The 144,179-nt window shown below is 43.2% G+C and overlaps 3 protein-coding genes across 3 annotated transcripts; 1 reads left to right on the forward strand and 2 right to left on the reverse strand.

Moving 5' to 3' along the window:
- Nucleotides 1-2,344: 2,344 nt before the first annotated feature.
- Nucleotides 2,345-77,930, reverse strand: LOC311243378 (dnaJ homolog subfamily C member 5-like). The gene is made up of 5 exons (XM_084332584.1): nucleotides 77,742-77,930; nucleotides 7,378-7,547; nucleotides 5,640-5,854; nucleotides 4,661-4,831; nucleotides 2,345-2,620 (listed from the first exon to the last, which is right to left on the reverse strand). Exons 2-5 carry the CDS (start codon nucleotides 7,482-7,484, stop codon nucleotides 2,523-2,525), a joined length of 591 nt encoding a protein of 196 aa, XP_084188710.1. The 5' UTR covers nucleotides 7,485-7,547; nucleotides 77,742-77,930; the 3' UTR covers nucleotides 2,345-2,522.
- Nucleotides 77,931-93,977: 16,047 nt separating this feature from the next.
- On the forward strand, nucleotides 93,978-122,143 carry adrm1 (ADRM1 26S proteasome ubiquitin receptor). Its single transcript, XM_084333787.1, has 10 exons — nucleotides 93,978-94,072; nucleotides 94,867-95,086; nucleotides 95,749-95,865; nucleotides 96,253-96,463; nucleotides 97,008-97,089; nucleotides 97,683-97,825; nucleotides 100,731-100,868; nucleotides 101,355-101,512; nucleotides 102,262-102,364; nucleotides 121,035-122,143. The coding sequence occupies exons 2-10, from the start codon at nucleotides 94,877-94,879 to the stop codon at nucleotides 121,124-121,126; spliced, it is 1,254 nt and encodes a 417-aa protein (XP_084189913.1). The 5' UTR covers nucleotides 93,978-94,072; nucleotides 94,867-94,876; the 3' UTR covers nucleotides 121,127-122,143.
- A 1,646-nt stretch (nucleotides 122,144-123,789) lies between these two features.
- On the reverse strand, nucleotides 123,790-136,971 carry znhit3 (zinc finger, HIT-type containing 3). Its single transcript, XM_084333100.1, has 5 exons — nucleotides 136,823-136,971; nucleotides 136,584-136,618; nucleotides 136,396-136,461; nucleotides 128,532-128,609; nucleotides 123,790-126,274 (listed from the first exon to the last, which is right to left on the reverse strand). The coding sequence occupies exons 1-5, from the start codon at nucleotides 136,888-136,890 to the stop codon at nucleotides 126,087-126,089; spliced, it is 435 nt and encodes a 144-aa protein (XP_084189226.1). The 5' UTR covers nucleotides 136,891-136,971; the 3' UTR covers nucleotides 123,790-126,086.
- Between the last annotated feature and the right edge of the window lie 7,208 nt (nucleotides 136,972-144,179).

The raw sequence follows: 144,179 nt of genomic DNA on the forward strand, positions 1-144,179 counted from the left end.
CTGGATAATTATTTGGTGGACCCATTTTAATCTTCCCAAGAGACCCACACCTTGAACAACACAGATCTGCCGTGTCAGTGCTGACCCTCATCCCACCTGCCGCTCCAGTGGGTCCTCCAGTACAGTATAGCCTCACAGACGACGCGGAGCAGGAGATATCTCGTCACGACTGACACCGCAGCACCACACAGCGCCAACAGAAACCAGATACAGGCTCAGCTGTGGAACACGACTCAGGAATGAAGAGACATGTGCTTCTTAAAATAACAAATCATTCATGTTATTTGACTAAGCATGTGTAGGGGTGGCTAAATGTTAATGAAACCAGATTTATTTAGTTAATAACCTATTTGGAGGCCGACGGTGTGACGAGGAGATGTTTAGAATGGTAACACCGATGGTAAATAATGTCAAGAAATATCAGTTTGCCTCCACCCTTACCGACATAACTGCTTGTTGAGTGGCCCATCTTCAGTTTACAGACCTCTTGACAGAACTTGACAGAATAAGCTTTCTAAATGGGCACACGGTTATTTCAAAGAGCGCCAGAACTGTTCTCCTAGCAAGGGAGTTCTCCTGACGAGGTCTAATGCTGCCTGGGGGGGGATATGCCCTGGTGGGGAAGCGCCTAACCTTCATGGAACAACTCCCTTCGAGGCTTCTCACTGCAGAAGACGCAGGGAACGCTTCACGGCAGGGATGCCTGGGATCTGCAAAATGAAACGTGAGCCTGCCTTAATAAGGAGCGTCCATACTGCCATGGCCTGGCGTGGTGATGTTGATATGGGACACGTAAACACCCTCCCTAACCCGGACGCTGTGACCTACTTCATGCTAGGGCCCAGTGATAAGGCCAGAGGATCATTTCACAATATTTTTATTGTGTTATTAGTTAGTTATTAGTTTTGGACGTATATGGTTTCAGTTTGATATGACGTCTTGTTGATCACATGAGAATCCATCTGGCCAGGCTTCAAGTTATGCGCTTGTGCTTGAACCAGTGGTTTCGGACCGATCTGCATCCTTTGAGGAACTACCGGCAGCTACAGGCTACAGGGTTTTACAATAGGACGTTTCCCTCAAGCAACACCCAGCAGAACTGAGGTTTAGGGTCTTTAAAAAGACATGATGATTGTCTAAAGGGGGGGGGGGGAATGCTCCTCTTACGTTTTGATTGAAATCCAGTCTATAAACACATCTCTTTATGTGATTCATTGTGCTTATGATACACATGTTTACATGCGAGATCAAGTACGATACAGTGCATTCAGAAATTCAGGAGACGTGTAGCTCCAATAGAAATACCTCCATGTCCGAAACAACCAGAGTAATAGCATGTGTGTATTATGGGTATAGGGAGACTAGAAGGGCATCTCCCTCTCTTTATCTTCCAGTGCTAACATTTCAGTGGAAGCCCCCCCCCCCCCCCCCCCCCCATCTCCCCTCCACATTTCTATCTCTTTCTTTTCTCCCTCTCTCTCTCCTCCTCAGAGTTAGTATTCTAGGGGTGAAGGGTTGGGTTGGGCCCCTCAGGTTATTAGACAGGGTTGGAGTGATGGAAAATATGTGGGAGACCAGGAGCATAGTGTGTGTGAACGTAATATGTGGAGTTGTGTGCTTAGCTGTGTGTAAAAATCACCCCGGTCAATAACTGGTGGGGATCGATCGAACAGGGCCGATGAGCGGCGTTTGTGTGTGTGAGTCCAGTCCCTGTGGTAGTGGTTGTAATTTTTTTGTCTGTGTGTACATTTAAAAAATACAAATAAAGAATTGCGGTGTGGTGCACTGGCCGCAAGACGCGTAGAACAAGAGTTTGTCTGTCCCCACGAAAGTAGACCAATCACAGCTCACGCTGCTATACGTGCATACAGCGAACCACGAGCTAACATGTTAGCTAGCGATGTTAACGTTAGCAACGGACATTAGCCAAGCTCTTATCAACGTTAGCGACGTACAAAGCTAACGCTACGTAAGGTTAGCGATGCGCGTTAGCCAAGCTAACGTCATCGCCGCTAGCAACGTACAAAGCTAACGTTACGCAACATTATCAGCATTTAACAACAACTACACACCTAGTAACTTGCTAAAGATTGCACAGGGAAGCCACGCGGTTATTAGACTCTGTGTCTTGTTTTGTTTTTTACACAGGTTTTGCACATGTTTGACCCTGTCCATATTACTGTGTGTGTGTGTGTGTGTGTGTGTGTGTGTGTGTGTGTGTGTGTGTGTGTGTGTGTGTGTGTGTGTGTGTGTGTGTGTGTGTGTGTGTGTGTGTGTGTGTGTGAGGTGAGTGCATGTTTGTTTTAGTATCCATCGGTTTTATAGCTGTGGAGTCAGAAGTGACTGTGTGTGTGTGTGTGTGTGTGTGTGTGTGTGTGTGTGTGTGTGTGTGTGTGTGTGTGTGTGTGTGTGTGTGTGTGTGTATGCATGTCGGTTCTGGTGGTGGGCATCAGAAGTGACTGTGTATGTGATATGTGGTGTGTGTGTGTTGTGTTGTGTTGTGATGTGTGTGCGTCTGTGTTTTAGTATCCCTCGGTTTTGTAGCCGTGGTGGCCATCAGACGTGAGCTGGGTGGTTTCCGTGGCTGAGGATGGCTGCACCATGATGGGGTCAATCGTATCTGGGGATGGAAAAAGAGAGACAGAGAAACAGAGACAGAGAGAGACAGAGACAAAGACAGAGACAGAGAGAGAGAGAGAGAGAAACATGAAGACCGAGAGAGAAAGAGAATATTTTCAGTATTTATTCCATGGAAACATAACTTTCAGACATTGCAAAACCCAGCAGTAAAGTCATGATTGATTGAATGAATGAATGAATGAATGCATGAATGCATGAATGAATGAATGAATGAATGAATGAATGAATGAATGAATGAATGAATGAATGAATGAATGACCATATTTATATAGTGCCTTTCTAGTTACAAGACACAGTAGTTATCAATGTACAGCAGCTTGAGACATGTAACTGTGATTCAGGGCTAGGTACTAAGGCAGTTATAGGAGCACACAAAGACATTTAGGAGCACAGTAAAAAAAAAATGTACAGTCACTCTTTTCAGTCGGGTTGGATATTGTTTGAATTTTATCGATTACGGTTCTGGTTCTGCTTATTGAATCTGGTTCTTATCGAATCTCTGTTTTGATTCTAATATTTGCGGTGGGGGAGAAAATTAAATATCAAGAACCAAAACTATTCTACCTTTCATTCTTGGCAGATTTAGGCTATGGTCAGTAAATTGTGAACCATGACATGAAGGCATATTTTCTCTTATTCTGCTGTAACTCAGCCTTTAGTTTTTGTCATCCGTTTCCTATGCATTATGAGAGGAATATAACAAAGGAGGCTTATCAAATTCATTCATATCGCTGTGGATGATAATGCATTTAGCTCATCTCTCACCTAAGGGAGGAGACAACTGTTGCCAAGGAATGTAAGCCGTTCATCTTAAATCACTGCTCAGTGACATCCATCCTTTCTGTGCTCCTCTAAAGTGAACGTCTTCTTACAACACTACCAAAGGGTTAACCCTTTCACTGCGACAATACAGAAGGTTAACCCTTTCACTGCCACACAACAACGGGTTGACACTTTCACTGCGACAATACAGAAGGTTAACCCTTTCACTGCCACACGACAAAGTGTTAACCCTTTCATCACTACCACACCACAGAAGGTTAACCCTTTCACTACCACTACAGAAGGTTAACCCTTTCACTACCACACTACAGACGGTAGTGAAAGGTTAACCTTCTGTAGTGTGGTAGTGAAAGGGTTAATGTCTGGGGATGAACTGCGCCTGGTAGGCTGCTCTGTGAACTAGATCTAGTGTTATCGTTTGTTTGGGTTCCTCTAATATAAAAGACAAATGTCAGCTGTTGGTATATTGTTACACTCAAGTGTCTGTCTCACAGTCAGACCTCTCTCCACATTGTGCAGCACAGAGAAGTTATAACCCAAGTGCAACGTTGACGTTGTTGTAACGTTAATGCTAACAGTGGGAGAACGCAACACGGTACTCGTTTGTCATATTTTTATTCTATTTGTACTTCTCCACTGTACTATAATTCTATGACCTGTATCATGTCTTCTACTACCTGTACCTCCCCTCCCCCCTGCTGCTATGATGCCTGAATTGCCCCAAGGGGATCAATAAAGGAATATCTTATCGTATCTTATATTGGAGGTGCTTCCTTGCTGCACAACATACTCTTGCTGCAGGTATTGCGTTTGGCTGTATTGCATCTTTTTTGTGAAGCTCAGCCAAATGCTCAAGCGTTCGCTGCTATTAGCCAAGACCACTGTTAGCCATCTTGGTAGTATGCATATTCGTGGGGCGACAGTGGCTCGGTAGGTAGAGCAGTCGTCTGGCAATCCGGAGGTTCCCGGTTCGATTCCCGCTCCTCCCGGGCAGCGTGTCGATGTGTCCTTGAGCAAGACACTTAACCCCTAATTGCTCCCGATGAGCAGGTTGGCACCTTGCATGGTTGTCTCCGCCGTCGGTGTGTGAATGTGTGAGTGAATGGGGAAAATGTGAGTAACAAATTGTAAAGCGCTTTGGATAAAAGCGCTAATATTAAAAAGCAGCCATTTACCATCTTGCACTATGGAGTCCTGTAGGTGCTGGAGGGAGGGATCAGAGGTAGAAGAAGCTCACCTCTCTCGTCAGAGGTCATCTGTGCCTCCAGGTCTTCAGGGGAGACGTAGAACTCAGGCTCCTGGTCCATCGGTGGCCTGGGTTTACACTTCCCACAGCAGCAGTTACAGCAGCAGCACAGGCAGCAGCAGAAGTAACAGCCTGTCGCCACCCCACAGAATACAAACAAGGCTGAGAGAGAGGGGGGGGGGGTGAGAGAGAGGGGGGGAGGGAAGATGGAAGAGGGAGAGAGAGAGTGAGGGGATGGAAGAAGGAGAGAGAGAGTGAGGGGGTGAGAAAGAGAGAGAGAGAGAGAGAGAGAGGAGGGGAGATGGAAAAGGGAGAGTGGGGGAGGGAAGAAGGAAGAGAGTGAGGGGGGAAGAAAGAGATAGAGTGAGAGAGAGAGAGAGAGAGAGAGAGAGAGAGAGAGAGAGAGAGAGAAGGGAAGAAGGAAGAGAGAGAGAGAGTGAGTGAGAAGGGGGAGGGAAGAAGGAAGAGAGAGAGGGGGGAGAAGGAAGAGTGAGGGGGGAGGGAAGAAGGAAGAGAGAACGAGAGGGGAGAGGGAAAAAGGAAGAGAGGGGGGAGAAGGAAAAGAGTGAGAGAGTGCGAGGGAAGAGAGGTGTGTTAAACAACAAGCTAGATGTATTGACTTGCAGCAATAGAGATAACAGCCTGTAACCTAGAAACACCATTAGAAGGAGATGACAACAGTTGCTATTATGTATCCAACAGTTTGTTGTCTTCCTCTACATGGGACCAGAATTAATGGGAGTCAATGAGCCAAAATGTCAGGAGGAAGAGTGGTCGACCGCTCTCCACCCTGAGCCACCGTCGCCCCTGCGAGCACAGGTTAACCCAACGTTAATCTCTCGCTTTATCTCCGTCTGTCCAGCCAGCCAGCCAGCCAGCCAGCCAGCCAGCCAGCCAGCCAGCCAGCCAGCCAGCCAGCCAGCCCTCAACCCAACAACCCACCCTGCCACCTCACCATCCCTCCTTCTCACCTTAGCCCACCAACTGGAGAGGACAAAGTACGTGTTGACGTTGTCCTCTCCGAACTGCTCCGCCACGTAGAGCCCCAGGGAGCCATACTTGTCGTAGATGTTCCTCTTGGTGCCGTCAGCCAGGATGGAGTGGGCGTTGTTGATCTCTTTGAACTTGTCGGCCGCCTCTGGGTTGTCCGGGTTCTTATCCGGGTGGAACTTCAGCGCCAGTTTCCTAGAGAGAGAGAGAGCGAGAGAGAGAAAGAGCGAGTAGGGAGATAGATGGAGAGGAGGAAGAGTAGAGAACGAGGGTAGAGAGGGGGAGAGAGAGAAAGGAGGGGAGAGATGGAGGAGGAAGGGTAGAGCGGGAGAGAGAGAGCAGGGAGGGAGGGGAGAGAGATAGGAGGAAGGGGAGAGAAAGTGGGTAGAGAGGGAGAGAGAGAGAGACGGGAGGGGAGAGATAGAGAGGAAGAAGGGTAAAGAGGTTAGAGAGAAAGAAGGGGAAAGAGATAGAGAAGAGGAAGGGTAGAGAAAGAGAGTAGAAAGGGGAGAGATAGAGAGATGGGAGGGGAGAGAAATAGAGAGGAGGAAGGGTAGAGGTTAGAGAGAGAGAGATAGAGACGGGAGGGTAGAGATGGAGGAGAAAGGGTAGGTAGGTAGAGAGAGAGAGAGAGAGAGAGAGAGAGAGAGAGAGAGAGAGAGAGAGAGAGAGAGAGAGAGAGAGAGAGAGAGAGAGAGAGATCACACATGGTGAAAACAGGTTCACTACACTTGATGTTACACATGATCGTTTTAAGACCCAGTTGGTTCCAGATACTTTTTTACTTTAGGAGTTTTTCAAGGAAGCGGAGTTGTGCATAATTAAGTCTACATTCACCAATGAATATTCATATTCATATTAGACTCATGGCTCCTCCTCACAGAAATAATCTTGTAAACCTGGGACCTGGGTTCAGATTAAACTTCTCATTTGAGTCCCATGTTGAAAAAGATACCCATCAAGTTGGCCAACCGACATTGACTTACAAACAGAATACAGTATACAGGCTGGCACTCTGGCTGTATGTCCATAACTTCATGAGTTCACCCGTTGCAATTTAACTACAGCGCTCTAGCACCCTCTAGTGGCTCATAATGTAAGACACCAACAACTCAAGGTACTCAAGTGAGTGTGAGTTTGTGTTAGGATTTAACAATATAAGTAGGTTGGCACCAGGGGTGCAGTGCTGGGCATACGCGGTCAAACGACGTTTGGGCTTCGTCACTGAGGCCGAAGTGCGCGCATCCTATTATTATGCAAAGTCTAGGTGATAAGTGGCAGCGCGACGACACAAAAATGAATTGTCGCCGGCACTTATCACCTAGACTTTGCATAATAATAGGATACCGACAACCAAATACAAGCCCTGTAGGTGGAGGGTTGCTTGATCTCTCGACTGGAAGGATGAGACAAGGTGTATCATCTGTTCTGTGCGCAACCGAGGGAACATGTATGCGCGTGCGCGGGAGCGCGCATGCGCGGGCGTTTGGCCTTCGCCCATATTACGACTGCACCCCTGGTTGGCACCTTGCATGGTTGCCTCTGCCGTCGGTGTGTGAATGTGTGAGTGAATGGGTAAAAATGTGAGGAACAAATTGTAAAGCGCTTTGGATAAAAGCGCTATATAAATGCAGCCATTTATTTGTGTGTGTGGATTTGTGTGTCTGTGTGTGTGTCTGTGTGTGTGTGTGTGTGTGTGTGTGTGTTGTAACTTGTACCTGTAGCATTTCTTGATGTCCTCTGGTGTGGAGTTCTTGTCGACTCCCAGTACGATGTACAGTGAGTCTCCTGATGTGGAGAGAGTCCTTTGTCTCTGCTGCTCCATGGTCCTCTCTTGCTCTCTCTCTCTCTCACACTCGCTCCCTCGCTCGCTCACAGCCTCACCTGTCTGAAAGGAGAAGGAAAAGAGTGGCACCGTGAACCAAAGAACAAAACAAAGGTGAGGTAACAATAATAGAAGCCTCTAATAAAGTAGAATAAAATAAAAAGGTATATAAACTAAATTAGAATAAAAATACAATATAATATAATATAATATAGGACAGGCCTGTACATAGTAGAATATATACACTAAATTAGAATAGAAATACAGTGGAATAGAATATGTAGCAGGGCTGTGCAATTGTGCACAGTATGAACAGTGTCATATTCAGATACTCGTAGTTTTGAGTGTATATATACAAATATATAAACCAGTGCCATCAAATCTAATTGAATTGATATTGACTTTGGATAGAGGCTGCTATATATAAATGCAGCCCATTGCAGTCCATTTAGATGTAAACTAAAGGGAACCTGCTGTAGCTCATCCCGGTAACACTATCATAGCGGTGATGTCACTGGCCACAATTACATCCATGCCAAGTGCAAGGACTACTGTAATGATCTGTGTGTGTGTGCGTCTGTGTGTGTGTGTGTGTGTGTCACAATCACCATTTCCCTACATTTACCGTAAAATAGGCCTATATGATACAGTAAGGACCAAGATAGCGACCAACAACATTTCCATCTGATGGATGCAAGCTGGACTGAAACTATGTCCATTCGTAGTACTACACAATATCATAATTCGATTAGATTCAAATGTATTGTCATTATTAGGGATGCTCGATATTGGCTTTTTTACCGATACCGATATTCCGATATTGTCCAACTCTTAATTTCCGATACCGATATCAACCGATACGGATATATGCAGGGTTTCCCCCCCCCCCCCCCCCCCCCAAAAAACTGAATAATTTCAGGTAACTAATAATTTCACTGGATATATATATAACAAATATTGTTATTGTTTTTTCTTTTTTTTAAACCGATACCGATATTTTCCGATATCACATTTTACTGCCGATATTGGCCGATAATATCGGTCGGCCGATAATATCGGACATCCCTAGTCATTATACAGCACAAGTACAGTACAACGGAAAGAGGTTTGGCATCCAACCAGAGTGCAAATGTAACAGTAAAGTGCAACAGCAATATACAATGTACAACAGGTGATTAAATACCTGAAAATATACAAATGACTGAGTACTGTGCTACTAAGTGTAGTGCTAATCAGATGTACGTACAGAGTTGTAGTATAATATGTACAGTGAGTGATACAGGTATACATACAGTATGGTAGTAGTCATACTGGCCAGCAGCGTAACTAGTAAGAGTAGGATATGTACAGAATGATAGATATAGTAAATTACTATGTGCAGGTAAGTACAGATAGGTATGTTAATGCGGTGAGAATAAATATATATGGTATATATACAGCATTATTGTACATGCTATCATACATACAGAGCTATGGGTTATAATTTATGCAGGTGTACAAGCAAGTATATAGAGGGATTATATGCAGGTATATTAAGAAGATTAATATGGATATATATATATGCTGTAAATATAAAAATATAAATGTATAAATGCTGTATACAGCACTGTGGAACATGCCATCATACAGAGTTAATGGGTAGACAGTGAAAGCAGTAGGTAGGTATAAATTGAGTATAGGCAACAGAGTCGTACAGTATGGGTAACAGTCTAGAGCCTAGGGTGTGTAGACTAGAGTCAGTCATAATGAGTCTCCTCCTCAGTCTGCTTGGTGTTCTCCTTGGTATCCATGATGACTCAGTGCAGGCCAGTCAGCGTGCGCTGCTGCAGCAGGTGTCTCTCTGAGCCATACAAGTCAGTCACCCATGTAGACAATAGATGGGCTGAAGGGGGCAGTTGGATCAGGGAGGTTACTGCGAGTCAGCCGGCAGACTGAAAGCTGACTCCACCTGCGTAGACGCCGGTGTGTGTAGCGCTGCCTAGAGGGGCTTATGTTGCCAGTGCCACCCTAAGCTAATTTAACCAGGCTGGAAAGCACCACACTCAGCCCCTTTTAACTGGAACACGCAACGTGCCGGAAAACACAACACATGCAAAACCCAGAAGACTAAATTGTTGTGCATTGATTGCGGAATTCGACAAGGATTGCGATTATTATTACATGAGTTGGGTTATTTTTTTTACACCCCAAATGAATGCTGTCTTCCCTCATCGAGTCTGGAAGGGTCCGGTGTGACAGAGTCCAAGCAGACGGCAATGCAGACGTCCAGTCTTGCACTTTCTAACTTTGCTTCCGGTCTAAGCTAATTGTATTCACCTGTTCACCTATTCACCAGTAGCCATATGGAGGGGGGGGGGGGGGGGGGTAGTAGGCTTAGGACATCCATTATACTAAGCCCTTTCAGTAACAGACACTGCCTGGACTGAGTGGCAACCATGAACACCACCAACAACAATAGTACTCAAATTCAATTGCACAGCCCTGTTACATATTCTACTGGAGACAGGTCTGCACAGGGAGATCGAGGTAGAGAGAAAGAGAGAGAGAGAGAGAGAGAGAGAGAGAGAGAGGAATAAGATAGATTTAGGGTTTTCCCACATCTACTATGCAACCATCTGAGAGTACTAGTGAGAAGTAAAGTATGTAGTTAGAAGTGAGCGTCTATCACAATGTGTTACATTAACACACCCTTCCCCTTCCTGGACTTATTATTTTGCACAATACTGCACAATTGCACTGTATTCTTATTCTAATATATTCTACTACAATCCTGCACAATTGTACAGCCCTGCCCTATATTCTATTGTATTTCCATTCTAATTTAGTTTATATATTCCATTTTATTCGATTCTACCTTTAATTGTCTGTTAATGTTGATGCACCAAACAAGATTCCTCGTTTGACAAAGACAAATTCCTTGTATGTGCAAGGCGGCCTGCTTAAGCAATAAAGACTTTTCTGATTCTGACAAACAGAGCCCTCGGTCAAAGTGTCCCTCCATTCCATTTAATTCTCCCCGTTGGCCAGTCTATCAGGAGCTCGGGAAGCATTCAGGAAATTGGGGATCGATGCAAAATACAGCAATCCGCTGTGCGGTGAGATAAAGCAATACGAGCTCCTTTCTCCCACGTTTCAGCTGTCTCTGTGACCAGTCAGTTCCATAAAGGAGAATAATCATCTGTATCGCCAATGGTATTAACCACAGTCACATGCTATCATGAGGTAAGACTCAAGAGGATGATGGACAATCCATCATGTGTGTTTCAAGTCCCTGTGGCCACTGTGTGCAAACCCTTTGTTTGTGTTTGGATTAATGACTGGGCCTTTAGCTTTAGCACTGAGTGGGAGGAGGCTGTTAGCAGCTTAACTTTAGCCTGGCCAGCAGGATGTCCCACTAGCAGCTACACGCACACACACACACACACTCACACCAGGGTATTACACATCCTGGTAAGGCACACACACAGAAACACAAAAGTAATGTGCCGTGCAAACACAGGAGGAAGAGACAGGTCAGGCTACACAGACCAGCCTTATTGTAAAAAACAAAACAATATAAATGACAGTGCGAGTGAGTGTTGTGAGTGAGTGTGTGTGTATATGTGTGAGAGTATGAGACAAGTGTGAGAGAGACAGAGAGAGAGAGTGAGACAAGTATGAGAAAATGACAGAGGGAGAGAGAACGAGAGTGAGATAGGCATGAGCGACAGAGAGCAAGAGAGAAAAGCTACCAGTGAGTCACACTGTACATCCGGTTGACACTTCACTGTGAATTAGATGGTGTTGAGACTATGGCTGTACCAAATGCTTCGAAGCTTCGATCGTAATGTTGACATTGGCATTCTAAATCAACATTCGAATTTATAATTTTTTATAAAAAATAAAAAGAAATCTTTTTTTCTTTAATCTTTTTTTTTGGTCTATTCAATCGGTTTAAACCAATGGGGGTTTTCTTCACAGTTGCAGTTAAAGATTAGGCTACACTAATATTATACTATAAGACGTCACCATCACTTTCATACCAACCGAGCCATTATTGGATTATTTATGTTGATGAAACTGATGAGTTATATTCATTAAAGAAAGTGTATTTAATAAAATACTAATTTAATCAGATTAATCACTTTATTTTTTTAATGAAGTTAATTTTGTCTTTTCTTTTCCATGTGATTTTTAAATTGTATCTACAGTATATATTCAAGCTTACAGACAAGTAGCCGGAAACAACAAGTGATATCTTCACTTGTCTACTGAGATCTGAGATCTTCTGAGAGAATTGTTGAATAGATACACAAATGTTCTAGAATGTTTGATTATGACATCATACTGTGACATCACAACAGAACATGTTTGACTTCATTTGAATAATATAAATAATATGTAATAATATGAGCTGCTAGGGCTGGACCTCTGGACTTGAACTGTGCTGCACTGTTTCCATGTCCCCTACCACTGCACTTTACTGTCTTGTTGTCTCACTGTTCTGTCCTGTTTTGCACTTACTTATTTATCATTATTGTGTTGTTCCTATTTGTGAACAAATCAATCATGCACTGTAATGTCAAATCACATTCCATTTTGTACCTGTACAAAATGGTGAATAAAGAAATCTGAATCTGATGTATGATATAATATAATGTAATGTAATAATATTATATATTATAATATAATGTAATATAATAATAAAGTATATTATATTTAGGTCCCATTTGAATAATATAGAATTGTCTAAAACATGACATTCTTTAAAAGTCTTAAAATAAAATACATTTAATTTAAATTAAAATAAATGTAAAATAATAATAACTTTATTTATATAGCACCATTCATACAGATTGCAGCTCAAAGTGATTTACACAAAAAACGAAACAAAAGGATAAAGAAAAAATTATAATAATTAAATTAAATAAAGACATTAAAATGATAAAAACGTATTGGGAATTGGCATAATGACTAACATTGGGATGGGAGAAAATCGGAGGAAAAAGGAGGGGGAAAAAGATTAAAAAAAAAAAAAAAAAAAAATGATAAAAACGGTAATAAAACAACTAGATAAGATAGTAAAAATAGCTAAATAAGACAAACAGTAAGACACTAACATAAGACAATAAATAAATTACAAATAAAAAAATAATAAAGACAGAAAAATAAAATAGTTAAAATAGCAACAAAAAAATTGTTTTTTTATGAAGTAAATTTTTTTTTGTAGACATTCGAAGCTTCGTTCGAATACTTCAATCGAAGCTTTGAATGTTAAAAAATGATATTCGGTACAGCCCTATTGACAGCTATGACCTTACCTGCTACACTTGGCGCTTGTTTCCTTTTCCATGTGGTGATTTTTAAATTGTATCTACAGTATATATTCAAGCTTACAGACAAGTAGCCGGAGACAACAAGTGATATCTTCACTTGCCTACTGAGATCTGAGATCTTCTGAGAGAATTGTTGAATAGACACAAATGTTCTAGAATGTTTGATTATGACATCATACTGTGACATCACAATGGAACATGTTGAATAGATACACAAATGTTCTAGAATGTTTGATTATGACATCATACTGTGACATCACAAAGAACATGTTTGACTTCATTTGAATAATAGAAATAATAATGATATAATATAATGTAATGTAATATTATATTATAATATAATGTAATATAATAAAGTATATTATATAAAGAAAAAATGATAATAATAAAATTAAATAATAGACATTAAAATGATAAAAACGGTAATAAAACAACTAGATAAGATAGTAAAAATAGCTAAATAAGACAAACAGTAAGACACTAACATAAGACAATAAATAAATTACAAATAAAATAATAATAAAGACAGAAGAATTAAATAGTTAAAATAATAAAATAGCTAAATATTTTTTTTTGTAGACATTCGAGTCGAATACTTCAATCGAAGCTTCGAATGTTAAAAAAATTACATTCGGTACAGCCCTAGTTTAGACAGCAGTGGTCAACTGGTAGATGACTTTAGACGGTGGTAAGTCTGATGATTTCTACTAAAGTGAAATATCCCTTTAATTAAATCTTCACAAACCAACACCAGTTTCTCACCTGTCTATCACACCCACCCCCGCTCTCTCTCTATCACACACTCACCCCTCTCTATCACACACTCACCTCTCTCTCTATCACCCCCCTCTCTCTATCACACCCATCTCTCTCTCTCTATCACACACTCTCCTCTCTCTCTATCACACACTGAACTCTCTCTATCACACACTCTCCTCTCTCTCTAATAGAGCACACACTCACCTCTCTCACACACTCATCTCTCTCTCTATCACACACTCACCTCTCTCTATCACACTCACTAGTGATGCACCGCTGTGAAAATTGTGGCCGATACCGATAACTGAGCTCAGACAGATCCCCACTGGTAACGTGAGGCTAGATTGATGAAAAATGAATGGAAATCGATAATAAAAAAAAATAACTATTAAAAACGAGATCTCTCGTCGGCTGGCACTCAAAGTGTTAATATTGCTGTTCTGGCCGATACCGATATTTACCGATGTCGATATCTCTGTATAGAAAACACTTTTATGATAATCGAATAAAGAGCTATTTTCCAAAACGCTTTTATTTAATTTTTTTTTACTTTTGTAAGTTATTTTCAGCAATGACTGATATTTTGAATGAATGAATGAATGAAAACTTTATTTAACAGATTGCAGAATGGGTACAATACAGTACGGCTCAATACATACAATTGTTAAGGGGATGCAGACCTGAGAAAGACGTTAGTCTTGTTTCCATCAGGGTCCCCCATTTTCAATTCATATAGACATTTATGACATGCACAACATACATGACATTTATGGCATAGGGACATATAGGTATTTAGTACCGATACATTTGTGACATAAACGGTATTCAAATATACAGTACTGTTACCCCTAGATCCTGACAGAGTATATACATATGATGGGGAGGGGACTGTACATTAGGAGGGGGTGGGTGGGTGGGTGGGAGAGAAATATACATACAGTGGGGAGGGGATATATACATGCGGTGGGGAGGAGACTGTCTATTAGGAGGTGGTGGGGGTTTTGGGCATTTACGGTGGCCAGTTTCGAATTGCAGCGAATTGTAGGTGCTCTTTAAGAGCGGTTTTGAATGTGGGCAGGGATTCACATTCCTTTACAGCTTTGGGTAGGGCGTTCCACATTGTTGTGGCATAATTGCGAAATGTGTTTAGTCCCTTGTTTGAGCCGAATCTGGGTTTAACATGATTTGTTGAGCTTCCTCTGGTGTAGTGGTTGTGGTATTCACTGACCTTTGGGAAGTATTTTGACATGTACATGGGCACCCCGGTCGTATAGTGTATCTTGAAGACCAGGCCCATTGCAAGTTGCTGTACTCTGTCGTCTACTCTAAGCCATCCTAGGTTGTCAAAGTGGGCAGGGGTGAGGTGGGTTCTGGGGTTCAGGTCAAGTAGTAGTCTGACCAGTTTGTTTTGTGATGTTTGTAATTTTGTTTTAAGCGCCTTTGAGGTGCTTTGGTACCATGAGGTGCACGCATAGTCATAGTACCCTTGAATGAGTGCTCCTGCTGAAACTATTCAACACTTTGAGCCGGCCGTGTTTTCCTTTTTACCCCCTTGAATGCCCATCATGCATTTCAATGTTAGCGTTAATATCGCCTAATCTATGTTTTAAATTATGGCTATGTGTCTAATCTGCCCGTCGCTTATCAATGACTAATTTTCCAGTCAACATTGTCGAAGCGGATTGTTTTTTTATCGGTTCATTTCCGTTTTATAGCATCTTGAAAAGCCCTCGTTTTCAAGGAAAATAAAAATATTCCATAATAAACTGAATATTCTAGAATACACACAAAACGTTCTCATTTTATGAATCGTTTTCAAATAAACACTAGATTATCGATAGTATATGTGTACGTATGCACGCTATATAGGCGATCTGATATCTGATCTGATATATTTCCTGATCGCTCGCACAGCCAAACAGCCATATCACATATAGGGGAAAAGCTTATATCTCCGTGAAAACAGGTCTGATTATCCTAAGACTGGTAAAATAGATTCCTTACCTGAGATCAGATGGTATCCAAAAAGATTATTCCAATTCCTGATCGCCATTCCAAAAATCGATCCTTTTATTGATCCAATGCTACATACTGTAAACACATATTCCACACTGTTCTGATGCTCCACAATGAATCCGATCGGCTCGAGGAGTAAAATGTGGATTCCGGATATTTTTTTCTCATCCATTTTCATTGAGTCCATTCCAAAAGGGTGCATTACCATCTGGGAGACGATAGGGGGCGCTTTTTCACATCTGAGCTCCTGATGGGGCTGGTTTCCCAACGGTAGACTCAGTTGATGAAATATGAATTCAGATCGCTAATAAAAAAATAAAATGATATTTGTCGTTGTGGGCATTCAGGGGGCGGGCTGATAACACGTGTTATGTCGTCCGTGGCATCCAAAGTGTTAAGGCCAAACATGTAAAAAGAAAAAAAAATCGTAAAAAAAAATAAAAATCTTACTATATCGACCCATATCGACCCTATCTTGATATCGGACCGATACCGATGTGTACAAAAACTGCCATATCGGCCGATATTATATCGCGGCCGATATATCGTGCATCACTAACACTCACCCCTCTCTCTATCACACACTCACCTCTCTCTATCACACACTCACGTAAGTAAGTAAAACTATTTTTATAGCGCCCTTCTCAGCACGAGTGCACAGAGTGCTTCACAGCATTTTAAAACATCAGTAAAAATACAAGAAATAAGACATGTGAAGAGAAGAAAAAACATTAAAATGAGCTAAAACAAGGGCGGCTAGGTGGTGTAGTGGGCAAGGCACTCGCCACCAATGTGGAGACGCTGGGTTCGCGTGTTCGAATCCAGCTCTCCACATTGTTTTCAGTTTGGCTGGTCGTCCGTACTAATACAATTGGCAGTATTAGAGGGTGGGAAACTGATGGGTGGGGATCGGGCGTTGTGGACAGCGACTCCTACAGGTCGGTTGGTGCGCCTGCGCAGTAGAATCAGGAAGTGTCGGGGGCAGCGTGAGCCTCCCACGCGTTACTCCTCGCCACTGAGAGATCGAGCTGCGCAGGTGAAAAGATGCGACTGCTGTTACCTCAAGTACCGGAGGGGACTTGTGCTATGTATGACTTAGTCCACATTGCAGCCGGCTTGTGGGAGGCAAGAAACAGCGTTCGTGACAGGGGAGGGTTGAATTGGATGATACGAAATTGGGATGGGAGAAAAATATAGAAAATGGGAGAAAAAGTGGATAAAAAAAAATTAGCTAAAACAACAGAATAGAGAACAAAAAACAAAGACAAACAGAAAGAAACGGCTATGGGTGTTTAAAAATCCTGCCTGTAGAAGTAAGTTTTTAGCTGCCTTTTAACACTTTGGTTGCCACTTGTTAACATGGTAAAACATGGTTGAATGCCACCACCCACTTCAATGATAGCGTTGTGAACAGGGTACAAAATAGTTACACGCCCAGCGCCACTGGCTTGTAGATTTATTCTTTGGCGATTAGAATTTAAGGTCTGCCCGCCACCTGGCGGCTAACAAAATACACTGCATCTATCGCTTCTCCTCCGCTCCAATCCACACCCTCCAGGCCGCTCACAGTGGGATGTAATATACATGTAGTACAATGCCAAAGCAACAGATGGCGATGTACAAACATGAAGGCCATTTTCAACCAATGAGAAGGGTGAACCTGTGATATCCTGTTCAGGCTTTGTCACTCACATCCTGTTTTGACGCCATTGTTGTTGTCGTTAGCTTACATGCTAACGTTAATGGCAGCGACCATAGCATTGTGGCTAGGCTAGCTATCATCGCTTAATAGAGCTAGTGAATGGATAAACAACATTATTTAACATTGCAGAATGGGTACAATTACAATGCGGCTCAATACAAACAATTGTTAAGGGGCCCAGGGGGTGTAGACTGTTGTAGTTTGAGCTCATTTACACCATGCTCAAAAAAATATCTGCCGAGCGATGTGACGCGGGGAGCGCTCGATTCAAGGTGAGCGGTGAGCGAGCGGAGAGCGACTTGGGGGCGGGGTCAACATGAGCGATTAGCGGAGCAATTAGTTTCCTTATATCGCTTCCTCCAGGGTTCCAACTTGTGTTGACAAAATGCAACCCTGTTCAGCTACGGGGAATCAGCGCTCTCTCTCTAGACTAGAAAGGTGCACTCAGTAGAGCACAGATGTCCGGCAGGGCGGCAGCCACACATAATAATAATAATAGATTGGATTTGTAATGGACTTTTTGTTCACTGGGATCCCAAAGTGCTACACTACATGGTTAAAACAGTTAAAAAAATAGAAATAAAATGTGTGTCCCGACCCCACTTCTATGTTTCAATAAATTATTTGCATTTAAAACTATTAACACTGACTCATTCCTTCAGTCCACTCAAAATTATGCTAATATTCCTTATGTTGTTTATGATATTAATTGAAAATAGCATATGAGAGTATTATATGTAATAATAACACATGGCGATATACTAAAAAGCTATTTATAATTTTTGGCTAGTAAAAAATCTGCCCGGCTGGTACTCTTAAAAATCTACCAGCCAAATGGCTGGTAAGTCAAAAAGTTAAGTTTGTTCCCTGGTTGTGAACACATAATCTCTGTTAGGGCTGGGCGATAAAACGATAACGATAACTATCGCGATCAATTATTTCCTCGAAATAAACATGAAACGTGGTCGCAAAGTTTCGATATCGATTTTCCAAGCTTGGATATGAGCACACGCACTAACAATCAATCAGTGAAGGAGATGGCCGACAGTGAGGGAGACCCGCGCTGCACCTCTGGGTAGAGAGGTAGAACTCCAGTAGTCAACAAGGCTGGCTAGGATAATTAGCTTGCACGCCGCTATTTTATAGTTTACGTGCCGAGTGGGTGTGTGGTGTGAATTCTGAGGCCACGGTTAGAGTAGTGTGGGGTATGCGGTGGACGTCGTTGCAATGTATTGGGGCTGAATGATACGATGCAGGTGCCTGCAATCGATATGAGACGATATCATAACATAAGCCCATTTAACACAATCAGTAACATTTTAGATCAACTCAAAAAAGGCAACGGAAATATCATTTGACATTTTTATTTTTGACCTCTTCCAGACTTTTAAAGGAAAAACAATCTATTGTTTTTAATACACATAGACCTCCTGTTCACTGTAAAGTGCCACGTTTTGATATATTGAGCTTTAAACTTTAAGTTAAATGTTTTGGAACTCACAACACGCAACCGTTTTATGTTGCATGATCATGAATACATTTATTTTGTATTGTATTTTTTATGTTTAAATATCAACATTATCTGTCCACCCTCAGTACATTTACTATCAATATAATATACTCGTCTGACTTCATGTGATCTTTCCAAACGCGCACACACACACAGAGAAGGGAGAATGTCTGCCCCCTCCTCCTCACTCTGCCCGTCTGCTGTTCTCTCTATATGGCTATGAACAGCTTGTTGTTAGCTCATGCTAACGTAACGTTCATTTCGGACTTTATGACGCGAGGATTGCAAAGCATGTTATATGCATTTGACCCGTTGCCGAATAAAACAGCAGGGATTTGTTTTGGGTCGCGACAACACTATCCACTAGCTCTGTTTCAATGTCCGCGTTCCAAACGCTACTGTCTGCTGCTGAGACGAGTCCTGCTCACCTGCTGTGTTGTGAGCTGAGCCGAGCGGATATGAGTCACTGCTCGCAACTCGCGGGGATATTGTTCGCTAGGGATTATGGGATTTGGTGTTTGATATATGGAGTCTTACGCAGAAGGGACATTGTATTTAATCGCACAAGACTACAAGTACCAAGTGGATAGCGTGGCACCGTGGCCCATTCAATTTACTGCTTTTTTTTTTTTTTTTTGCCAGGCACGGGCCATCGCACCAGTGCTATTGAAGTCAATCCTTTCATCGCACAGACTGACGTCAGTGTCGCACGTGCAACATATATGTCGCACTGTACAGCCCATAGGTCAAAAAAGATCCGATTACCCCAAGACTGGTCAAATAAATTGCTTACCTCAGATCAGATGTTCTCCAAAAAGATTATTCCAATTCCTGATCGCCATTCCAAATATCGATCACGTTTATTGATTAAGCGTTGGGTACTGTAAATATGTATTCCACGTTGTTTTGCGGCTCGGCGATCACTTCGGTCTCTTAGCGCTACAAACAGCCTCACAAACTATGCAAGTCTGTTTAGAAATGCTGGCCGTTTAGCGTGAGATTAGACAGATCCAAATGGCCCCGAATGTGTTAATAGCGAATGTGAGATAATCAAACAAGTGAGCTAGCTGACTGCCGTCATTGCTATTGTCATTGATATTTGGGAGTCGCAGTAGGCTAATGTTATTTCCAGGAACAAGAGCATCTATGGCAAATGTTACATTGTTAATGCTTGAAATGTCTGAGCTTCCACATTAACGTATGGTTTTGTTTTTACTTAATAGCGAATGTGAGATAATCCAACAAGCGAGCTTTCGCCTAAACCAGGGGTCGGCAACCTGCGGCTCCGGAGCCGGATGCGGCTCTTTAGCCAATCAGATGCGGCTCCCTGACCCAAAAAATATAATTTTTTTTTAAATATTTTTTCTTTCTCTTATTTTGGAGATCGATGTCATACTGTGACACTGAAATGAAAAAATATTTCATCAACTAAAATATACAGTAAGTCACTCTCCCTGCCGTCTGCAAGTGGCTAATCTTGAGTTTCCGACCCCCCAGTAAGCTAACCATGGATAAATCCAAAAAAAGGAAAGTCTGAGGAAAATAGAGGGTTTAATTCAGCGTGGACAGATTAATTTGCTTTCACGACTAACGATGCAGGCTTACCTAACCTATATGCCTGATATGTGGTGCGAACAATGAAAATTTAACTTTTTATTTTATAGATTTTCCCCAAATAAGGGAAGGACTCAAATAGAGCTGCATAGTTCAGGGTTTTATTTCAAAGTAGGTCTACAGATGCCAGTGTTTTTTCTCCTTTTCTGGGTTTTATTTCAAAGTAGGTCTACACATGGTAGTCTTTTTTTCAAAGTAGACTACTTTTTATTTTATAAATGTTCCACAAATAAGGGAAGGACTCAAATATACCTGAATAGTTCAGGGTTTTATTTAAAAATAGGTCTACACAGCCAGTATTTTTTCTCCTCTTCATAAGAGTTTGAGGTTTTCCTTTGTTATAACAGGAAAAAACGGCAATAAAAAGTGAATTTCTTTCTTTTTGTTGCTTTATAATTCCATTAATGCAACAAACTGTGTGCTATAAGTATAAAGTATAAATCGCAAATTACTTTGGGTATGCAATTGTCAGGCGTTTTATGCTAAATGTGGGGTATGCTTGGGGATATATAAAACGTTATACACCGTGTTATCTTCATTTTAAGGGTAAATAGGTTGTGCGGCTCCCTGAGCATTTTATTTTGTGGGAGGGGGGACAAGTGGCTCTTTTGATAGTAAAGGTTGCTGACCCCTGGCCTAAACTAATCGATTTCTTTTTACAATTTCATGACTATTTGAATATTCAAAAAACAATGCCCATCCCTACTATATTGCCTATGTGGTTAGTTGGTTACACCTTTGTTTACCGATCTATGACAAGTCAAAATGGCTGCTGTGAAAAGGACCCAATAACAAACACATAGGCCTGTCTGAGTCTCTTAGGATGAATGATGATGATAACAGAATGAAAGGATGACAAAAAGGAGAGGAAAAAGTAGGTCAGACTAATTGGGTGTCCTGGTATTCCCGACAACATCACGGCTTCACATCAGGGATTGTCACATGTCATCTAGTCTTTACCGTCACACTCCATATCTGACTAAGCAGAAGTGCCAGAGGAAGGGACGATCGTCTCTCTGATGTTAGAGTGACCATTGAAACACGAATGGACCGGAGGGAGTGAGAAGTAAGAGGTAAAAACTAGAGCATGGAGTAGAGATCCCCATGTGACTGTGTGTGTGACGTGTGTCAGCCATTACTAGTCCTCTCTAAAGCCCCAAGTCACCAGATGGCCACTATTGCCGTGGAAACCTTGGATCGGCACGGCGACGACATCCCTGAAACGCACCGATTTAACACCTCCCAAAACCCCTGCCCACTCTACTCGGATTAACCAATCACAACACGGAACCCACCCCCTCACCACCACACTGGGATTAACCAATACGAGTGATTCCTCAGCACCCAAAGGGATTATGCAATCTCTGTCTAGATGAATTACACCCAGCCAGCCATCACAGTGAGCATACACCAATGCGCTTTTGCCTTACTGAGCCAGTAGCCAATGAGATTGTGTGGTGCTGTTGAGGAGTAGCCAATTGTGAATGGCCGGTCGTATGTGGCTATTCACAGGTTCAATGATACGGGGGCAATTAACACGCTGTTAAAGGAGTGTGAAAGAGCATAATGGTGTTTGTCTCAGGTGCGTGAGGGAATATGTGTGTGTGTTTGTGTGTGTTTGTACGTGTGTGTGTGTGTGTGTGTGTACTGAATGTGAATGTGTGTGCGCATACAGTAGTACATGTTGTCATAATCACGGCGAGAGCCTTCCTCTTCCCCCCTGCTTCCACACCCTTTTGGGCAGCATCCTACCCCAGCATTCCCACGCTGCCAGAGGGACATCAATCAGTGCGGCTGTGAGGGATTCCCTCATCAACAACCCCTACATCAGCCCACGGATCATGTTCTCCCTCGTCGCAGTGTTATCCTAACAACCTAGGTACGAGGACGCGCACTAGCCTTGCTGCTCATTCCTTATTGCCTACCTTGTCCTAATCTTTGTTCTCCCTGTGCCCAGGACCATCGCTCCCGAGCTACGCTGTCTCCCGAGACACCACCCACCTGTGTGCACACTGCTCGTGCCTATTGCACATTCCTGTATATCCAAATACCTGTCTGATTGGTGCCTATAATTATATTAAATCCAACCTAAAACGCTCCATTCTCTCTCTTCCTGTGTTCTGCTATTGGGCTCCGCCACTGCTGCCCTAACACATGTGGCTATTAATGATAAACAGTAGGCTTGGGCGGCATCCTTTTTTTCACACGTCAAACCTTTATGACATAATACCCCGGTGTACGGTATTTGACGGTATGACTTTCATTTTCATCAGCGGGGGGGGGGGGGGGGGGGGGGCAACCCGTGTTACCAAGTAAACAAATCATCGTCAGCTCTCAGAATGGTAGTCCCGCACCGGTAGAAGCCTGCACCGTTTTAGCGTTAGCATCTAGCCTAGCCATGGCAGACTATTTGATTCCTTAAGGGCTAGAAATTGCCTGGGTTTTGGTCATATGCTCCCGAAATGCTCCCGTTGTTTGGCTACTTCTATGTGCAGTGAAAACTACTCGAATGCTTTATATTATAACCTAGTCATTGATTTAGTTCAGGGTAATCTAAGATTAGCCGCAGAGCTAACGCTAGTTAACGTGAGCTAACGCTAGTTAATCAAGCTCAGTAGCTCACAGAGAGAGATAAACAGCTGACAGCGGATAGTACAGGACGGTACAAATACAATAAAAAGGCGGGTGGGGGCTGTTGCGTAAACCTTGTACTCTTTAGTTCACATATAATAAGAGACGGATTATTTGCTTGCTCCACCAGTTGCTCCAAAACAACACACACCAACTCTCCTCACAACTTTAGCGCTTTACGGTATTTTCACAGCACTGTCGCAACATTACCGTAAAACGTGAACACCGTTGTGACCCACTCGCTCCACTAGACTGGTCTCGCCCTCTGCTGGCGCGTGTGTGCACTACACTCAAAACTCCGTTTCACTGTTATAGAAACTGAAGCGCATCTGTGATTTTGACGGTGACGGACGGTATTGATTTTCAATACCGTTGGGATTTCTAAATACCCTGGTATACCGTCATACCGTCATACCACCCAAGCCTAATAAACAGATAAATTGCCCGGCTGATTAATCTTGCTGACATCTAGCATTTTGAGATAATTGACACCAACGTGGCCAATTAACAAAGATGTATATTATAATGTATAATGCTAGCAAGTGCAAACCCAGCTGTCATCAACGAGCTAAGCTAGCTAGCTAATATAGCTAATATTAGCTCATTTAAATTCAGCAATTTTGTGTTTCATTTATTATTATTATATTGTTGTATTTTATCAGATGCCAGAAATATTCACCTCTCTCTCTATATATATTATCAAGTTCAAGTTTCAAGTTTCTTTAATAGTTGTCATACAGAAGTACAGAATACTTTTATACAAAATGCTTCTTTCTGTTACGCTCCAGAGACTGTGCTAGACAAAAGATAAGTATGAAATAAAATAGTATAGCATGTAAAAATAGAAGTAAAAAATAGAAGTCACGTACGTAGACAGTGTTCAGTATATACATATGTACAATGTTCAATGCAGAATAGAAGTAACTGAGTTACCATACAATATAGTATACAATATACTATGCAATATACTAATACACAATATACTATATAGTGCAAAGCAGAAATGGGTACAATTTAGGTACAATTTACAGTAAGGTGTACTGAGGTATGGGTTGTAGTGCAAATCCTTTACCAATAAATATAAAGTGTGTTTAGGTGTTCTAAAGTGTGGAGCAGCGTTTCCGTTAGCCGGTAATTACCGGTATTTGACCGGCAAAATCTGTTGAAGTCCGACATATTTAATCTCTCCGGTCTTAATGTCCGGTGAAAATAATTCCCTGAGTCTAAGCACAATTTGATTATTTGAATTGTATTAAAATAGGCTAAAATTAAATAGCCTATGCGATGAACGAAACAATCATTACATTTGTTTCATCGTAGCTTCTAATAATGACAACGACGTTGTCAGCGAGGGCTTAGTGCTGGGTGTGCGAACTTTTGTGAAGCTGCAGAGCCGGAGCAGCAGCAGCACAATGCAGTACTCCAGCAGTACTCCAATTCAGCCATTTTCAATTCAATGTTGGGTGGGGGCGCTGCTGTGCGGTCCCCAGAAAAGAGCCAATAACAGCTGAATCTGCAGCTCTGCATCGACATACTCTCGCAAATAAGTCATTGGGAGGTGGAGAGAGAGAGTCGTCACGCAAACCCACGATAATGTTGCCGTCTCTCTCTGTCAAATTTCTCAGTTCTTCGCTTGATATAATTAATACAAATGTCCAATATAACGGAATTCGTTAGCTCATAAAAATGTGATTATAACAGACTGTTGTTTATTAATGTCGGGCGACTGCCCACAGACACCTATTTGATTTAAAGTCGGCAGCAGCACGAGTCTCGGGACTTATTTTATTTGGAATAAAATGACTTTATACGCAAAAGTAGCCTAGTTTTAAGTAAAAATATTATAAATCTACATGCCTTGATGATGTCATTCTTTTGTTTTGTTGTCATTCTTTTGCCTATCAATTGTTTTTAAGCTCAATAAACTCTGACCGGAATTTCTCTCATTTGACCGGTAGATTGAAATCTACCGGACACTGAGGCCGGCAACAATTTTTTCTCAACGGAAACCCTGGTGTGGAGAGTGGGTGCTGCAGTGTGTTGTTTGTTTAAAGTGGGTGTGCGTGTGGATGCGTGTGTTGTGATTGCATTTGATGGTTGTTGCATAGTGTTATTGTTCGTTGAGCAACCTGATGGCCTGGGGATAGAAGCTTCTTCTGAGTCTTTCTGTGCTTGCCATGAGACTCCGGTATCGCTTGCCTGACCGCAGCAGTTCAAAGAGGCAGTTGTTTGGGTGGCTGGAGTCCTTGATAATTCTCTTAGCCTTACCCCTGCACCGCTTGTTGTAAATGTTCTGGAGAGTGGGAAGCCCCCCTCCAATTGTGCGTTCGGCATTCCATATTATTGCTATATTGGATCACTAATTATTGGTATCGGTAGAAAGAGAGAAACAGAAAGATAGAGAGAATATAGAGAGACAGAAAGAGAGACAGAAAGAGAGAGAGAGAGAGACCGAAAGAGAGAACAGAAAGCAAAAGAGAGAATAGAGAGACAGAAAGAGAGAGACAGAAAGAGAGAGAGAGACAGAAAGAGAGAGACAGAAAGAGCGAGAAAGATATAAGTGGGCCAGCCTGGCCAGGGCTCCAACTGTCACCTTGTTTCAAGAGAATGCTCGTCTCCTGCCCCTGTGAAAAACATGCACGTGCACACGCATGCATACACACACACTCATACAAGCACACACACACCTCCTGGTCGAGGGAGAAGCAAGGGGAGCAGCGTGAGGGTCAGTGATTAAAACACTGCAGGACAGGCAGCTCAGAGCAGACAGAGAGAGAGGGTTTCATGGCAGCATTGGTTTAGTACAGTCTATATTTATTCATTGTTGGTAGTGGATTTTTCCTTTTTCCATTATTTAATAGGTCTCAACGATAAACCTCTATTTTTTTCCAGACTCTGTTCCATAACTTATTTGGTAATCTGAGTTCTATCTGGTTATCTCAGTAGAACTCTGAGAAAATGCAGTGATGAAGCAACTAGTTCTATGATTAAAACCATTATTATTTTTTAGATTTAAGCATTTTCTGATACTATTATGGTGTTTTAATTTTTTTATGTTTATGAGCTATTCTATGGTGTGTTATTGTTAAGCTCAGCTATCTTTGCAGGACCAAAAGAAATGTGGAAAACAGAAAGAAAACAACTGTTTAATTATAAAATACTGTTTGTGTCTTTTTCCTCTCCATAATGTGGCAACATAAAGGAGCAGATAATAACCATAACACTGTAAAATGGGTTAACATCTTGCACTGTGTTGCATCCCTCAGTGGACCTCGATGAGTCCTGATGTTTATTTGATACTGGTTCCTCCGATACTTCACATTTGAACCCGGTGGGCCGGCTGGGTGGCGCAGCGGTCTAAGCGCTCGTCACCAATGCGTAAGACACCGGTATTCTCCACTTGCACAACCTGAATATAGGGACTTCCGGCTGACTTCCGGTTGCCAATAGCACTTCCTGTCCCATCCAAATACATTGGTTTTAGCTACTTCTCTCCCCTTATTTAAACAACTTTGTCGTCACAGAGAGGCAATGAAACGTTTGTATTATTATAGTATAGAATGTATTTAATAAGCAAACGTTTGTCAGCAGGGTTTTTGGGCTGTATTTCATGTAAAAACGTTTACTGTTAGTTTCCTTGCTCAGCCAGCATTAGCTAACAGAAGCTAGTGGTTAAACAGGCCGGATTAGCTTTGAGCTAACTATCTTTCCCGACCCATGTATTCATTCCATTCTAAACATAACGTTAGTTTACAAAACATGACCTGTCTATATAACGTTGAGGAACAAATTATAAGTGTGTGGGTGTGTGTTTTGGTGAACATTGGACTGCAAACAGAAAATGCATCACAGTTAGACAGTAGCTACTGTTAGCTGTCCTTCCGGATTAGCTTTGAGCTAACTATCTTTCCCGACCCATGTATTCATTCCATTCTAAACATAACGTTAGTTTACAAAACATGACCTGTCTATATAGTAAGTAAGTAAGTAAGTAAGTATTTATAAAGCACCTTTCATACATGTCATGTAGCTCAAAGTGCTGTACACAATTATAGGCATATATAACGATAAAAGCAATAAAGTCATAGTGATCAGTTAAGATCAATGTTAAAAAAAAAAAAAAAAAAAAAAAAAAATAATAATAATAATAATAATAATAGTAACGTAAAAATGAAAATAACGTAAAAACAGTCATTTGCTTACCAGTTTGGGAGAACAGGTCCGCACAAACATTTCCGCTCAGTGGCAACCGGAAGTGCACTAAACCAATGCACTTGTATGGTAGGTAGCAATGTTTAGGTCTTATAATGCTAGTGTAGTTACGTTTTTATCAGTGGTCATAGTTGGGTCCATAGTGCTTTACCAAGTCCCACGGATCCATCAGTGGCCGTGTATTGTGTGCGTATGTACCCGTTCGCTCATGTGGTCAGTGGCCAGAGTTGGGTCCACAGGACTTATCCAAGTCCCATGGACCCATCAGTGGCCGCGTCTTGTGGTAGAAAGAAAGAAAAAGAAAAACGTATAAAGAAAACAGTCTAAAGTTTGAAAGTTTGGGAGGTCCGCAAAAACACGCCTTCAGCTCAGAAGCTGAGGCGTGTCAAAAACTTTTGAAAAACTGGAGGCGTGTCTCCTATTGTACCCATTCCTTCATCTAAGAAGTTTGAAAGTTTGGGAGGTCCGCAAAAACACGCCTTCAGCTCAGAAGCTGAGGCGTGTCAAAAACTTTTGAAAAACTGGAGGCGTGTCTCCTATTGTACCCATTCCTTCATCTAAAAAGTTTGAAAGTTTGGGAGGTCCGCAAAAACACGCCTTCAGCTCAGAAGCTGAGGCGTGTCAAAAACGTTTGAAAAACTGGAGGCGTGTCTCCTATTGTACCCATTCCTTCATCTAAAAAGTTTGAAAGTTTGGGAGGTCCGCAAAAACACGCCTTCAGCTCAGAAGCTGAGGCGTGTCAAAAACTTTTGAAAAACTGGAGGCGTGTCTCCTATGTACCCGTTCCTTCATCTAAAAAGTTGGGTCCACAAGGCTTATCCTAGCCTCATGGATCCATCAGGTTTTTCCAAGCCATAACTATTTGTAAGCTAGACTGTATAGGTACGTTTTTAATTTTCCTTTAAAAATGTGTATAGAGCTGGCGTTTCTGATGTGTGTTGGTAGTGTGTTCCATAGTTTTGGGGCATAGTTGGCAAATGCCATACTTCCTATCCTTTTTTGGTTTCTGGGCGTGTCTAGTAAACCTGTAGTGGATGACCGTAGCGTTCTTGAGGGCAGATAACTAACTAGGGAATTTGCTATGTATTTTGGGCCTTGCTCATTAAGAGCTTTATATGTTAGGAAAAGGACCTTAAAATCAATTCTATGAGTTATTGGAAGCCAGTGCAGAGTGGCCAGGACTGGAGTGATATGTTCTCTTCTCCTTGTATGAGTTAGTAATCGAGCTGCAGAGTTTTGGATAAGCTGAAGCTTCCCAATGGTTGCTTTGGGAAGACCAGTGAACAGTGCATTACAATAGTCAAGCCGACTTGATACAAAAGCATGAATAAGTTTCTCTGCATCCTTTTTATTTACGAAAGGTCTTACTTTCGCTATGTTTCTTAGGTGGAAGAATGACGTTTTCATGGCCTTATTTATATGAGACTTAAAGGTCAGGTCTGAGTCCAAGATGACACCTAGGCTTGTAACCTCAGTCTTTACATAGGATGACAGACTCCCCAGGTTTTTACAAAGCACTTCCCTTTTCGCTTTTGGGCCGATCAATAGGATTTCGGTCTTGCTTTCGTTTAATTTTAGGAAGTTATTGTTCATCCACTTGTTTATTGCTAACAGACAATTTGTAATGGACTGTATGGCTGTAGTGTTATTTGGTTCTGCGGAGATATATAGTTGTGTATCATCAGCATAACTATGGAAGCATACATTGTGGTCTCGAATGATGTCCCCGAGGGGCAGCATATATAGTGAGAAGAGTAATGGACCAAGGCAGCTTCCTTGTGCGACTCCAAAATTGCTGTTATGTTCCTCGGATACATTGTCTCCAAGCTTAACATAGAACCTTCTCCCCTTAATGTATGTTATGAGCCAATTTAGTACATGATCGGAAAAGCCAACCAGTCTTTCTAGACGACTGATCAAGATATTATGGTCAATCGTATCGAACGCTGCACTAAGGTCCAATAGGACAAGAATTGAGACTTTGCCAGCATCGGAGTTTAGCCTGAGGTCGCTAACTATTTTGGTAAGGGCAGTTTCAGTGCTGTGATTTGTTCTGAAACCTGATTGTAGTTCATCCATGATGTTATTATCTTTGAGAAAGGAGTTTATTTGTACTGAGACTATCTTTTCTAATATCTTGCTGATAAATGGAAGGTTCGATATTGGCCTATAGCTTTTTAGTTCGTTTACATCTAAGTTTGTTTTCTTTAGTAGTGGTTTTACTACAGCTGTTTTAAATGCATCTGGAAAAGTGCCTGTTTGAAGAGACATATTTATGATTTCAAGGACATGATTTGAGACACTATCAAACACCCGCTTGAGAAATGCTGTTGGTATAGGATCGAGGCAGGAGGTGGCGGAATTACACTCAGAGACAATCTTACAGAGGTCAGGTAATGTAATACATGTGAATTCCCCCATAGTTATCTCAGGTGGGGTTTCACTCATAGCCAGATCCATATCAGCGGTAATGCTTGCTCTAATCAATGATATTTTTTCATTAAAGAAAACTGCGAACTCTTCACATTTTGTGGCTGATTGCTGCGGTATATGGGGGGGTGGTATGTTAATCAGCCGGTCAATGGTGGAAAAAAGTACCCTCGAGTTACCCATATTTTCTGAGATCATTTTGGAAAAATATTCCTTTCTCGCAAGTTGTATTGCCTTATTGTATGCGCCCATGGCGTCTTTGTATAAATTAAAGTGAGCTGTGAGTTTGAGTTTCCTCCATTTTCGCTCGGCTATCCTACATTTTCTCTTGTTATCTTTAACATTGGTTTTATTTAGCCATGGAGAGATTCTATCAGTTTTTACCTTTTTAACCTTTAGAGGGGCAACAGTATCTAACACAGTTGACAAGGTGCTGTGGAAGTTTTGCACTTGCTGATTTAAGGAGGATTCACTGCATTGGTCGTATGATTTCATCATACTAGAGAATTTTGCTTCAGCTCTAGCGTCCAGAAGCCTTCTGTGAACTAGGAATTCGCTTCTGGTCTTATGTAATATTAGGCTTGTACCATAGAACACACAATAATGGTCAGAAATTGGAATTTGTTTTACTGATATATTCTCAATGTTTAGCCCTGTTGTTATTAGTAGGTCCAGAGTGTTGCCATGTTGGTGGGTGGCCTCGTGAACATGTTGCATCAGTCCAAAACTGTCCAGTAGGTTCAGAAACTCACAACCCCTGGGGTCATCCTTTTTGTTGATATGAATATTTAGATCTCCATTAAGAATGATTCTATCATACCTGGTAATGCAGATCGATATGAGTTCTGAAAATTCCTGTATGAAGAGTGGCGAGTACCTTGGTGGTCGATACAATGTCACACATATTACTGGCATTTCTGTTTTCAATACAATAGCAAGGTATTCAAATGATAAAAATTTTCCCAGGTCAATATCATTGCACACAAATTGAGTGGAGATGATTGCTGCTATTCCTCCTCCCCTCCCACTCTGTCTGTTTGATTGATAGAATTTAAAATTGGAAGGGCAGGTCTCAATCAGTGTTGCTACACCAGTGATATTGTCTAACCATGTCTCTACTAAAAACATACAATGTACACCATGTTTTACTATGAGTTCATTTATCAGAAATGATTTTTGTTTCAGCGCTCTAACGTTGAACAGTGCTAGTTTTAGCTGTACGGGTTCTGTAGTGGGGTGTGAGATAGTCTGTGGTTGAACACTGATATTGATAAGGTTAGATTTACATATGGGACGTGATAATGAGTAATTGATTAGTCTTTTGGTGATCAGAAGAGGAACAAATTATAAGTGTGTGGGTGTGTGTTTTGGTGAACATTGGACTGCAAACAGAAAATGCATCACAGTTAGACCGTAGCTACTGTTAGCTGTCCTTCCGGATTAGCTTTGAGCTAACTATCTTTCCCGACCCATGTATTCATTCCATTCTAAACATAACGTTAGTTTACAAAACATGACCTGTCTATATAACGTTGAGGAACAAATTATAAGTGTGTGGGTGTGTGTTTTGGTGAACATTGGACTGCAAACAGAAAATGCATCACAGTTAGACAGTAGCTACTGTTAGCTGTCCTTCCGGATTAGCTTTGAGCTAACTATCTTTCCCGACCCATGTATTCATTCCATTCTAAACATAACGTTAGTTTACAAAACATGACCCGTCTATATAACGTTGAGGAACAAATTATATAGACGGGTAATGTTTTGAACAACTAACGTTACGTTTAGAATGGAATGCATCGGCAAAGATCCGTTAGCTCAAAGCTATTCCGGCCAGTTTATCAACTTCCTGTCATTTAGAAATATGATTTTATAGTGAAAATCATTACCAAAACGTCCGGAAAAACCTAACGGGAGCATTATAGACGGTCATACAAATGTACAAATGCTATAAGGTGGCAAGAAATGCACTATAAACAATACTTTATGCATCGGCAAAGATCCTTAGCTCAAAGCTATTAAGGCTAATGCTGGCTAACAAGAGGCTAGCGCAAGAAACGACGCCGCAAAGTATTGTTTATAGTGCATTTCTTGCCACCTTATAGCATTTGTACATTTGTATGACCGTCTATAATGCTCCCGTTAGGTTTTTCCGGATGTTTTGGTAATGATTTTCACTATAAAATCATATTTCTAAATGACAGGAAGTTGATAAACTGGCCGGAATAGCTTTGAGCTAACGGATCTTTGCCGATGCATTCCATTCTAAACGTAACGTTAGTTGTTCAAAACATTACCCGTCTATATAATTTGTTCCTCAACGTTATATAGACGGGTCATGTTTTGTAAACTAACGTTATGTTTAGAATGGAATGAATACATGGGTCGGGAAAGATAGTTAGCTCAAAGCTAATCCGGCCTGTTTAACCACTAGCTTCTGTTAGCTAATGCTGGCTGAGCAAGGAAACTAACAGTAAACATTTTTACATGAAATACAGCCCAAAAACCCTGCTGACAAACGTTTGCTTATTAAATACATTCTATACTATAATAATACAAACGTTTCATTGCCTCTCTGTGATGACAAAGTTGTTTAAATAAGGGGAGAAAAGTAGCTAAAACCAATGTATTTGGATGGGACAGGAAGTGCCATTGGCAACCGGAAGTCAGCCGGAAATGGCTACTTTGAGATTGTGCAAGTGGAGAATTGAATCCGGCTGTCAGTGTTGCCTCCGGCTTGGGCCGGCCGTCATACTGACTCAATTGGCAGAGTCGATGGGTGGTAGTCTGGTCGTTGTAAACAGTGACTCCTACAGGGCGGTCAGGGCGCCTGCACAGCAAGGACGGGAGATGTCGAGGGTAGTGTGAGCCTCCCACACGTTGCACCTCGCCAGGGCTCTACGCTAACCTTTTTCCCAAGGAGCACATGTGCTCCTAAATGAAAACATTTAGGAGCACACAAAGAAATTTAGGAGCACCCAGAAATATTTAGGAGCACAGTGAAAAATTTTCAAGTAACAGAGTTTTTTTCTTTTTTCAAAAAAATAAATGTATATTTGTACTGTGCGTGCATGTGTGTAAATTAGCTCTTGCTACAACCCTGCATGTTTACATTTTGTATTTTGTACTTGATGTACATGTGCTGTCCCTATCAAATAAACGATCAAATCAAACTACTGCTACAAAAGGTTCAGTCACTTAACTTTAGCTTTTGCCCCTTTTATGCATACAATGCCTATGTTTTGGCTGTGTTGCTCTTCTAGAAAAATAATCCTTTCAGGGTTGCCTATTGAAATACTGTACACCTCCAGTACAGAAACATTGTTTATGAGTTTGCGTGTCAGGTAGACCATTGATTGACAGTCGAGTCTGCCAATTACATCACACCGACCGCTTGCCTTGCACTCCAGCCGTCCGGCGCTGCAGCTGGACCCTAGCCCATCTCTGCTGTTGATAACGCTAGCCAAGTTATTATACACACAGATACACAGTGGGCCAGTGACTTTGGTGTAGGGGTGTAACAATGCATCGATCCTAAGGGGGAAATTCAACTGCATCGATTTTAAAATGTTAGAATAGATTATCGCAATTTTAATGTGTACACGTTATGTTATTGTCATGTCCGTTACAGCCAACACACTGACATGCATCAACGTTATGATTAACAAAGCAAGGCATTCGTTTTGTTGCATTAACGTTATATTACTATTGCTATCGATAAATCTAGGTGTTCTAAAATCTATTGCTATTTGTAAGAGAGATACTATATAATAAGTTAGTGTCTCGGAAAACGAGAGCCCTGATCGCAATGGCGGAGTTTCAGGAAGTAAACAAGCAAAATGAGAGCTTCCGATTGGTCATTTGCTTTATTTCCCATGAAACCAGTCACTTCACTCTACTGTGATTGGACCGTTGGCTTGAGTGCAATGTGGGACTTGTAGTTTTTTAACGATTCTCAGCGGAGAAATAAAAAGTACGACTGAAGGCTGTAATCTACAGTCGCACACCGTGCGCCTAATTGACTTTTGAGGTTCGCACACAAATATTTTTAGGGGCATATGCGAGCAATATGGTCGCACTGTAGAGCCCTGCTCGCCAATGAGAGTCCGCGCTGGCAGGTGAAAAGAAGTGGCTGGCTGACTCTGCATGTATCGGAGGGGACATGCGATAGATTCTTCAACCCTCCCTACGACGACCGACCAGTGGGGGGCACATGCGAGCAACGATCAAGACAGGGGAGAGGGGAATTGGCACGACTAAATTGGGATGGGAGAAAAACAGAAAAGGAGGAAAAAGTGGATAAAATTTTTTTTGAAACGGGTTCTAGATTTGTGCACACACCATCGTCTGCTTCTCTAAAGGGCTTCAGAGCTCCATCGATTTCCTCAATAGATAAAATGCTTTAAGTTTAAGCATACAGCAGCAACTACCCAGTAGTACCCACCTACATTTCCTCCTCAGTCTACATACAGTAAAAAGGTGAATGAAGCCAAAATGTCCTCTAGTTATCAGGTCAACCCAACCAACCCAACCTGAATGTGAATCACTACCCAGTACCCACTTTCAAAAACACTCTCAAAGAACACCTACGGGAGGACTGCAATTCAAAACTGGACCTGTATTTGCAAATCTGTATTTGTATAGATGTAGCAGTACTGTCTATCTGTATGTTGTGTGTGTCATATATGTTATGATGAATTGAAAATGGGGGACCCTGATGTAAACAAGACGAAAGTCTCTCTGATCTGCATCCCCTTAACAATTGTATGTATTGAGCTGTACTGTACTGTACCCATTCTGCAATCTGTTAATAAACTTTTCAATCAATCAATCAATCAAACCACAAACATTGACACCTGAATGTAAACAAACACACTGGCTAGCCTACAAATGAAAACTAGCCTACAAATGAAAACTAGCCTACAAATGAAAACTAGCACACATGATCTGTCTCACACACACACACACACACACCCTTCTGGCATTCAGATGAACAAGACGTGAAAGAGAGCACTTAACAACCTGACAATCTCCATTGTCTTCATGTTTTCATTCCCTCCCCTCCCCAGCCTTCCTTTTCACTACATATACCTTCATATTTCACCCACTACTCCTTTCATCCACCACCTGCCCCCCCCCCCCCCCTTCTCCTCACCAATCAATACTATTGACAAAAAGGCCATCAATTGGGGGATGACCATCAGATGTCATGAAGGGTGGTTTGTGTGTGTGTGTGTGTAGAAAGTGCTATTCTATACCCTACAATTTCAAATTGATTATGGATGGAAAGACCAGGGTTTACATGTTTAGTATAAGAAAGAAAGACCAGACGAGGTCGGAGGTTTTTAATAGAATTGACTGAGGATGGCCAGATAATGTTGATATTTAAACATTTAAAAACATAATACATGATCATCATGCGATTTATTTTGTGTGGTGTGACAATGTTCTAAATAAATAACAATGTTGAAATTGAGAAGTTTGGACTTACTTTTTTCACAACTGAAATAAAAAAAAATTGATATTTAAGTTAAAGGGGAACTATTTGACTATTTCTTTCACTATTTGGGCACTTTTACACAATTCCTGTGAGTTTATGGAACACCTCTGTAATTTTTTTTAATTCATTGTTTTGTATTTCTAATCAAGTCCTCAAAAACAGCATTTTTCTACCTCAAGATCTTACGCCGTTTTGAGCCTGGGCTCCAACCACTGTGTTCGGAACTGTGTGGAGTGTGTGAGTCAGCGTTTCCGTTAGCCGGTAATTACCGGTATTTGTCCGGCAAAATCTCCTGAAGTCCGACATATTTAATTTCTCCGGTCTTAATGTCCGGTGAAAATAATTCCCTGAGTCTAAGCACAATTTGATTATTTGAATTGTATTAAAATAGGCTAAAATTAAATAGCCTATGCGATGAACGAAACGATCATTACATTTGTTTCCTCGTTGCTTCTAATAATGACAACGACGTTGTCAGCGAGAGCTTTAAAAACGTAGGTCTCGGTTCGCTTCATCGGACCAAACGCGAACCAAATATAGGAAGTGATTATTATTACCACTGCTCGCAGCACTCACTGCAAAACAAGCACACTGCATGCTGCATCTAATCTCTCTCTCTATCTATCTATCTATCTATCTCTCTCTCTCTATCTATCTATCTATGTCTGTGCATCTTGGGAAGAAGGAAGAAAAAACGCGGCTTATTATTATTACCGAGGCGCGCGGCTTATTATATTATTAAAACGGCTACTTGTGGGCACTCATAAAAACACCGTGGTCTACAAGTTGTTTAGCGAGAGGATGGTGGTAGGTAATGTGCTTCAATAGAACAATGGATCAATGCCATGTCAAAACTCGGCTCCGCTGATCTGGGCTCCGCAGTACACACACAGACACACACACACGCGCGCGCGCACACACAGGATCGCAGCCACACACACATTTCCACTGTCCAATAGACAAGCGCCCTTTTCGACCGCGTGACATTGAGGTGGAGAGAGTAGTCACGCAAACCACGATAATGTTGCAGTCTCTCTGCTTTCTCAGTTCTTCGCTTGATATAATTAATACAAATGTCCAATATAACGGAATTCGTTAGCTCATAAAAATGTGATTATAACAGACTGCTGTTTAGTGTCGGACCGACTGCCACATACGCGGTCTATTTTATTTCAAGTCAGCAGCAGCACGGAGACGGAGTATCGAGGGACTTATTTTATTTGGAATATATTAATGACTGTATACGCAAAAGTAGCCTAGTTTTAAGTAATAATATTATAAATCTACATGCCTTGAGGATGACATGAGCCTACCTATCAATTGTTTTAAAGCTCAATAAACTATGACCGGAATTAATCTCATTTGTCCGGTAGTTGAAATCTTGCAGGTCACGGAGACCGGCAACAATTTTTTCTAACGGAAACCCTGGTGTGAGTCTCATGCAGCTGAGTCTCTCTGACATCACAAATCAGCACATTTTAAGATGACTCAGTTCAGTGAGGGTGAATATTGTGAGAGGAGAATTGGAAGAATGCGCCAATATGCAGGGCTCTACAGTGCGACCATATTGCTCGCATATGCCCCTAAAAATATGTGTGTGCGAACATCAAAACTCAATTACGCGCACGGTGTGCAGCCTCGTCGTACTTTTTATTTCTCCGCTGAGAATCATTAAAAAACTACAAGTCCCACATTGCACTCAAGCCAACGGTCCAATCACAGTAGAGTGAAGTGACTGGTTTCATGGGAAATAAAGCAAATGACCAATCGGAAGCTCTCATTTTGCTTGTTTACTTCCTGAAACTCCGCCATTGCGATCAGGGCTCTCGTTTTCCGAGACACTAACTTATTATAGTCTCTCTCTTACCAATAGTAATAGATTTTAGAACACCTAGATTTATCGATAGCAGTAGTAATATAACGTTAATGCAACAAAACGAATGCCTTGCTTTGTTAATCATAACGTTGATGCAGTAGCGTATGTCGGTGTGTTGGCTGTAACGGACATGACAATAACAACGTGTACACATTAAAATTGCGATAATCTATTCTAACATTTTCAAATCGATGCAGTTGAATTTCCCCCTTAGGATCGATGCATTGTTACACCCCTACACCAAAGTCACTGGCCCACTGTGTATCTGTGTGTATAATAACTTGGCTAGCGTTATCAACAGCAGAGATGGGCAATAGGGTCCAGCTGCAGCGCCGGACGGCCGGAGTGCAAGCGGTGTGATGTAATTGGCAGACTCGACTGTCAATCAATGGTCTACCTGACACGCAAACTCATAAACAATGTTTCTGTACTGGAGGTGTACAGTATTTCAATAGGCAACCCTGAAAGGATTATTTTTCTAGAAGAGCAACACAGCCAAAACATATGCATTGTATGCATAAAAGGGGCAAAAGCTAAAGTTAAGTGACTGAACCTTTTGTAGCAGTAGTTTGATTTGATAGTTTATTTGATAGGGACAGCACATGTTAATGAACATCAAGTACAAAATACAAAATGTAAACATGCAGGGTTGTAGCAAGAGCTAATTTACACACATGCACGCACAGTACAAATATACATTTATTAAAATAAAAAAAATAACTGTTACTTGAAATATTTTTACTGTGCTCCTAAATATTTTTGGGTGCTCCTAAATTTCTTTGTGTGCTCCTAAATTTTTTCATTTAGGAGCACATGTGCTCCTTGGGAAAAAGGTTAGCGTAGAGCCCTGATATGAGAATTAGAGACATAGATCATATTAATATAAGTCAGCATAGCTAGGAAACAATGCTAAACACTGAAAAAGGCCATTTATAAGATAGTTCCCCTTTAAGTAATGAAAAAGGTACCGTTGGGTACCGATACCGAATTCCAGGAACTGGTACTGATACCAGTATCGGTTCAAATGTGAACAGTACCCGACCCTAGGAAAGACAAAACCCCTCATGTTTAATTTGACCTATAGCTGCTCAGAAGCTCAGATGAACGCAGCGTTCCAACCCGGCTCTCCGTCTGCAGACTAGTGACACTCCTCCCCACATTCCCTCGTCTATTTTTGAACATTCACATACATACTTTACACGGCATGGCCTTTCTCCGCTTACTGTGACTGGTCGGAATGCCATCAACTCCGAAGAATTACAAAATTGGGAGATGATTCCATTTGGCGGCACGGTTGTGCAGTGGTTAACACTGTCGCCTCACAGCAAGAAGGTCCTGGGTTCGAAAAGAGATGCATGCTGAACAGATCGCTAACCCTGACGAAGACAGACAGGAGCACTTGGATTGGTCCCCGGGCGCGGCCCCATGTCTGCTCCCGGCTGCCCTTGGGGGGGAAGGACTACGGGATGGGTCAAGCGCAGAGAGGAAATTTCATCGGCGAGCCAAAGAAATGCAAGTGTGTGTGTTCCTATGTGTGTCGCCCATCTCACATGTGTGTTGCTATGTGTCGCCCATCTCACATGTGTGTTCGCTGCATGACTACATTGCAATGTGCGCTACGAATAAAGACTTCTCCAAGTCCAGTTTAATCTTTAATAACAACATGAATAGTAGGTAATAATAATAACATGGTAGGAGGTGTTCGGGTGGAGGTTTTATTTGAACTAAACCGCAGCACAGCCCGTTGCCACATTCTATAATTTCTATTCTGTGATTCTATTCTAATCTGCATTAATCTTTGTTTAAGGTTTGCTGAGCAACCGCACTTCCCTTCAGCAACGCCCTGCACAGGTACACACGCATGCACGCACCTGAAGGAATTAAACGGGCGACCTTTCAGGCCCAAGCGGAGGCTTAATACCACTCTAACCTCTCTGAATTTTCACATGACTGTGTATTGACGGGAGGCGATGAGTTGCGTGTTCTTTGAAACCTCAGTGGGATGAATCCCGTCCTGTGGTGCCGGGGAGGATTCTGACGTGGAGTCCACTTTATATTCCCTAGAATCCCATTAAGATGCACTGAGGGAGAGTTTTGATAGAACTAATAGAAGCCAGGCAGACCTGGTCCTAAATGGATGCTATTCTCCTCAGCGCTGCTCCCAGGAGACTGGACGGCATCATTAGTCTGCATTATTGACTACATCAGCCACCAGCTGCTCTCTCCAGGAAAACACACACGTCACACGCACACACACGTCACACGCACACACACACACAGATACCCGTTTTCAGCATCATCATTCAATACCTTGTGAAATTATATTTTGGTCATATCGCCCAGCCCTAAAATATGAGGGAATCAGATTAAGCCTTTATGAACAAGCACACACACACAAAATACAACACAGACTGATTTGCTCTCACTCTCCCCCCCCCCCCGTGCACACATATTAGGGCCGTCTTAAATACTTCGAAGCTTCGAAGTTTAGTTCGATGGCACAAGCTTCGAACAAAAAAAAGAATAAATTAAAAAATTAACAATTTTTATTTATTTTTTGCCTCCAAAATCTTGCACCTCCATTCCAATGAAACAAAAGTAAGCGGCGCCTTCCCGCCTCCATTCCAATGAAACGAAAGTAAGCGGCGCCTCGACTCCACCTCTCTACAACAAGCACGTGGAGATTATCTGTGTTGAAAACAACAAGGACATGTGCAGCAGACATGTCGACGAAGAAGCGAAGCAATGCCGTTTGTTATTTAAGACTATGTCGGACAGATTTGTGTTCATTGTGCTGCTTTTTTAAAGTGTCCCGACCCATATAAAAATATGTCTTAATAAAACGTGCTTAATTAAGTCAAATTCTGCTTTTGTCTCTATCAACTACATATAAATATTTATATAATTGTTTGCTTGATAGACGAAGGTTGCAACATAATTATGTAATGTCATGTCGTTGGCTGTGAGAGCAGCCCCACAACACCCAGGCAGCGCAGCCGAGTGAAACCTTGTTGGCTGCGTCACAGTCACGAAAGGGGCTACTTAATTAATTAATCCAATCCACTTTATTTATAGAGCACATTTAAAAACAACAAAGTTTACCAAAGTGCTGTACAAGTCCCACAACATAAGATAAAAAAAATTCAAAAAATCTCTCTCTCTCTCTCTCTCTCTCTCTCTCTCTCTCTCTCTCTCTCTCTCTCTCTCTCTCTCTCTCTCTCTCTCTCTCTCTCTCTCTCTCTCTCTCTCTCTCTCTCTCTCTCTCTCTCTCTCTCTCTCTCTCTCTCTCTCTCTCTCTCTCCACACATACCCCTCCCAGCTATGGCCTGCTTTGCATCTAATGAACATCAGCCTGAACAAAACAGAGCAGAGCATAACAGAGCAGAGCATAACATAGCATAACAAGAGTACAGCAAAAAGTCTGGTATTCAATATGACAAACCAGAAACCCTGGTCCAGTGTGGTCTGGTTGGTATGTGTATCAGCATGTGACCATATGATCATCAACAATAATGATAATTCATACTTTTTAGTGCAGTTCACAAGCTTTTAAGGCGAGACACCCCAGGTGAATAGGCAATACTTTTTTTTGTTGATTTTGAGATTGTTATATTTTGCTTCCTAAACATGTCTTCTATGAAACTAGTGACAATAAAATGTCAATAACACACATTTAGTTGTTCATTTTACTTCATTTTGCCTTATTGCATCCTTTAATGTGCACATATTTAATGGAGAAGTGCCTCATTTGCATATATAAACATAAAATTAAGAAAACTTGCAATATATTTTTTCTTAGTTTATATGTACATAACAAACTGGGAAAGTTTCATAGTGATATCTATCTATTCAAATATTTGTTTGCCTATTAGGGGGTACTGTACTACACTGTTACTACACTGTTTGTAGCCTGTGTGTAGTTCTGTTCAGTTCAATAACATCATTATTATTATTCAGTTATCAGGCATGTGTTTAGATTGTCTATTACTAATGGTTTGATTAGGTATTGTGTTTGTAAATAGCTGTTTCAAAGAAAAATGTATGGAATTTTACCATACAAATCTGTAAAGGCTGTTTTCTCAAAATGAGTTTTTCCTCATACTCTGAGCCAGAAATCTCCACTTCAGTAGCACTCACATACACCAAACATTCCAGTTCTATTCATATCTATGTTATGAAGGTATTTACAGAAGGGTTTGTTGATATCGCATTCATACCCTGATTTATATCACATTTTATTCCTAAAAACATGGCAAAATATGGAATTTTACCATACAAATGGACTGTTGACAGTATTTTCTGATTTATGGAGTGATAAAAAGAGATATCCAAAATCCCCTCTGTAATAACCTTTGGCTCTAATATGTCAACAAAATGAAACTATAATTTTGAAAATGGCTTTATCCAATGTTCAGATTTCTGTCCTGGAATTATATGCAAATGAGTGCATATTTAAGTAGATCATGCCTCATTTGTATATTTAAACATACAATTTCAGAAAACTTGTAATACAAAAAAGTCTTGTCTTAATATAAGTAATCAACTGGGGAAGTTTCATTGTGATATCTATTAGTTAAATTTCTTACCCTATTCACCTGGGGTGTCTCACCTTAAAATACCAGACGTTCCACACCTATGCGAACACATCCAAACAGTTCCCATCATCTCTCTCCCTCCCTCTCTCTCCATCATCCCTCTCTCTCTCTCCCATCACCTCCACCCACCCTCCCCATCTATCCCTGACATTCTCTGTCTGTCTCTTTTCCTTTCTCCCTCTGTCCCTTTCCGTCTCTCACCTCCTGCCCTTCTTTCTATCACTTCTATCATCACTCTCTCCCCTTAATTATCTTTCCCCATTACTCTCTCCCTCTCTCCCTGTCTCACCCATCAATCACATTCTCTCCAACAATCTCTCTCTCTTTACCTTTGTCATCACTTCCTCATTAACTCATCACACACCATATCTCTCTTTCTCCCTTTCCTCTCCTGCTCTCCGTCATCCCTCTGCCAGTCTATGTTTCTTTTCACCATCCCCTACTCATCCTCCAAAAGAGGTTTCAGTGACTTTACTGTCCCATTTCTCTCTTCTGTATAAAAATGTGACAGAAAAGAGATTTGACACGTTGAAGGACATTGGTTTAATACAGTTCAACATGTAAACTACCTGGTAAAATAAAGGTTAAATAAAGATATTCAGATCTATTTTTTTTTACCTCATCGTCAGATTTAGATTCTTTTGACATTTCCTTTCAAGGCCTTTTGTTAGTAACACCTCCCTCCCCCTGTACCCTTCTTTCCTCGCCCCTCACCTGGGCATTCCTCCCCCCTGTACCCTCCTTTCCTCACCCCTCACCTGGTCATCCCTCCCCCTGTACCCTCCTTTCCTCGCCCCTCACCTGGTCATCCTCCCCCCTGGATCCTCCTTTCCTCGCCCCTCATCTGGTCATCCTCCCCCCTGTACCCTCCTTTCCTCGCCCCTCACCTGGTCATCCCACCCCCTTTCATCACAGACAGCTTAAAAAACAATCCCACAGATCAAGGAGGGGGGGGGGTGCTTGACCCATTCTCCTGGCCAGAGAAAGTAAAGTCCTCTACTGAACTTCTAACCTAAATTGTATTTGCTTAGTCATGTTTTTATTTTTTTTAAACTTACATTTTTATTAAACATTTATAGACAAACAACACAACATATACAATAACATCAACAACACTATTAAACAGACATACATAATAAAGAAAAAATGTAATACCCAAAAGACGAAAAATAAAAAATACTGACTTAAGCAAATAAAAAAACATAAAACAATTGTCATACCTTAAACAAAAATAAAATTAGAAAACATTAAGTGTGTGACATGGGTTCAGAGACCCTCTTTGAACCTCTTTCCTCCTTTACCCTTCGCCCTCTTGTGGTGTATTTGGTTCTTCCTCTGTGATGTCGTTTTCGTTCCCCTTGTAATCCTCCCACTTTCCCCATCTTTCTCCAAATTTCTCTTCCTGTAACCTCAGCATGTGTGTTATCCTCTCCATATCCTGTATCTCTTCCACTATCCCTACCCATTGTGCTATTGTCGGTGGGTCTTCTTTGTACCACAGTCTTGTTATTGCTTTTCTGGCCGCTATCAACATTATCTTTATTAAATATTTGTCCCCCCCTTGTATTCCCTCGTGTGTCAGGTCTCCTAAGTAAAGCACCAGTCCTGTTTGTGGTAACCCGTATCCTAATATTCTGATCATTGCCTCCCCTATCTCCTCCCAATACCCCTTCAGCTTCTGACATCCCCAGAATGTGCGTGTGATTTGCCCCCTCCTTCCCACACATCATCCAGCATGCTCTTTGTGTTGGTGCATATTTTCCCTTCAGCTCTGGGGTTATAAAGAATCTGATCATGTTTTTCCATCCAAACTCTTTCCATATCCTCGATCCTGTTGTTGAATGTTGCACCTCGCATATGTTCCCCCATTCCTTCCCTGTTATTTCTATCTCTAGCTCTCTCTCCCATTTCTCCCTTATGTAATCGGTCGTGTGTCCCTTGCTGTTCATTATAGCCCGGTATATTGCTGATATTACTCTTCCTTGCCCCCCTTCGTATGCCCATACTATCATCTTTATTATTCCATTCTGTTCTTCGTCTTTGGCCCCCCTTATTTCTTTGTTGTAGTAGTCTCTAACCTGTAGATATCTGAAGTGGTCCCTGTTTTCTAGTCCAAATTTCTCCTTTAATTTTTGTAGTGTCTGCATTTCCCCCTTCTCTATCATTTTGCATATCGCTGTTGCCCCCCCCCTCTCCCACCTTCTGAATCCATGGTCTAACCTCCCTGGTTTGAATCTCTTGTCATGTGCTACCCATCTCAGAACCCCTGACTGCTTCTCCAATTTGTGTGTTTTACTACTCTGTTCCATATGGTCAAGGTGCATTTGGTGATTGGATCTAATAGTCCCTCTTTTTCTTTAAATAGTTCCCCATCTCCCACCAGAGCTTGTACCTTGTATCCCTCCCCCTCTTTTTCAATGTCTTTCCATCTTGCCTCATATCTGTTGTTACACCAGCACGTCACTGCTCTCAGTTGTGCTGCATAGTAATAATCTTGTAGGCTGGGTACTGCCATCCCTCCCTCTTCCTTTGGTAGTTGTAGTGTTTTATATCTGACCCGTGGTCTTCTCCCCGCCCATATGAACCTCGATATCAGTCTGTCCCACTCCCTGAATTGATTCTGTGGTATTTGTATCGGTAGTGACTGGAATAGGTACAGTAACCTTGATAGTATGTTCATTTTAATGACCTCTATTCTTGAATTGAAGTCCAAGGGCATTACTGTCCATCTCTCTAAGTCTCTCTTGATGTTCTGATTTATCTGTGTATAGTTCGCCTCAAACAGTTTCTCCACCCCTCTCGTGATGTTCACCCCTAAGTATTTAATCTTGTCCATGTCCCATCTTATCCCGTACTGTTCCCTAATTTCCGTCGTTGGGGTATAGTTCCATGCTAAGGTCTGTGTTCTTGTCACGTTTAGTTTGTATCCTGAGTAGTGGCCATATTCCTTCAGTAGATCCATCAGTGCCGGGAAGCTCTTGTCTGGTTGCCTCATGTATACTATCACGTCGTCCGCAAATAGGCCTAGTTTATATTCCGTTCCCTTTATCCTTACTCCCTTAATGTCCTCGGTCTGTCTGATCAGTTGTGCCAGTGGTTCTATGAAAACGGCGAAGAGCATTGGTGAAAGACAACATCCCTGTCTGGTAGCCCTCTCTAATCTGATTCTATCCGTCAGGCTGCCATTCACCTTAACCCTCGCTGTCGGTTCTTGATATAGCGCCTTGATCATCTTCATCGCCCTCCCGTTCAGTCCGAACCTCATCAATGTTTTATATAAAAATGTCCAGCTCACACTGTCGAATGCTTTTTTTGCATCTAGGCTAATCAGTACCGCGCTACCACCTTGTTTTTGTATCTCCTCTACTATGTGTAATGTCTTTCTCACGTTGTCCTGTGTCTGTCTCCCTTTAATAAATCCAGTTTGATCTTCATCTATAATGTCTGGCATAAACGTCTCAAATCTCTTTGATATTATCGATGTATACATCTTGTAATCCACGTTGAGTATGGACACAGGTCTGAAACTACTACATAATTCTCTATCCTTCCCTTCCTTCGGTATCGTGGTGATTATGGCTTCCTTCCACGAGGGGGGGCATTTTTCCCTCTTCCATCGTGTGTCTGAACGCCGCCCCTAACATGGGTGCTAATTCCGTTCTAAATGTCTTGTAGAATTCCGATGGGAATCCGTCGCTCCCCGGAGACTTGTTGTTTTTAGCTCTACTAATTGCCTCTTCCAGTTCTCGTTCCGTAATTATTTTATTTAATTCTTCATTCTGTTCTTTCCCTATCGATGGTAACTCTAGCTTCTCCAGATATGCTTCTATTTCCTCTTCTCCCGCTGCTTTTGGCTGTGTGTATAGTTCCTCATAGTATTCTCTAAATGTCCTCTCTATTTCAGCTGGGTCCCTCAATATTTCATTAGTCTTTGTATCCCTTATTGTGTGTATCGTGTTCAACTTCTGTTGCGTCCTAATTCTCCTAGCCAACAGTCTGGTCGCTTTTGGTCCCCCTTCATAGTACGTTTGTTTCATGAACCTCGCTTTCTTTTCTATTTCCGTCAATAATTCCCTATTTATCCTGGCCTTTACTTCTTTGATTTCTCTGAGCGTTTCCTGTTCTTTTGATATCTGGTGTCTCCCCTCTAGCTTCTTCAGCTTCCCTATCAGATTGTGATATGTCTCCGTTCTGGCCTTCTTCAGCATTGCTGTCTTCTCCATCAATTTCCCCCTTATCACCACCTTCAGTGTGTCCCATAGAATGTTCGGATCTACCGCCCGTTGTCATTTTCTTCCTTATACCTGGCTATCTCCTCCTTGATCTGACTCACCACCCCCTTGTTATTTAATATTCCTACATTTAGTCTCCAGATCGTGTTCCTCCGTCTCCCTTCTAGATCTACTGTCAGATATATGGCACTGTGATCCGATATGTCCGCTACTCCTATTCTGCTCTCCCGTACCCTGTAACTGTCCCCCGTCGTCATCAAAAAGTAGTCTATTCTCGCATATGTCACGTGCGGGTGTGAGTAATGTGTGTATTCCCTGTCCATGGCGTGCATCCCCCTCCAAACATCTGTAATTCCCATTTCCGTCATCTGAATATTCATATATCTACTGATTGGTGCCCGTCCTTTTCTAGTACTCGTGGTGTCTAGGTCGTGATTCAGTACTACATTAAAATCTCCCACGCATATCAATATCCCTTCTAGTTCCATCACTATCATATCAAAAATGGTCTCATATAAATCCCTCTCACTCTCTGGGGGTGCATAAACATTCACTAACGTAATCATTTGACCCTCCATTTTTCCCTTCACCAGAACAAACCTTCCCTCCTTGTCTCTTACTTCCTTGATCAATTCAAATTTGACTGTTTTTGATTAACGTGATTACTCCTCTCCTCAGGTTCCGTTTAAAGGAACTATAGTATGCATTTTCATATCCAAATCTCTTCAGTTTCTCATGATCCTGTGCTACCAAATGTGTCTCCTGCAGAAAAATCACTTCCATCTCACTTTTTTTACACTTCAACATCACTTTGCCCCTCTTTATCGTATTATTCATTCCATTAACGTTTAACGACATCATTTTTATACCTTTAACCATTGTCATCTTTCTTCTTTCGTCTGTCAGTCCCCCCCATGTCACATTCATTCCCCCCTCCGGTTGTAGCCTCCGCTCTCTTCACCGAATACATATAATGATTAACATAAATAAAAAACATAAACTTTACATAAAGTGCTCCCAAGGCGTTCGGGGGGTCCCTGTGTCCCCCCCCTGTCCCCTGCTGGTGGGTGAGGAGTAGCTTAGTCATGTTTTAACAATACATTTGTATCAACCAAGAAGATTTGACCACACACATGATTAACACTTTGAGTGCCAGCCACGAGAAATCTCGTTATTTCATGCCATGAGTTGAGTGCCAACGACGAGAAATCTTGTTATTTAATCGTTATTTTATCGTTATTTAGCTCACGTTAGCTAGCTCGCGTTAGTTCACTGTTCAAAACGAAATGTCCCATTGAACTAAATAGTTCACTGAGGCGTTGTCATAACGTTATATAATCGGCTAGCAGTAGCTACAGATAGCTCCCGATATCAATGTCTTATAACATTGAATCGATGCGTATTCGGGCTGAGGGCTTGCTGAATGTGATTTATACCAATACTAGGGTCCAGCTGCAGCGCCGGAGAATCCTGGCCGTAGCTGGAGGCTACTCAGTACACACAGACAGTGGAGCTGTATGCAGATAGTGAGCATTTTGACTTGTTGCGTGGTGGCGATGTCTCGCAGATAATACAAGTACAAGTCTAATTATATAATATATATATTTTAGAAGAATTTAAAAAAATCGTATATAAAATAATTTTTTATTTTAATTTTTTTATCAAAAATAATCAGTATCGGATCGGTATCGGCCGATATGGCTCACGACGATCGGTGATCGGTGGCAAAAAACGTGATCGGGGCATCCCTAGTGTTTTGTGTATTCCACTAAAGGGCGATTCCTGCAGAATTACCTTATTTTTTTTTCTGGAAGTTCCCAAAAACGAACGTTTTTCAAAATGGTATAAAACGGAAATGGACCAATTAAAAAACAATCCGTTTCGACAATGTTGACTGCAAACAAGTCATTGATAAGCGACAGGCGTATTAGACACACATAGCCATAATTTAAGATATAGTTTATGGGTTCGCAAATGTGCTCGTCCTCCCATTGACTACAGCGCTGGCACTCAAGTGCTAAATCGTGCGCCCCCTGCTGGCACTCAAAGTGTTAACCTCTCCAGTTCCATCACAACATACATTCAGAAAAAAACATCAGATGTTTGTTTTTCCCGGCTCCTCAGCCATAGTAGTTTTGTAGACAACAATACACAACGATCTATACAATAATTCTTGTGTGATGTGTAAGTTACTTTAGGTGCTTTTGTGTGTATGCCCATGTGATGATGTGATTTAGAGTCTGTCTGGCAGAAGTCGGTTTGCCCGGTGGAAGTAGCTGTTCATTGTTCTCTTGGATGTGGACCTGAGACTGCGGTACCGTCTGCAAGGCGGCATGAGCTCAAACTAAAAGAATTACTAAAAGATTTGTAAAAGATAGTTAGTCATTGTTGGATTTCAAATGCAAATTGTGAGGAAAAGCAACTCATTGAAATCCCAAAAACAAAAGGGTCTCTATATTATATTATATTCACCTTAAGTTTTAGGCAACTGTGTCTAGAAAGGAATATATTAGCCTTACAAAGTACATTTTGAATGATAAAATACCCTTTGTTCCATGGACTACAGTACATTTGCACCACAGGAACTAGGGACTTGTTCAGGAACTCAGTATGTTTGCACCACAGGAACTAGGGACTTGTTCAGGAACTCAGTACAATTGCACCGTGGGGACCAGGGTCTAAGCAGAAGTTCCGAGAGATCTTTTTACCCCCCAAAAGACCCTGTTCTGGGGGTAGGATTTTTCCCGAAGTCAAGGAACTTTGGGGGGAGGGGTGCTTGCACGCGATCCGACATTTCCAAAAATCCGCAGCACAGGTTTGTTTGTTTGTTAATTGAGCTATGCATTAAAACATCTTCCCCAGCTAATATTTTAGTTAAAACAATATCATGCTGTCAGAACAGTCCTACGTTTGTGGCTTAAGTATTTGCATGTTCAAGGACCAATATATGGAAAAGATCTGATCAGAGATAATTGCCCTTCCGTGTTTTAATGAGACGCCGGAATGTCTGGAGACCCTTTTTCACACACATCACCGGACTAATTAGCCAAATTTTTGCGGATCTTTTCACTGCGGTGCAAATGCAGAGAACAATGGGCAGAAAGAATGGTTGTTTCGGTGCAAACGTCACGTGGCTATGCAGTGAACTTGTCTTACAGTGCCTGTGAGCCGGATGAATGAGTGAATGAATTAATGAGTGAGTGATAGTAAATGGTGCATTTATACTGTATTAACGCTTTTAGCCAAAGCGCTTCACAATTTTGTTCCTCACATTCACGCACCACCGGCAGAGGTGACCATGCATGCAAGGTGCGGCTGCTCATTGGGAGCAATTAGGGGTTAAGTGTAGGGCTGTCGCGGTATAACATTTTCCCACTGCGGTTGTGTGTGTAGCTAATCACAGCGGGATGCGGTGGTACCGCACTTCTATTAAAAAAGAAAGAAAATGTATATATATTTTTTATTATTAAGACATGAGTTTACCCGCAATCGTGATTAGACAACAATTCTAAGGTCGTAGGAGTCCCGAAACTATTTTAAACATGTTTGATAATCTATCCATTTGTCCCTCAACGTTCTGAAATGTGATAACAGTATATTTGCCTGCTCCTTTAAGAGTGATGCGTTGTGGCTGTGGGATATATACTGTAGGTCTGGTCTACGCAAGCAGCCAATAGTCAGTCACACATCCCTTCTCCAACTTAACACTAACGCTATTTGAGCAAACATTTAACGTTATTATAACACTATTTTAACGTTAGTGAATGTGAATGCACATAGCTAGTTAAATATCACAACTCGTGTCATTGTTCATCATTGGGGGAAACTAGCCAATAGCTAACGTTATAGATAGGCTAGCTAGCATATAGCTAACGTTATAAATTGAAAACAAAGCTAACGTTAACATCCAGTTGACATTACAGATCATAATATCTATGATAACATTAACGAAGTGAGAGTAGGGGTTAGGGAAACGTTGATGTAGAGCAGACCTGGGCATTGTACGGCCCCGGCCCGCGAAAGATTACATGATAATTAAAAAAAAAAAAAAAAAAAATTATATATATATATATTTTTTTTTTATTTTTTTTTCATGTCAACACACACAATATATGCTTAGGAGACATGCTCAGAAGATGTTGGTTCTCTTTGGATCCACCTACATATGTGAACAGACATTCTCAGTCATGATGTTTACCAAGTCCAGGTACAGATCCTCTCTCACTGATGAACATCTGGCAGCTGTGCTTCGCATCTCCACCTCAGACATGCAACCTGACTTTGATGGACTTGTTAAAGCTCAACAGAGACTGGATTTCTCACACTGAATGAAAAAAAAGAACTGAAGAACACTAAAATGTGAAAATATAACAAGTGAAATGAGACACTTGATATCTTTTTCTTTTTTTTTTGCACAGTTCTGAAAACATTAAATGTTTAATATAGGCATGTAAAGTAAAAAAGACTACAAAACTGGTACTTTTCTTTACACAGTTCAGTGACATGTCTTGTTTATTTTTGCTATAAGATGATGTGATGTCTTTAGAAAGCTAAGAAAATCCTTGTTTCAATAGTATATGAAACTCAAAATGCCCTTTGTTATTAATGTTTCACATTTTGTTTATCATTTTGGAAATAAATTCTATTTGAATAAATTATATTTTTGAACGCTAACCTCACCTTTTAATTGCCAAATAATAACATACACTCTTACCAGGGGTCAAAACAATGCCATTTACTGCTTTTTATATAGAAATAAAATGTATATTATGCATAATTGAGTTTGGAATTTTGGCCCGGCCTCCCAACATATTTTCAGTTGCTCATTCGGCCCCCTGGGGAAAATAATTGCCCACCCCTGATGTAGAGTGTAGCGGGGACGGTAGACAGAGGCAGCACTTGATTAGCGTAACGTTAGCATAACATTGAGCAAGCTACATGACCAGCACTTCGGCCCGGGAGTGTTAGGACTGGGAGAACGCTCCCCTGTACTCTACTGTGGTTCAGATTAATACAGGAAAAGGTATACATTGGAGGCTGATGACGCCCCTTTTATTTTACCGCGGATCTCGCGGTTGTCTGTTCCCCAAACGCGGGTGACTTGACACACCGCTGGATTGCGGTGATGCGGTTATCGCGACAGCCCTAGTTAAGTGTCTTGCTCAAGGACACTTCTGACACGCTGCCTGGGAGGAATGGGAATCGAACCGGGAACCTTCCGATTACCAGACAACCGCTCTACCTCCTGAGCCACCATCGCCCCAACTTAGTGACTAAAAAGACAACGGCAGTAGTGGGCATATGAGGAGAGCAGCCCATCATCACAATCACACCATGATGGAGAAGACACCCCCCCAGACCCCCCTCTCTCTCTCTACTTTCACCTCTAGTCTTCTCTCCCCCTCCCCTACCTTTCTCTACGTGCTCGCTCATCTCGTTAGTTTTCCTCTTCACCTTTGCTGAGATATCGTCTACTTTCACTCCTCTCCCTCTCTCTTTCTCAGCTGTCTGTCTCTCTCTCTCTCTCTCACATACACACACAGCTCTCTCTCTCATCTGATTTTCCTCTCCTCTTTCCATCTCTCTCACTTTCTTTTTCTACACTTCTATGAAATCTTGTATCTTCCCCTCTCTCTCTCCTCCACTCAAGGCATTGTCTCTCCTCTCTTCCCCTCCTTCCTCTCCTCCATCTGTCTCTCTCTCCCCACAGATCAGAGGTGTCGTCCATTCTTACCCTCCTCTGTGACTTAACACATTTCCACTCCTTCCTCTCCACCCTCCCTCCCTCCTCCACCTCTCTGAGCTCCATCTCTCATCCTCCCTTTCTCATCCTCCCTTGCCAGATGTCTTCGTCTCTACTTCATCATTTAGCCACAGGGGTGAGTCATATCGTGTCTGTCGCACTCTCTCTGTCATCAGGCCTAACGGCACCAGAACACGTCATGCTGTGTGTGTGCGTGTATACATGTATGTTATGTACGTAGTCGTACATGTGTATGTATGAATATGTGTACCGCCACTGTCTCGCAGCCCCTCCCCAATATTTCAGATGTAAATCTAAAAGAGTCTTCTGGGTATTCCATCTAATCTAATCTCTGTTCCGTTATCAACGCAGGCTTCTTGTAACTGAGACAAGTGATTTGGCGCGCGGCCACGGGCCGAGACACACGCTGGCCTCGATTCAACTGACTGATGATCAGCCGTGATGATCACCAGGAGTTTGGACATGCAGACAAATACACAGAGAGAGAGAGCGAGAGAGAGCGAGAGAGAGAGAGAGAGAGAGAGAGAGAGAGAGAGAACAAAGACAGACAGGCAGACAGTAACAAAGAGACACAGGCAAGAATACAAACGGGCAGAGATGGACAATTAGTAAATGAGTAAGCAGACAAACGGACCAGGGTTTCCGTTAGAAAAAATTGTTGCCGGCCTCAGTGTCCGGTAGATTTCAATCTACCGGTCAAATGAGAGAAATTCCGGTCAGAGTTTATTGAGCTTAAAAACAATTGATAGGCAAAAGAATGACAACAAAACAAAAGAATGACATCATCAAGGCATGTAGATTTATAATATTTTTACTTAAAACTAGGCTACTTTTGCGTATAAAGTCATTATATTCCAAATAAAATAAGTCCCGAGACTCGTGCTGCTGCCGACTTTAAATCAAATAGGTGTCTGTGGGCAGTCGCCCGACATTAATAAACAACAGTCTGTTATAATCACATTTTTATGAGCTAACGAATTCCGTTATATTGGACATTTGTATTAATTATATCAAGCGAAGAACTGAGAAATTTGACAGAGAGAGACGGCAACATTATCGTGGGTTTGCGTGACGACTCTCTCTCTCCACCTCCCAATGACTTATTTGCGAGAGTATGTCGATGCAGAGCAGCAGATTCAGCTGTTATTGGCTCTTTTCTGGGGACCGCACAGCAGCGCCCCCACCCAACATTGAATTGAAAATGGCTGAATTGGAGTACTGCTGGAGTACTGCATTGTGCTGCTGCTGCTCCGGCTCTGCAGCTTCACAAAAGTTCGCACACCCAGCACTAAGCTCTCGCTGACAACGTCGTTGTCATTATTAGAAGCAACGATGAAACAAATGTAATGATTGTTTCGTTCATCGCATAGGCTATTTAATTTTAGCCTATTTTAATACAATTCAAATAATCAAATTGTGCTTAGACTCAGGGAATTATTTTCACCGGACATTAAGACCGGAGAGATTAAATATGTCGGACTTCAACAGATTTTGCCGGTCAAATACCGGTAATTACCGGCTAACGGAAACGCTGAAACAGACAGACAGACAAATAGGCAGAGTGACCGACAAACAGGCAGAGTGACAGACACAGACAAGAAAGCAGACAAACAGAGACGGGCGGCCTAGGTAGGGCTGACCTTCGATTTATTTTTTGGAATTCGAAGCTTCGGGCCGAGATTAGATTTTAATTCGAAGCTTCGAGATAAAAAAAATAATAATAATTATAAAAAAAATATATATTTTTTTTATGTTGTGGGACTTGTACAGCACTAACTTTGTCAGTGCTGTAAAGTTTAAACCTTTTTAAATCTTAGACAAACGAAACACTTTCATGAAATATTGTAAGCCGTTATTTGAAGCTTTAAAAGCAGCACAATGAACACAAATCTGTCAGTGCCGAGTCCGACCTCATCTTAAATAACAAACAGCATTGCTTGTTGTAATTAACACTTTGGACGCCAACAACGAGTATACTAGTTATTAGGGATGCACAATATTGCTTTTTTGACACCGATACCGATAACTTTATGCTCCTCAAGCCGATAACCGATATCGATAACCGATATTTATTGTATTATAATTTTTTTTTTAATGTATATATGTATATATATTTTTTTGATCAAAAAAACTTTTTTTTCAACATGAAACAAAACATATCGCAATACAATAATAATACATAAAAAGACTTCCCAGGACAATAACTTAACACCAACTTAAATGTGACCTAACCAGACAACAGAAACAAAAGCCAAGACAACAGTTTTGACTGATAAAGTGACTATATTTATTTTTCCAAATGAAAATTCACAATCCGTCAACAGCTTGTGGTGCATCCAACCTAAGACGCTCAAAGCTTTTTGTTCTTCTTTTTTCAAAGTGGAGCCTTGAAAAAGAGGCTTTGAGTGGACACATCACCACCTCACATCACCACCACAACGGGTCACCTGCGGCATCACCACCGCCACGGTGTTGGGGGCCCGCGACGACGGTGCGAGCACGCTTGTACCTATTGACGAGTCGTTTGCTAAATTAAAGAAGTTTGACAGAAATGACCCAAGGGCTCAAGCCGCTAGCTTTTAAGCAGTCCTTGGTGGTGCAAATGAACCTGGCTACTACGGAGCAATAAGTTGCATCACAGCCACGAAAGGGGCTAGCTTTGCTTAGCTCCTCGCGCCGTCGTGGGCTTCTAAGTTAACACAATAACACACCGTCGTGGCGGTGGTGATGCCGCAGATGACCCGTCGGGCTGGATGTATTGCAAGTTGTTGCCCTTTTCCCTCCTTGTGGAACTTCTGCATTGCATTTATTACAAATAGCAAGCAAACTTTTTCCTCTGAAATTCCGAGTACCGACGCGGCCATCTTTGTTGTTAACGTCTGCGCTGCTTTCAGAAACTTGCGTGGCTACGTCACAGCCAAGAAAGGGAGCGCTGGATTTGTGTAAAACGCCCTGTTCCTAAACCACACGCTGTCAGTCGTACCACAGTACTGACAAAACGGGAGGAGCCTACAGTCAAAACAAACGCACTTCATTCCAATTCACCCACACCGCATTTTTTTTTACCAAAAAATATATTATATTATCGGAGCTATTAATAACGTTATCGGGTTTATCGGGATGACGTCATAATTGCTGATATCGGCCCGATAATTATCGGCCCGATAATTATCGTGCATCCCTACTCGTTATTGCCCGCCATGCGTTGTGCGCCAACAACGAGGGAACTCGTTTTTGGGATCAATATTTAATTTTTTCACCATGGCATTCATAATTCATCCAGCCTCCCTCCGGGACGCAGCTGGACCCTGTATTGATATTGCAACGCCTCAATACCACCGCCTGGTGGATTTCGGGTGAGTTACACTCTACGCCAAACCGGAAGTGGCGATCGGTGCATCAGGGAAATTCCTCCGCCATAGATATATTCTAACGTGGGTCTAGATACACAATCGAGTGCATTGGGATCGCTTTCTAAACGCAATAATCAATATGATTTCGGCGTTTATTGCGTCATACAAACGGGAAATGGATCTAGCAGATCGACGTCAAATAATTGGAATATTTTTCCTCCAGTCTCATCGGCGAACGGTAAGAGGAATCTAATGTTATTTTCAGCCCGATTGTCCATTTCTTTGTTTGCAATCAGTCTGATCAACCTATCAACCCATACTAAATAAAGCCGTCACTGACGATCAAGGAATTATAAACGACCCCCTCCCCTTTCCTTCACGCATGATGAAGCATAATGTATACCGATCATATACATTTGAATTTTTTAATATAGCGTGTATAGGAAATAAATGCCAATCGATAATCTATCATATGCGTCAGGGCCTATAACTCGCGTTTTGGGAATTACTGCAGAAAACCTTAAAAACATACTTATATTCACGACGGTATTAACATAACAAAGTATGAATGAAAAAATATAACGTTCCCACATCCGGAACGATAGATAGCCGATGTTGAATGGGCCATAGTAATAGGCACACTAGCCTTGCTATGTTGCAATGTGCGTGCAGCGTGTTCCAGACGCTACTGCTACTGAGGCGAGTACTGCTGTGTGCTGTGGAGCCGAGTGGATATGAGTCACGAGTCACGACACCACAGGATTTTCAAAATCGAAGCTTCGAAGTATTTAAGACAGCCCAGGGCTGTACACTGCGACGAGATGGTCGCGAATTGCCCCTTTAATTGGCCGTTGCGATTGGTAAATATTATCTGGGGGCGGGCTTGCGTGTAGTGCTTTCAAGCCTTGCATTCGCATTTCACTCCTAAATTATCCAAGGCGTGTGATGACGCGATGACGTCACTCACGCGAGCTGAGCAGTGAGCACTCAGCAGGTATGATCAGCGGGAACAATCGACTGAGCACTCACTCTGATAGACTGGCTGACTGTCTGATTTAGCTATGAAGAAAAGTAAAGTTAGTATTGCTTCATATTTTCGACGCGTTCGACCTCCTATAGTGAGCCGAACTGAACTGAACTCAGACACACGGAGAGAGCTGCGGCGTCTGCTGCTCCTCCTCCCTCCCGCACCCGTGGCTGTTGTAAACACTAGTCTCTAGTGGGACACTGGGACCTCGGTGAGCCTGCCAGCCGGCTAGCTACTGATATCAACAAATGCTTCAGCAAGTCTAGTAGTGCATGATAGCTCGCGTTAGCTTACTGTTCAAAACGAAACGTCCCATTAAACTAAATAGTTCAGATAGCTCCTGATATCAATGTCTTATAACACAGTCGATGCGTATTCGAGCTGAGGGCACGCTGAATATAGTCAATAGGGTCCAGCTGCAGCGCCGGAGAAACCTGGCCGTAGCTGGAGGCTACAGTATAGGGGCCAGCTGCAGCTCCGGAGAATCCTGGCCGTAGCTGGAGGCTACTTGAGTACACACAGACAGTGGAGCTGGTTGCATATAGCGAGCATTTTGACTTGTTGCGTGGTGGCGATGTCTCGCAGATAATACAACTACAAGTATGATTATATAATATATATATTTTATTAAAAAAGAAATTATATAAAATAATTTTTTTTCTTTTTTTTTTTAAATCAAAAACAATCGATATAAATAATGGTAAATTGTTATTTAAAAATTTGCCTCCAAAAAATATTTTTTGCCCCTAAATTTCTCATTTAGGGGCAAGTGTGCCCCTAGTGAAAAAGCTTAGCGTACAGCCCTGCAGCCCTAGGCCTAGATAAGAGAGATTACCTGTAATTTAGTATAGTCATAGTGTGGCGAACAGCCCTACAAGTACAATTAGTTACTGCACACTAGGGCTGCACGATTCTTGCTAAAATGTGTATCACGATTTTTCTCTCTAAGAATTGAGATCACGATTCTCTCACACGATTCTTATTTTGTCATCATTTTAAAAAAGCTAAGTAAAAAAAATTGAATTTTTCTTGTCATAATTTAGAAATGAGATTGCATAGGTCTATGAAATCGAGATCGCAATTTTTTTCCGGTTAATTGTGCAGCCCTACTGCACACTACATCACCCCCGAGTGGAACATGGAAAGCCAAACTTTCCCCCACTGTACCAAAAACCCGTACTGAACCGTGACTTCAAAACCAAGGTATGTACCGAACCGTGGTTTTTGTGTACCGTTACACCCCTACTATAGAGCATTAGACAGACAGCAGGGCTGGGCCTGGGTGATTAATCAAGTTTCAATTACAATTTTGGCTTCCCACGATCAAGAAAACAAATCAATGAGTAACTAATCATGTTTAATAATCGTAAGTGATCCGTCATTGAGAGACGAGCCTCTCTCATGCGATCAGGTTACACACACGCGCGCATACGGGCATTCCTCCCAGACAATCAATGGATGGTAATATGATCTCATGCTACTTGTAGGTAAACACAGCTGTCACACAGTGACGTCAGCAGAAAACCACATGCAACTGGGTGTCTGTGCTCAGCTCATGCGCTCAAATGCAATACACACATGACTCAAAACCACATGATACACATTGATAAGCACTTTAGTTGACACACATGATAAGCATATAATACGCTTGAAGTTGTATGAGCAATAGAGATAAGAGACACACGCAAACACAGACATGCTTAACTCGTGTGTTGCCCATATACAAAGACACACACACATAAGGTTTATGATTTATCTTAACATCTGATTACTTACAGCAAGGCATTATACAGCAGTAGGGTTGGGTACCGACTGAATTGCATCGCTACTACCGAATACCGATTCACGCAAGATCAATTATTTGGTACCAAATTGGCGCTATTTCGGCGTCGGGGACAACCGTGCTCGTCACGGATCGATTCTGGGGTACACGAGTTCGACTCCCGGACTCGCCGTATTTTCGCTAAACGCTAAAAAATGAAGTTAAAAAAAAAAAAAAATAGTGTAATATACTAGACAAGGGGGAGCCTTTTCCACAAATACATATTACTGTCCCGTCTCTTGGGTCTTTGGGAAAGACCAGACAAGGTCAGAGGAGTTTGATAATATTTACTGAGGATGGCCAGACAATGTTGAAATTTAAACATTTACAAACATAATACATGATCATGCGATTTATTTTGTGTGGTGTGTTTTCAACAATAAATGACAAAATGTTGTAAATAAATAACAGTGTTGAAATTGAGATGTTTGGACTTAATTTAATGAGTTAAATACAGAAAAAATACCGATACTGAAGTACAGGAACTGGTACCGGTTCAAATTACACCATGGAGAAAGATTTATGCTTGTTACACAAACAAACACACACACACATCTCACTCTCTCTCGCTCTCTCTGTGTCCTTAGTTCTCCACAATATTGACAACTGAACTCTCTGATGTAAAGACAAACCAACACGAGTCATTAGCTAATGGCCAATCAGTCATCGGTCAGCACTCCTGCATTAGCCAGCTTTCTCAAATAGACATTGGACACACCTGCCAGTGCTTACAGTGCAGGGAGGGCTACTTGACAAAATGGCCTGGCCCTACTCATTTACTATTAGGAAAAACCTCTCCGGTGCAAAAAGTGAAGTCATCAGCTGTCCAACGCTAGGAGGAAAGGGAACTGATCTTTCCAAAATGTGTGAAATGTTGGTGGTTAATTAGTAGGGGTGCACCGATATATCGGTCGGGTATCGGTATCGGCCGATAAGTGCCTTGTTGACTGCTATCGGCCTATCGGCCGATAAGCTCAAATGTGCCGATAGCAGTCGCCGATAACTAACCATCCATTTGTGTAGCGTCAAAAGGCAAAAAAAAAAAAAGTTCACTCGCGACCTACCTGGACAACGCCCGCCGTCCGCCCCACACACACACAAGCTACTGCATCAAAGTTACTATTTATGATTAACAAGGCATTCGTTTTGTGGCATTAACGTTATATAGTTAGTGTTACACGGACAATAACATCAGCATATTATTATTACCCATAGCAGCAAGGCATTACTCCGAGTCCGTTCATAGCCGGGAGGCAGACGACTAACGTTACTGGTGAAAATGTGATTTACGTTGGAATACTCCTTTGCCAACTTGCTGTACTTTGCTTGCAGGTCTGCAGCCATTATTACTGGATTAAGAATAGCCCCAACTTTAGCCAACGTAACGTTATGGCTAAACCTTTAACATTAGTTAACCCTAGCTTTCGGTTAGCTGTTCAATGCTAATGTAATAACACAACCAAGCGAATCCATCAGAGCTCCCCATCAACACCGCTCTGTCGGGAGGATGGCATTTAAGAAAGTATCTGCTGTTAAAATGACACAAACATTCGTTTTGTGGCATTAACGTTATTATAGTTAGTTACACGTTCAATTACATCAGCATAGTATTTACCCGAAGATAGCAAGCAAGCCGTGCATAGCTCGGTTACATTCCGTTGCTCATTCCGTACCCAACTACACATTCTGCAATCTGTTAATAAAGTTTTCAACCAGACAAATGTATAGAAAGGCTTTGTTTTATTATAACATTTGTTGCAGTAAAATCATTGTGTCTCGTTTGGCCATCCTGTGGAGCGCGCTGGTCGGCGGGCACTGCCGGGCAGCTAACTTATTAGCTTGTTGTGGTTCTGAGTTTGACTCGCATTCTCACAAGCAGATCAATGGCGGCATGCCCCGAAGTAGAAAAATGAATAAACGCTTGGTGGTAAGCAGGAGGTGGGTGCTAGCGGTGTGGCGTAATTGGCCGAATCGACTGTCAATCAAAATGGTTCCATTGCATTGGTTGAAAGCTCTGGTTGAGAGAATAGTATCCCGCTGCAGGCCGCCAGAATGGTTCCATTGCATTGGTTGAAAGCTCTGGTTGAGAAAATAGTATCCCTCTGCAGGCCGCCAGACGATACTGGGAGAGGGATCAGTGATACCATAAACATATTTCTTGATGTTTCCTTTTTTAAGTAAGTAAAGAGGCCTACAAATACAAACACACATACAAATATACAGTAGTTTCATTAAAAAAAAAAAAAAAAAAATAAAAAAAATATTAAAAAAAATATTAAAAAAAATTAAAAATACTTATTTTTTGCCACAATTATCGGTATCGGTATCGGTATCGGCCGATTGTGTTAGTTGAACAATCGGTATCGGTATCGGTGGCCAATTTTCATATCGGTGCACCCCTATTAATTAGCCAAAGGAATCTTAGATAAATGCACAGTATATAATTATGTGATGTGAACTGTGCATTCATTCAACTTGTGGACCCGCTGATGTAACTAATTAACTAACGCTTATTGCCCAAACACAGTTTCTAAAGAAATGAAAGTGAAATTAGGCCCAGATCAGAAGTGATTCTGACACTAATACAGCACTTTCATACGAAGAAGATTCAGCACTGACAGAATAAAGAAGACTAGCCATCTACTGTTTTGTCGTGTTTATTTTCTACGCATGGCAGCAGCAGGCTGCATCACAGACTCGTCACACAGCTCCTAGACACACTGATGGGATCATTCCAGTGCCTATATATTCAATTCTACATGTCTATATTCTATATTATAAGTCTATCTTATATAATATCTTTTGCGTTCTGGTTTAGTTTTCCTTTCAGATTCCTGCCAGACACTGCACGCCCAGTATATCACTTGTTTTTGGAGCAGTACAGAGCTGCTAATCCCAGTACTCTACAATAACTGTATTCCTCAAACGGTTTAGAATTAGACACACCATCATCAACACCCATTCAAACAACACACATCACACATTCATCGCTGTATAGGCTGTATATGTACGCAAGACAAATACACATTCAAAAATACCCTCCCACGGTACCTTGAAGTGCTTCTCAGACCAGGAAATTAAGGTTACAGTGAGTCTGTCAGAAAGTCAGACTGCGCGACAGAGTCAAACAGAGAGAGAGAATGAGGGAAGAGGTGGGCCAGAGTGAAAAGGGAGCAGGAGAGAGGAAAGGGGCGGGGTTGAAAATGACAGAAGGGAGTGGAGTGAATGAGAAAGAGGGAAGCGGTGGTGGGTGATGGAGAACGAATTTGGGTGATGATGGAGAGAGATATAGATGGAGAGACAGAGATAGATGGAGAGAGAGATGCATGCGGCAGTTCAGGATTACACATTGAGAGAGAGAGAGAGAGAGAGCGAGAGCGAGAGCGAGAGCGAGAGCGAGAGCGAGAGCGAGAGCGAGAGCGAGAGCGAGAGAGAGAGAGAGAGAGAGAGAGAGAGAGAGAGAGAGAGAGAGAGAGATAGATAGATAGATAGATAGATAGATAGATAGATAGATAGATAGTAGGGGTGCACCGATATATTGGTCGGGTATCGGTATCGACTATCGGCCGATAAGTGCCTTGTTGACTGCCATCGGCCTATAAGCTCAAATTTGCCAATGGCAGTGGCCGATAAATATCCGTCAATTTGTGTCGCGTCAATCTGGTCCACACATTCAAACTTTGAAAAAAGTTTCAGTCAAGCGACCTGCACAACCCCGCCCCCACACACACACAAGCTACTGCATCAAAGTTACTTATGATTAACAAAGGCATTCGTTTTGTGGCATTAATTAACGTTACATATAGTTACACGTTCAATAACATCAGCATATTTACCCGACCATATAGCATTGTTGGTCATTCATATCTCAGTTCCTTCCTTTGCTCAGAGAGCCCGTACGGAATTGTACCCATTCTGCAATCTGTTAATAAAGTTTTCAATCAGACAAATGTATAGAAAAGCTTTTATTATAACATTCGTTGCAGTAAAATCATCATACCTCGTTTGGTCATCCTGCGGAGCGCTGGTAGTCTACTCGTGGGTGGCGGGGAGCTAACAGGGCTGTACGCTAAGCTTTTTCACTAGGGGCACACTTGCCCCTAAATGAGAAATTTAGGGGCAAAAAATATTTTTTAGGGGCAAATTTTTAAATAACAATTTTACCATTATTTATATCGATTGTTTTTGATTTAAAAAAAAATAAAAAAATATTTTTTTATAATTTTCTTTAATAAAATATATATATTATATAATCATACTTGTAGTTGTATTATCTGCGAGACATCGCCACCACGCAACAAGTCAAAATGCTCGCTATATGCAACCAGCTCCACTGTCTGTGTGTACTCGAGTAGCCTCCAGCTACGGCCAGGATTCTCCGGAGCTGCAGCTGGACCCTATACTGTAGCCTCCAGCTACGGCCAGGATTCTCCGGCGCTGCAGCTGGACCCTATTGACTATATTCAGCGTGCCCTCAGCTCGAATACGCATCGACTCAGTGTTATAAGACATTGATATCAGGAGCTATCTGAACTATTTAGTTTAATGGGACGTTTCGTTTTGAACAGTTAGGGTTGGGTACCGTTCACATTTGAACCAGTACCTGGGGATCGATAATGGTATACGACGACAGGGCTTGAGACTAACACCGTCCCGTCGTCCCGGGGGAAATAAAATATGTATTTGGGATGAAGAAAAATCCTCCACGGGGCCGGGACACAGTCGGGACGAAGAGGATTTATTTTCCCCCACTTGGAAAATGTCAACTGCGCCGACTGTCAGTGCGCATATCACTGTCAAACGGTGCGTGTCTTCCGAGTGCTCGCTTTAGTTGACAGTGGCACGAGACCACTGCACGAGACCCGCGGAAATATCAGAATGTTTAATAGAATGTTTAATAAAAGTTCTCGTGGTTCCGGCCATCCTCTAGCCATCCTCTCAGTCAAGGGAGCACTCTCAAACATGCTGCACTATTTGAAGTGTATAACGTTAAACAGAGCAGAAGAAGATGGAATAACAGACACAGACTGACCAACAGGGAACTGCATCCAACCCTAGTACAAAGGCAGGTCTGCGGTGGTGGCTACTAGGGGTGGGACGATACATCGATCCAGATCGATACATCGATGTAATTATCAACAATCGAATCGGATCGATGCGATGTAATAAGATCGATTCATATCGATACTCTTATTTTGAAAATCCTGTGGCGAGTCTCATATCCGCCCAAGAACAACAGCAGTAGCTCCGTGTGTGTAGATGTTACAGCATAGCATTCTCCCTTTCTGTGTGTGTGTGTGTGCGCGCGTCTTTGGAAAGACCAGATGAGGTCAGAGGAGTTTGATGTTTAAATGTTATTTAAACATAAACAATATAATACATAATAAATGTAGGCCTATACATGATCATGCAACATCAACAAATTGTTGTAGGAACGGTTTGGGAGAGGGAGGTTGTGAGTTTTGAGTTCCAAAAAATGTAGCTTAAAGTTTAAAGCTCAATATATAAGAACGTGGCACTTTACAGTGAACAGGAGGTCTATTTGTATTAAAAACAATAGATTGATATTTTCATTACCTTTTTTTTGTTGATCTAAATGTTACTGATTGTGTTAAATGGGCATATGATATCATCTCATATCGATCGCAGGCACCTGAATCTAATCGTATCGTATTGTATCGTGAGAGACTTTGTGATATCGGCAAATATCGTATCGTTGTCCAAAGAATCGATATCGTATCGTATCATGATGAAACTGGTGATTCCCACCCCTAGTGGCTACTGCCACTGCTGGCTCAATGTTCTCGACGGTCACATTTTCATTCGACGGCTCACTAGGAGGTGGAACGCGTCGAAAATATGAAGCAATACTAACTTTACTTTTCTTCATAGGCATAGCTAAATCAGACAGTCAGCCAGTCTATCAGAGTGCTCAATCGATTTTCCCCACTCTCATACCCGAGTGCTCAGCTCGCGTGAGTGGCGTCATCACACGGCTTGGATAATTTAGGAGTGAAATGCGAATGCAAGGCTTGAAATCCCTACTCGCAAGCCCGCCCCCAAATATTATTTACCAATCGCAACGGCCAATTAAAGGGGCAATTTGCGACGAGCTCGTCGCACTGTACAGCCCTGGCTAACGTTATTAGCTACGGTATGTTTGTTGTTGATCTCTCGTGTAAATCAATGGCGGACTTCCCGGAAGTAAAAAATGAATAAGTGCTTGCCGATTGGTGGTAAGAACAGCAGAGGCGGGTGCAAGCGGTGTGGCGTAATTGGCAGAATCGACTGTCAATCAAAATTGTTCTGTTGCTGTCTACATGCATTGCATCAAAACATTTAGGCGGGCGCTTTCACATATAGTTTTGGTGGACTCGGTGCGGTTCTGGTGGTGAAGTTGCAACATTGTTGCATTCGTCATTTGGTTCGTCTGCATTCACATTGCAATTTTTCAAGCGCACCAAACTTTCTGAACAATGTCACGTGGTCGAAAAGGGCGCTCGTCTATTGGACACAATGGAGAGTGGAAATCCCTCCCCTTCAGGAAGTGAAATCCGCGAAAACACAAACAGCCGCAAGAAGCGTGATAGTAGAAGAGACGTGGCATTGATCCATCGTTCAACCCATTACCGCCATCCTCTCGCTAAACAACTTGTACACCTCGTTGTTTTTGTGAGTGCCCACAAGCAGCTGTTTTATTTGGTCTTCTGCCCATATGTCGATCAGGGCTTTCACTTCATCATTCGCCCAAGTCTGTCCACGAGACATGTTTACAGTGTGCTTGTTTTGCAGTGAATGCCGCACGCCGCGGTAATAATAATAATAATAATAAGCTGCAGTGTTTTTTTCTTCCTTCTACCCAAGATGCACAGTTTATCAGGAGACATGTTTACAGTGTGCTTGTTTTGCAGTGAATGCCGCACGTCGCGGTAATAATAATAAGCTGCTGTGTTTTTTTCTTCCTTCTACCCAAGATGCACAGTTTATCAGGTGACTGACTCCCTATATTTGGTCCGCGTTTGGTCCGATGAAGCGAACCGAGACCTATGTTTTTTGGCGGACCAGAGTTTGCGTGTTTGGTCCGCACCAGAGTTCGACTGCGCATTCACACCACCCCAAAAAAGCGGACTATCGAATTCTTGTCCGATAGTCCGGACCAAACAGCTCTGGTGTGAAAGAACCCTGAGGGAGCAGCCCTGGTAAAGAGAAAGGACAAAGAGAGGAACATTAAGGTAAATATTTGACAGCGTCTTGTGACTCACAATCACAGGACTGTTGCACCTTCCCGTCATAAAGCATCAACATCACTCGAGTCGTGACGTGATCTGAAACTAGTGGCCGACAACTTAAAACAAGACCATTCCTGGAGACGGGGAACTCACATCTTCATTTGGAGTGTTTCGTGGGGAAGTAGGTTTTTGCCTGCATTTCTAAATCCCAGGCAGTCTAAAGTGTTTTTCTGACCAACTACAGAAAGCTGAACCCACAACATAACATGCAGAGAAATGTAGGCCTCTCTCTTCTTTGCATATTGCTTCTGAATTTAATCTAATTTTCAGCCTCCACAGCTGCTGTTTCCTCTTAGAGAGCACCCCCATATAGGCACAAAGTACCACCGGTCCTAAACTTCTCTAAGAACCAGGACAACTGTGTGCCAGACTTTTTGGACAAATTTGAGTTGACGCCTGCCGCTGTTCCAACATTCTAAGCAACCTAGACAACAAACTGGACTAACAAGACTAGCTACTTTCTCTTAACCCTCGTCCTACCTATTCAACAGGATCTCTAACAACTAGTAGGAATCTGGTTATTTTTCCCACAGTGTGCAGCAGGACTGTGCAAATTGTAGTCATTCATCCACCCACTCACTCTCAGACGACCTGACTGGCATAGGCGGGGGGTATATAAGGCCAGGCTAGGCTATGCCTACCCAAAATATTATGCTGGGAATTTTGAAATGTATATAATATATGTGCGCAGGCTGCTGGCTATTGTGTGTGTCTTGTGCTGCAGCCCGCTGGCCGAGGTGTCAACGACGAAGGTGTCAGTCGGCTAGGTGGCAGCGTTTAACATTCCAGGTACAGGCAGTAACCAATCACGCATAGGCTCAGGTTAAATAATGTAGCCAATCCCATCATTCACATGATCATCCTGATCCCGCAGGCAGAGTAAAGGAAACATCTGCGTTCTGAATCTCCACCCGCCAATTAGGCTTGGGTGGTATGTATCCTTTTTTTCACACCGGCAAACCTTTATGATATAATACCCCGGTGCACGGTATTTGACGGTATGACTTTCATTTTCATCAGCGGGGGGGGGGGGGAACCCGTTGTTACCAAGTAATTTAAGTAAACAAATCATCGTCAGCTCTCAGAATGGTAGTCCCGCACCGGTAGAAGCCTGCACCGTTTTAGCGTTAGCATCTAGCCATGGCAGACTATTTGATTCCTTAAGGGCTAGAAATTGCCTGGGTTTTGGTGATATGCTCCCGAAATGCTCCCGTTGTTTGGCTACTTCTATGTGCAGTGAAAACTACTCGAATGCTTTATAACCTAGTCATTGATTTAGTTCAGGGTAATCTAAGATTAGCCGCAGAGCTAACGCTAGTTAACGTGAGCTAACGCTAGTTATTCAAGCTCAGTATCTCACAGAGAGAGATAAACAGCTGACAGCGGATAGTACAGGATGGTACAAATACAATAAAAAGGCGGGTGGGGGCTGTTTTGTAAACCTTGTACTCGTTAGTTCACATATAATAAGAGACGGATTATTTGCTTGCTCCACCAGTGCACCACAACAACACACACCAACTCTCGTCACAACGCTTTACGGTATTTTCACAGCACTGTCGCATAGGGCTGTCTTAAATACTTCGAAGCTTCGTTCGATGGCACAAGCTTCGAACATTAAAAAAAAATCGAAGTTTAAAAAAAAATATATATATATATAATTTTTTTTTTCAAAAATAATTTCTCTCAACAAATTTTTTTTACTTCGATTTGTGTGTGTGTGTGTGTACTACCCATCCCAGTTAGGACAGCCGAATCCCGTCCAATCTTTCGCCGTCGACTAAAGACTCACTTCTTCAACCATTATCTGAAATGATAAAAAAAAAAAAAAATCTAACCGTGACTAACCTTACTGTCATGCACTTGTCCTAATAAACTAACCTACACTGTAACACGCAACACTTTGATGAACATTGTTACTCAGCTGATAGAGTTGTACCCTTCTTGCTGTCTTGTCGTACAGAACTTGTAAGTCGCTTTGGATAAAAGCGTCAGCTAAATGACTAAATGTAAGTGTGTGTGTGTGTGTGTGTAGGTGTGTGTGTAGGTGTGTGTATGTGTGTGTGTGTCAGGGTTTCCGTTAGAAAAAATTGTTGCCGGCCTCAGTGTCCGGTAGATTTCAATCTACCGGTCAAATGAGAGAAATTCCGGTCAGAGTTTATTGAGCTTAAAAACAATTGATAGGCAAAAGAATGACAACAAAACAAAAGAATGACATCATCAAGGCATGTAGATTTATAATATTTTGACTTAAAACTAGGCTATTTTTGCGTATAAAGCCATTATATTCCAAATAAAATAAGTCCAGAGACTCCATGCTGCTGCCGACTTTAAATCAAATAGGTGTCTGTGGGCAGTCGCCTGACAATAATAAACAGCAGTCTGTTATAATCACATTTTTATGAGCTAACGAATTCCGTTATATTGGACATTTGTATTAATTATATCAAGCGAAGAACTGAGAAATTTGGCAGAGAGAGACGGCAACATTATCGTGGGTTTGCGTGACGACTCTCTCTCTCTCCACCTCCCAACGACTTATTTGCGAGAGTATGTCGATGCAGAGCAGCAGATTCAGCTGTTATAGGCTCTTTTCTGGCTCTATCTGGGGACCGCACAGCAGCAGAATTGGAGTACTGCAATGGCCGCTGTAATGGCCGCTGCTGCTCCGGCTCTGCAGCTACACATGCACTCGCAAAACCCAGCACTAAGCTCTCGCTGACAACATTATTATACCTGCTTGGTGAAGCAACGATGAAACAAATGTAATGATTGTTTCGTTCATCGCATAGGCTATTTAATTTTAGCCTATTTTAATACAATTCAAATAATCAAATTGTGCTTCGACTCAGGGAATTATTTTCACCGGACATTATGACCGGAGAGATTAAATATGTCGGACTTCAACAGATTCTGCCGGTCAAATACCGGTAATTACCGGCTAACGGAAACGCTGGTGTGTGTGTGTGTGTGTGTGTGTGCACGCGCGCCTTGTAGAATTCCACACATAAGAAAGAAAGATACTGGGATGAATAAACAAAATAGGAAATAAAATGTAGAAATGCATGCAATACATAAATAAATATGAATCTCCATATGAAATATAACATTTAGATAAGGTGCTACTGAGATGTTTTGGTGAGTTCTTTGTTTTTTTGTGGAAGTTGCCCTTCTTAAAAATGCATGAACATTCACTGATAATTGGTCTGTAGTGGAGACCATGTAGAATCCGGACCTTGTAGACTGACATAATTCTGTGCATAGTTTAGTCTACACAGGCCATATTTCAAATAATCAAAATCTTACTTCATTCATCTTAAACATTCTTGATTTGGGGGATTGGTAGTTCCCATGAAATCTGAAGTTGTTCAAACGACAACAGCGATCCACCTTGAATTAAATCACACAGCCGAGTGAAACCTTGTTGGATGCGTCACAGTCACGAAAGGGGCTACTTAATTAATTAATCCAACCCACTTTATTTATAGAGCACATTTAAAAACAAAGTTTACGAAAGTGCTGTACAAGTCCCACAACATAAGATAAAAAAAAATTAAAAAGAATTAAAAAGAAAATATTAAAAAAAATTATTTTTTATTTTATTTTATTTTTTAAGCTCGGCCCCGAAGCTTCGATTGCCAAAAAAGCTTCGAAGGTCAGCCCTACGTGTCGCAACATTACCGTAAAACGTGAACACCGTTGTGACCCACTCGCTCCACTAGAGCGGTCTCGCCCTCTGCTGGCGCGTGTGTGCACTACACTCAAAACTCCCGTTTCACTGTTATAGAAACTGAAGCGCATCTGTGATTTTGACGGTGACGGACCGTCGGTATTTCATACCGCCCAAGCCTACCGCCAATCGCTTTGTAGCGAACACCAGCGCACTATTTTGAGTCAAATTTCAAAAAGCTAAATGGATATACGGTATTTTCCCAAGGCATATAAACAAAGTAATTTAGAAGCTGCACCGGGCTGCCCCTGGGCATAACTACACGGATCACCTGAGGCTATACGTTGCGTTATCTTGGCAAACAAGGGCTTGCTCTAAAAGAGGACATGATGAGTCCGAGTTCATCAAATCGTGGAAACTTTTTAGAGCTACTGTATGTACATTGTTTTCAAAGCATGATGAGATCTAAATTACGAAAAACTTTCCCTTCATTGCTGTCAGCACTGCAACTTGTGATTCAAGTTGTGAACGGTCTTTCTCAGCAATGAGGCACATCACATCCAAAACTGACTAAGAACAACAATGCGCCAGTCTGCTTCACATTGAAAGTGATCTCACAGACAAGCAGCGGAGCTAATAATTCATAACATAATAATAACATATTTCCCATGTAGAAAACATCTACCAGCCAGCAAAATTGGGTTTTTAGGTTTACAAGGGTTATGACAGGCTAACTAGGCCTAATGAAGTAGAAGCATTACAAACAGAAAGCTCCTTGTTCAGTCTATATTATATTTCCGCAACTCAATAGATTCATATCAAAGACGGGAAACAAAAAATGTTCACTGAACATTTCTACCAAAATACCAGCACATTAAAAAACACTCACCAGACAGTGACACTATTGCTTTTCACCACTCGCTTTTCAAGTCGCTTGTGAAGCAGGCATACTCACCTTCCACAGCCACAAAATTACCAGCAGCCGTGAGTTGCCGTGTAAATTATTCACACAGGCTAAATGTTTGTTACAAAGGTCGGTTACTTTAGTCAGTGATGAATAATACGCAGCTGCAGCACACATTATGCTGCATTATCTCCATTAAAATCGAATGACATCAGCCAATGAGCTCACTCCCCAGGGTCTGTCTGTTATAGACACAAATTCCACATGCTTCGTCAAATCTGTGTTAGAGTCAGATACTATTATTAAATAAGAACGATATTCCATTTGTTCCATCCAGTTTAAATAAGAAGGAAACAATATACAAATAAGTCTCGGACGACTGCAGGTGTATTTACAAGTAGCGTCTCAACTTCCTGTTCCGGTCGCTGCGCTACTGTGCAGGAGCAGGACCGTCTGTTATAGAGGCGCTGTCTAGATATTGTCTATCTCCCCCAGAGTCTTTAACATACTGTGTAAAGGCTGAGAAATAATAATAAACAAACACACAAAAACGTGGACAAATACCTGTATAACCCACACCCAGGCTATGTGACTATAAATCATGTGTCCATTATGTGACTAGCCCATGGAATAGTCCCTGTGCCAGGCAGGCACTCTGGTCGCCCTGGTGGATCGGCGTAAGTCCGCCCTAGGTGCAGGGGACGACACAGTGGGCCCCGGTGGGGGATCGGCTCCCGGGTCCAAAGGGGCCGGTGGTGACGCCTGAAGGACCGTGTGCGAAGCAGGCGGCGTCCCGCGCCGGGGTTGGCTCGCCAACGTGAGTACCGGTGGCGATGTGGGGGACACAAGGTCGCAGTTGGGGTCAGGCAGACGTGGTGTGACAACGAGTGCTGGTGGTACGGTGACACGGGTCGCCAGGTCGTCGTAAATTGATCGAGGAGGTGGAAGGTTGTTGCGAACAGGGCTGAATCTGCGCAGGAACCTCCTGTTCCGAAGTGTGACTCTGCCCGAGCCGTCGACCTTGACCACGTATTGGTCATGCTGGCGTACCTCCACAACACTGCCAGTCCTGTCCCATTTGTTGGGGTAGGGCCCTGTCTGGTTCTGTACACGGACCATGTCCCCTACCATGAGTGGCGGGAGGCGTTTTGTGTGCTCTGCCCAGGCATCCGCTGTGCGGATGTGGCGTTTGCGGAGAGCCTCCTCCCTTGCCGTCAGTGTCTCACGCCAGGTCTCGTGTGGTCTGTACTTCCCAGGTACAACCGGGATGAAGTCACGTATCGGGCGGCCGAAGACACACATTGCCGGAGATATTTTCGTGTCAGGGTCAAGTGTGTTACGATATTGCAGGATCGCTCTCTGCACAGCATCTGTGTCAAGCTCCCCCTTTGGGCCGGTGTTGTCAGTGATAAGGCGTTTCATTGTCTTTACCCCAATCTCAGCGCGGCAGTTGCTGTGGGGGAAGGCCACAGATGAGAGGCGGTGGTGTACGCCCCATCTGTATAGAAATGACCTGGTCTCGGTGGAGGTGAACTCTGGGCCCCCGTCTGATGTGAGCTCTTCTGGCGTCCCGTACGTCACGAAGGCCCGACGTAGGTGATTTATGAGGCCGGCGGCGCCCCCCGTCGCCTTCGAGATGATCGGCCAGTTTGAGTACCGGTCCACCGTCACGAGGTAGTGCACGCCCCTGTGCATGAAGAAGTCCGAACACACCGCCTGAAAAGAGTAAACAACTGGGATCGGCGGGGTTGGCGGCGCTCCAGGCTGTGAAGGTGCCATCCGGTGGCAGTGCTCGCAGTTCCTCCGAGTGGCGCTGATGTCAGCCGACATGCCTGGCCAGAACACAGAGGATTCTGCGCGGGCGGTCATCATTGATACGCCCTGGTGGGCAGCGTGTAGGGCGCTCAGCACTTCTCTGCGGAGAGAGAGTGGTATAATCACCCTGTCCTTGTACAAGACCACCCCATCAGTTGATGTGATGTTCTCACGGTACTGGTGGAAGTCACGGATCGTCGTCGGCATCTCGAATTTTGAGTCGGGGATGCCGTCCGTCGCCATTTCCTCCAGGGTGCGCATCTCACCATCGCTGCTGGTGGCCTCCCTGACACGATCCCATGTCACTGACCGCAATGATTCAAGGCCCGCAGCACACCATGCCAGGTCATCCTCCTCAGTGTCGTCGTCATTCCCTGGCTCGGTCTGGCGTAGGAAGGACAGTACATCAGTGTGCGTACTGGGTGGGAGGTGGGCGTAGTCATCTGGAAGGTCCATAAGTGATGGCCGTGTGGTGCCAACCGGCCTACGTGACATGGCGTCCGCCGCCTTGTTCCTCATGCCCGGGACATGCACGATGCGGAAACGATAACGCAAGGTCTTCTCCTTGAGGTTCCGTAGGCGTGGGTTTGGTATGTCATCGAGCGCCCTGTCTGCAAGGAGTCTCAGCAGCGGCTTATGGTCTACAGCTACAATCAAGTCCTCGCATCCCAACACAAAGTAGCGTGCCTTGTCCAATGCGTCCGCGACCGCAAGAGCCTCGCCCTCTATGGGCGCGTACCTGGACTCCGCCGCATGCATGAATCTGCTGCCAACCAGGGTTATCTTCCACCCATCAGTGCAGCAGAAGGGTCTGACTGGCATACATCGGCAATGTTTCTGGAATAACCAGAATCCAATGCCCTCCTTTGACCAGTCCGTGGCGATACATGTTGGCCTGGTTGTCAAAAATGCGGACACCACGCTCAATTTCTTCGATGATCACATCCTTTGACTCACGGAATATGTCTTCCAACTCCGCGGACCACTCGAAGCGTTCTCCACTCTTCAGGAGCTTCCGGAATGGCTGCATACGCTTGGCCATACTGAAGGCGTAGGCCACCTGGTTGACCAGCCCAAACCACGACCTGATGTCCGTGACATTACGTGGTTGTGGGAAGTCGTGTATCGCCTCCAGGTAGCGACTGCACGGTCGCACATCAGTCATGGTGATTGTAAAGCCAGCGAAGTCCACCGTGGGTGCGCTAAAAATGAACTTCTCCGGGTTGAGGACTATTCCATTCCGGCCGCATATGTCCAGCCACTGGACCGCCTGGAAGTAGCTCTCCTCAATCGTATCTGACCATAGTAGCGTGTCGTCTATGCACTTAGTTTTGTTGCCTATGTCCGCGACAACCTCGTCATACCGTCGCGAGTAACCGTCCCCCGATGCCATGTACCCCTGCGGGGCCGACAGGTACCGGTAGCGGCCCCATGGGGTTATGAACGCCGTCTTGTGGCGATCGTCCTTGTGTAATGGGACGCTGTGGTAACCATTCCAGGCATCGAACACAGTCTTGAGTTTCCCGTTAGGCACACATCTCGCTTGGTGGAATGGAGATTGGGTGTGGTGGGTCTCGTCTCGCGGAGTGCATACTTGTTCAGGGCCTGGAAGTCGACAGTGCGTCGCGGTTTGCCTGTCTTCTTCGCGCAGATCACCATGCGATGACACCACGTCACCGGTGTACCTTCCTCCAACACGCCGAGGCGGACGTCCTGGTCGAGGCCTGCCTTTACCTCCTCTTGCCAGTGTAGGGCCACAGGGATGGGGGTGTGACAGGCAACCGGTGTCGCATCCTCATTAAGCATGAGGCGGAGTGGTGGGCCGGTCATTTTCGGTAATGTCTGGTGGGGGCATGTGTTAAATGTGCTCTGAGCGTACAGTTCTAACAAGTGTCTCCGTAACGCCTTCCTGTTAGCCTCGATCGCCAACATGGGGAGTGTGGTTGGCCTGGTCGGCGGCTCCGCACGCCGCGGGCAGTCACATACTTCTGATGTCGCCAGATTCACCTCCCCGAGTGTTGGGAATTGGGCGGAGATCATTCCCAGGTCCACGCAGGCTGCGCGGGAGAGAAATATGCGGTCTGAGGTGTCCGTCACATACGCGATTTGGCGTGTCTCCAACCTTCGAGCGTCACCACTGTTGCCGGCGAATCTGAATGTAATGTAATGTAATGTAATGTAATGTAAATGTAAATGTAAATGTAAATGACTACCGCAGCTCCGAGGATCCGAATTCCCTTATTGTTCGCAGCTTTCATGGTCATGGATACGGGGATGAGGTCCTCTGCGCTTAGGCCCATTTGTTGAGCGACTTTAATGCCGATCAGGCAGCTTTGGCATCCCGTATCGGCCATAGCAGGCAGGGATACTGCACGGGTGCGTTTTAGGAGGTCAAAACCCAGAGCCTTGTAATCCTCGTGCTCGGTGGTGAGAGTGAGGTTGACGTATGGCTGCGGGCTGGACGCACGCTTCATCCACTTGTCGCACATATCATCGTACAGGTGGTGAGCGAGGGGAAGCGTGCGTAACTCGCCATCTGTGCTGATTGTGCATAGCTCAACGAATGCTGCTGTCTGCTCGTCACACGTCCAGTCTGTCTCTCCGGGTGGGGGCCTAGTCGATCGGCCACCCAGGCAGGCCCTCTCGAGGTGATTCTGGCGGCCACACTTCCGACACTTTTTACCGTATGCTGGGCACTCGGCACGTCTGGCGTGCCACTGGGGTGTTTTGCCGTGGCCCACCTCGCCGCAGTGGATGCATACCCCTTCGGGCTTAGCCTTTGGTTTCTCTAGCCTGGCTCCTCCTCTGGCGCGGGTGTCCTGTTGTCTCACCCGCCTGTACGAACTGCTGACCGTGTCCGCGTTCTGAGGGTCAAGCAGGCGCGATGCCGAGCGCTTTCCAGACTCCTTAGCCTCGATATACTCGATCATGTCCTTTAGTGGCATGTTCTGGTTCTTCTCACCGAGCAGGTCGAGCTGTATTTCCGAATCTGCAATGCCACGGGCAATCACGTCACGTAGGATCTCTTCCGTGAAGTCGTTGACTTGGTCGCACCCTGTCCTAGTGCATTTCATCTGGTACTTGCACGTGTCCGCCTGCCCCTTGATGCGGGCGTGGAACGACCGGATGGGCTCTTCATAACCCTGCCGCATGTTAGACAGGGCTGCCCGAGCTACCATGGTGTTCTCTGCGCGAACGGCGAGTGCCTTCATGGCAGCGAGGACGTCCTCCTCGTCGTTGCCCGCTAGGCTCCTGCCTGCCGCGCGTGTGAGGTCCTTCCTCAGATCCTCCTCGCAGCACTCCAGTAGCTGTGAAACTATGTCGGGCCCGACCAGCTTGGTGCCTGTTTTATACTCACCCCAGCGGGTTACGAAGTATGACCAGGCCTCGCCCGTTCCGGCCAGTGCTATGGAGGGACGCTTTAGCTTCTCCATTTTAGCATTTGCGCCCGGCGCCCAGGGGGCTGCGCCTGCGACATGTATAGTGGCGTGTACACTTAACATGGCCGCCACCACGGCCGCCGCTACATGCTCAGCTACATAGTCACAATCCTCAATAGGGCACTCTGCATTTATAAGCACCATTGTCAGTTATTTGGATGAATAATTAATAGCTTGCTTCCAATGTATAAAAATTACTTCAGACTACAGCTGTAGCTCCAAAAAAATTATCCCTTTTGGCATCTTCCGTTGGAACTAATAATAAAAGTCCACTATAATCCAATGAAAGCAAAAAAAATCCATACCAATTGTCGACGTTAACAGTGTCCTGGTCCTTTAAGTCGACAAGGTGCCGTGTTGTTTGCCGACGGCTCCGTCGACTATCCGACTTTCTCCGGTCTGTTTGCGCACCTCGTCGTCCTCCTCTGATCCACAGTCCACTGATCATATCCGTTGGACTACATCCAGATATTTGTATATAAATAAGAACGATATTCCATTTGTTCCATCCAGTTTAAAAAAGAAGGAAACAATATACAAATAAGTCTCGGACGACTGCAGGTGTATTTACAAGTAGCGTCTCAACTTCCTGTTCCGGTCGCTGCGCTACTGTGCAGGACCGTCTGTTATAGAGGCGCTGTCTAGATATTTTCCCAAGGCATATAAACAAAGTAATTTAGAAGCTGCACCGGGCTGCCCCTGGGCATAACTACACGGATCACCTGAGGCTATACGTTGCGTTATCTTGGCAAACAAGGGCTTGCTCTAAAAGAGGACATGATGAGTCCGAGTTCATCAAATCGTGGAAACTTTTTAGAGCTACTGTATGTATGTACATTGTTTTCAAAGCATGATGAGATCTAAATTACGAAAAACGTTCCCTTCATTGCTGTCAGCACTGCAACTTGTGATTCAAGTTGTGAACGGTCTTTCTCAGCAATGAGGCACATCACATCCAAAACTGACTAAGAACAACAATGTGCCAGTCTGCTTCACATTGAAAGTGATCTCACAGACAAGCAGCGGAGCTAATAATTCATAACATAATAATAACATATTTCCCATGTAGAAAACATCTACCAGCCAGCAAAATTGGGTTTTTAGGTTTACAAGGGTTATGACAGGCTAACTAGGCCTAATGAAGTAGAAGCATTACAAACAGAAAGCTCCTTGTTCAGTCTATATTATATTTCCGCAACTCAATAGATTCATATCAAAGACGGGAAACAAAAAATGTTCACTGAACATTTCTACCAAAATACCAGCACATTAAAAAACACTCACCAGACAGTGACACTATTGCTTTTCACCACTCGCTTTTCAAGTCGCTTGTGAAGCAGGCATACTCACCTTCCACAGCCACAAAATTACCAGCAGCCGTGAGTTGCCGTGTAAATTATTCACACAGGCTAAATGTTTGTTACAAAGGTCGGTTACTTTAGTCAGTGATGAATAATACGCAGCTGCAGCACACATTATGCTGCATTATCTCCATTAAAATCGAATGACATCAGCCAATGAGCTCACTCCCCAGGGTCTGTCTGTTATAGACACAAATTCCACATGCTTCGTCAAATCTGTGTTAGAGTCAGAGACTATTATAACCACCCACCCACCCTCAAAGCTAAAGCAATTTGTCATTTCATTTTGACATTGTTTATTGTATGAACTGAATAGATTTGGGTCAATAATGAGGTGTGTCTTATTATTCTGTATGTCCCTTAAGTCTGCTGTGGCATTTAAAACATTGATAATTTATAGGCTGTGGGCCGGATGGTAGGACTGACTGCCTGACAGGCTGACGAACACTGATCATTACTTTCTCTAAAAGCTTGGATGGTTTACAGTAGAATAATATTGTTACCCACGCTATCTAATTAATGAATTCCTCTGTCTCACTCACTCAAACAGACAATTCGTTCCAATGTGTTCAAGTGTGTGTGGGGGCAGGTAACAGCTGCTCTGCTTAATTTTTTTTGCAGAAACTCTACAAGAGATCTACTAAGCAAATGGGGGGTGATGGTGCCCCAGGCCCCCTTATGATTCTTTAATCACCCCCTGCACGAGCTTGACACAATATCAGCCAGCTTACAATGCCACCTGACATTCTAGTCAAGCTTATTTGAGAGATCACATATGGACAGCAAGAGAGTAAGCACCTCATTTGAATCCAGATCAGATTTACGATCACTCAGGGCACTGATAGAGCTATCCAAGTGCAACATAACTTTATATCAAGGAATCTGTCTTCTGGCATTTCCAACGGGGAAAAGGTCCATTCTGAGCGTACCAAGAGAGCACAAAGTAGTACTAAGGACGCAGGCTCCACGGGTAGGATGTATCCAGATTTATCCCGTTCCCTCGATGTCTGGCTAGAGATCTCCACACTGTTTACAGGAGGCTGTCGGAATTAGTCACGATCCAGTTCGAAATTATGGTATTATTGTGACCTGGCTTCTCAATGATTTACGTGACCGTTATGTTAACTCTCCCTCTACCCCCCATTTGTCATGCACAACAACTCTAACGTTTGAAAACGCTGTCGACTCGGGAATCAACCCGCGGTTAAAGCGGATAATCTCTCTCTAGTCAGCGCATCAAAGGGAACACTCAGCATCCATATTGGTTGGCTAGCCTGTTAGCTACTGTAGCAACACGATACGCTTCGCCTAGTTTGAATTAGCTAGCTAGCTGTTAGCTCGCTAACTAATCCAAGGACAGCAAAGCTGATAACGCTAGCCCGCTCAATTAGTTAACGTCAGCTGTGTGTGCATTTCTTACCTTTTTATGTTGGACACTGTGTGTCTTTGAATGATGTCCAAAAATGTAGGTGTGGCGCGGTGTTTATACTGTTGTTGGCATCCCAAGGAACGGTCAGCTTGCCAATAATAAACCGTTAGCCCTCTACCATTCAAACACCTCGTATAGAGAGAGCTAGCGAGCTAACGTTAGCTACGCAACCCGGAGGGAGGGAGGGAGGGGGAGCTGTCAGTCCGCAGCAGCCAGTCGCGAGACAACACAACTAGAGACTCCCACGGCTCGCGCCCGATGACGACATTGCGCGCAACCAAACGCCGCACTACAATAGGGTCCAGCTGCAGCGCCGGAGAATGCTCTCACTGGGCAAGTCAAGTTTGATTGATTGATTGAAAACTTTATTAACAGATTGCAGAATGGGTACAGTACAGTACAGCTCAATACATACAATTGTTAAGGGGATGCAGACCAGAGAAAGACTTTCGTCTTGTTTACATCAGGGTCCCCCATTTTCAATTCATCGTAACATAATATGACATACATGACATACAGATAGACAGAACTGCTACATCTATACATTTATGACATATCAGATTTGCAATTACAGTACTGTTTGTGATACAAAAAGAGTCCAGAAAAAAAAAGTATATACATTTGACGTAGAAACTGTACATTGGATTGGGTAGGGGGGGGTTGTGGGGGGACTGTACATTGGAGGTGGTTGGGTGGGTGGGGGGGGGGGGTTGGGTAGGAGGGGTGGGTGGGCGACACTGTACAACTGTACAAACAAAACTGTACATTGGATTATTGACAAGACCATACTTGGTAATTTACTGTACATTGGAGGGGGTTGTGTTCGGACATTTACAGGGGCCAGTTTCGAGTTGCAGTCTCCCTTAGGTGTTTTTTTAGAGTGTTTTTGAAAGTGGGTAGTGATTCACATTCCTTTACAGCTTTGGGTAGGGCGTTCCACATTGATGTGGCATAATTGCTAAACGTGTTTAGTCCCTTGTTTGAGCCGAATCTGGGTTTAACATGATTTGTGGAGCTCCCTCTGGTGTTGTGATCGTGGTATTTATTCACTGACCTTTGGGAAGTATTTTGACATGTACATGGGTACCTTGGTCGTGTAGTGTATCTTGTAGACCAGGCCCATTGCAAGTTGCTGTACTCTGTCGTCTACTCTAAGCCATCCTAGGTTGTCAAAGTGGGCAGGGGTGAGGTGGGTTCTAGGAGTAAGGTCAAGCAGTAGTCTGACCAGTTTGTTTTGAGATGTTTGTAATTTTGTTTTTAGCGCCTTTGAGGTGCTTTGGTACCATGAGGTGCAAGCATAGTCGTAGTACCCTTGAATGAGTGCTCCTGCTAGAGTCTTCAGGGTATTCTTGTTTACCAGTGAGGAGATCCGGTACAAGAATCGAGTTCGTTGGTTGACTTTTTTTATTACATTGGATGCCATTTTGTCACAGGAAAGATTTGCCTCTAGGATGGAACCCAGGTAGGTAATATCTTCTTTCCTTGTGACAATATTGTCACCCACTGTAACTGAGAAGCCGTCGGTCTTGCTGAGTTTGTTATTTGAACCGAAGAGAATGGACTCTGTTTTGCCCATGTGTAATGTAAGTCAAGTCGAGAGTTTTATTTGTCACGGCATACAAGTATACAGTGAAATGCGGTTTGATTGATTGAATTGATTGAAACGTTTATTAACAGATTGCAGAATGGGTACAGTACAGTACAGCTCTATACATACAATTGTTAAGGGGATGCAGACCAGAGAAAGACTTTCGTCTTGTTTACATCAGGGTCCCCCATTTTCAATTCATCGGGGGGTCTTTCTTGCCCGCAACGATTGTGCAATAATACAATAATGCCATAATACAATAATAATAATAATCAAATAGGATGAGAATAAGACATTTGTGCAATAATACAAGTAATAGGAATAAAGACATGCAGGTATATTGATTGATTGATTGATTGATTGATTGATTGATTGATTGATTGATTGAAAACTTTATTAACAGATTGCAGAATGGGTACAATACAGTACAGCTCAATACACACAATTGTTAAGGGGATGCAGACCAGAGAAAGACTTTCGTCTTGTTTACATCAGGGTCCCCCATTTTCAATTCATCAGGACATATATGACATACATGACATACAGATAGACAGTACTGCTACATCTATACATTTATGACATACCAGATTTGCAAATACAGTACTGTTTGTGATACAAAAAGAGTCCAGAAAAGGGAGTATATACATTTGACGTAAAAACTGTACATTGGAGGAGGTTGTGTGTGTGGGGGGGGGGGGGGTTGGGTAGGGAGGGGTTGGGGGGGGGAAACACTGTACAACTGTACAAGCAAAGCTGTACATTGGGATATTGACAACCATACTGGTAATTTACATTGGATGGGGGGGGGGCACTGTACAAACAAGCAAAACTGTACATTGGAATATTGACAAAATCATACTATGTAAATTACTGTACATTGGAGGGGGTTGGGTTAGGACATTTACAGGGGCCAGTTTCGAATTGCAGTCTCCCGTAGGTGTTCCTTGAGAGTGGTTTTGAAAGTGGGTAGTGATTCACATTCCTTTACAGCTTTGGGTAGGGCGTTCCACATTGATGTGGCATAATTGCGAAACGTATGTACATGAAGTTTACAAAAAGCATGGTAGGACATGTTAAGGTCCTGCGATAGTGCAATACACTGTTAGCTACGGATGAGGCACTGGGTCTTATGTACACTACTATACAATGTTGTACTATACAATCTACAGTTATACTATGTGTCCTTATGCTAGCTTGCTATCCATCTGTTAGTTTACTATACAAGAACCACTCCTGCAAGCCTGTGGCACTGGCAGCCACGAACCTGCGCTGTTTTAAGTGAGCATGTGTTATTGGATTGATTGATTGATTGATTGATTGAAAATGTTATTAATGTCCGCCTTGTTTCGAACTGGTTATGCTTAGGCCCTCTTTCAAAGTGGCCCTCTTTCGAAGTCGGTTATGCTTAGAGGCCACTGGCCATGACAACATCCCCTCTAAATTCCTCAGAGACTCAGCAGCCGCCATCACCCCAGTCATCACACACACAATACACCTCTCCATAAAACAGGGACACGTCCCCAAGGACTTCAAAATTGAGAGAGTGACCCCTCTGCACAAAAAGGGCAGTAAATTAGACCCAGGCAACTACCGCCCTGTTTCTATTCTTACCTCCATCTCGAAAGTCATGGAAAAAATTGTCTACGAACAGGTTGAAAAGTACCTAGCGGAAAAAATTCTAATCTACGAATTCCAATCTGGCTTCAGAACATCCCACTCCACTGACACATGCCTTCTCTATTTGAACGACCACATCAAACAAGAGGTGGATGCGGGCAAATACTGCGGCATGGTCATGCTGGACCTACAAAAGGCCTTCGACACTGTCAATCACTTGGTTTTGATAATCCATCAGTGAGCTGGATGCAATCCTACCTTGAGGGGAGGAAACAGATGGTGGAGGTAAACGGTACCCTAACCCCCCCCTCACAGTGAGCTGTGGTGTTCCACAAGGAAGCATACTAGGAACGCTACTGTTCCTAATTTATGCAAATGACATGTCGTCAGCTTGTGACTGCAACTTGTTCTTGTTCGCAGACGACCCTGCTGGTCTCTGACAAGAACAAGTTGAAAAAACCCTCAGCTCAGAACTCGGCAGAATCTGCACCTGGCTCGCTGATAACAAACTATCATTACACCTGGGTAAAACAGAGTCCATTCTCTTCGGATCAAATAACAAACTCAGCAAGACCGACGGCTTCTCAGTTACAGTGGGTGACAATATTGTCACAAGGAAAGATGAAATTACATACCTAGGTTCCATCCTAGAGGCAAATCTTTCCAGTGACAAAATGGCATCCAAGGTAATAAAAAAAGTCAACCAACAAACTCGATTCTTGTACCGGATCTCCTCTCTGGTACTCATGGTGACCCACCAGAAGTGCCTCTTCAGCAGGGATAGTGTCCGGTCGATCCCCGGGTGGCACGCGAACCGGGAAGCGTGAACCCACTCGAGCACCTGGGAGCGGACAAGGTCAGGGACAAAAAGCCGGTTAGGTGGACCGTTACCTGGGTCCGGCTGGGCGACCAGGCTGTAGTCCCTGATGAAGCGCCGATAAAAGTTGGCAAACCCCAGGAAGCGTTGGAGCTGTTTGACATTGGTGGGACAGGGCCAGTTGGACACCGCTCTGATCTTCTCGGGGTCCGCCCGGATCTTGCCGCCCTCAATGATGTAGCCGAGGAAGCCGATGGAGGAGACGTGGAACTCACACTTCTCTGCCTTGACAAACAGCTTGTTCTCCAGAAGACGCTGGAGGCCCCGGCGGACGTGCTGGACATGCTCCTCCATGGAGCGGGAGAAGATCAGGATGTCGTCTAAGTAGACGAAAACGGAGCGGTGGAGTACGTCACGGAGAACGTCATTGACGAGGGCCTGGAAGACAACAGGGGCGTTGGTCAGTCCAAAGGGCTCGGAGGAACTACTTTCTTCAGCGTGGACGACGCGGCGAGGCGGACCGGGTATAGGCGAACGAGCGGTGCTAGCTTTCTCTCGACGACGTTCCCGAAGACGCAGGTCCAGTTCCCTGGCCAAATGGATTAGCTCGCTCAGGGAGGTGGGTCTTTCTTTGGACGCAAGCTCGTCTTTTATAGCGTCGCTCAAGCCCTGGCAGAATGCGCCTTGCAACGGTGTGTCCCCCCAGTCGGAGCCGGCGGCGAGGATGTGGAACTCGATAGCGTATTCGCTTACACTGCGACTTCCCTGGCGGATCAAAAACAAGCCGGAGGCCCCCTCTGTGCCATCTGGAGGGTGGTCAAACACTTTACGCATGTCGTCGACGTACTCGGAGTACGAATTGCAGAGAAAGGAATTTTTTTTTTTTTTTATCAAATTTTTATTATTATTCACAAGAAACAAGACAACACATTAACCACAATCACAATACATAGAACTTCACAAGAAAATAACAAAAACAATAATAATAATACAGACTAACAATTATACAGACAAGAGAAAAGAAAACAGAGTTCAACCTTCTAAATTTTAATTCCAAGGGGTACTATCTAATAAATGGTCTTTCCCAGTGTTCAGCCCCGATTCCCGGCCGTGTGACCCTATATTAATAAAACGTACATCTCCAATCCACCACAAGGACAATTTTTTGCGAACACGACCCGAAAACAGAGCAATGAACCTTCATGAAAAAACAAAAACCTGTAGAGGTGTTCCATAGACTCACAGAGGCCGTGTAAAAGTGGCCAAACAGTGAAGAAATAGTTAAATAGCTGCCCCCCCATAATATCCCCAGCTAAACTCAAGATGACAAGACAAAAGACAAAACAGACAAAAACATTTCCTCCTCCCCCTCCCAAGAGACCGCCGGACTCACCCGAACACGCACCCCAACCCCGCTCAGCCGCACACTGCGGTCTTTACCTTCTCAGCTGCTGCGAACCACAGGTCAATTCCAGCCTGCCCCACCCCAATCACCCGGGCTGTGGATATCTCAAGATAAATCACATCCAATAGAGTTAGGGACCAGTTAATCATTGTAAGCTTCTCAGGCTCCTTCCATCTCATTGCTATTAGCTTCTTCGCTGCTGTGACGCCCGCTAGGACAACCCTTTTCAGTTGTACGGACGCGGGTAGTGTCGTTATATCGTTCAGGAGTAGCGTAACAGCTGTGAATGGGATAGTTAAGCCACATAGATCTGAAAGTTTGTCCGTTATTGACCTCCAGAAGCGGGCCACTGGTGGGCAATCCCAATACATATGCATATAAGTGCCAGTGGCCTTTTGAGAGCACAACGTACACCGAGAGTCGGTTATCAGTCCCATAGCATATAGCTTCCTAGGTGTAAGATAGGTCCTATGAATATAATTAAAATTAATTTGCTGGTGATTGGGGTTGCGGGAAGATAATGCCACATTTGCCCAAACATCATCCCAGTCAAACTCGGGGTCCAACTCCGGGATATCCACACGCCAGATTGTATCCAATGATAAATTTTTATACGTGGATTGAATTAAGAGCGTATAAAAGTCGGAGACAAACCCTCTGGATGTCGTCCTGTCCACTATGAGCCTGAGGAAGGGGTGTGGGTGCAAGGCTTGAGCCCACGGTACGCCATGCGCCCTCAGTGCTGACCTTAGTTGAAGGTAAAGAAAGAAGGACTCGCCGGGAAGATCATAAAATTCTCTTAAGTCCTGAAACGCACGGAGGCCGTTCTTATCATAAATATCCTCCAGAGTATGCACTCCCCTCCTTTGCCATTGAGGAATATTAACCGGCTTGTGTCCAACAAGTAATTGCTGGTTATTAAAAATTGGAGAGTCCAGGTGCCAAGGGCATTTAACCCCACACGACCTCTGTACATTACGCCACGTTTGGATCACGTGAGTTATGATCGGTCCATACCTCAGCCGGCATTTCGAAATAGAGATAGTGGAGTACACTACATCCTGCAATCTTAGCGGAGATACCGCCGCCGCTTCTAAGGAGCGCCACAATACAGCCTCTACAGGGTCTAGCCAGCACATCAGAGGTCTCAGTGAAAAGGACCAGAAATAAAGTTTAAAATCAGGGATTGCGAGGCCCCCATCTTGTTTCCTACGTTGAGTAGTAGCCCTTTTGATTCTCTGGCGTTTGTTATTCCAGACAAACTTAGATACCATCGATTGTACCTTGCGCCAGTGGTCTATTGGAGGGGGCAGGGGGAGCATTGAGCTAATAAAATTTATCCTAGGCAGGATGTTCATTTTGATTATGGAAGCCCGGGCTTGTAAGGAGTTAGGAAGGGACGACCACCTGTCTAGATCCTGGCGTATTTTATCATAAGTACCCGTGAAGTTGTACTTAGTAGTTTGGTTCAGCGTGGGGAATATCTCTATGCCCAAGTATTTAAAATGTTCTACTATGGGGATATCAGCTGGTAGTCGTACCGCCTTGGCCAGTTCATTAAGAGGTAGGCAGGCTGATTTGTTCCAGTTAATCTTAAAACCTGACAATTTACCAAAGTCGTCGATTATCCTCAATAATTTTGTGGCCGACCGGGAGGGGTCGTCCATGAAAATCAGCAGGTCATCCGCATAGAGAGCAATTTTGTGTGGAGTATTGTTGACCATTATGGGGACGATGTCCTCCGATTGCCTAATAAATTGGGCCAAAGGTTCGAGGGAAAGCGCGAACAGTCCCGGGCTCAGAGGGCAACCCTGTCTAGAAGATCTGGAGACTGGAAAGAGTGTGGAACAGTTTTTGCCTGTCAGTATCATCGCAGACGGCGAGGCATACAGGACTTTAATCATATGAATAAAACTCTTTCCAAGACCCATGACCTCAAGTACGTTCCACAGGTATGACCACTCAAGTCTGTCAAACGCCTTCATGGCATCCAAAGACAGAACTGTGGATGGAGTTGTATTGTCTTTACTGTTATCGATTACATGCAACAGCCTCCTAAGATTATCTGCAGCCAGACGCCCCGGGATAAAACCAGTTTGATCGCAGTGTACCAATACAGACATAAATCTCTGCAGGCGACGGGCCAGCACCTTGGCAAACACCTTTAAATCGGCCCCGAGAAGACTCAAGGGTCTATAGCTACCACAATCATTGGGATCTTTGTCCTTCTTGAGAAGTAAAGAAATCAACGCCATATTGACATCTCTCATTGACAACTCCCCTTGTTCGATAGCGTAATTGATCATATCGAGCATCAATGGACCCAGTTGGTCCCAGAAAGCTAAATACACTTCGGGTGGAATACCATCCCAGCCTGGTGCCTTACCCCTCTGCATTTCAACAATCGTCTCCCTCAATTCTACGAGAGTAATCGGTCTCCCCAGTTCCTTGGCCTCTTCCTCAGAAATGTGGGGTATCTCAAGCCCGCCAATGAACGATTCAAATTTAGAGTCATCAAGATTACCCTCTGAGCTATATAACTGTGAGTAAAACTCTTTAAAAGTGTCATTGATCTTTTTCGAATCAGTAGTGACTGCACCCTGGCTCGTCCTAATCGAGGGGATATCCGAGAAATGATCATTTGAGCGTATTTTCATTGCCAATAGATGGCTAGGTCTGGAGCCGTGAAAATAGTAATTTTGTCTTGTCCTATGTATCAAGAACTCAGACTGTTGTTTAAGTATGGAGTTTATTTCTTTTTTGACTATCTTACGTTGTGTGTTTAGTCGTTCATTATAGTTAGTTTGCAAGGATGCGTATAGGTCCGCATATAATGATTCCAGTCCTTCTAGCTTTTTTGACCGGGATTTTCGCAAATTGGAGGCAAATAGTGTGACATGACCCCTGATAAATCCTTTCAATGAGTTCCACAGGACCCTAGGGTCTTCTACTGTGCCAACGTTGATCTGCAAAAATGCAGCTAGTTTACTCCTGAACTCAGAACAGAAGTCATCGTTCTTTAGCAAGGTCGAATTAAAACGCCATCTGGGAGCTCTTGCGGAGAGCCTGCCAAAGGTTGCCGTAAGGAAAATCCCCTTGTGGTCTGAGAGAGCCAAGGGAACCAATGAGACATCGAAACTATCAAACATATTAGGGGACGCGAATGCATAGTCAATTCGAGAGAAGCTTTTGTGTCTGGCTGACAGGTGAGAGTAATCTTTGAGGGTGGGGTTGCATAAGCGCCAAAGGTCTGTGAGCCCCGTGTCTTTGGCCCACATCCTAAGGGCCTTAGAGGCCCGTTTTTGGTTGCTCGTTTCAGAGGGCCCGGACCTATCCATCTCCGCATCCCAGCACGCATTAAAATCGCCACCCACAATGAGAGCGTATCCATTAAGTTCCAACATATTCTTCGTGATTGTATTATAGAACGCTGAATCAAATGTGTTAGGAGCATACAGTGCTATTATAGCCATCTTCCTATGCAAGAATTCAACTTTTGCTATAGTAATCCTTCCCTCCGTGTCCGACCATACATCCAAGATTTTGATATCAAGGTTACGTCTTGTAACTATGACTACTCCTTTCGTCTTATCATCGGCTGAGGATGAGGAGATAACGTGATATTGCCGATTTGCCAGTCTTGACACGTCACCTACCAATAAATGAGTCTCACTAAGGAGAGCAAGGTCAATATTTCTCCTCTTCAATAGCCAAAGGACACTGGCACGCTTGTGTGGGGCGTTAAGCCCTCCTGCGTTCCAAATTAAAATATTCAATTTAGCCATGGTCGAGCTTGTATAAGTGCTTAGAGAACATACCAGTGCAGCCAGGCTGGGTACAGAGGTGCTGATCCCGGCGGGCCCGGACGGTCAATCCCAGGAGTTCAGAGGAGGAACAATTACACACATATAAGACAACAGTACATAAAACACATAAAAATACCACCCCAGCTACAACCCCCCCTCCTTCTACTCTAAACCCTAACCCCCCCGTCCTATTATAAGGCCCCCTATACCCACTCTCCAATCCCCACCCTATGCCCCATCCCCTGAGGATGGTCATCTTCCTATCACTTCCCACTAGAGACATGGATCCAATAAGACGTTCCCCACTCCAACCCCCCTCTAGATAAACCCCTGAGTAAACCCCCACTAGTCCAATAAACACAAATAATAATAAAAATAAAATTCAATAAAGATATCGGTCGAAAACCACCTGAGCCTTGGCCCCAACATAAGACAACCATAATGGTAAAAATAGCCATTATTAAATAATAACTCCACATCAACCTGCAACCATCTATTTCCGAATCTGCGCTTCAACGTCACAATGTTAAAGCCCAAATGGGTACAGGAAAACTCAAAACAAAATTAAATTAAAGCATCCCAGCCGATAGTCTAAGGCAGGATCGTGTCACAGGTTAATTGTGCAAAATTGTGTGAACAATGTCAATTAAACAATGACAAAAAAAGGAAGGGAAAAAAGGGGTTATGGTCAAAGTGCACCCCTTTAGCTGTCCCTCTGATCAGGCACAACGGCTGAAATGACATAACCTATGTAAGAATAGAATTAAACACATTCATTAATTAATCCGGGGATGGTAATAGGCAACACCTGACACCACCTGTTATCAAACATTGTTTCAATAAAGATATCGGTCGGAGCAGTTAGTCCAAGGTAGGATCGAATCACAGTTAAATTGCTCATTCAAATGCCATTAAGACAGCGACAATAATTATTATATAATTACTCAGCATCAACCCTGTAACCATCTACCTTGGAGTCTGCATATTAATGTCGCAACGTTATAGCATAAATGGATCACGGAAAATTCAAAACAAAATTAAGGCAAAACAGCAGTTAGTCCAAGGTAGAATCGGATCACATTTAAATCGCGCATACAGATGACATAAAAACAGCGACAATAAGAAAGAAAAAAGAAAGGAAAAGAGGGACATGGCTAAAGTGCAAGCTATATAACCATATAGCCATGAAGTGCAAGCCATACCCGACCCAACCTGTTATCATATATTGTATATGCATATTCAACCGACCTTGGCTTCTACTATGGATCCCAGAGCTCAAAACAACCTGGATATAAAAATAAAAGCATACCAGAAGTTAGTTAGGGATTCGGTCACTCTTGAATTGTGCAAACCAATGTCCCTTTGAACAGCAACAGCGACCAAAATACGTAACCATTAACGAGTCTCGAATGTCTCAGCGCAGACGATAGACGAAGCCCGCTTAGCTAGCCCGAGGCTAGCGCGTAAGCTAGTGATGAATCCGGATAGCACGTTAGCCTATTATGTACATTGTTCAGCTAGCTCGTTAGCTTCCAAAGAGGCGATACACAAGTACGACCATGAGGACAGCTTTAGCAAGTAACAGAAGTCATTGGGAAGCCCCGCTAGTTGGATGGGCATTGGGCAGTTAGCATGTCTGGGCATGACAGCAAGTATTTGTGAATAGCCGGCCTAATCAATGTGTATAGGCCCAAACCGCCAAGTCACTCACCCGCCATAGATATCAAGCAACAGACTCGGGTATCGCCGCGAGATATTCCTTCGCTTTAGCCAACGACCAAAACAAACGCTGACCACCGACCTTCTCCAACACAGATAATTTCGCGGGAGCGAATAACGTGGGCCTCAGGCCTAGTTTCCATAGCTTAGTCAGGACCACCTTGTATTCGCCTCTCTGTGCCTGAACCTCCGGTGTAAAGTCCTCGAAAATGGCCACTTTGTGATCGCCAAGCCTCAGATTACCCCTTCTGGTACGAGCCGACCGCATGATGAGTTCTCTCTGTTGGAGTCTGTTCAGCTTGACTATGATGGGTCTCGGCTCTTTGTTCACGCCGGGAGAAAACCTGCCCGCTCTGTAGGCCGACTCACAGACCGGAGGCAAAGGGAGGACGTCCGTCCCTAGTATCTTCTGCAGTAGTTCGGGCACGGTCTCAGAGAGACGGCCCTCACCGCCGGTCTCCGGTACTCCAACAATCCTGACGTTGTGGCGTCTATCCCGGGACTGCATCTCCTCCATTGCCGACTGTAGTTTGTTGACTTCAGCCTGCCTAGCCAGCAGGGCGGATTCGAGACCCGCCATCTTCTCACACTGTAATGATACCTCCGTCGTTAGCATGGCTAGTTCGTTAGCATTAGCCGATGAGGCAGCGTGAATCGTCTCCATCTTGTCTGTCAGCGGGACTACCGCCAGCCGTATTTCTTCTGATATCTCACGACGGAGGCTGACACAAAAATCCGCCAACACTTTCTTCTGTGCTTCAGCGATGCGTGTCTCAGAGTCTGCGTGTAGCTTGGTCATGACCAAGAGCACAGCTTCGCTTAACTCCCCGACAGCGGGAGACGGTGTGGCCAGGCCGGGTGGTGACGGCTTGCTGGTTGTGGCGCATGGTTTCATGGCTCTGGTTTCCACCCCCGTCATCGTAGAAAAGTCGATGAATGTATACTAAACACGACGACCTAGCAAACAGATAAAAAACAAATAAAAATAAAATAAAGACTAATGGGGAGAAACGTATATTCAGCACGGTAGAAGGGAGCTCATGTGAAACACGTCTACTCCATGATCGCTCAGCTCCGCCCCCTAGAGAAAGGAATTATTAAAGTAGAGAGCGGTGGCCCATTTCAACGCTGCGCCTGTGAGCAGAGCCGACAGGTAAGCTACCTTAGACCTATCGCTGTGAAACGTGTAAGGTTGCTGTTCGAACACTAATGAGCACTGAAATAAAAACGCACAGCATTTGGAGACGCTTCCGTCATAACGTTCTGGTGCGGGGACAGGGGGTTCTCTATGCGGGGGACTCGGTGCAGCGGGGGAAGCGGCTGGTAGGGCCTGCTGTGCCAAGTGTGCCTCGATACGGCGATATTGTGTTTCTCGCTCCGCAGAGCCGTGTGCGAGAGCGGTAAGCTGAGCAATGATGTCATCCAACGAGTGAGCGAGTTGGTCTACCCGAGCATTCTGGTCGTCGATAATACTCACGGGCTCCCCTTGAAACTTCCTCTTACGTGATGGATGTGTATCCTCCTCCTCGGTCGCGAGTACAGCTGGTGCTGACATTTTGGTCGTGGTATTCTGTGAGAACTGGGGTCTGGAGCACAGCCCAATTGCTGAATACACGAGAAGAGATAGGAGCGGTTTCAAGGGTGTTTAATGTAAAATGAGCAACACAGGAATTGGGGGGAATAGAACGGGGTTATGTTCTGTCTTGTGGCTGCTGTGGCGGCAGCGAGCGCGCAAGCGGTCCTGGTGCTTGTCTTGGAAGCTGCTGGGTTGCAGCGGGAGAACAAGTGTTCCTCTTCGGGGACAGGTGGCGTCCAGGCAGGGACGGCGGTCCTTTGGGGCACAGGAGAGAAACAGGTTAGAGTAGGTAAATACACGGTTGGTATCTAGCAGAGCTTTCGGCAGAGACGTCGTACCTGGGCAGTGGTAATTAATACCACGACAGCTTCTGGTCAGCGTCGAGGTGTAGAAGTAGTCCCCCCATCAGGGAAGGATTGAGTGCAGCTGTGGAGAGTGGGGTGCCTGACCGCGTGCGAATTAGGGGGATGAAATACAGCTGGGTGTATGAGGGTAAAGGAAGGGGTGACTGGAGAAGGAGAGGATGAGGAGGAGTGTGCAGTGGATGGAGAGGGGGATGAAGAGGAGCGTGTGGAGGACGTGAGGGGAAAAGGAGGGGGAGTGAAGTAGGCCCGTGCTGTGATTATGACACAACCTTTAACTTATACCACCACCTTAAAGCGGACAAAAGGCACTAGAGGACACTTAAATTCACACCCTTTAATTAATGAAGCAAACAATAATAATTAATAATAATAATAATAATAATAATAATAATAATAATAATAATAATAATAATAATAATAATAATAATAATAATAATAATAATAATAATAATAATAATAATAATACACTGTATTTGTATAGCACCTTTCATACAAGAATTGCAGCTCAAAGTGCTTCACAGCAGTAAAAAAAGACAGGCATAAAATGAGCACAACATTGGCAGATCAAGAACAATGCATAAAGTGCAGACATAAAGCATAAAATAGATAGCAGCAAAATAGACAAAGTCAAGGTAAGACTAGAACATTAAATCACATTGTTTTTCATATTAGGATCTAAGATCTAGGGTTAACTCGCCGAACGTTGAGCGCCAGGACCCCCGAAAACCAGAGTATAGTCGGGTTTTCATCGTTGTTTCTTTTATTCGATATTTCCATTCATTTTTTATTTTGTTTTTCACTTTTTTGTTTATTATACTTTTTTTGAGGACATAGAAATCGAAGTATATGTCTGCATATATACATTATTGTATTGTCATTGTCCACATAGAACAGATAACAACATTAAACAGAAGAAAATAAATAAAAATAAAAAATAAAAATACAAATAAAACAGAGTTCAAAAGTAAATAATAAGATAAACAAACACTGACTTGGTCGCACGACAGTCGTCTCAAAAGTATATACATAGTATATCAAATATATAGCACATGTTCCGGTACCCAAATATGCTTCCCCAATGTATATACGGTATATCAAATAACTCACGTTGGATTAACGTTCACACAGATGAATAACAGCAAGCAGCATACAAATTGCTATTCTGGAATAGTATGGAACTGTACATCATCCACAAGTACAAGCAGGGGTGTAGCTACAGATTCTGTGCCCCATGAAAGAATGTATTTGTAGGCCCCCAGTGAATGCGAGCGCACGCAAGTGCGCGAGCGAAATTTTTTTTGGCAATTTTTTATTGATGAAAACGCATAATATGGTTTTTACCTATACATTCGGATCAGCAGTTCAGCACCTGCACTGTTGGTGGGTGAGCCTAGTAAAGGATGTCGCATTGCGTTCATCTTCAATGAATGGACCAATGCAATAGTCTACCAAAGCCCCCCCTCTCTCTCTATATATCTCACTCACACACACACACACACACACACACACACACACACACACACACACACACACACACACACACACACACACACACACACACACACACACACACACACACACTTCAGAAACAAACATAGTATCAATGAGAGCATCAATAATACACCTGAGTGATGTCTAGTAAAAAAAAAAAAAAAAAAAAAACTTTGGAATCATCCTAAGCTACCCCCCCCCCAGCTACGCCCCTGAGTACAAGGAATGATATTTCCATTCATAAAGACATGCCGGCAGCCTGTGTTATCACTGGGGATGGGTCTGATATCTCAAAAGTCCAATACCGCCGCCTAACGCCTTGCGGCCGCTATTGCACTCCATTTGAAACGATGTGGCTTGGTGTCTGGGCCGAGCTGCGGCCTGCGGGCGGGGTCTAACTACTCGGTCAAGCCAAACGCTGATAACGCATGCATCGACGAGGGTCGGGTTCATGTTCAATGCTGGATTACGTTGGCACCTTGATCGACATCAGTACTTGGAATGGCGATCAGATAATTGGAATATTCTTTTCGGGACAGATCCAGGTCAAGGTAAGGACTATATGGTATCAATATTGCGTTGATCCAAAAATGCCTTCATGCTGATCGGGGCGTGTGTGTGTGTGTGGCGTGTTCCGTTGGTTGCGTTCAAAGCACGGAGGGTTGCGTTCAAAGCACGGAGGGGCGCCCCCCCCCCCCCCTTCATGCATCCATGATGAAACATAATACCGATAATCTAAATTTGATTTGAGAACAGTAGCTAGTCCAGGGAAGAAACGATAACGCGTTTACTAGAATACACGTTGCCGGCCATTACGAAGCATTTTGGAAATGACACCAGACCACCCTGAAACTACACTCATATTCACAACGGTATAAAACGGAAATGTATGGATGGAAAAATGATCTGTTTTTTGCATCTTGACCGGAAGAAACTCAATGACAATCGACTATATTATTAGATCCATAGCTATAATATATAATATAGCTTTAGGCCTGCAAACACAGCCACGTATCCCCATGTTAAAAGGCGCTGGCCTTTCAACAGTAACAGTAAACAGCGTCATCTGGCGCTGAAAGTGTTAATAGGCGTCTTTGTTTACGGTTTGATTATCACTGATACAAAGTAAAATAGTACAGTGCAATAAAATAGTTAGTAAAATAGAATAAAATAATGCAATAGTGCATTGCAATAAAATAGTTATCATCGTATTTTTTCGGGAGGCCGGTAAGGAGTGCATTACAGTAGTCGAGTCGGCTTGAGATAAAGGCATGGATCTGGTTTTCAGCGTCCTTTTGATTTATAAATGGCCATACTTTAGCTATGTTTCTAAGGTGGAAGAATTATGTTTTTGTCAACTTGTTGATTGTGATTTAAAGCTTAGGTCTGAGTCTACCATAACACCAAGACTTAACTCACCCAAATACAGTTAGCAGCTGGATAGACTACAGATGGAAATTAGCTTCTGCTAAATCTGGTGCAAACATATTTCCATGTAACAATGATTAATTGTCCCAAAAAAGTAGATTCGGGGCTTTTCAGAAAACATTCGGGCCTTGAGCTTGAGCCCAAGTAGCCACTCCCTAGCCCCGCCCACTATCGCCCTGCTCTAAAGATAAACTCTAAGCATAACCGACTTCGAAAGAGGGCCCGCCTAAACATAACCAGTTCGAAACAAGGCGGACATTAATAAAATGTTCAATCAATCAATCAATCAATCCAATAACACAGCGCAGGTTCGTGGCTGCCACAGGCTTGCCCCTTGAGAGGATTCTCCGGCGCTGCAGCTGGACCCTACACCACTACAACCAACCAACCAACGAAGAAGAAGAAGAAAGAACACAAACGAGGAAGAAGTCAGCGGTTACTACTAGCATCGCCAAGAGAGAGAGATAACTTTGACTTCTCATTGCAACTGTGAAAAAACCTCAGCCTCAGGTAATTGTACAATAACGAAGACATACATTAACCAGATAGAAAGTGACGTAAAGAGACGTTTGTTCAAAGCAAGTTTTGGAGTTTTTTTTATATTTGCAACTTTATTGAAATTTAAGAATTTGCCCAGTGTTCGCCTGTCAGTTTAGCCAAGTCATGGGCTACCGTTAGCTCGTCGATGGCACCGTCGAGACTTCGTAGAGATTGCTAACATTCGCTGGCTAACAACGTTTTTTTTTTTTTTTTTTTTAATAAACACTATTGTCACCGTGAATATTTTCCTTACCAGTGAGCGAACTCGTGAACGATTTAGCATAACGTTAACGTTACGCCGCCAATCTAATCGGTTTAGAGTACAAAGGGTCTGACACAATTTAGCTAACGTTAGCAACACTAGCCAGGCGTGAGCAAGTCAATTTTTAACTACGAATGTGGCTTATTTAAGTTAGTTAACCTAGATCCATGTCTAAATCAAATGGTTTAATTACTTATTTGTTTTTCCTGATTTACCAAGAGCTCCTGCCTTTTTGCTCGTATATAACGTTAAACGACTGTCACCATTACAAATGCGTAGATACATATCTTTATTTTTTCCCTTTTTATTTATTTAATTAAATATATCATCCTAGAGATGAGACTCCAGTGCCCTCAGTAAAATGTTTTCCAACTTTCAGGGTTAAAAAACAGTATTTTAAAACCGGTTGTGTGTATTCAACTTTTTATATTACTGTAGTATACAATAATAAAAATGTCTCTCCACATATCCCTCCCTTTCAACCTACATGTTGTCCACACAGAGATCCAAAGATGTCGTCCGGCGCTCTCTTTCCCAGCTTGGTATCAGGGTCGCGCGGCACCTCCAGCAAATACCTGGTGGAGTTCCGTGCTGGTAAGATGACTCTGAAAGGCAGCACGGTGACACCGGACAAACGCAAAGGCACAGTGTACATCCAGCAGTCTGACGACTCGCTCATTCACTTCTGCTGGAAGGACAGGACCTCTGGGAATGTGGATGATGTAAGTAGATGGATGGGTTATATGTTCATTTGATAACTAATTATACTGTACATTTCTCCAGACCTCTCTTAGTCTTGACAGAGCCTGAGGTATGGCCAGCAGCAATAGTAACCCCCCCCCCCATGTCCATTACCCACTCAACTCCAACATCAGACCAAAACCAAAAATATAAGCAAAGTGCAATACCAAGTGGGCCTCTTTTGAACAGGTTGCTGTTTGACAGCATTACAGATTCATACACTTAATCTACTAGTAGTACTACAGTAGTTTGCCACACAATGACACAATGGTGGAATGAACTGCTGCCCACCTCAGTTAGGACAGCCGAAACCCGTCCAATCTTTCGCCGTCGACTAAAGACGCACTTCTTCAACCATTATCTGAAATGAAAAAATCTAACCCTAACTAATTTACTGTCATGCACTTGTCCTAATAAACTAACCTACACTGTAGCACTCAACACTTGGATGAACAATGTTACTCAGCTGATATAGAGTTGTGCCCTTCCTGATGACTTGTCGTACATAACTTGTAAGTCGCTTTGGATAAAAGCGTCAGCTAAATGACTAAATGTAGTGGTATATCACACTGACTGTACTCAAAGAGTCAAAGAACTGAACATATGACTCCATTGTCATGATATTCTGTATCTTTTTCCCCAGGACCTGATCATCTTCCCTGATGACTGTGAGTTCAAGAGAGTGAGCCAGTGTACCACAGGACGCGTCTATGTGCTCAAGTTCAAGGCTGGATCAAAGAGACTGTTTTTCTGGATGCAGGTGAGAGAGAGAGTTTGAGATAGGTAAATTCCCTTGGTTAGGACTCTGGAGCCACATGTGTATGTGGGCCTAGTACCTTCTCTCCTCTGTCTCCCTCTCAGCCTTCCTTCTGTCTCCCTCTCAGCCTTCCTTCTGTCTCCCTCTCAGCCTTCCTTCTGTCTCCCTCTCAGCCTTCCTTCTGTCTCCCTCTCAGCCTTCCTTCTGTCTCACTCTGTCTTCCTCATGTCTCACTCTCATTGTTCCTTCTGTCTCACACTCATTGTTCCTTCTGTCTCACTCTGTCTTCCTTCTGTCTTCCTCTATGAGGAAGTGTAGTGCTTTGAATAAAGGTTTCAGCAATGTTCTAATTATATTCTTCTTACTGTTTCCTTCTCCATCAATCCCCAGGAGCCCAAGACGGATAAGGACGAGGAGCACTGCAGGAAGGTGAACGAATACCTGAACAACCCTCCCATGCCCGGAGCTCTTGGGAGTGGAGGCAGCGGCAGCCATGAGCTCTCTGCCCTGGGAGGAGAAGGGGGACTGCAAAGCCTGCTTGGAAACATGAGCCACAACCAGCTGATGCAGCTGATCGGACCGACAGGACTGGGTGGACTGGGTAAGTCGTGGACCAATTGAAATGGCATCCGAACACTGGGGTGACTGTGGCTCAGGAGGTAGAGCTGTCGTCTGGAAATTGAAAGGTTCCCGGTTTGATTCCCACCCCTCCCAGCAGCATGTCGAAGTGTCATTGAGCAAGACACTTTACCCCTAACTGCTCCCGATGAGGAGGTTGGCACCTTGCATGGTTGCCTCCACCCTCTGTGTGTGAATGTGAGGCATAAGTTGTAAAGCGCTTAGTATTGAGTATTGTGTGACTATAAATGAAAGCTTCCTACACATGACTGAAAAGTATGGACGATTGTGTTTTTGACTGACAAAAAACAACAACATAAAAGCCATTAGGAAGATTGAAAAGAGTCTAGCAATTAACCTGTCACACTGTGGAATTTGTGGAATAATATCTCAGGGTTCTTACCCCAGATAGAGTGCTACTAATGGCTAATTATTAGATTGTAAAGCAATGAGAGGTAAAGATAAAGGGGCCTAGCTGCATACAAAACGTAATGTCTGCGTCTTTGTGTTGGTGTATCTGTCTATAGGAGGTCTTGGAGCCCTAGCAGGACCAGGACTAGCTAGTCTCCTGGGCAGTGGAGGACCAACCACCAGCAGCTCCTCATCCAGGTCAGTTTTGACCAAAGATACTCTTAATAATAATGAAAATTATGCATCTTATGAACTCTGCCAATGGGAAAAAGTGGGCAGGACTCTTATATAGGTACTACTATTGTTAACACTGTTAGATCGCTGGATAAGTCTCAAACTAATTCGTTTTTAGCTGATACAAGTTAGAAAAACACAGATTTAGTGTCAAAATGTAGTGTCAAATGAAGATTTAGACAAACCTTCAGCTTGTAAGATATAAAACATTTCCCTTAAATTCTATGGTTAAAATGGAGCCCGTGCCCTGCGGGGGGGGGGGGGGGGGGCACAAGTTATTCTTATGTCTTGATCAAATATATCCTCTTTGTATCTGTGATTCTCTCTCCCTTTGTCATGAAATTTCATCCAACATCAAAACATTTGATTGTACATTTTCTGTGTTTTTCAATAATATATTTCCCCAAATATATTGTTTCCAGACTGTCCTCCAAACAGGGTTACTACCATATAGTGTGTGCCATTTTAACCATGACATGTCTCTCCATTTGACTTTCGCCTGCTCTCCTCTCCTCTTGATTTCTGTCCTCTTGTCTTTCCCTTGCTCTCCTCTCCAGCTCTCGTAGTCAGTCAGCAGCGGCCACTCCGTCCTCAACTGCTGCCCCTACTAGACTGAGCACCAGCCAGGCTCCCACCACCCCAGTGACCCCCGCTGCTACCTCTGCTACCTCCCCTACAGGGGTGGCCCCCTCCACTCCAGGTACATTAATAATAATAAGACACAGGGCCAGGTTTTAGCCAGGCTACTATTTTCCTGATTTATGCTGTTAACATTAACCTTGGTTATTTCAATGATGTACTAATTGGCAGCTCTTGTGCCCAGAGATGGTGTAGAGGTTAAGACATCTGTCTCTGGAGCTACATGTACTACTGCTGGGCTATAATCCAATTCCATCAGAACCTCCTCATGCGTCTCCATTTCAACCTTCCTACTGTCTATAAAGAACCTTCTCTCCGGTGTCTCCCCTACTCCGTCTCCCACTGTCCTACTGTCTCAATATAAACCTTCTCTCCTGTGTCTCCCCTACTCCGTCTCCCACTGTCCTACTGTCTCAATATAAACCTTCTCTCCGGTGTCTCCCCTACTCCGTCTCCCACTCAGCCTTTCCTACTGGCTCAATATAGAACCTCTCCTGTGTCTCCCCTACTCCGTCTCCCACTCTCCTACTGTCTCAATATAAACCTCTCCTGTGTCTCCCCTACTCTGTCTCCCACTGTCCTACTGTCTCAATATAAACCTTCTCTCCTGTGTCTCCCCTACTCTGTCTCCCACTGTCCTACTGTCTCAATATAAACCTCTCCGGTGTCTCCCCTACTCCGTCTCCCACTCAGTCTTTCCTACTGGTTCAATAAAGAACCTCTCCTGTGTCTCCCCTACTCCGTCTCCCACTGTCCTACTGTCTCAATATAAACCTCTCCTGTGTCTCCCCTACTCTGTCTCCCACTGTCCTACTGTCTCAATATAAACCTCTCCTGTGTCTCCCCTACTCTGTCTCCCACTGTCCTACTGTCTCAATATAAACCTTCTCTCCTGTGTCTCCCCTACTCCGTCTCCCACTCAGCCTTTCCTACTGACTCAATAAAGAACCTTCTCTCCTGTGTCTCCCTCTCAGTCCTCCTACTGTCTCCATAAAGAACCTTCTCTCCTGTGTCCTGTCCTCCCTGTGTCTCCCTCTCAGTCCTACTGTCCATAAAGAACCTTCTCTCTTGTGTCTCCCTCTGTCCTACTGTCTCCATAAAGAACCTTCTCTCTCGTGTCTCCCTCTCAGTCCTACTGTCTCCATAAAGAACCTCTCTCGTGTCTCCCTCTTAGGCTGAGGTTAGACTAGTGTATTCCTGGCGTTTTTTTATACGTTTTTGACGACGTATCATGTCCTATCTACACAGAAACGCGTTTTTTTGTGGATACGGCTGAAACGCAAAATTGTGTTTGCGTTTGGAGATACGCAAAAAAAACGCCAGGAATACAGCGTGTAGTCAGCACGGAGCAGTTGTTGCGAAAACGCCCATGCGCAGTAGATACCATCTGCGTGCCCTTCCTGTGTACAGTGTGTGTGTCCCAAATAGCTTCAGCTACCATGTGTTGTCAAGTTATTGTTATAAGGACCCCAGTCCAAGCTACAACAGTCTGCATTCCCTTAACAATTGTTTGTATTGAGCCGTATTGTATTGTACTATATGCAATATGTTAAATAAAGTTTACATCCATTCATTCTGCTAGCATTACCGATTGCATGAGCTGGCTAACGTGAGCTATCAGGATTCAGACCCTGTTAGCTCAGAGTTCCTCTTTCAACTTAACAAGCATTAAACAAAATGGCCCAGTCATCTATTCACCTTTGTTTAATACACACAGCGTTGTCTCTAATGTTATCTAACTACTGATAGCTCGCAATATCATCAGTTTCGTGCTGGCTAAGTAGCGTGAGCTAACGTTAGCTTCTAGCCACAATGCTATAGTTATAATGGCATACTCCATTGACGTTAGCATGCAGCTAACAATGCTACCGATCGTTTTTAGACTAAACTATCTGCTCTTGGTGGTCACTTGTGTTGATGTTAGTTTTGTTTCATCAACAAATGACAGGCAGAACACACAGTGAATGTATCCGTTTTGTTTATTGCACTTTTATTAGGCTTTGCTGAAAAAAGAATTGCTGCATTGAGTGAGCAAGCAAGATGGTGGCGCGGCATAGGCGCCTGCCTTATTGACATTTCTTTGCTGGAGCTTCCACCAGGAAGTGTATTGGCACATTCGTTCTGATTGGTTGAAATTGCCTTCATGTTTGCCACCTACTGCCACCTACTGCTTTGGCAGTGTACTACATCAGTGTGCTTGGCTGACAAAAACGAAAAAAAAACGAAAGTGTGACTCAGGCGCACGACGTCGCGGCGATACGCATAAGAAAACAATACGAAGATGATACGAAAGGTGTAACCTCTGCCTAAGTCCTCCCACTGTCTCCATAAAGAACCTTCTATCTCGTGTCTCCCTCTCAGTCCTACTGTCTCCATAAAGAACCTTCTCATGTCTCCCTCTCAGTCCTCCCACTGTCTCCATAAAGAACCTTCTTGTGTCTCCCTCTCAGTCCTCCCACTGTCTCCATAAATAACCTCTCTCGTGTCTCCCTCAGTCCTACTGTCTCCATAAAGAACCTTCTCGTGTCTCCCTCTGTCCTCCCACTGTCGCCATAAATAACCTTCTCTTGTCTCCCTCTCTGTCCTCCCACTGTCTCCATAAAGAACCTTCTCTCTTGTGTCTCCCTCTCAGTCCTCTCACAGCAAAACAGAAACCCCTGCTCTTACTAGGGTGTCTGTCCACAGCACTGGCTGCAGCACTTTTATAGTTTGTTTAAATGGAAACACAGCTCTATTGCACGTTCCCGACAGCACTGAGAGCATGGCATGCTTTTCAGAGCACAGAGGTGTTCAAAGAGATGTAACTCATCGCAAGAATGCCACGCTCCTAATGGATCTTCTATAGTTGCCTAGCAACAACAGCGGCCCACGATCGGCGCTTACCTCGACCATTTTGTTTAGAGCCGACGGCTAAATACGTGGTGGACGGTGGACACAGCCCCTCACCTCTTCTTCTCTGCCCATAGCCTCTGCCCAGACCCCGCTGGTCCCAGCCTCCCTCGGCAGTCCCAATCCCAACCAGCCCATCCAGCTCAGTGACCTACAGAGCATACTGGCTACTATGAACGTACCAGCCATGGCCTCTGCACAGGGATCACAGGGAGGTGAGAGAGGGAGACGGGGTCACACATCAGTATTAGGGTGGGGCAATATACAGATATTTATAAGATATTCCTTTATTGATCCCCTTGGGGAAATTCAGCTGTCATAGCAGGAGGGGGAGGGGAGGTACAGGTATGGGCAGGGTAATAGTAGAAGACATAAATATAGGCAATAGAATTATATTACAGATAAAAATAAGCAGTGTAAACAATATAATTAACTCTGAATATGAGCAATTAGGCAGTGTAATCAAATGTGCAGATGAGGGTCTGTATGCTCTAGCAGTTATATTATACGTTACAATAAATATGGTCATTAACACTTAGCATATGAATATATACTATGAGTAACATAAGGTACCCTAACTGGCATGATATACACCATACGTTACACATTGTAGTCCATGCAGTTTAGGTGGTATCATCTGTCTGCTATTGTCTTGACACAATGTTGTCATCTTAACCATGTCTCCTCTCCTCTCCCCATAGTGGACCTAGCCAGCGTGTGCACCCCAGAGATGATGGCCCCTATCCTGTCTAACGCTGAGGTTCAACAGAGGCTGCTGCCCTTCCTGCCCTCTGGAGAGAGTCTCCCGCAGAGCGCAGAGGAGATCCAGACGACACTCAGCTCACCACAGTTCCAGCAGGTAAGGGACTGATGTAGAGTATATATATACACGACGAGTAAGACACACACACAAATCCTAATAATAAAAAGTGGTACGAAACGGATACTTCTGTTGTTGCCACACAAATAAAATAGAATAGAATAGAAATACTTTATTCATCCCGAGGGAAATTTGGCACTACAAATCGCTCACAGTAAACATTTAGGTAGACAAACCAAAAGTCACGAATAACAATAAGCCTAAGAATAAAATATGGTCCGGGATATACATTTCCTGTTACATTCTAATACAGAAATATACATTAAGTGTACATTTTTACTATGTCTGTTTAAAAGTCCAGGAAGATAGTACTGTCACCCTGTGCTCAGTGATGCAGTGACGCATTGTAAAGTCTGATGGCTGTCGGAATGAAGGACTTCCTGTGCCGTTCAGTGCTACATCTTGGGAGTCTTAGTCTAGCACTGAACATGCTCCTTCTATCAGCCAAATCTGTGTGTAGTGGGTGGGAGGGGTTGTCCCTGATGGCGTGGAGCTTAGCAAAGCAATGTGTTTGTGGTAATTGTTTTGGTTCCAGTGCAAAAAAAGCACACAGGCAGGCAGACGCACCAAAAACCTATTCCTGCTGCTTGGTCTCGTTCTGAGAACACCAGGCTGAGTTTTACATTTCAATACACTGTATTATGAAGGTACATTTCATCAAATGATCAATTCTGTATTGAGATGGTTACACCCCTACTATATGCTAAATCTCTCTCTCTCTCCACCAGGCTATGAGTATGTTCAGCAGTGCCCTGGCATCTGGACAGCTGGGACCACTCATGAGCCAATTTGGTCTGCCCTCAGAGGCTGTGGATGCTGCCAACAAAGGAGGTGAGGACTCTCTCTCTCTCTCACACTTTTTTTCTCTCGGACACACACAGTAAGTCACACACAGACAGAAGCGCAGACTAACAGACTCGCATATGCACACTCCTAAACAGAAGGAAACGCACTCACACATACCAGTTGGATCTGCCTCCAGAAGCTGTGAATGCCAACAGGAGGTGAAACACGGTGCAATTAACACTTTCTACCTTCACTAGCACTCTTTCTGGTCCATAAGTGCTGCTACATGCATTGATGGTGTAAAACGAAGGGAGGGAATGAACAGTGAGGTAGAATAGACTGCATTTATATAGCGCTTTTATCCAAAGCGCTTTACAACTTATGCCTCACACATTCACACAACCTGCTCATCGGGAGCAGTTAGGGGTTAAGTGTCTTGCTCAAGGACATGTCGATGTGCTGCCGGGAGGAGCCGGAGCGTGAATCGAACCAGGAATTTTGTGATTACCAGACGACTGCTCTACCTCATGAGCGACTGTCACCCCAGAATCTGTAATGCCATCAAACGGTGACCTCTAGGCAAGAGAGCTCCACTTGGTACTGCACTTTCTTTTACATTTGGTTTAATGTGTGGGTTGGTGTTTAGTAACTTATTATACTGTGGATTTCTCCAGACCTCATGTGTTTGGCCAGCAATAGCAACCCCTCCCCTGTCCCCACTCAAATCCAACCCACACATCAGACCAAAACAAAATATGTAAATATATAAACATGGTGGTGCAATAGTTAGTACTGTTGCCTCACAGCAAGAAGATCCTGGCGGAAGGCCTTTCTGTGTGGAGTTTGCATGTTCTCTCTTAGGGCTGGGCGATATGGCCAAAAATGATATCACGATATCGATAACGATATCGTATCACTCAATATCTATAATTATCGATATTGTTATAAGTATTAAAAAAAAAATATATATATATATATATATATATATTTTTTTTTTAAACAACGGGTGTATGTTTATTTTGCAGCAATTCTTGTGTCGTTGCCGCCATCTTTAGTGTTACAGCCCCTCACACTCCAGTTCTCAGGCTGCAGCTGGGTTGAAAGCGAAAGTAAACCGGCTTCTCTGCTGGCTGTGGCTCCAGGGGAGTTGAACAGTTCTGGCTCTGCTAGTTTATTTTCTATCTTTTGGCGCTTTTTTGGTGGACAAACCACCGCACATGTAACTCGCGACTGGAGACTAGCTCTGCTAGCACACATAGCCTACTGTGTACAGACGGTTTCAAACTGTATTTTAAATTAGAAAGCAAACAAAATAAATGGACAAGAGAAAAATAAATCTCAATTTGGTCAGTATTGTCATTTGGACAAGCAAAGCCATAACTTTAAGTTGCAGGCAAGAAAGACAAGTCTGTCCACTGTCTCAGGTTTTAAAACTGCCCTGTTGCAGGTCACAACATTTATTATTATTTTTTCTTTTTTTATCAATCGATATCGATTATTAAAATGTATCATTATCGCCCAGCCCTATTCTCTCTCCATGTTTTGCGTGGGTTTTCTCCGGGTACTCTGGTCCCCACACCATGAAGACATGCATGCTAGGTGTAAACGTTGCGGCTGAAGGTGGTCCCAGCCGGGGCGCTGGACTGTGGCTTCCCACTGCTCCTAACTAGTCCTAACTGGTTGGGATGGGTTAAATGCAGAGGTCAAATTCCGGTTGCTTGATTTGAACATTCTCCATTTATAGCGGGCGAGAAAGTAGCCTGAAACAGATCTTGGGGGTTTCTACTGCTCCGTGCAGAGGAGCTCGACATCTGGCTCCGTCAAAAGTTGGCAGCTCCTGCCTTGGTGCTGCTGGCCCTGCTCTCACTCACACCGGTCTCTGAAGCTCCTCCAAATCTCTCACATCTTCCCTCAATGTCCAAATCATCCTCTCCAAAGCCCAAAGATGCATCACCAAATCATCACTGTCCTATCTTTATTGAGAAATATATTGTATACGGAAGCTGCCATATCCATTTTCTTACTGGACTGGTTTATTCACAGCTGCGTAGGCATAGGGTATTATGTGTGGTTTATATTGGACAACAATAACAACAACAAAACATAGCAACACATATTTGATACACATACGTCGCTGTTTTGGCGACAGATAATGCCCAGGGCAGGCTGGTTTACTTGGAACCCCATCAAATCCTGCCACCACGGGCTGGCTAGAGGTTCAGGATCATGGCAACATAACATAACAGCCCAGTGCAGTTAATGAGTTAAATGATTTTCCCGGCTTTAAAGTGTGCAGAAGCTGTGCTCCTTTTCAGTAATTTCAAACAGGGTAATTATTAGGGCTGCCTCCTTGGTCTTAGTCGACCTAGACTTCATTATTATACTTTTTCCAAAAAGATGATAAGCACTATCACTCTGGTAAGCACTAGATTTTAAGTTTTACAGATTTGTCCATTTAAATGGATTAGTCGACAAATTCTATGATTATTAGTCTACTAAGAATTTAGTTGTGAATATCCCTGGATGTTTAAATGGTATATACTACGGAAGCCCTAAGGCCGTACATTCATACATTTTATTTGCTCCGTTTTCCCTTGATAACGAGTTAATTTAATTTGTTTTCTCGTGATAACACGATAATTTTCTCTATCTCGAGAAAACAAAACTATAGTCTATAATATTAAATCACTGCAGGAAACATCATTCAGTGTCGCAATGTCAGAGGAGCCGGTAGCCCCGTTCGTGACTATGATGCATTCGGTGCATCAGTCACGAAAGGGGCTAAGCAGGAGGATATTGATCACTGCGTCACATATCTCTTCAATCAAGGCCTGACACAGGCTGAAATAGCTTTATGCCTTGCTGTTACAGATAATATATATACACATTAATGTGCCTCACATTAATGTGCCTCAAAGTGCAATCAAAGTGAGCTCTCAAAGAGCACCTGGCTACGGGAGGCTGCAACGTGAAACTGGCCCTCGTATGTCCAAACCCCTCCCACCCCCTCCTAATGTACAGTTTCCTCCCCATCGTATGTATATTTTTTGTTAGGATCTCTGTTTAACAGTACTGTATATTTGCATATCTTGTATATCGCAAATGTAACAGTACTGTGTATACCTGTATGTCATGTACTAGGGCTGGGCGATATGACCAAAAACGTTATCGCGATAAAATGATAAAATTATTCTCATATAACTCGATATCGATAATTATCGTCGATATAATGTCTGTCAAGTTTAATTAACTTATTATGCCCGGCGCCGATACGCGGGCTGACTTGTTTTGCTGCTGTGAATGTCTCGAGAGTCGAGTTGATGTCGTCATCAGTCCGCGCACGTTAGGAGTTAGCCAAAGCAAGCGGAGTATTTCATGACAATGTACTAAAAAATTACCCTAAAATACTCTGTTCCGCCCAATTCATTGCAACGACGTCCACCGTATACCCCACACTACTATAACAGTTACCCTCAGAATTCAAAACACACACCAACTCGGCAGGTAACCTGTGAAATAGCGCAGTGCAAGCTAATTAGCCATAGCCAGCCTTGTTTACTGCGTCCTACCTCCGCGCCTCCTTCCGGATCTCCTTCACTGATTGGTTGTTAGTGCGTGTGTTCATATCCAAGCTTGGAAAATCGATATATCGAAACTTTGCGACCACGTTTCATGTTTATTTCGAGGAAATAATTTATCGCGATAGTTATCGTTATCGTTTTATCGCCCAGCCCTATCATGTACCCCCCTGAAATAAATTTATTCGATTTAATTTGTTTTCTCTCACGAGAAAACACAGTAAATAAAACGTATGAATGTACGGCCTCTTAGGGCTTCCGTAATATACAGCCCTCTAGGGATGGGAATCGAAAACCGGTTCCGGTTGGGAACCGGTTCCTAATTGGCCGATGCCTGGAACCGTGTGGCTCCCGTGACTTTCGATTCCCTTATCGCTGCCAGGTTTTTCCTAGTTGCGTAATAATGTTAGCGTTAGCATGTAGCCATGGCAGACTCTATTTGATTCATTAAGGGCTCGAAATTGCCTGGGTTTTGGTAATATGCTCCCGCTGTTTGGCTACTTCTATGTGCAGTGAAAACTACTTGAATGCTTTAGAACATAGTCATTGATTTAGTTTAGGGTGAGCTAAAATTAGCCGCGGAGCTATCGCTAGCTAACGTGAGCTAACGCTATCTAATCAAGCTCACAAAGAGAGATAAACAGCTGACAGCGGATAGTACAGGTACAAATACAATAAAACAGCGGGTGGGGACTGTTGTGTAAACCTTGTACTCTTTAGTTCACATATAATAAGAGCCGGATTGTTTATTTACTAAGTCTCTACTCTGAGTCCGTCAGACAGGAAGTACCATGGTGCAACATACAAATGTGTCCGTGTAGCAACACAAGCCAATACCTACAGGACAGGGGCCCGGGGAGGGAGCTCTGTGTGTCTGTGTGTCTGTGTGTGTGTGTGTGTGTGTGTGTGTGTGTGTGTGAGACTGAAGTCAGAGGAATAACGACTGTTATTCAATAGATTAAATTAGTTTAAGAATAAAAAAATAAATACATTTTAAGAGAATCTCAAATACATTATTTTATTTAAGTGTAGGCTATAGTTAATGTTTTATTTTTTACAGTTTTTGTATTTTTCTGACATGGTAAATGGCTGCTTTTTTATATAGCGCTTTTATCCAAAGCGCTTTACAATTTGTTCCTTACATTTTACCCAATCACTCACACATTCACACAACGACGGCGCAGGCAACCATGCAAGGTGCCAACCTGCTCATCGGGAGCAGTTAGGGGTTAAGTGTCTTGCTCAAGGACACATCGACACGCTGCCCGGGAGGAGCGGGAATCGAACCGGGAACCTCCGGATTGCCAGACGACTGCTGTCGCTGTCGCCCCTGACATGGGGGCTCAACAATAAATGACAATCAGAAATGTCAAGTTGCATGTTGTTATTCTAACCAGCTTAGTTCTGTTGCATTTCCAATTTATTTATTTAAATTATAAATTGATCAGGTATCGATAAGAGAATCGATAAAGAATCGAATCGATAAGCAGAATCGATAATGGAATCGTATCGATAAAATCCTATCAATTCCCATCCCTACAGCCCTCAACACAATGTAATAATATAACTAAGGGATATGAATGAGTAGCTAATGTGTCAAATGGCACGATGTGGAGGCGAAGAACCACACCCGACTTGCAGTGACTCTCAGAAAATGTGCCTAAAAGTACATACCCAAGTAAATGGAAGACTGCTCCACTTCTACAAGGTCCATTTGCATGTTCTTGGTATCTAGGGACATCTATGGACCTCAGGGAATGTATTCCCAGTAGTGTCAGAAATATCGTGTCTGTTACTAGGCTTGACTAAATTATAATGGACCAAAGGAGAATGAGGCTGCGGTTACATTAGGGCCAAAACTATTCGTTTCAGTTTCGTTTTTCAGAACGCTACGTAATGGCAGGCAAGTTAGACGTCGTTTTGTCTCCTGGCCACCGAGTGATGTATATACATGTAGTACAATGCCAAAGCAGTAGGTGGCGATGTAGTTCAAACATGAAGGCCATTTTCAACCAATCAGAAAGGTTGAACGAGTCACTCCACATCCTGCTCAAAATCTCAGAAAGCCACCATCTTTAAATACCTCTCATGAGCCATTTAGCAACATAGCATTTATTTTCAGCAAGAAAACAAATTGCAATAAACAAAAACGGATACATTCACTGTGTTCTGCCTCATTTGTTGATGATTTGTTGATGAAACAAAACTAACATCAACACAATTGACCACCAAGAGCAGAGTTTAGTCTCACAAAAAGATCGCAGATTTTGTTAGCTTACGTTCTAACGTGATTGGGATATGCCATTGTAACAGTATAGCATTGTGGCTATCGTACATTAACCTAGTAATGGATGGATGAAAATGTTATTTAACAGATTGCAGAATGGGTACAATACGGCTCAATACAAACAATTGTTAAGGGGATGCAGACTGTTGTACTTTGGACTGGGTTCCTTTATAACAATAACTTGACAACACATGATCTTAGTTTAGCCGCAACTACAGGCAATCTGAGGAGGACGCAGCTGATATCCTGTATAGGTCCAGCCAGGGGAGAATTTGTCGTCTGTGTTTACTACTGCACATGTGCGTTGTGCAAGAACGGCTCCGTATCCGGTTCACGCAAATTACATGGCACTGTTGTTGACTAGTTTCCAAATGAAAACACCCCTTCAGCGCTGCCGCTAGGAAAACGCGTTTTCCTGCCAAAACGGTGTTTCCTTTTAACACTTTCGCGGCCACTGGGATGAGTCTAATTAATCTCAAGAGGACTGGGGAATGTAAACAGACGTGGGGCTTGTTTGTAGAGCTAAATCTATACTTTATAGTATTGATATCTGTCCATTCTCATTGTCATAAACCGTCCCTTCAAAATGGCTTAATAGGTTCTCATTTTATAGCGACGTGAATATAAGCGTTATACGGGATTTGGTCTAGTATATTTTCTGGAAGGCTAGATATAGGGCTAATAGCTGCTAACGTTATATCCAATGGCATTTCCGTTTTACAGATGCTACAGAAATAACTCAAACTGCATATGATCGGCACGATCCCAAAGCATGTATGCATGAAAGGGGGGGGGGGGGGCGGGGGATGTCATTTCTGATTATCGATTACCAATAACCGCGTTAGCCTCATAGGCTGAACGCCTGGTTGAGTATCTTAATAATGCCCGATTGGGCTGTACTTTACGTGAAAAAGATCTTACCGTGGTCCGGGCATTTCCCAGTTATCGATCGCCATCTGGTAGATCGATATGTCCATTGGCTGATGATAAATCCCCTTATTGCATGGTGAAATCTGCGATGTAAAACGTAATCCAAGGTACAGGCTGCAGATCCAGAATCCAGCTACTGGAAACTCAAAAAAAAGTTAAAAGAAAGATTGCTCCCTTCAGCCACAGTGCACACTGCATTATCGCGATAGCGCCCCTAAGAGGATCTGGCCGGTATTGCACCTTCTCGAATTCAAAGAATAGGGTAAATCTGCAGTGCCGCTCGGCGACCTTGAATAGGTTATTAAAATGGAATAAAAGCAATAACAACTTCCCACGGATATATCCGTGCTTCTGTCCACAACGGTTGGAATCGAAACATGGATATATACGTGGCCCATCCCGAATGTGTTAACTTGGACATGCAAACGTAATCATTCGAAAATACAACGTTGCTGTTTTCCCCCAGTGTAACCATGGCCTGAGTTATGATTGTTGATTGTTTATTTTTGATTATGATTATTCTTTAAAAACGGTGAATAACACCATGATAACATTGACCAGACATGAAACATTTTCCATGTCTGGTTAGCATAGTGTTATTCACCATGAAAGATGGGGGGAAAGAAATTTGATATTATCATTCTCCTTTGGTTCATTACAGTTTACTCAAGCATAGTAACAGACACAATATTTCGGACACTGGGAATACATTCCCTGAGGTCCCTAGATACCAAGAACATGCAAATGGACCTTTTAGAAGTGGAGCAATCTTCCATTTACTTGGGTATGTACTTTTAGGCAACATTTCTGAAAATATGGCTAGGGCTTAAGAGGTTAACATACAACCTAGGACCATTATTATAGTCTAAATAATTTTTCAGGCGAGAATGTACACATTTAGATTCCAATATCTAGTCAATTCGTCCAAATAACGCCTGTTTGGAAATTTGCTCCAACGTTTTCGGAGTTGACTCATGCCCAGTTTACCTGGGAATCCCCATTCAACGTGAGGTTAACTATCGTAACCGATTGTCCTGCTATATCCCTTCATTTATTAGTCTCCCTCTCCCCAGTTAGTAGCTAGATTAATAATGTTAGTGTCAATAATCAAAGAATGGATAAAAGCATCTCATCTCTCTTGATCCATCCATATATGGGGCATATGTGCGTGTCATGACGCGAGGGATTCCCCGATCTGCATGCGTCAGCCCACTCCTCCGTAGACCAGGCCGTCTCGTTTAACAAGGCTAATGTTTTTTTTGTGTGATACTGATTAAACCATGATTTTGTGAAAAGGAATTAGAATCATAGCTCTGGATATACGCTCATTATACCACGTCTATGAACCAATCATATTGCTTGTTATATTAGTCGTACTGGCGAATCGCGTCCTGCTCTTCGCCATCGAGATATACCTCATCTCCAGTACCTAGTGTACTCCATCAACGAATAAAAAACAATACACCCAGCACCTGCCAGGCCCCGCCCTAGTGCTACGTACTATATAGCATTAGGCGTGGTCACCACTCGCTCTTCCTCTATTTTCGTTTCCATCATAGCAGATGCGTGCACCCTATGCAACTAGTTTGTCATGAAAAGTTTAGAGAAATTAGGTTGAGTGCTTACCGAAGATTTGCCTACCCCTGGAATCTTCGCGGCATGTTCTGACGGCGCTTGTATGGGTTCTGCGACTCTGCAGCGGGATGCATTTCGATGCATCTCAGCGTCGAGTCTGTAGTCTCCTCGTCTTGTTGACAGCAGACAGAGGGACGGCGTGTGAGGTGTAGCTATTGAGCTACCTCACACAAGGTAGGACTTGCGCCACTAGGCATTATCGCTGGTGTTAGTAAATGCTGCTTGTTGTTTTGTAGACGACCGAGTTGTGTATCGGCGCCAGGGGCAGGATGTTTGGGTAAACGTCCCTCTGAGGTGGACGTTTCCCAGGCTGTCCTGGAGCGCGCTGCTAATACTAAATGCTATAAGGCTGGGTCACTGTTCTACTGTTCCCCGCTGTGGGATGTCACTAGGCATGACAATGCTGGCGTTTGTGATGTGCTCGAGTTGTCCCGGGAGACAACCGAGTTGTGTATTGGCTAGGGGTGGGAATCACCAGTTTCATCACGATACGATATCGATTCTTTGGACAACGATACGATATTATCCGATATCACACAGTCTGCCACGATACGATTCGATTCAGGTGCCTGCGATCGATATGAGACGATATTATATGCCCATTTAACACAATCAGTAACATTTAAATCAACAAAAAAAAGGCAATGGAAATATCATTTGACATTTTTATTTTTGAGCTCTTTCAGACATTTAAATGAAAAACAATCTATTGTTTTTAATACAAATAGACCTCCTGTTCACTGTTTTTGGTTTGTTTTTCTTTTTTTTCTCGATATAAATATCCTATTCACTGTCACAGAGCTGTATTTTGGCTGGAAAAGCCGGCCAGATCCTGTTAGTGGGGCTATCCCGAGAATGCACCCTCCTTCCCAGTCCCCACTTCTCTCTGCCTATGGCTCTGGGTTAGCTTGTTAGCTTACGCTAATGTAACGTTATCTTCGATCTTTAACGCGACGTGGGCATAATGGAGTGGCGAGGATTGCAAAGCAGGTTAGATGCATTAAACCCGTTGCGGAATAAAACAGCAGGGACATGTTTTGGGTCACAGAATAGGCACAATAGTCTTGCTCTAGTGACGCTCTGTGTGCTGTTGATGTTAAACGGAGTTTCACAACACTGGGCGCGGGGCGATGACGTCGCTGTCGCCGGATTTTCAAAATAAGAGTATCGCAATATGAATCGATCTTTTTACGTGGCATCGATCCTATTTGATTATTGATAATAGATCGATATATCGATCTGGATCGATGTATCGTCCCACCCCTAGTATTGGCGCAAGCGGCGGGATATCTGGGTAAACGTTGTTGTTTTCCCCGTTATCCTGGAGCGCGTGGCTAACGCTATGCTATGTTGGGCTACTGTTTCTGTTTTGTCTCCCTGCTGCGGGAATGTCTGTCTACACTACAGTTTTCCCTCCTCTCAACCATTCATGCTGACTGTCAATCGGTGTCTACTGGGGGAGTATTGCGGGGGGGCTTTGTTTACCTTTTCATGGGTAAATGGGCTGAGGTCTAGGGCTGGTGTGCTGTTTGTGAATATTATGAATGAATGCGGGACTGTTTCTCTCTGGTCCGCATCCCCTTAACGTTGTGTGCATGGGCTAGCCCATTCTACAGTATATTCGTGGTGTTAGTTCATTTATTCATTAACCCCTTCATGGTGCACACCACAGTGGAGGTTGATGGTTGCAACCACCACTGGTGCTCCGTGCTAGCATCAGTCCTTTGCTTTTGACATGTTGAAACAGTGCCCCGCCCGGCCGACGCCATGACGTGGGTCGGCCCGGCGAGTGGCTGGTGGGCTGCTAAAGCCTGTACCGCCACGGTATGGAATTGGCAGCGATTAGTAACTGTTTGAATTGCTGTTTTTTTCTATCAAAAATGGTGTCTGGTGGGAGGTGGCGCGGCCTTGAGGGCCAGCCGACGTCGACACATCGTGCGAGGTTGTTGACGTTATTAGCTTTGACCTAGCCGCAAGCTATAACCGCTCAGGGCTCCCCTCTCCGCAGAGGATCTTGGTCTTCCGCTGGAGCGCGGGCGGTATTTGTCCTAGGCCCCACACCGCCTCACGCCGCGCAGCCAGAGGTGAGAGCACGGCCGGCTATGTTTTCCCCCGCCAGAGGTATCCTGGGCGTTGAATCGACAGGTGTCCACAAGGCCGAGGGATCGGCCATGTTGGATGAGCTCGGCTTGGAATATACAAGCCGTCGCTGTCCTGCCGCGAGCAGCCCGCTCTCCGATCACTATCTCCCCCAACATCAGCGGAAAAGGGACTCTGATTTGTTTCCTTTGGCTGCGGGCCGCGAGCCTTCGTTGAAGTGCATGCGGCCCTACGTTTCGCTTCTCATGGGGACAGGGGCTGACACCCAGTTGATGGCTGAGCCTGGGTCTGTCCATGAGAATGTTGTGCTGTCAAGCGGCTCCCACACCATAAGCTGTGTTTGGTTGAGCCTGGTGTTACGTCTGTCAACTACAAGTGTTGTCAGCAGGGGGGCTCGAAACCTTTTTGAGGCACACAGTGCGGGCTTCCCCGACCTTGCCTTCGCCAGGCCGGGTATCATGTCGGTGCCTCCCACTCCTGAAAGATTGGCAGTGGTCTCGCAGGCGCGCGTGATTTGGGTGGTAGTAATATCACTGCAGGGCTACGGTGTGTAGGAACCCATGGGGGCCTCACACCTTGCATGTCCGGCTGCAGAACAACTCCTCAGCATGTTCTGGAGGGGTGTTCAGTCGGGGAGCTTTTGTCACCTAGACTGATGTCAGCTTCCCCCGTATCAAACCGGCCCTTTCTGTCGGGGTCTCCCCTTGGGTGCGATTGCCTCGTGGGTAGTGTCAGGGTCAGATGTCCCGACACGGAACGCTCTGCTCGCACGGGTCCAGGGTTGGCTACGCACAGTGGGTGGGACCGGGCCGCGTATCTACAGTTCCTAGCGGACCTGCGCCACATGGCGGCGGGTGCGTTGGGAGTGTCATCACATATGGCTACAGCAGTACCATATGTCGAGGTGGATGGAGAGAACGCTGAGGCGGGGACTTGTATTTACACAACCCCACCCGTTTTCGGGTTTGGTACAGACCCTATTGTCAGGGTCACCAGCAGTGACAGCTCTGGTCGACGAGATCCAATCTCTGTGGACGAAGCAAGCCATCGTCGTGGCGTTTTCCTCCCGGTGTTCTCTGGTGCCTAAGAAATCGGGAGGGGGGGTGTCAGACCCATGCTGCACCTGTCCCATGGGAAGGTTCAGCATTTTTTGGATTGTCTCCTACCTGTTGAACACTGTCAGGTGGGGGTCTGGTTCTCCTCCATAGACCTGTAGGATGCGTGTTCGCATCCCCGATCTTCCGTCCTAGGGCTTACCTACGCTTCCTTTGCAGGGTTAGCGTATGAGTACCAGGGGCTGCCGTTTGGATTTTCTCTGGCTCCCCGCATCTTCACCAAGTACGTGGAGGCCGCACTGGGGCCTCTGCGTCGTCAGGGGTTACGAAGTGTATTCTGCCCTGACGACGTTCTGGTCCTTGGCGGTCAAGGTGGATCGTCAGGTCTCATACCAGGCAGGTTTCCTACCGGCCTGGGGTTACTGTAGACTGGAAGTAGAGTACTCCTCTTCCCAGTCAACGCAGGGCTGTACAGTGCGACATATATGTCGCACGTGCGACACTGACGTCAGTCTGTGCGATGAAAGGATTGACTTCAATAGCACTGGTGCGATGGCCCGTGCCTGGCGGAAATAAGAAAAAAAAAGTGACGCGGTAACTTGAATGGGCCACGGCGCCACGCTATCCACTTGGTACTTGTAGTCTTGAGCGATTAAATACAATGTCCCTTCTGCGTAAGACTCCATATATCAAACACCAAATCCCATAATCCCTAGCGAACAATATCCCTGCGAGCAGTGACTCATATCCGCTCGGCTCAGCTCACAACACAGCAGGTGAGCAGGACTCGTCTCAGCAGCAGACAGTAGCGTTTGGAACGCGGACATTGAAACAGAGCTAGTGGATAGTGTTGTCGCGACCCAAAACAAATCCCTGCTGTTTTATTCGGCAACGGGTCAAATGCATATAACATGCTTTGCAATCCTCGCGTCATAAAGTCCGAAATGAACGTTACGTTAGCATGAGCTAACAACAAGCTGTTCATAGCCATATAGAGAGAACAGCAGACGGGCAGAGTGAGGAGGAGGGGGCAGACATTCTCCCTTCTCTGTGTGTGTGTGCGTTTGGAAAGATCACATGAAGTCAGACGAGTATATTATATTGATAGTAAATGTACTGAGGGTGGACAGATAATGTTTATTTAAACATAAAAAATACTATACAAAATAAATGTATTCATGATCATGCAACATAAAACGGTTGCGTGTTGTGAGTTCCAAAACATTTAACTTAAAGTTTAAAGCTCAATATATCAAAACGTGGCACTTTACAGTGAACAGGAGGTCTATGTGTATTAAAAACAATAGATTGTTTTTCCTTTAAAAGTCTGGAAGAGGTCAAAAATAAAAATGTCAAATGATATTTCCGTTGCCTTTTTTGAGTTGATCTAAATGTTACTGATTGTGTTAAATGGGCTTATGTTATGATATCGTCTCATATCGATTGCAGGCACCTGCATCGTATCATATCGTGGCATATATCAGCAAATATCATATTGTTGTCCAAAGAATTATATCGTATCGTATCGTGATGAAACTGGTGATTCCCACCCCTAGTAGAGTCCATACACCCAACACCAAATCCCATAATTCCTTACACGTAACGTGTCTGGCTGTGTGACGTCAACTTGTCAGCATAAAATGACAGCCAAACATGGCACTGCAACTAAATAACACAAATACAATAGGCACATTTGTGACTGTTACAAATATAACACATTTTATACTTGTGCTACAAGATTTTGGCCTGTGCTACAAAACGATCAACCTCTGTAGCACCAGTGCTATGTGCAAAAAAAGTTAACGTACAGCCCTGCAACGGGTGGAGTGCTTTGGGCATCCCTCTCAGAGCGTGTTGCGACACGCTCGGGAGGTTCCGTCCTAGGACGGTTACGGCACTGTCCGTGATACGCCTGCTCGGTATGAGGGCATCTGCTCATTCCGTGGTCCCTCTTGGCCTCCTCTTCACCCCAGGAGGAGGTTACGGAGGTGGTTCTTTTCCAGTATGGAAATAGACCCGGTGAGAGGCAAGTGGAAGCGGCTAAGGTTCCCGTGTCAGTACTGGGGGACCTCGCCCCTGGGGAGGGCCTGGGGTCCTCACCAGGGGGTCCCCATGGGCAGTAGGCTGTCACGCGTCACGTTTTTCACCGACTCCTCCCTCGCTGGAGACCCGTCGGACCAACGCAGTAGGGGGCAGCTGGCAAGCCATGCTGCCCGGTTTGCGCTACTTTCAATGTGTTGGTATTGAAAGCGGTCCTTCTGGTCCTCAAATGGTGTTTGATCAGGACGGACAATACGACGTCAGCGTCGTATATCGACAGACAGGGAGGAGTACGCTCCCCCCGTCTGCACCGGGCGGCTGGCTATGGGCGTTCTCCATCTGTGCGGCCTGAGGGCTCTCCACATCCCCGGCAGGGTGAATGTGGGTACAGGTGTAATGTCGCGGGGCGGTCCGCACTAGTGTTGTCAAAAATATCGATACATATCGATACTGAATATTTAAAATGGTTTCGATACTCATTTCCCGAAATACCGATACTTTCTGCAGTATCTGTACCAGCTGGCGAGTGTTCTACCTCAAGTTGTTGACGCGCTGTTCAGAGCACGCTTGCCCCTCCGCCTGCTCCGAGTCCAGCCCTCCCCCTCAGAGCCGTCTTCAGTTTGTAAATAAACATTTTAGCTGAGTGAAGATGGCAAATGCAGAGCCTCCGCAACTTGTGCTTGTGGATAAAGAAAACAGCAGAAGTGCTGTTTGGAGGTACTTCGGGTTTGAGTAAACAACGAAGGACAAGCTAAAGCTGCCCCAATGCTATTTGCAAGCGGTGTTAGAGCAGTGCCAACGAGGATCTCCATAAAGAAATGAGAGGTTCGTGACAGCTGCTCTTTCAACGTCACTGTGACTGAAGCATTAAACCATTAACTCTAGTTTAATACATGATACGTTGTCTACTGATGGCGCATAATATCAACAGCTGATTCGTTGTAACGTTAGAGCTAGCTACTGCTAGCCGTTAGCTCCGTTAGCTTAGCTGGCCACTTTTACAATTACTGCATGGAAACGGAGTAACGTTAACGTTTAAACGTTATGTCGAGGTCATACAATACTACAGTCGACTTAAGGTTAATGTTACCCCGTTTCCATGAAGTGTTTAAATAGCAGCAATCTTGTTGAAAATGTAACGTTACTAAAATGCTCCGAGCATAGCCTCTCTCTCTCTCTCTCTCTCTCGCTCTTGTTATCTTTAAATAAAAATCTAAACTGTTACTAACTGTAGTACAAACAGTTCAGTTTGTCAGGTACATGCAACACAGATTACAGTGTTTACATCTGTCTGCTTGGGAAAATACCATGTTCTGCATCTGCAATTAAAATGATTGAAGTGAGATGAACAGTTATTTTTAAATGTGTGATCTAAAGATAAACAAAGGGTTTTAAAAGTGTTATATTTATCTTCTCTTATAGTACCAGAGAGAAGCTGAGGATAATCAACCAGCACCAAAAGCTACATTTGTTTAAAAAAAAGATATCGTCAAGGTATCGTATCGAAGTCGAAATTCCAGTATCGTGACAACACTAGTCCTCACCCTGACGGCTGGGGATTACGTCCGGACATAGTCAGGCAGGTCTGGGACCGTTGCCGTGCTGCCTGGGATTCTTTCCCCCATACATCTGTTAGGTCAGTTGTTGGGGCGGGTACGTTGAGGAGCGCAGGTCCTTGATCCTGATTGCGCCGGACCGGGGCGCAGCTGTGTGGTTCCCGGTCCTGATCCAGCTCTTGGTATCCCGTCATGCCCTGTTCCTTGGTCATCGCGGGCCCTCTCTCAAGCGCACGGGTCTCTTGTGTTAGTTCCCTGTGCTGGGCCAGCTGCTGATGGTTTGGCTGGTGATAGGGTGAGTCTGGAGAGGATGGATCCTTCTGTGGTTGGTACCATCCGGAACGCGCATGCTCCCTCCACTATCGCGGGTTACGCGGGTAGGTGGCATATTTTCCAAGAGTGGTGTAAGGCCAACCTCTTGTGAAGCGTTTCCTGCTTGGCGTTCGACGCCTTAAGCCGGTGAAACGCTCTTTGGCTCCGAGCTGGGATCTTCAATTGGTCCTCGTCGGTTGTCCTTGGCCCCGTTTGAGCCTCTTACGCAAGCGCCGTTGGAACAGCTGTCGTTCAAGACTGCGTTCTTGCTGGCCATCACCTCCGTTAAACACGTGGGTGAGCTTTGTGCTCTCTCGGTGCGGCCCGAGTGTCGTGTCTATTCGTTCCGATAGCGGTGCCACTCTGCGGCCTAATCCAGCCTTCGTGCCGAAAAATATCCGGAGTTCTTCCGCTCCAGGGATATTATGGTTCAGGCGTTTCATCCGCCTCCTCACGCTAGTGAGTTGGAGGCGGGCCTTCACCTGTCATGTCCGGTCCGGGCTTTGGGGATTTACCTCAGCCGTACTCAGGGCCTCAGGGCTACCGATCAGCTCTTTGTCTGTTACGGTGGCTCTCGTGCTGGTAAGGCACTGTCGAAACAGCGCCTGTCCCATTGGTTGTGCGAGGGCATTGCCCTTTGCTACACGTTGGTCGGGTTGGCTCCCCCTGGGAGCGTCAGGGCGCACTCCACTCGTGGGGTGGCGGCCTCTGCCGCCCTACTAGGTGGGGCCTCGGTGGAGGACATCTGTGCTACGGCTTCATGGTCCTCACCGGGTCCCTTCGTAAGGTTTTACCTCATGGACATGACCGGGGGTTCTGTCTCCCAGGCGGTTCTGAGGTCTGGGACCTCTCCTGCTTCCCGTCCTTTGGTGGGGTAGCAGGAGTGTGTCGGTGTCGGCCACAATGTGTTGTGTCACATGTGGTTCCGCCTGTGCTGTGCATTCAAGAGGTTCTAGTTCCCTCTTGTTCGCACTCGGGTGGAGTTGACTGCCGCCCCCTCTTCATTAGGAAGGATGGGGTGACTGGACTCCCCTCCCCCCTGATGTGGGCTTTCGGGTCCTCAGGGGGTGCATTTGTCGGTCCTCGCGTCTGCTCTGTCCCCATATCTCGATGGCGAAGAGCAGGATGCGATTCGCCAGTACGACTAATATAACGATTATGTATATAACCTAGTTATATGAGTACTGGCTGAGCGTCCTGCTCTTAGCTTGCCCTGAGGCAGGGCTGTACGTTAACTTTTTTTGCACATAGCACTGGTGCTACAGAGGTTGATAGTTTTGTAGCACAGGCCAAAATCTTGTAGCACAAGTATAAAACGTGTTATATTTGTAACAGTCACAAATGTGCCTATTGTATTTGTGTTATTTAGTTGCAGTGCCATGTTTGGCTGTCATTTAGTATATCGCCATGTGTTATTATTACTATAATAGTAATACTCTCATATGCTATTTTCAATTAATATCATAAACAACATAAGGAATATTAGCATAATTTTGAGTGGACTGAAGGAATGAGTCAGCGTTAATAGTTTTAAATGCAAATAATTTATTGAAACATAGAAGTGGGGTCGGTTGGGACACACACACACAATGGGGGACCCTGATGTAAACAAGACAAACGTCTTTCTCTGGTCTGCATCCCCTTAACAATTGTGTGTATTGAGCCATACTGTACTGTACCCATTCTGCAATCTGTTCAATAAAGTTTACATTCATTCATTCACACACACTGTTTCAACTCACCACCCCCGCATCATATTGTAGTCTAGTCTGTCTTCAAACTTCCACTCCTCTAGAAATTTTTTATATTTGAATATCAACATTATCTGTCCATCCTCAGTTTACTATAATATACTCCTGTCCCGAGTCCTGACTAGTGACTTCATCGTCTTTCCAAACGCACGCACGCACACACACACACAGGGAAGGGGAGAGAGTGCCCCCCATTTCCCTTTCCACACTGTGTCTGCTGGCTCTGCCTCTGATCAGGATTAGCTTGTTAGCTTGCTAACGTTGTAGTGATTGTAATGGTACATAAACGTTAATTTCGGGCGATGTGCGCATAAAGGAATGGCGACGGTGCAAAGCATGTAGATGCATTTGACCCGTTGCGAGAAAAAAAACACACCACGGACTTATTTCGGGACGTGTAGGCGCACTGCTGTGTTAACGCAGCAGTGCGCACCAACACGCTACTCTGCTTGCAAGCACGGATAGGGCGGATATGACTCGTCGAGTTGTCACGGAGTTTTTTCAAAATAAGAGTATCATATGCACCTGAATGTTGCTAGCTGTCGAGCCTAGTTATTATAGCTGGAGCTGCGCGTGGGCAGAAATGAGACCCGCTACAGGATTTTCAAAATAAGAGTATCTATATGAACCGAATCCCTATCGCACCAGTGCTAGTGAAGTAAATCCATTCATCGCACAGACCGCTGTTGCTGTAGCACGTGCGATATATATGTCGCACTGTACAGGCCTGCCTGAGGTCCCTTGGGGAAACTTTTCTTGGGAAACTGTTTTTTCCGAGGAAGAGCGAGTGGTGACCACGCCTAGTGCTATATAGTACGTAGCACTAGGGCGGGCACGTGCTGGGTGTATTGTTTTTTATTCGTTGATGGAGTACACTAGGTACTGGAGATGAGGTATATCTCGATGGCGAAGAGCAGGACGCTCAGCCAGTACTCATGTAACTAGGTTATATACATAACTTATCGATTTGAGCTACCCGTTTTATAAAACTGTTTAACGCACGCCTACAAGTTGATTATTCCGCTTATACCATGGTCATTTATCAACAATATAAAATAAAAGCATTTGTAATTCTTTTGTCCTTTGTTTATCCCGGTCGTTAGATTATCACGCTGATAAGTCAGCTGTGCTTCACTGCAGTTGATAACGAGTAAAAGCTGTGACAGCTGTGCTCTTTAATGTTGCTATGGTTACAGGTTGGGTAGCGGATGAATTTAGAACAGTGATTAAACTTGAGCCGAACTACTTGTGCTTTTTAAACTGTTTTAATGCACACCTGCAGGCCAATCAGAAAAGGGTATTCACCCCGACCACGGTATAAACTAATTTAAATACGACCCTAAACACAGAATGAAATAATATAACCTGGGTTTACTTTGCTGTTTTGAGAAAAAAAACTTTCTTTTAGATTAGGTCTTTTAAATGGTAAATATAACTATGTTTCGTTTCTTCCCCTCTCTCTCTTACTCAGACGTGGAGGCCTTTGCCAAAGCCATGGAGGGCAGTAAGGGTGGAGACGCTAAAGACAAGAAGGACGACGACGAGGACATGAGTCTGGATTAGAGCTCACCGTGCCTCTCCTCCGCAACTCCTCCTCTCCTTGTCTCCTTACCTCCTCTCTTTCCCCGCCTCCTCTCTAACTTAAAGGACCATACCGGCGTGGTGATATACCTACGTTAAATATATCTCCTGCTCACGCTAACAAAAAATATGGCCTCTTGTCAAAAATGTTTATCAGATGTGTGCATTGGACCAGAAAGGTGCTATGGAAAGCGGTGATTTCATGAACGTGAACCAAGGAAACTATAAAAGAAGGAAAGGTCATCACGTCACTGTGTAGCATGTGACCGTAGATTGGTGCCAAATGTGGAAACTCCCCGTTCGGCTGATATTGAGTTGAATGGGATTGTCATCTCCTTGTTAATTACCTGTCTTTTAAACAGGTTATTACCTTGGATGTCAGAATCATCTGCATTTTGTTGCATTGTTAGTTAGCTAACGTTTGATATATTGGTTGATATTTCCTCAGATTGCTAGTATACCGGTATTCGAATTTGTAATACAGCCTTCAATAGAACTGGCACCAAGCAAAGCATAGAACGCTGGCATTTTGACATGACTCTTCCTTTTATAGTTTCCTTGACGTAAACAAGGAGGTACACAGAGAGAAAGAGAGGGAAATATGTTTTCTAAAGAACGATCAATCTGTTAGCATGATTTTGGGTAAGTTTCCATTTATACAATTTATATTCTATACAATTTAGTTTAATACCATAACATTTGCATTGTGAAAAGTTTAGTTTAAAAGTTTTTTAAATATAAAGTAAACTATGCTAGGGGAATGACCAGTTAAATATGGGTACCGATTCGTAAACAGGCGTAAACTCACATTTAGGCCGGTGTGTGCCAAGGAGAGAGCGGGAGAATCTTTAGGATTTGAAGAGACACTGATCAGTGGCTTCAGCCTTAGTTTTCTATTGGTGTATTCTTTCTATTCTTCTGTTTTGTTTCTACTGCGGTAGAAACAAGAGAAACTATGCTTTTGTGTGATTTCATCTTAATAAAAGAAATCTTTGCATACAATAAAATGTTGTTTTGATTGCTTGAATAGACCTAAGTACCACTACTCCATCTGGTGGACTAAGACGGTAATGTGAGGTCAGAGGATCCTTGGGTTTCTTGAAAGGCCTATATAAATCTACGCTATTATTATTATTGAGTGAAAGAAATGGCCTACATTAGTAGTTCTCAAACTTTTTATATCAAGGAGCCCTAAATTGATACACATTAGCCTGCAAACCCCCATTTGATAAGATTTTGTTTTGATTTAAGACCAACTATAGTTTAAAATTTTACATTTAGTCATTTAGCTGACGCTTTCATCCAAAGCGACTTACAAGTTCTGTACGACAAGTCAACACAAGGGTACAACTCTGGCAGCTAAGAGTAAGTAACATTGTTCTTGACATAATAACTTTAGTGTTAGTCTTAATATAGGCAAGGTAGTAGATTCCTTAATAGTTTCTTTCTTCATTTCAGATATTGATTGAAGTGTTTTTAGTCAGAAAATTGGGTGGGTTTCGGCTGTCCTGACTGGTGGAAAGTTTGTTCCATCATTGTGGAGCGAGGGCCGAGAATAGCCTGCTTCTCTTTGATGACCCCCGCCCCTGGAGCTCGGATAGGAGTGGGTCTGAGGCGGGCAGACGATGTAGAGCGGAGGGGTCTTGAGGGTGTGTAGACTCCGGCCCATTGACCGGAGGTAATAGTATAAGAGATAACAGGAGAAAGTGAAACCTATGATCATAGTCACTCTTGTGACTCTTACTCCCATTGGGCTCACTAATATAGTGAATCAAATAGTGAAAATAAACAACTCCCCATCTTTCTTTGTGGGGACCCCTGGTTGAGAACCACTGGCCTACATGTTAATGGAAAAACATGAGTGGGTGAATGCTTGAACAAGACTACAACAGTTCCTCTACTCATTCGATCAAGTTTTGTTTAGTTTTTATTTGTTAGAGGGACAACGTACATTAAGGAACATTTTATAAAATAGAATGTAGATGTACCCAAAAGGCTAGTTTACATTGGCAGTCCCCCCGCCAGAAAGAATGGGCAAAAAAGTTAAATAAATTTTAAAAGATTAAAACAAAAGTACAATCACATTAGCAATAACATACATAATTCAACCCTTGCAATATAGTTCATCCCCACATAGTATACACATCAGTGTTCACATCTTTGATTATCAACTAATTCCTAAGATTATACTTGAAGGTGTTGAATGAAATGGACTCTGAATGTGGGATTTTATTCCATGCAGGCGCTGTTTTATGAGAGAAACCTGATTGCCCAAATACCTCTTTCTAAAAAGGATTTTGCAGTCTCCTCTGGTGACTCTGGCTTCCCCTCCAGTAGCATCAGTTACAGGAGTGAAAATGAGTGGAGGTGGTGCAAAGTTATGCCGGATTTTGCCAGTTCTTAAAGAGAAGGTTCTCAACTTGTCTATTTTTGTAAAATTGCACAATGATGGGTTTTTTTTATCTAGTGTTTTGAGTGCTTGTTTGTATAGAGAAATAATCAGTGTTATTGTGGTGATGTGTTAGCATTATATGTTCATTTCATAACTAATTATACTGTACATTTCTCCAGACCTCTCTTAGTCTTGACAGAGCCTGAGGTATGGCCAGCAGCAATAGTAACCCCCCCCCCCCCATGTCCATTACCCACTCAACTCCAACATCAGACCAAAACCAAAAGTAAGCAAAGTGCAATACCAAGTGGGCCTCTTTTGAACAGGTTGCTGTTTGACAGCATTACAGATTCATACACTTCATCTACTAGTAGTACTACAGTAGTTTGCCACACAATGGTGGAATGAACTGCTGCCCACCCCAGTTAGGACAGCCGAAACCCGTCCAATCTTTCGCCGTCGACTAAAGACGCACTTCTTCAACCATTATCTGAAATGAAAAAAATCTAACCCTAACTAATTTTACTGTCATGCACTTGTCCTAATAAACTAACCTACACTGTAGCACTCAACACTTGGATGAACAATGTTACTCAGCTGATATAGAGTTGTGCCCTTCCTGATTACTTGTCGTACATAACTTGTAAGTCGCTTTGGATAAAAGCGTCAGCTAAATGACTAAATGTTAGCAGTAGACCAGGTGGGTAGACAGTAGTTTATATGTAGGATAGAGAAAACATGTAGATTTCCGCTGCCTCTGTGGACATGTGGTTCCTGAGATGCTGAAAATTCGCCAGAGTGAACTTGAGATTTTTCCAGATCTTTGAGATATGATTTTTGAATAACATTGCATTTTGTCGTCAAATGTTTTTCCAATTTTGGCTAAGTGTGAACCACAAATTAAAGTAGGAACTGAGGTAGAATTAAGGGGTGGAGCAGATAACTAACAGCAGCAGAACTACTAGGAATGTCTGATCACTAAGTATGTCCAACTCTTTCCACTTAAACTGCACAGACTACAACGTATAAAGTATGACATCATGCCAGTTAGGGTAACTTATGTATACTTTACTTACTCGTAGTGTATATTCTGATTTGTAAGTGTTTATTGCCCATATTTACTGTAACATAATATAAACGATAGGGCACACAGACCGTCATACCTTTATTACACTGTTTACTTGCTCATATTCTTATATTCAGTTACTTATATTGTTTACACTGCTTATTCTTATCTTTACTATAGTTTTATTGCCTATATTTGTCTTCTACCATCACCATGCCCGTACCTCCCCTCCCCCATGCTGCTATGACACCCAAATTGGAATATCCTAATTTATCTCAGTGAGTAGTACTGAAATCTCCATTTTAACAAGTCATTCAATCTTATATTGTTTAATCTTGTACTTCATTTGAAAACATGTGCCAAAGAGGCGATATAATTTCACTTGTTTCAACAAGCAAAAACAGCAGTGACCTGCCAATTTTAAGAGTAATTTGTAAAGACATTTATTTGAACTAGATCACTGAAGACTTTAGAAATCCTAATGGATCAGATTCTGATAAATCACATGAATAGGAAGAAGAGCAAATAACCATGGGATTTTCTAAATACATTTTAAGGATACAATTCATTCAATACTACCAGGCTTCAAAGCAAGAAAACGTTCTTACTCACAAGGCAATCGACAATAATGTAATATAAAATCTCTAAAGAGGTGCAACCTGAAACCTGAGTTCTGTTGTTCGCCATTTCCTCAACTATAGAAGGCCCAACTCAGGGAAAGGAAACAATAGGATGCAGGTTAAAAACCGGCGGAATGCTCCTTTAACACATGGCGTCAATCAAATTCAGCTAATCAAAATGTCAAGAATAAAAGTAGCAGGGCGGCTAGGTGGCACAGTGGGCAAGGCGCTCGCCACCAACGCAGGAGATGCTGGGTTCGAGCCCAGCTCTCGGCGTTGCTACCAGCTTGGCTGGTCGTTCATACTAATACAATTGGCAGTATTAGGGGGTGTGAAGCTGGTGGGTGGGGATCGGACGTTGTGGACAGCGACTCCTACAGGTCGGTTGGTGCGCCTGCGCAGTAGAATCAGGAAGCGACGGGGGCAGCGTGTCCCTCCCACGCAGACCCTCGCCGCTGAGAGATCGCGCTGTGCAGGTGAAAAGATGCGACGGCTGCCTCCTCGAGTACCGGAGGGGACACGTGATGCAAGGCTTCGTCCACATTGCAGCCGGCTTGTGGGAGGCATGGCCTAACAACGTTCGAGACAGGGGAGGGTAGAATTGGACAATACGAAATTGGGGAAGGGAGAAAAATAGAAAATGGGGAGAAAAAGTAGATTAAAAAAAAAAAGAATAAAAGTAGCAAATCAAATAATTTGTCAGGCCTTCTTGACGTTAATATTCACGTCAGAAATGACCAGTGCCTTCCAAACTAAGAGGCTCCAAAGTGTTGGAAATACAAATAAATCCTACTTTGGTACAAATATGTACAAGTTAGTAACATGTGAGAAAGCAGAATAATTGTCATCTATCTATATCTCATTTTAATCTGATGTAAATTCATTTTCCTTGTTTCCAACAATCTTCAAACAGCGGTCTGCCAGCTCCACAAACAGCGGCTCCTGCATGGCGGCCTTCATCGCGTCGTCTTTACGGTCAGCGGTGTCAACAGAGCGCATGAGCTGTCGGAGGTGTGGGTTACAAAGAAGATCTCTCAGCTTCTCCGATTCTCCTATAGAGGGGGAGAAACAATAAAAAAATTTGAATCCATCGTCTAGAAACTTGACTTATTTGAAAACAAGTAATTATGAGGCTATTACAGTTAAGTATGAGAAGACGGGTTGGTAGCCCCTTTCGTGACTGCGATACACCGAGTGAATCCACAGTCACTTCCTAGCCCATAGCAAACCAACCTATGTTGACCATGAAGGACTGGTTCTGCCCGAACTGTTCGTTATATCACAGAGAAATTTCAAATGTACTCACAGTTGCACAAGGGTTTCGGACAAAAATACGTGATGGTTTGAAAGCTCGGCGTTGCTAATAAACATTTAAAATATTTTTTATAAACTGGTCAACACTGCATTATTTCCGGCGTTGGGTGCATGATGCGCATGCGCTGTGATCACAGCGCAGGCGCACCAGGCAGCCAAATACGGAAATAAAGCCGTTTTGAGCAGTGTTGACCAGTTAATAAAAAATATTTTAAATGTTTATTAGCAACGCCGAGCTTTCAAGCCATCACGTATTTTACTATTTTTGTCTGAAACCGAAAATGTCTCTGTGATACTTGTATAACGAACGGTTCGGGCAGAACCAGTCCTTCATGGTCAACATAGGTTGGTTTGCTATGGGCTAGGAAGTGACTGTGGATTCACTCTGTGTATCACAGTCACGAAAGGGGCTAACGGGTAGGATACGTGATCAAAGCCACAACCCTACAAACAAATCAAGCACCGGGCTTTGGGCCCCAGCTTCCCTCTAGGGATCTCCATCAGTGTGTGGGGGCACGTTAAATTAAAAGTGTATAATCAAGCATTATATGTTATCGATAAGGTGCATCATCTGATAAGGTGTTGAACTTAAGAGTAACCCTTAAAGCAAAGTGTTAACCCTTCAGTAGTGTGGTAGTGAAAGGGTTAACCCTTTGTAGTGTGGTAGTGAAAGGTTAACCTTATGTAGTGAAAGGTTTTCTGTAGTAGGGTAGTGAAAGGTTAACCTTCTGTAGTGTGGTAGTGAAAGGGTTAACCTTCTGTAGTGTGGTAGTGTTACATCCCAATGTATATATTCCCCAGTGTGTGTCTCCCATGTGTGTGTGTTCTCCATTTTGTTTCCTCCCTCCAGCCATTGTTCCCTCCACCATTGGTCCCTGCCAGGCCTGCCCTCACATTATAGCAACACAGCACCGATTGGTGGATGGTTTTCCAGACTCCAACACTCAATCAACACCACCCAATCATGGATCACCCCACACCTGTTAAAACATGGCTTCTCACTTCAGTCTTTCTCTCTCTCTGGCATGAGGCTAGGCCTAGTGTGATTTTGTAACCTGTAACTTTGATAATATTGCATTTCGTTTATTGACCTTTGAGACTTAGTGGAAATTGCTTTGTGTGTGTATGGCCACAGAGAGAGCATTGTTAGTTATAGTTTGTTTGTTGTTTTTGTATATATGCTGTATTTGTTTTCTGTATCATTAATGTGTTTTTCTCTCTTTCTCAGGAAGCACAGATGGGGTGAGCTGCCATTTCCTTTGGATATTGTTTTCTCCTGTTTTGGTTAGGTAAGAGTAGTTTAGGTAATGTAATCTCTTTTACCATAGATTAGATTTGGGTTTATTAATTAGTGGTGTTTGTTTGTTGTTTTGGCCTGGGCTCACCCCTGAGCTACATGTGCTTCCTTTGCATCTTTCAATAAATATCATTGTTGTTTACAAACGTGGTCCATCTTTTCTGTCAACCAACTGTTATGTTACAGCCCTTTACCCTTAGACTCACAGGGGTCGTAACAGGTAGTGAAAGGGTTAACCTTCTGTGGTAGTGAAAGGGTTAACCTTCTGTAGTGTGGTAGTGAAAGGTAACCTTCTGTAGTGTGGTAGTGAAAGGGTTAACATTCTGTAGTGTGGTAGTGAAAGGGTTAACCTTATGTAGTGGGGTAGTGAAAGCGTTAAGCCTTTGTAGTGTGGTAGTGAAAGGGTTAACCTTCTGTATTGTGGTAGTGAAAAGGTTAACCTTATGTAGTGTGGTAGTGAAAGGGTTAACCTTCTGTAGTGTGGTAGTGAAAGCGTTAAGCCTTTGTAGTGTGGTAGTGAAAAGTTTAACCTAAAGGGTTAAAGCCATCGAGTGGTAAGCGGGTTGGGTGACAAATGGAAGGTGGCCCAGAAAGACAAGAGGATCCACTGTATATGATGCCATGAGCAGTGATTAAATAAAAGAATGGCGGTTCAGGAATAATAATAACATAAAATATAACGTCTGGGTTATAGCTACCCAACAGTTGGAGCCTCTGAAGTGGCACATGATCCGAAGAATTATCTTCACCCAAGGCATCTTCTACAGTCCATGGTTCTGTAAAAAGAACAACATTACCATACAAAGCCGTCCCATACAATGTCAGAAAGGTTTGCTAGTATACAATAGATCTACATCCATTTTTTTTTACCTTTATTTAACCAGGTAAAATGCTTGAGATCAAGGATCTCTTTTACGAGCACAAGACCTGACCAAAATGGCAGCAATAGTAAATTATAACACTACCATATGCATACTGCACCTTATGTGTCACTGTGAATACTGTATTTTTTCAGTTAGTTAGATAGTAAATTATATTGACTTATTTGTTTACACTGCTTGTGTTGTTTTTACTACCTGTACCCCCATGCTGCTATGATGCCTGAATTTCCCCAAGGGCATCAATAAAGGAATATCTTATCTTATAAAAATAATAAACCAAGTTACAACATATAGGACAAAACACAGACAGATAAGGTGAAGATAAAGGGGATCAAAAATAAAAAAGCACCACCATGTCCTTAACATTAGTAACATGTAGCGCCATCAGCATTATGTATCAATGCATTTGCAAACTCCCAATTCAGACGTTGCAAGGTCTGTGACATGAACTTTAAAACCAGGCAAGGTGACAAGGGCCTGTAGATTTTTGAAGTCCATTCCAAGTAGAGGGAGCAGAGTACATGAAAGCCCTCTTCCCAAACTCAGTGAGAGTTCTGGGGACTGAGGCATAAAGATAATCCTGAGATTGCAAACTGTAAAATAGATTATCAGAGATAGTGAGATATGTACTCCGGTATAAAGGTAACAGACCAATAAGTGCTTTATAAATAAAGGTATGCCAATGGAGAAGCCTACAAGTAGACAAGGACAGCCAGCCTACCGTGGCATATTTCATTTCAACCTTTATTTAAAATCGTAAGCATCTGAGGTTTCCCTCATTTACAGAAACGACGATTGTACAAAATGTAAAACAGTACATAATACAAACAATAAATTTAAACACCAGAGTAAAAATGAAAAACGTTTCAAATAATTTAAAAAGATCAGCCAAAACAGTTACAGGTAGTCACACAATGGTCTGAAATCATACGTTTAAACTAGGGATGTCCGATATTATCGGCATTAAAATGTGATATTGGAAAATATCTGTATCTTTTTTTTTTTTACATTTCTATAACCTTTATTTACCCAGGCAAGCAAGTAAGAACAAATTCTGATTTTATTTATTGTCAAAAGTATGCATAATGTTGTGTTAATTCCACAACAAGAGATATGTAATGTTAATTACCTGAAATTATTCCGTTTTGGGGGGGGGGGGGGGGGGGGGGGAACCCTGCATATATCGGTATCGGTTGATATCGGTATCGGAAATTAAGAGTTGGATATGCCGCAGCATAAGAAGACTGATTCAACTATTATTTTTCTACTAAATAGAGGAAAATTGGATCAGTTTCTGTACAGGAAACCAATTTTCTGTCGCAGTTTAGAGGCAAGATTGTCCACATGGAACTTAAATGTAAATTTCTCGCCAAGATATTTATACTCAGTGACTCTCTAGTCTCTATAGAAGAGCCACTGACAGTAGATATCCGCACATCATCAAAGTTAATATTCCTGGCTCTTGAAAACATAAACATTGTCCCATTATAAGATAAGAATTAAGAATTATAAAACCACTAACTCACATTTGCAATTTATCCTTTCAAACAGGAACATTTCCAAATAAAATGAATAGCAAAAGTAATACCATTATTTAAATCAGGGGATAAACACACTTTTACAAATGACCGGCCAGTCTCTCTCCTACCTCAGTTCTCAAAAATACTAGAAAAGCTTTTTTCAATAAGACTTTTCAGTTTTATTGAAAAAAATAACTTGCTTTCCGACAGCCAGTATGGTTTCCGACATAATAGATCAACTTCATTGGCACTTACAGACCTAATTGAGGAAATCACCACATGTACGGACAATAAGAAATTTGCTGTAGGAATATTTATAGATTTTAAGAAGGCGTTTGATACTATAGAGCAGGGCTATTCAACTGGCGGCCCGCGGGCCAGATCCGGCCCGTGGGATGATTCTGACCGGCCCGCCAAAGATTACATGATAATAATAAAAAAAAAAAAAAAAAATTTACTTTTTTCTTTTCATGTCAACGTTAACACGCACAATTGAGCCAAAAGTCACTCAATTAATGACAGATTTCATTGATAAATTGAGGGAAAACTTTGCAAGTCGATTTGATGAATTTGACATGTCCAGAGAATTGATGCATTTTGTGAGCAACCCATTTGCCAATGTAGCTGCTATTTCCACAAAAGGACAAGAGTTCCTTGCATCACTTCACATTGATGAAGGTCTCCTGCAACTTGAAATAATTGACATGCAAGCATCATCTGCTCTGAAGCAGGCACTTGAGAATGAATCCACCACAACATTTTGGATAAAGTGTATTCATGTCAAGACATTCCCCAAAATAAAAACGCTGGCAATATCTGTGCTAACAATGTTTGGCTCAACATACACCTGTGAATCCAGTTTCTCTCACATGAATGCCATTAAAACAAGCAACCGTGCCTCCTTGACAAATGAGCATTTGCATCACTGTTTGCGGGTAGCCCTCACTTCCTATGAACCCTCTTTCTCTGCCATTGCCCAGTCAAATAAGTGCAATCGCTCTCATTAGATGTGTGTATGTAGGCTAGGCCTGTCTGCCCCCCACCCCCCCTGATGTTTGAGAGTTAAGAGTGGACAATAAGTGCTAATAAGATGCTGTGATTTGCTGTTGTTGCACAGACATGAAGCACTTTTTCATAAGCTCAGCTGCACTATAAATGTGTTTTTTTGTTCAAGTGTTGATGTTAGAATGTTCAGATGCACATCATGCACTTGTTTGTTTTTTATTTTATTTTTATATTGAAATGTTGAAGAGGAGATGTTGCAGTTGTTGCACAGTCATAAATGAAGCACTTTCTGCAGGAGATGTTGCAGATGTGGCACATAAATGAAGCACTTTATTTGAAAAGTATACTACTTTTGCAATGTAGTTAAATAAAAGTTGTGAAAATGTGGTTGCGTGTTGTGTCAAGTGTACATATATTCATAGCACGGGGAGGCGCCATGGCAGTCCGGCTCCTGGCCCCTTGGGTTTCTGACAATGTGGCCCCCTGAACAATTTAGTTGAATAGCCCTGCTATAGAGTATAGATCATGGTATATTATTAAAAAAACTGGATCGATGTGGTATTAGAGGAACTGTTCTAAATTGGCTGGAAAGTTATTTGGAAGACTGTACAATTTGTACAAATGTATCATCAATCATGAAATTCATTCTTTTTGCAGATGACACTAATATAATTTGTTCAGGGCAAAATTTGCAGGATCTTTTGCAGGTGATCACACAGGAGTTGATAGTTAAAAATAGTTTGATGAGAATAAATTGTCGTTGAATTTGAGTAAAACTAAATTAATGTTATTTGGAAAGCGAAATAGTGATATAACAGTGAAAGTTATGATAGACAATGTATGTATTGAAAGAGCAAATCAAACCACATTCCTGGGTGTAATCATAGATGACAGGATATGCTGGAAACCACACATCAGTCATGTAAAATCCAAGATGGCCAAAAGTGTGGGGATTATGTATCGATCCAAGAATTTTGTCAACCAAAGGTCACTTCTCATCCTCTACCATGCACTTGTAGTCCCATATTTAAAATTATTGTCTGGAAGTATGAGGTAATACTTATCGTTCCAATATATCTAGGGATGGGTACCTTTCACATTTGAACCGATACCGGTACCTGTGAATCGATACCGGTACCCAACGGTACCTTTTTTCGGTACTTTAGTCTCAAGAAATTTAATTTACCTACCTCAGTCGTAAAAAAAAAAATCCAAACTTCAAATAACTACAATTTCGACAGTTTTCGGCTTGTCATTGCTCCGACTGCTTTGTTGTTGAATCAAGTCAAATCCTAGGTAAGCATATATTGTGCGTGTGAACGTTGACATGAAAAGAAAAAAGTTAAAAAAAGAAAAAAGTTAAAAAAAAAAAAAAATTAATACAAAATATTTTTTTTTAGGTTTCTCACTTGATTCGATACTCTGTAGTACCGACGTGTTTCGGTTCGGTACCTCAAAAGTACCAAATTCGGTACCCATCCCTAAATATATCACCTCTTTATATTCTGCAAAAAAAGGCCATAAGGATTGTGTACAATGCTAAGTACAACCAACACTCTACCCCATTGTTTTTACAAGCATCAGCTTTTAAATTATGGGACTTGATCAAAATTAAAACTGCCGAAATCATGTTCAAAGCTTCACATAACTCTCTTCCAACCCCCATCCAATATCGGTTCACTGAGAGGGTAGGAACCAGGATTTATAATCTTAGAGGGAAACAGAAACTCCAGCAACCGGGTGTAAGAACCACTCTAAAATCTATGTGTATATCTGTTTGTGGAGTAAGATTATGGAATGGATTGGACGAGGAGGTTAAATTGAGTACAAACATATACCAGTTTAAAAGAAAGTTAAAAAAAGGAATATTGGAAAGGTATAAGGAGGAGGGTGAACATGATGTTTGGCATTAAAAGGAGTATGTATCTAAAATATGTATTGACTGGTCAGACTCATGCGTGTCTTGTTGAGATGTCGGGGGATGTGGGAAGCGGAGCTGTGTTGCATGTTGTGTGTGTAGCGGTTGATGGTCGGGTGTGGGGAATGGAAGTTCACAGGCTTGGCTTCTTCCATCCCACTTTTCGGACCATGGGTGGTGTCTGTTGTTGCTGTTGTCTATCGTTTTGTGGTGGTTGTAGCGCTGTTTTGTGGTTGTATTGTATAGGTTGTATGGTTTGAAATGAACAAATGAAACCGATACTTGTTTAGTTTAAGAATAGGGGGCAGGTAACCATAAGATTTATTCTTCTTCCTGCTCCTTTTGCCCATGGTAGAACTGTATTTATGATTTTGTATGAAAACTGTATGATTGTATTGCTTCCATGTGGCAAATAAAAACTCTGAATCTACTAGCATTAAGAGTACAATGATACGTGAGTGATCAACAGCCAGTAATAAATCTTATGACACCATGATAAGTAGAGTCAACAAGCATATGCAATGAGGTAGAACAGGCATTAATGTACAATACATCGACATAATCGAGCGCTGGCAAAGAAAAGTGGCAGCAACAAGCCTCTTTCTAGAATGAAAAGAAAAACAGGACTCGTTTCTAAAAATAAAAAGCCCAGCCTTAATTTCAATTTCTTAACCAGATTTTCAATGTGGGGTTTAAAAGACAAGTAATCACCAGAATAAACTATCATCAGCATAACAATGAAAATGAGCATTTGACACTTAAATCATTTATATAAATTGTAAATAACAAAGGGCCTAAAACAGAGCCTTGTGGCACCCCCTCAACACAAGACATCAGAGGAACAACCAGGGGTGCAGTGGTAATATCAGAAGTGGTGGGATGGTGGGGATGACGCCCTGTGCACACGGACGGATACACGCGTGCATGCGCATAAATGTTCCCTCGTGTCGTGTGCGCACAGAACAGCTCCGACCAGCATTATGATTAGAATGAGTATTATGCATAAATATAGTAGGAAAGATGTTTGTATAGGAAATTACTAGTTTTAGTTTAGTGTTTGTAAATATTGCCTTGAAATAGAGAAGCTGAAAAAGGTAGCAGGATGTAGCCTTCAATATATAAAGAAATTATAATGTCAACAGATAGTGGAAAAACAAACAATGTTTTAAATGTAATTATAGTTACAATTTCTTTAATTGAATTAACTTAAAACTAGAAAAGCAAATACAAACTAAATTAACAATGTAACTTAAGGACAGTTTCCTTCTGAAGCACAACTTAAGAAATGTCTCATCCTTCCAGTCGGGACCATTTGGTTCCACAGCTCAAGCAAACCCCCACCAATTGGTACAGGGCTTGTATTTTGGTTTTGCAATTCCTAGTTCTTTGTTATGCTATTGCTATAACTCTGCACTAAAGGAAGTCAGTGATTTCAAGTACCTGGGCTCGTGGGTCAACTCGTCCGAGCAAGACCTTAAAGTGAGGAAGGCACTTGCGTGGAGGGCTCTGAACGGCATGACCAGTGTGTGGAAATCCAACCTCCCCCGTCAAATCAAGCTCAACTTCTTTCATGCAACAGTTGAGTCTGTCCTTTTGTATGGCAGTGAATGCTGGACCTTGAAGCCCACCCTGCAGAAGTCCTTGGATGGGTGCTACACCAGAATGATGCGTGTGGTGCTCAACATCAACAGGGATGAGCATGTCACTAATGCAAACTTGTATGGGGGGGTGCTAAAGGTGAGCGATAAAGTGGCAGTCAGGAGAATGAGGCTGGCAGGTCACTGCCAGAGACACCATGAGATGCCAACCAGCAAACTTGTACTGTGGGAACCAACACACGGGCATCGATCACGAGGACGTCCCACGTTAACCTACGTGGACGTACTCAGGAGAGATGTGGGAACAGAAAGCACCGGCGAGCTAGCCAGATGCATGGAGGATCGGGATGACTGGAAGCACCGATGGAGGGCCCGTCCGAGGACGACCTAGATAGATAGATTGCTATGCTATTCTTATACAAAGACTAGGTGATAGCTGAGTACCGGTACTTAAATACGGACGACGAGTCGAGTGAAAGTTGTGAACGCATTTGTGTGTGCACGCTAGGGCTGGGCAATTAATCGAAAAAAAAAAAATCGAGATCTCGATTACTTACTTAACTTATCCTCTTCGTCCTGGTTGGGGCATAAGGCCGCAATCATACACTGCCACTGAATCCTGTTTCGTGCTTTGGCCTGCGCTTTGTCCCAGGAAAGACCCATCTCCTTCAGCTCCATCATCACTGTCCTTCGCCAGGTGTTCTTTGGTCTACCCCCCTTTCTCTTCCCAACTGGGGTCCATCTCAAGGCAACTTTGGGTAACCTTTCATTGGGCATCCTCAATACATGGCCGAGCCATCTTAACCTCAGTCTTCTTATCTCAAGGGACATATGCAAGCTGCCTGTCTTCTTATAAAGTTCCTCATTCGAGATTCTATTTGGCCAAAAGATGTTGCAGATCCTACGTAAGCAGCTATTGTGGAAGACGTCAACCTTTCTCATATCCTGTTTTGTTACTCTCCAGTCTCCAGCACTCAGAGCCATATAGCAGGACAGACTTAACATTGCTGTTGTAGAGCCCGAGTTTGGTTTTAAGGCTATATTGTTTAGACTTCCAGATGTTGCGAAGTTGGCTGAAAGCACCTCTTGCTTTGTTGAGACGCGTCTTGATGTGGAGGAAGTTATGGACCACAATGGAAACAAGCCTTGGCTTTATTGTGTTTTATCCATTTTTGACCAGCGTGTTGACACTGTTATTGTTTGTCTTTCAAAATGTTTGTCCTACGATTGTGTCAAAATAAAGTATTCAATCAATCAATAGTTCACAATCAACTTAAGGGGATTTTTAAGGGTTTTTTAAAACCCTCTTCCTATTTCTTAGTTACCAACGATGATGTTGATCGGTAGAATCCTTTTTCAGCACAAGTCCAAGTCTTGTGATTAGGCAACATGGACAATGGTGAATTTGATCAATGCAACTGAAATAAGTACTGGGCTTTCAGACAGTTTGTGACTCATCAGTCGGTGGCTGGTCTGTGCATGCCATCTCAGCATGGTAAATAAAGTCAAAACACATTGAGCTGTGTATCACATTAATTGTTCACCTGTAACTGTTGATGGGTTGTGCACAGACGTTCATATTTGGAGAATCAACACAAAGGCAGACATTAAAAGAATCCCACAAATTATTTGGTTTATACCTGTAGGAGATGCTGTCTTGCCATCTGAGGTAATGGGTGCTGGTTGATGAAGAGGGAGGCACGTTCCTGCAGACAGGGGAAAGTAAACAAGGTGGTGATGAGTGAGAGAGAGTGAGAGAGAGAGAATCACAATTGACAGTCTATGCATCGTTCTTTTTCAGATTAAATGGCCAATCAAACTTGTTTACCTGCTTTGTGTCTCTTGTAACAGCTGACTGAGCAACTGAAAGGGAAAGAGACATGTTATTGTTAACGACGCATTAAAAAGGTAAATTGCTTTCAATAATAAAACGTAATACTAATTATAGGAAATACCAGCACTAAAAACATGCACCGTCTTCTATCTTGGCACAGTAGGCAGACAGACTAAATCATCAACACGATTTTACTAGCATAAAACAATAAGCAGTAACGTTAGCATACTTACTATCTTATTTTGCAGGTTGGACACTTGTATTTTGGCGCCTGTTCACTACAAACATTGCAGATTTGCATTTTGTCAAGTAGCAAGATAGAATAATGAACTAAACCAGTTCCTGATGATCACCACTGTCTTCCACCATGTGTTAGCTCGTGTGTTTATGTGCTGTTTCTTCTTCTGCTGCCTCCTCCTCTTCTTCTTCATTTGCATTTAATGGCAGTTGACATTACTGCCACCTATTGGATTTTTTCTGAATTACTTTATTTCCACATAGAAGGAAGATAAACGTAGATAAAGAAGATAAGAAAGGTAGATATACGTAATCAAAGCCGAGCCGCCGGGGGAGCTCTCATTAAAATTATAAATGTATGATCAAGAATAATTTGATAAGGTATTAAACGTAGAGTAACCCTTCAAATTAAGAGTTTAAAACCATTGAATGGTAAAATGGAGAGGGGGGGCGGGGGGGGGGGGGCTGCAAACAATTCTTGTTTAGGGCCCCAAAAAGGCAAGAGGCTCCTCTGTATGATACTAGAGCAGTAATTAAATTAAATAATAATAATGTAAAATGGTCTGGGGTATAGCTACTGTAACAGTTGGAGCCCCTGAAGTGGCACATGATCTGAATAATTATCTTCATCCAAGACAGTCTATACAGTCCTTGGTTCTATAAGAAAATAATATATATAATAATAAATAAATACTAACGTCCTTGTATGAAACCCTCCACCTAGACTCAGTCTGGAGGAGGGATATACCAGACCTGGAAAAAGATTTTGATTGGCAAGAAGCCTGGGCAAATGTTCGACTTGCATCAAGGAACCCGGACCATCAACAAATCAATCTTAACTATATTCATAGGACATACTTGACTCCTATAAGACTGAACAGAATGGGTCTTAAACAAGACTCCAAATGCTCCTTATGTACAAATGGGGACGAGGGGACATTTATAATATGCACATGTACTGGGACTGCCCACCAGTTAAGATATTCTGGAAAGAAGTGACCCAGCAATTATCAAATCTCTTAACTCTGAATATACCTGTACACGCCTCTGTATTACTGCTGAATGATGTTTTTGAGTGTGCAGTATCTATACAGCTAAAGAGATTGGTTTTATCTGGTATCACATGGCTAAAAAGCTGATAGCATCACAATGGTTTCAACCTGAAAAAATTTGCCGGAAGGTCTGGATTCTTACATATCTCGATGTGATTTATCTAGAAATATCTACAGCAAGAATTTTGGGTCTCAATGAATCCAAAATGTCAATGTGGTTAGAAGTGGTGGAGAGAATAAAAGCTAGCATATAATGGTAGGGTCTGGTTAGGAGCGAATGATAATGGATGGATTATCCATTGGGGGGTCCAGGGGGGGGGGGGGGGGTAATAGATAGCAGGTATTAGGGGTATATCTTGTATTAGACATTTATCTAAATGGTGATTTCATTGGATGTGCACTGTTAATTAATGCTTGTATATCTAATCTTGTGTTGTCATGTTTGTTTATGTGTTTTTGTTTAAAAAATAATAAAATAAAAAATACAAAAAAAATAAAAAAATAAACCTACAAAGCTGTCCCATAGAGTGTCAGAAAGGCTTGCTAGTATACAATAGATACATCCATTTTAAGATGACGTTGCCTTCAGTGTTGTTATCAGTTTCCTCTCTTGCTCCTTACCACATCACTCCCAGACATTTAACTTTGAAAGAAGTTCACAATCAACTTAAAAGGATCGTTTTGACTTTTTAAACCCTTGCCCTACTTTCTTGACACATTAATAATACAAAAAAAATTGGTCAATAATAATAATAATAATAATAATAATAATATCTTAGATTTATATAGCGCCTTTCAGGAGACCCAAGGCGCTTAATGCTTTTGGCTTGGACATTCCTGCCATCTGCAGCCCTTTCACAACTAGTCTGTGGACATTATCTATAGGCTTCCAAATATAAACACCAGCTATCTACATTTGTACCCAAACTGTGTAATAGCATCCTTGAGCAGTTGGTATTGTAAAACCTTGGTAAGAAAGGCCTCTTCCAGACTGTATTCAAAAGTACATCCTACTTCTAAAATGGTGACATCTCTACTGTCCTCATCAACAACAACCACAGCTGGTGTATTAGCTGTAACATGTGAGAAGATATAATATTCAGTATTACACAGTTAAAACATAGTAATTAAAAGTAAACACAAGAGTGTTACAACAGAAGATGGAGCATCTGGCGTTATGTCCTTAACTAATAGCCAAACAATTCTGTCACACCTTGCCATGTTCATTCCCTTATACACATAGCAGCCAGAGAGGGTACCAGAGAGAAAGATTGAGTCTAGTTGGAAGGACCTATAATCTGGCTTTAACTGTAAACATGACTATGTCCTCATCAACTGCAAAAGTATTAAATGAGAAACAGTATGATCTGAAGCAGGAAGGCAAGCTAGCTTTCCTTGTTGTTTTAAACCAGTCCAATGTTGTTGTAATTTTACAATGTACCTTTGTGAATTATCTGGTGCTAAATGATGTTCAGTATCAACAACAGTAGCCCTTACTGATGTCAGACAGTCAGTTATAACATCTTCAGAAACTATGACAGTGTCCAATCAGGTTTCATCCAGTCCAGGGCTACTCCAGGTCTTGCACAGAGGTCATTACGGTCGGGCCAACCTATGATTAGGCTTCCTTCTGAGGCCCAGGAAACTTTGCTCCCCCTCTCTTGCCAGGGGAACTTTACGTTGTTTCATGTCCAGAAACAGAGAAGCTCTAGCAAGTTCCCTGGCAGTCTTATTGTCACCAATCAGCAGGTTACTCAGGCGGAGCATCCTTGTATTATATCCACTCCACATCTGGAACACTGAACCCACCCTCCTGATTGGACTGGAATATAATGTCTGTGGTGGTGTGGGTGTTCAGTCCAAACCACCTCCTCATTAAGCAAACTATTTTAGCATTCAGTTCAATCAGTGTTTTTTGCACATTAGATGAACGTTGGATAAAAAGAACCCGTCTAATAGCCTCCAACTTCATCATCAGTGGTAGTGGTGAAGCAGCAATCAGGTTGAGACACACACACACACACACACACACACCTCCCTCAAGCTAAACAATGATATCTCCTTGGCGAATGAGCTCAATACCTTCTATGCGAGGTTTGAGGCTGTGAATAACAACACCAGCCTACAGACCACTGCAATAGAGGGGGGAGCCACTGCCAATGGAGACTCAGGGCTAGATCCACAAAGAATGGATTGCACGGAGCAAGTTGCACCCTTACTTACAATTCATTATGAATTGAAAATGGGGGACCAAGACGAAAGTCTTTCTCTGGTCTGCATCCCCTTAACAATTGTGTGAATTGAGCCGTACTGTATTGTACCCATTCTGCAATCTGTTAATAAAACTCTCATTCAATCAATCAATCTGCACGGTGATTGATTGAATGAAAATTGTATTAACAGATTGCAGAATGGGTACAATACAGTACAGCTCAACACACACAATTGTTAAGGGGATGCAGACCAGAGAAAGACTTTCATCTTGTTTACATCAGGGTCCCCCATTTTCAATTCATAATGAATTGTAGGTAAGGGTGCAACTTGCTCTGTGCAATCCATTCTTTGTGGATCTAGCCCTCAGTGTTCAGGATAACAGAACATGAGGTGAGGAGGACCTTTAAGAAAGTGAATATCAGGAAGGCAGCAGGACTGGACGGTATCCCCGGCCGCGTCCTAAAAGTCTGTGCGACCAATTGGCCCCGGTATTCACTGACATATTCAACCTGTCCTTAGAACAGGCTGTCATCCCCACCTGTCTGAAGAAGTCCACCATTATCCCTGTACCCAAAAAGTCCACACCCGCTTGCCAACCTGTTCCACACGATGTGAAAATCTGCATAAAATATATACCTAGGTAAATGGAATATTGCTCCAGTTCTACAAGGGCTATTTGCATATTCTTGGTATCTAGGTACATCTATGGACCTCAGGGAATGTATTCACAGTGTCAGAAATATTGTGTCTATTACTAGGCTTGCTTAAATTGTGATGAAAAAAAGGAGAATATGAATTATGATTTTTCTTTGCATCTTTGACAGTGAATAACACCATGATAATAATGACCAAATGTAAAAAACTGCCACTGATCTCGTTCAGTACCCTCTTGAGATCATGTGTACAAAAAATCTAAGGAAATTAATAAAGGGAAGATGATAAAACCGAAGGTTCTGTAGATACAGTACTGAATTCTCCCATCCGGACCAATGCAATTTGAAATATTATTATAGAATATAGAATAGATGCTTATACATTACCTTATTATAGTCAATTCGCACATTTATATATATATACATATATTATCTTTCAAATGCCCGAGTTCAATTTGGATTTAGTATCACCAGGCGTGCATAAGAACAGATAATGATATCTACTGTAATCTAGTGTACTTTTTTATTTCCCCCACAGTGCAACCGTTTTGAAACTAATTTCAGATCTAATTGTTCCTACATGCTAACAATAGGGAGGAGAAACTAACTGCATTTCAATATTTGTCAAAAACGTTACCTTTTGTGCCTTATTATCCCGAATAATAACAGTTATTGACATAATTCATTCAGAACGCTGAACTTTGAACCCCCATAGAACTTGCCAGGATGTGTAGTTCGGAAAAATTCCAACGCTCGTCGACAGCTATGTATGTCCTCTACAAATTGGCCGCAAAAAGACTACAATTCCCATGGTTCAAAATGTCCATTTACGTTTCCGGCTTAGACGATCGAAAATCGAAAGCTTAAAACTATCTAATGGCACTTTTAACCTATTACTAAACTAACGTATTGATGATAATATACATTCTACATGCTTTTGTGACATGTTAGTGATGTTAATACTTGAAAACGTTTGATTAAAAAAATTGCAAAAAATATGCAACACTCTGAAAAATATTGATTTATGATCATAGTCATTTTGGGGTCGGTACCGACCCTAAGGGGTGGAACAGGGTAATTGCTATCGCCCTGTAGCTCTCGCCTCCATAGCCATGAAGTGAATGAATGAATGAATTTATTCACACACACACACACACGATACATTACATGTAAGTATCCTCATGTGATATAACAATGTCGCAATTGTGTGCATGTGCCAGGTCTCCAAAGAAGCTATGTAAAGCTTTTGGAGGGAGCCTGAACACAGATATAAACAGAATATAAACAACAAAACAATAAACAGAAAACATACAACGTGGGTAGGTTTACACACCTTACCTATACTAACTGACATATAACATAGATACATAATACAGACAATTTGTATTCCTAAGTTATAATTTTAATTAGAGATATGATTTAAGCAGTTCCTCTTTCAGTGATTTTTTAAATGTTTTAAAGGTTTTAGTCATTTTCAGATTCTCGTCAAGCTTGTTCCAGATCTGTGGACCCCTGCATGCTATGCTTAGGCTAGCACAATTGAGCCTTCTCCTCTTGCCAAATATGCTTATTTCTTGTGTTGTGGATGTGCAGTGGTTGGCAGACTGGGACAAGCTCAGACAGTCTGTGATTCATGTTGTTGACAACTTGATACATAATTGATGCGTTTTGATGAATGCTTTGAGAAGCTAGTGAAGGGCTACAACTGTTCCTCCCTCCCCAACAATCTGGACCCCCTGCAATTTGCATATCGCCCCAACAGGTCCACGGAGGACACCATAGCCCATGTGCTGCACACAGCAGCATCACACCTGGACAAGAGGCAGGGGAACTATGTGAGAATGATATTCATCGACTACAGCTCAGCATTCAATACCATAGTCCCCTCCAAACTCGTAGCCAAGCTCAGGGACCTGGGCTTGAACTATGACCTCTGCCAGGGGGTCTTGGACTTCCTGACAGGAATACCCCAGGTGGTGAGAGCAGGCAACTGCACCTCCTCCTCCATCACTCTCAACACAGGGGCCTCCCAGGGCTGTGTTCTGAGCCCCCTCCTCTACTCGTTGTACACACATGACTGTGTGGCACAGCGGAACAACAACACAATCATCAAGTTTGCTGACGACACAGTAGTGGTGGGCCTGATCTTTGCAAACGATGAGAGGGCCTACCTGGAAGAGGTAGAGGATCTGGCGCGGTGGTGTCAGGAGAACAGCCTCTCCCTGAACATCAGCAAAACGAAAGAGATGATTGTGGACTTTAGGAGATCGGGGGCCAGGGACTACAGCCCCCTCAGCATCGACGGGGCACCGGTCGAGAGAGTGAACAGTTTTAAGTACCTCGGAGTCCACATATCCGAGGACTTGACATGGACCACACACAGTTCAAAGTGAGTCAGAAGATCCTCAAGAACTTCTACTTGTGCACGATAGAGAGCATCCTGACTGGTAACATCACCTCCTGGTTTATTTATTTATTTGTTTATTTAGACGGGACAGAGCATATTACTGGACACTACAAATAAATGCAGTGTAAATACACCGGATTTAGTAAGGCTGCTAATTTTCATCCACAGTCCCCACACAAAGCATAAAAACGAAACATGCAGGCAGTGAAGCATAACATGCTATGAGACAAGGCATAAAAACATACATACAGAAAAAAGTACAAGGTATAAATGGTGCACTACAATATAATTTGACTATACATGATCACAGGTTTGGTTGTCGAGTAACAATTTTTTTTAGATTGAATTTAAAAGATGGAAATAGTGAGACAAACAACAAACCAAAACATTAGATATTTACTCAACCTCTAATGTCTAACTATGAATGAACACAACACTCTAACTTACCATCTTTAGATAATAAAGTACTCAACCTCTACTGTATTTAACTATGAATGAACACAACACTCTGAACTTACTTTAGATAATAAAGTACTCAACCTCTACTGTCTAAAAATTGTAAAGTCAATTAACGACTGATGGCTGTTTGTTGTAGAGGGCGGTGGCAGACTTTGTCTGATACAGACCGTTACACTATGAGCTTCAATGTTTTTTTGCCCCACTAGTGTTCAAAGCCACCGACGCGCTCAGGTTGTGTTGCTTCGCAGGTCGTGTTGCTTCGCAGGTCGCCCAGCTTGAACTCGCCTCCTTGAGCCGGCTGGCAACTTCCTGCGCGCCACTGCAGTTGGCTGGCAGCCAATGATCGGGCCTTGATGCCTTGCAAGCCGCCGTAATGTGGCAGCCGCACTCGTCGACAGGCTCCCGGACTTGCCGAATGTGCGGTAGGCTGACGACAGCGCGGAAGGGTTTCTCTTCAGCAGAAGATACTGTTCTGTTTCATTAGGGGCTCTGCTTGGCATCACTACTGCACTTCCTCGCGTACGTGCACGCGCACTGAATAAATTCCACAAATGTACCTTTAATACCA

Source organism: Notolepis coatsorum, assembly GCF_963971535.1.
Source record: "Notolepis coatsorum genome assembly, chromosome: 17".
Taxonomy (NCBI): domain Eukaryota; kingdom Metazoa; phylum Chordata; class Actinopteri; order Aulopiformes; family Paralepididae; genus Notolepis; species Notolepis coatsorum.

Bases quoted from the DNA above. Each gene is read 5' to 3' on its own strand.
- LOC311243378 (XM_084332584.1), bottom strand. From the start codon at position 7,484: ATGGAGCAGCAGAGACAAAGGACTCTCTCCACATCAGGAGACTCACTG. The intron at 4,832-5,639 runs TGAGAAGGAGGG...CCTCTCTCTCAG, and splicing joins CTCCAGTTGGTGGGCTAAGG to CCTTGTTTGTATTCTGTGGG. The intron at 2,621-4,660 runs GTGAGCTTCTTC...TTCCATCCCCAG, and splicing joins GATGACCTCTGACGAGAGAG to ATACGATTGACCCCATCATG.
- adrm1 (XM_084333787.1), top strand. From the start codon at position 94,877: ATGTCGTCCGGCGCTCTCTTTCCCAGCTTGGTATCAGGGTCGCGCGGC. The intron at 96,464-97,007 runs GTAAGTCGTGGA...ATCTGTCTATAG, and splicing joins GACAGGACTGGGTGGACTGG to GAGGTCTTGGAGCCCTAGCA. The intron at 100,869-101,354 runs GTGAGAGAGGGA...CTCTCCCCATAG, and splicing joins TGCACAGGGATCACAGGGAG to TGGACCTAGCCAGCGTGTGC.
- znhit3 (XM_084333100.1), bottom strand. From the start codon at position 136,890: ATGCAAATCTGCAATGTTTGTAGTGAACAGGCGCCAAAATACAAGTGT. The intron at 136,619-136,822 runs GTAAGTATGCTA...TTTCCCTTTCAG, and splicing joins CCAACCTGCAAAATAAGATA to TTGCTCAGTCAGCTGTTACA. The intron at 136,462-136,583 runs GTAAACAAGTTT...CCCTGTCTGCAG, and splicing joins TTACAAGAGACACAAAGCAG to GAACGTGCCTCCCTCTTCAT.